Source organism: Sceloporus undulatus, chromosome 5 (assembly GCF_019175285.1).
Source record: "Sceloporus undulatus isolate JIND9_A2432 ecotype Alabama chromosome 5, SceUnd_v1.1, whole genome shotgun sequence".
In the NCBI taxonomy this organism is placed as follows: Eukaryota; Metazoa; Chordata; class Lepidosauria; order Squamata; family Phrynosomatidae; genus Sceloporus; species Sceloporus undulatus.
The window spans coordinates 56,456,270-56,561,363 of NC_056526.1; the positions used below are offsets into that span (position 1 = coordinate 56,456,270).

At 40.1% G+C, this 105,094-nt stretch overlaps 1 protein-coding gene across 2 annotated transcripts; it reads left to right on the top strand.

Annotated features, from left to right (window-relative positions):
- The first annotated feature begins 2,197 nt into the window (after window positions 1-2,197).
- PTPRB (protein tyrosine phosphatase receptor type B) lies at window positions 2,198-76,195 on the top strand. Of its 2 annotated transcripts, none has more exons than XM_042467576.1 (32): window positions 2,198-2,689; window positions 5,473-5,749; window positions 11,062-11,334; window positions 13,040-13,297; window positions 15,949-16,212; window positions 18,092-18,361; window positions 22,086-22,346; window positions 26,096-26,362; window positions 27,872-28,135; window positions 29,303-29,566; window positions 31,612-31,875; window positions 32,161-32,424; window positions 35,535-35,804; window positions 37,880-38,143; window positions 39,985-40,248; window positions 41,607-41,879; window positions 42,786-43,064; window positions 44,968-45,117; window positions 47,169-47,412; window positions 49,502-49,608; window positions 54,790-54,889; window positions 55,353-55,436; window positions 55,532-55,549; window positions 55,660-55,741; window positions 56,940-57,030; window positions 59,366-59,442; window positions 61,127-61,261; window positions 66,257-66,379; window positions 66,994-67,157; window positions 68,413-68,548; window positions 73,051-73,171; window positions 75,868-76,195. In XM_042467576.1, exons 1-32 carry the CDS (start codon window positions 2,624-2,626, stop codon window positions 75,888-75,890), a joined length of 5,997 nt encoding a protein of 1,998 aa, XP_042323510.1. In that variant the 5' UTR covers window positions 2,198-2,623; the 3' UTR covers window positions 75,891-76,195. The 2 variants fall into 2 exon arrangements, with proteins under 2 accessions (XP_042323510.1, XP_042323512.1); XM_042467578.1 differs by lacking the exon at window positions 2,198-2,689 and adding an exon at window positions 3,302-3,346.
- The last annotated feature ends 28,899 nt before the right edge of the window (window positions 76,196-105,094 follow it).

Genomic DNA, 105,094 nt, shown 5'->3' on the forward strand with positions numbered 1-105,094 from the left:
GCCCTCTGGGTTCTGTTTTGTGCCCTTGCCATTTAACATCTACATGTTCTTCTGGGAGGAAATTGCTGCAACCTATGAACATCATATGGTCTGCAACCTCCCAGAAGACCTTTTCGGCAACCACTCCCAGATCATGGACTGGCCTACCAGATGAGATCCGTCTCATTACCACCTTAAACAGCTTTTAAAAAGCTGTTAAGATGGATCTCTTCCAGCAGGCCTTCCCTGAATAGATACCCGGGCACAAAAAAAAAGCCTAATTTGTTACCCCTAATTCTGCTGTTGCTATTGCTTATCTGTTTTGTCTATTATTTTAAGTTATGTTTTCAACTGTAAGATGTTTAATTGTATTGGGAGGGATTGTGGGATATGTGAATGTTTGTTTTAATCTTGTAAGCCGGTTGTGTTGTACAGAGGGGTGGGATAAAGATACATTTATTATTATTATTAATATTACATCAAACCACTGGGAAAGGTCAGCCAGAGTTTTGAGGTTCAGTGTCACCAATAAAGTGATGACACCCAACTCAGTCTCTCCATTCCCTCCAATTTCAAGGAAGCTGTTTCATTACTGATCTAATGTATGTTGGCAGTGATGGAGTAGATTAATTTAATATGTTCTCCCTTGAATGGTTCCCTAAAAGTATAAGAACTTCTTTGATTTTAGTTATTTCTATTTCTTAATGGTAATTTCTTTCATGGGCGAGTGGAAATTGTTTCAAAAGTAGATGGCAACGCACGAATAGTGAGAGAAAGGAGACAAAATGCCCATTTTTCATGTTACTGTTACTTCTCCATCTACGCAATTGAAATCTCATTGAACATAAAGTTCTTGGCATGATGCTCTCCATTTTCAGGGTAGAGAGGTTATGTTGGCTGAAAGAGAAAAATAAAGGCTCTTGACTCTGTTGATTACATATTGATTTATTCTTGCTAAGATAGCAAAGAGGAAATTTGCAGTTCCTGTAAGTGACTTTAGGGTTTGTCTAAGGAGAAAATAAGATGATATCTCAGCTCTGGAGGGGCACTTGAGGTCTTGTTTGCTCAGTCCAGAGTTTGGGACAGTTGCTGAAGTTGCTGTTTTGATGTTATCCAGCTTTTCTTCTCTTGCAACCTGAAGCCATGGAAGCAAACCACAGGAACATGTGGGTTCTCTGTTAGCAACCCTGGCCAGATCTCATCTATGGGTGTAGCTAAGAGAAGAGCAAGATGTAGATATTGCTCCCCGAATAAGAATTCTGTCCCTCCTCCCCCCATGAAATTTTCCATCAGTCCCCAAACTTCTACCATTGCAGAGTGAGATGTTGAAAACCATTCACACTTATTGGAGCTCTTATATTTAATGTGTTTGCATGCCCTTAATAACTGTGTCTGTTCCTTTTATTTGGATGGCTAAACGGTATTTCTAAATTGTAGAATTCATAGATATAACTGCTTCAGTCTGGAAAATCAGTGTGCAAAGGGATCTTGCTGCACCTTTTACACTAAATGAAAGGAAGAAGTTGGTAGCATGAGCTTTTGTAGACTTGCTTACCCCCTCAGATGCATGTAAACATGCAGACATGTAAACTTGTAAACATGCATCTGAGGAAGTAGGCTTAACTCTAGGAAAGCTTGTGCTACCTGCTTCTTTCTTTCAGTTAATCTGAAAGGTGCTACAAGATCTCTTTGAACACTGTATGTCTAAATGCTCCTTTTAAGTTCCTCCACTGCTAAAAGTCTGGGGAGTAAAGGAAAATTTCCTGGGGTGTGCATGTCACAAATAGATATTTCTGACATGCACACCCTAGGACATTTAATGAGATTATAAATATATATATGGACCTTGGAGTCCAGCTATTTCCAGAAGGAAAGCCAAGGAATGAATCTGGGAGTCTATCTATCTCTACATAGACTCCCAGATCCATTCCCTGGCTTTCCATATACTGTACATATGAACCTGGGAGTTCAGAAAAGCCTTGGAATAGATAGATAGATAGATAGATAGATAGATAGATAGATAGATAGATAGATAGATAGAAGCCCTGGGTTTTTGGAGGGAAAGTCCTGCAGCCAGAGGCCAAAAGAGTGCCTCAGAAGAGGAGGAGGCAGAGGAGGAGGAGGAGGAGGAGGTGTGCCCAGGAGAGGAGCTGGCAGTGGGAGGAGAAGGAGGCATCTCCTCCTGGCTGAGTTTGTGGTGCCAGGAAAGAGCCCTGGGAAAGGAATCCCAGACAAGGAGGGGAGGAGAGAGGAAGGAAGGAAGGAAGGAAGGGGTGGGCAGCAGGAGGGAGCCCCTTGCCCAGCTGAGTGTGTGAGCCAGGAGCCCCCGAAGAGAAGGCGCGGGAAAGAGGCTGCTGCTGCTGGTGGCTCTGCTCCTGAGGCGCAGGAGGGCGGGCAGGCTGCCGAGGACTAGGGCCGGCTGAGCATGGCTGCGGGGCCAGAGGAGAGGGCAGCCTTCCCCCTGCAGCTGCAGCTGCGCCCAGCCCGGGACAGTGGGGGCCCTCCCACCCGGAGGAAAGTGCGCCCAAGACCAGGAGGGCGAGGGGGCTCTCCTTGAGCGCCGCCGGAGCAGCATCCTTGCCCCTCTCCTCCTCCTCCTCCTGAGGGGCGGGCCAAAGGGGGCTTCCCTGGCAGACCCCAACGGATGGCAAGGCGGCCAGGCGGAGCGGGGCTCTCCTGGTGGCTCCTCCAAGCCCTGGCCCTCCTCCAGGTGGGTCTCTCTCTCGGGCAGCAGGGAGGGAGGGAGGGAGAAGGGGGCAGAGCAGGGCCTGGGCAGGGGGCAAGTTGCAAGGCACCACCAGTCAGCCAGGGCTCTCTTCCTGGCCTCAGGGGCTCTCACCTGCCTCACCTTGGCTCTCAAATGCAGGGGTGCTTCTTGCTTGGATATTCATTGGTGCCACAGACTTTAAACTCCCTCCCCTGTGAGGGAACTCCATTGAACCCAGCCGGGCTAAGAAACATTGGCAGGATGGCACAGGGAAGTCTTCTTGCACCTGCCTTTTTTGCTCTCTCCAAATAATGCAATCAAGACAATGACCGAAAACATACAGACCGTGCTTCTCACAGTTTCCTCGGAGACCATCATCACTCCTGCCACCAACTGTATATATATATATATATACTCACATGTAAGTCTAGGAATTTTAGGCCAAAAAAAGCCCCCAAAACTCTGAGCGGACTTATCCCAGGGTCCAGCACCTGCTCCAAGGATGAGAGATGGCCTTCCAAGGTGAATCTACAGGGAGCAGTTTCTCTTGCAAGATTTAAGATTCCACCTCAACCTTAGGAAGAACCTGCCGACACTAAGAAGTCTCTTCCATGCCAACGTTCTTCAAAGATGCCAGCCATGAAAGACTTTGCCTTCACAGTAAGGAGTTTATCACATGGGGGGAGGGAGGACTGGGATTTTAAACAGCAATTAACCCGAGAAAATCATGCACTTGACATTAAAATACATCTGAAAAACAACCTGCTTTCTTGGTTTTTTCAGACTTTTAAATCTGCACAGGATTTAAGCAATTTCCCTCCATGCGATAAACTCCTAACACAAGAGTCATTATCCTGTGAATAACCAGGGAATAAACAGCAAAAAGTCATTCGCCGGAAAATCCCATGAATGATTTGCCGCTGTTTCTTGACTGGTTATTCACAGGTTAATGGCACTTTAACCACATTTCACCTCAACGTCATGTGAAAACCATTTGCGCAACTGCGTGATAATAATGGGTTATTCATGGAATAATATCACTGAACATAACGTCGTGTGAAAACCAATAGCGCAATTGCGGGATTATCACGGGTTAATCCCCGTTTATACTTCCAATTGTCCCCATGTGATAAACTAAGTTGTTTGATCATGGAAGACGCTGCCTTGGAGTGTGGTGGACTGCATTCTAGTCTAGTTCTTAACAGAGTCTAGTTTCCTGACAGTGTTGCTGCTCTCAGCTTTCCAAGTACACTTTCAAACCCCCTCCCATCAAACAATGGGCCTCAGTTTGATTTCATATCTGGGATGCATGCTTAATTCAGTGTCTAATGTTTTTTCTTGAAGAAGAAACGGTCTCTTCATTTTGATTAAGAGATTCCACCTCAACATTAAGAAGAACTTCCTGACAGTAGGAGCTGTTCGACAGTGAAACACACTCCCCCAGACAGTGATAGAGTCTCCTTCTTTGGAGTTCTTTAAACAGAGGTTGGATGGGCATCTGTCGAGGGTGCTTTGATTGTGAGTTCCTGCATGGCAGGGGTTGGACTGGATGACCCTTGGGGGTCTCTTCCGGCTCTATGATTCTGTGATCCATTCAAGCAATATAACTTCATGCACATTAATTAATTGCTGTCTTCTGCCCTTCATCCACCCCACCCCCGCCATCTGTTCAAGGATGTTGTTGTTGTTTTGTGTGCCTTTAAGTCATTTTGGTGGGACCCTAAGGCAAACCTATCATGGGGTTTTCCTGGAAAGAATTGTTCAGAGGAGGTTTGCCATTGCTTTCCCCTGAAGCTGAGAGTGTGTGACTTCATCAAGGCCACCCAGTGGGTTTTATGGCCGAGCTGAAAATCGAACCCTGATCTCCAGAGTCATTGTCCAAGGTTCAAACTACTACACCACACTGGCTCCCCTATTCAAGGATACAAAAATATTAAAATTATGGCTTTTATCGCCCCATAACCACTATCATTGTTTGTTATTGTTCTTTACCTTCAAGTCATTTCCAAGTTATGACTACCCTAAGACTTTTGACAACCCATGGAGTTTTCTTGGCAAGTTTCTTCATAGGGCAGTGATGGTGAACCTTTTACAGGCCAAGTGCCCAAACTGCAACCCAGACCCCACTTATTTATTGCAAAGTGCCACATCCCTCTGGCTTTCTAGTAAGAAACTCTGGCAAACTCTGTGCTAGGGCGACAGCATGTGTGCCCACAGAGAGGGCTCTGAGTGCCACCTCTGGCACGCGTGCCATAGGTTCGCCATCACTGTCATAGGGGCTTTGCCATTGCCATCCTCTGTGTGACTTGCTCAAGGTCATCCAGCAGGTTGACATGGCAGAACCAGAATTCAAACCCTGGTTTCCAAATTCCTAATCCAACACCCAAACCACTACACCATGCTGACTCTCACTGTATACTTAGGAGTAAAGTGGGATCTATTCTGTGGTTATGACTGTATCTACAAATGTACCAATTTAATTAATGCAAAACACAATACAAGCATGTTTTAGTAGGCAGGTACAGGGTATATGTTTTAATATAACATTAGCCATAAGGTGGGGATTTCCATCAGACTTCAGGGAACCACTGTATATCACTGTGTTTTAAAATCAAAGTTCAAGGATTGAAAATATAGTAGGATGTGGTCTTAAGTGAGTGGAGAAGAATGAAATCTTCAAACTTCTGCAACCTGGCGAACCTGGCAGGGGGTTGGACTGGATGGCCCTTGCGGTCTCTTCCAACTCTGATTCTATGATTCATGTGCTGTTTCTGGTCCTTCCTTAGAGTGGTCTAGCAGCTCCTGTGAAATGCACCATCAACCAGACAGAGTGGAAAGTCTCCAGCCAATCTGTCTATCTCAGGTGGAACAGTCTTGGAAGTCCCTGTAACTTCAGTGTAACCTGCAGCTCCCAAAATGCTTTATACAGGATTTGCCAGCCGGTCCAGAGCACCAACGGTTCCTATGAGTGTGACTACAATGGATTGGAAGCAGGGACTTTGTATCACCTCAGGATTGTCTCTCTATCGGATGGAGAAACCAGCAACATCACCTTGCAAACAGGTACAGCTGACAAGTACAGGTGTGAAGACCATCTAGATGCAAGTTTAGGTATAGAGGAAGGACCTGCTAGCATATTGTTCATGTGATGCACATCCTGAATTTGTGGTTATGCAAAATTAAAAGAAATTCAGATTGAAAAGGTCTGGCAATAGTTATTTTAAACATGGCATATTTCATATATGTTGGTCAGAGAGAGCAAAATTCAGCCCTTGCTGTTAATATTGACTCATAAGAGGAGTCTCCCTATGCATAGTATTTTTGTTATTTTTGTTGTGTGCCTTAAATTGTTTCTGACTTATGGTGACCCTAAGGCAGTGGTTCCCAACCTTCCTAATGCCACGACCCTTTAATACAGTTCCTCATGTTGTGGTGACCCCCAACCATAAAATTATTTTCATTGCTACATGCAAATATATGTTTTCCAATGGTCTTAGGCGACCCCTGTGAAAGGGTCATTCGACCCTGTCATTGGGTTTTCTTGGCAAGATGTATTGTCTTTGCCTTCCTCTGAGGCTGAGAGTCCATGACTTGCCCAAGATTACACAAATCTAATCTGCCCTGCAGAATTAATGTAGGTTGACTCTGTCATGGTTCAAAAAGGGTGACCAGATGGCCTCCTTTTCCAGGACATATCCTACATTTCAACCTTCTGGTTCAGGAGGAATTCCAAAGTGTCCTCCATTTTGAGCATGATTAACAATCATAAGTTTATATTTCTCTTAGTGCTTTTAGCTTTTATTTTGTGATAGCCTTCTTGAATGTCATACATTTACAGTGCCTTGTCCTCCTTTGCGGTTATGGCATCTGGTCACCCAGAGTTCAGTGCTACAGAATTCCGGGATTTGTAGTTTTGTGAGATATTTAGCCTTCTGTGTGAGAGAGCTCTGGAGCCACAACAAACTACAGACCTCAGAAATCCATAGTAGTTAAAGCAGTGTCAAACTGCATTATTTCTGCAGTGCAGATTATACCCCAGTGGGTTTCCATGAATGAGTGGGGATTTGAACCCAAGTCTCCAGAGTTGTAGTCCAACACTCAAACCACTACACTGTGATGGCTCTCTTTAACAAGGCGATCTAGTAATCTAGTTCCCATTAAAGTATGTGGTTTGCAATTGCCAAAAAAATTGAAATGCAAATTTAAATATTATTGTTTTGTAAAAAGCTCAGATATTAAGTTGCTAATTTCTTTAGTTTTATTGGGTTTTTAAAAAAAGAAGCCAAAACTCACTATAGATCCTTTGTTACATGACCCTAAGTCTTACTCTCATCTTACCCACAGGTCAAAATCAAAATCCATAACTTTCGCCCCAAAACCTACCCTCGACTTATACATGATATCAACCAATGGCCAAGTATATGTGGTATTTAATGTATAAGGAGTGATGATTATTATAATGTTTCAAGGAAACAAATTTGGTCCCTTATTTATATATGTAAATAACCTGTAATTGCCTTTTAAAATTAATCTGCTATACTGCGTTATAAAAGGACATACATTTTTGTAGGACATACATAGTGTAATAATTATAGTTTGTATCTGAAATGAATTAAAGTTTAATACTCCATGGTAAGCCTTCTGAACTAATGTGTCACAAGAGATTTTCATATTTGTATATAAATTAAATTCAAAACAAAAGCATTATAAATAAAATTTTATACTTCCAAGCAAAACCACCATTACACTGATTGTAATAGGGACAAATTGTTTAAAACAAAGATTTAAAATTGCAAATTCTTGTTGTTTTGATTTACAACATTTTGTTATATTTAAAGTATTGATTAATAATACACAGTGACCTAAATTCAAACCCTGGTCTAAACTATAATAAACCTATTGCATCAATATGATTTACATAAATGTTAACTTACTATTTGGTAATTGATTCAATAGGTCTATTCTACTTGGGAGCAAGAATTGGATTTAGGCTAGCATTTTTTCTGCAACAAAGGAATTTTATTTCAGGGGTAGACATGCTAACCATGTAGCAAAATTAAACAAAATCCATCATCCACAAAAGAGTGATACCTTTATTGGCTGCCCAAAATGCACAAAATACATCGTGCAAGTTTTCAATTGGCTTCTTCAACAGGCAAAAGATGTTTAAAATCATACAGGAGAAGAAAAATGATGGTGCTAGACTCATAGGCCTAAATAGGCTTGGAGGGATCCCAGTCTCAATGGAATGCTGTATCAATGAAAATATTTTGAATTTCATTGATATGTGTCATTTGCAACATAATTTCATAGTTCTTGGAAACCATGCCATACAGTTAGGCAATTTAGTTAAGGCAGCCATATACACTGATGCTCCTGTTATTATCTGCTGGAAATAAAGAAGTAAAACTTGAAATGTTGATAAATTTTAATGTTTTCTATGTTTCATGCACTTTGAGAATTCTATATGAAAATCCAAAACTGTTATGTATGCATTCCAATTATTTGAGTCATTAGCAATTTAACTAAAAGAATTTACTAATGTGTTGAAATATAAATACATCTTCTAACATAATATGCTCTTTAATAGGGCATTTCTCCAGCCTGTTCCATGCAAATGTGTTGGACTACAGCATCATCCCTAAATGGATGTGCTTTTGAAGATGATGTTGGCATCCAACGCATTTGAAGGAAACCAGGTTGTTTCTAAATCTACAAGAGGCATGCCCCTTTTTAGCCAATAAATCTTTTCCCCTTATCAACAGATATAGAACAAGATGCAGTTAATGCTTCATACCAGTGGTTCTTATCCCTTTATGGGTCATGGATCCATCTGAGAATCTAGTGAAACCTATGGATCCTCTTCCCAGAAAAAAAAATGACTTGAAATACAATTTTCAAAGGAATGGAAAGCAATTGAAGGGTGAAGTCATGTTTTTCATCTGGTTCAGGGATCACTTGCGCACACTCACACACACACACACAGAGAGAGAGAATTCAAAGACACTTGAGCCTACTTCCTCTTATGCATGTTTGGACACAGAGAGAAAGAGCTTGATTTCTCTTGCCTGATAGTAAATATACATATATTTACTATATATATGTAACAAATTGTACAATAATGACATTTTAGCTTGGCTTTTTAAGGAAGTGAATCAAACATTCAGCAATATTCTATGAAATTATTGTTTATACTCTTATTCATGATAGGAATGCTGTGTAGCAAAAAGAAATGTTCAATCCTGTACACCAGCACTACTCAAATTGGCACTACATGGACCATTGCTAGTCCACAAGCCATCAGCTGCTGACCTCTAGAGAGTTTCTAGCTAATTGACACAAATATGATACAAATCCCTGGTACTTTGGAGAGGGGTGGCAGTTTACCATGTCATATAGTTTATGAAGCTCTGCATCACATGGGCCTCTTACAGACTGCCAAAATAAAGCTGCTTCGGGTCTCTTTGGAGGTATGGTATTTAAATGATGCATGCATCCTAAGAATCCGGAAGCTGCAACAAAAGCTGCACTCCAGTGCTTAGGAATGGAGTGTGGCTTTGGTGCGACCTCCGGACTCTTAGGACCCATGCATCATTTAAGTAGCATACCTCCAAAGAGACCCGAAGCAGCTTTATTTTGGCAGTCTGTAACAGGCCATGGTTTCCTGAGAATGAAGCTTCAGTTTCATATGCTGTCTTGGAAGTAAACCTGAACACAGAGAATAGGATTTACTTCTGACTAAATATGTATAGTAGTATATTCTTTGGCCCACCGAATTAAGTGGAGCATCCTCTGAGTTAATGTGTATAAAACTGTAAAGTAAAACTTTGTGTAGCTAGCCATAGAAGTGCATCTGACTATAAAGAGACAAACTAATAGATACTCCAACCCTAATAAAAGCAGTAGGTTTTGGCAACAGCCAATTAATTCTTTGGAAAACTAACAATGAAAGAATAACTCTTTCTACAGAATCTACTTTAAATACACTGCCAGGAAGCAGCATAGAAATTAAACAATAACTGATTATGAAATTACCTTTTTTATTTGAAATATTTGTAGAAGGTACACATTTTTTTACCATTTCATAAAAACTGGCTGCTTGTTTAAGCATGATGTTTTGCATCCAGTGTATATGATAAAAGTACTTATAAAAATATCTGCATAGAAATACTGTATTTTTATGATATGTCAGTAATTGGACAGTCGCCAGTCAAGAACTTTGTAACAATGTAAATGGTTTTTTAAGTGTTTGTTTCCAGCCTGGGCTTTTCAGGCCAGGCACTTCCCAAGCTCATTGTTCCTTTGTTCTAACGGATGTACAGAGGACTGGGTGTTTTGTATTCTGGGCTAGATAGATTAGATAAAATCTGAATTTCTGAACTTCACCTTCTAGGCACGCAACCTTTTAAATTGCTTTAGGAGCAGTGCCTCCCTCTCCAGTCCTTTCTTCATTTATTTTAGGACTGTGTGGCCCCCAGACGTTGTTGGACTTTAACTCCCATCAGGTCTAGTGAGCATAGCCAGTGGTGGAAGCTTACAGTCCAATAACATCTAAAGAGAGGTCTCCATCCTTGGTTCATGTATTTATTTTAGGGAGTGATCCAGATAATCATAATCAGAAGACAGTTACATGTGCCAAAAAATAGAGAGAGGTCATTTTGTTCTGCTGTGGCTGCTAGCTTCAATTTCAGTGGCATAGTTCAGTGGCATTTTGACAGAACTTTAAAAGAAGCATGCAAGGTGCTGAATTGTATCCTCCAAATTGGTCCTTTAAACTTCAGACAAAAAGCTGGAATGGATTCATCACTCCTCTGGCGACCCATCATCCCACCAGTTTCTGTTCCTTCTGACAAAATGAGTACAAAAGGAGGGATGTGTTCTCAATTGGATGCATCTAAACTGTAGAAATAATGCAGTTTGATAACACTTTAAGTGATATAGTTCCACCCTATGGAATTCTGGGATTTGTAGTTTTACAAGGTCTTTAGGTTTCTCTGCCAAAAAGTGCTGGTGCCTCACAAAACAACAAATCCCAGGGTTCTGTAGGATTTAAAGTGGTGTCAAACTGCATTATTCCTACAGTGTCTTTATACCCTGACTTACAGCCATATCCAAAGGCTGTATCTCTATCTACACTTCAGGGCAGATAAGAAAGTGTTTAAAACATATCAAATTCTCTTTTGATTGTAATTGAGCTCACATCTGCTCTTTGCATCATATGTGGTTGACATCACTTCATCTTCCCAGTGGCTGCCATTGAGAAGGCTTAAGGTCTTTGTTGTTATTATTTAGAAGAAGAGAAAAGATTGTCAACTGATGTGAATGATGACTTCTTCCATTTTTCTCCCTCCCCCACAAACTTATTTGGAACACAGAACCCTTGCCACCTACAAGATTTGAAATTAGGAAAGAAAAGATTACATCCACAACCTTGCAGGTCTGGTGGAGCCCATCCTTAGGGAAAGTGGACCGATATGAGCTTCAGCTGCTTGATAAAGTCAAAACAGAAGAGATCCATGTTCCTGGAACCAGTTCAAGAAATGAACAGATATTTGCTAATCTCACCCCTGGCACCAAATATACTATTTCAATCAAGGCAGTTGCTGGAAATAAAAAGAGCCCTGCAGTTAATATCAGTGGTTCTACTGGTAAGTTTTCTTGGTTTAACTAATCCTACAAATGATAATATTTCACTTGTGTTCATAATTCTCCATTAAAAAAAAAAGAAAAGGAATGATAAAACTAGAATTGTCTTATCATAGAAGCAATGTCCTGGGGTCCATAACTCTAAAAGCAGCCATCCCAGATTTTGCGTAAGAGTTAGTATTATAAGAGGGTTTCTTGTACTATTTATAGCAAACTTTTACACTATGAAATATGTAAAAGCCTAGATCACTGTGTGTTGAAAAGAGTGTTTTGTGGAAAGAATAAGGAATCCACTACATAGGGCTTTTTCAGTGGTCAATTTCAGGCTCTGGAACTCAGCTGAGAGAATCTAGGCTGGCTACCTCTTCGTTGTCCTTTCAATGTCTTTCTGTTCAGGCAAGCCTTTGACAACTGACCTCACTTGCTGCAAAAAGGGATTTTAACTGGATGGGCACTGTGTTTTTCTTGTGTCTTTCAATTTCTTGTGTCTTCAAATTGTGTTGCGATTTTTAAAACCTCTTATTCATTTCTTTACTGTTTCATGTATACTGTTTTGTTGTAAGTCTTTGGTCCCATTTGTGGGAGAAAAGTAGGATGAAAATAGAAAACAGAAACAATACGAAAATAGGGAAAGAAAATAGAAAAATAGGGGGGGAGGGGGAATTAAAAGTTAGAGGAAACTTGCTGTTTGGTCTTGGGACATTATACCCCTGCATCCCCTTTGTGCTGCAGTCCTGCAAACCAAAATAAAATGGCAACATACTGATTTTGGAGCAGTCACAATGCACTTCTTCCATTAGCATGACCAGAGATGCTGGCCCCATCATGCTCTCTTCCCATCCTCTTCCTTAACCCTGCCTTCCCTCCCCATGCCTTTCCCAGAATGCCTTTTGGGGGGAGGGGTTCAACTATTTTCATGCAATTACTAAACTCTGCAGCCCTGATATATGCTTTTTTAAATGATTTTTTTAAAAAAAATCCTATGCTTTAGAGCTCTGAAATTGCATGAAAAGCAGGGGAAACATTTTTTAAAAAGTAATGGAGAGGAGGGGAGAGTGACACCACATGATTGACAATTGCACAAATGGCTTTTTGCATCCAGGGCATTGCACAACTGGCAGATCATTCACAGGTTTCTCCTGCAGCTATAGGAGGAGTGTGGTATCATGCAGTCAGCATCGCTGATGCCACTTCCTTCCTGTGGGAATCATGGTTGAAAAGCTGCATTTGATAACCTTGATCATAAAAATGCCTGAATATATTAGGGGCAAATGCAGTTATAAACCAAAATGAAAGCAGCCTGAATTGATCCTGCCAGATTGACCAGAATGGTCTGGACAGTATCCTGATGTGGTTTTAATTTCCCAAGTATAAAAATCCATGGAAGGTCGTTGAAGTTCTCTAATGGAGGCAGGGAGATGGCCAGGAAGGATGCTGAGAACCAACCACACATTGTGTGTCATCTGATTGGATTAGAAATAGGGTTGTAGTGTTTGTAGAAACTGGTACACTAGCATTTTTTTCTTGATATTAGAGCTTAATCTACAGTAATTCTTATTTCTGTTTTAAAAATAGGTACGCATATTGAGTGAAACTGAATATATATAAGCAAAAATCATTTTACTCAATCATGAGTGAAGAGGTTGTGAGAATTTTTATATACAGTGCTCATATATAAGCCTTTCTCTCCCCTTTTTCTTTTAACAGTGCCTTCTCCGGTGGAGAATATTGAGGTCCTAGCCAAGATGGAATCAATCCATGTTTCTTGGTCACCTGGTGCTGGGAATGTGGATCAATACAAGCTAGTTCTACTGAATAAAGATGTTTCAGTGCAGGAAACAGATCTAGCAAAACACTATTTATCGTACAGTTTTTCAGGACTAACACCGGGTTGTCTCTATAATCTCACTATCATTGCCAAGGCTGAAGGACTGGAAAACTACAATTTTAAAGTAATTAGGACTGGTAAGATTTTACTGATCTTTCCTTGAGTAAGAAAAATTGTAAGAAGAGGGGAAAGTCCTGTGGCATTTTAAAGATTTTTTAATAGGATTGTTTTTCATGGACTACATCTGATTTCTAAACATGCACAAAAGATTATCCAGAATTTTAGGTAAAGAATTGTACGCCTAAATACCCTAAAGGCACCAGATCCTATCTGGATTTGGAAGGAAAGCATGGTCATCCCTGATTAGTACTGTACTTGGATGGGAGATCGCCAATGAACACCAGGTGCTGTATGCTATATTTCAGAGGAAGGAATTAGCAAAACCACCTCTTGATTATTCTTTGCCTAAGAAAACTTTATGAAATTCATGGGGTTGCCATAAGTTGATAAGTGACTTGAAGACACGTACACAATTGTGGACATGGAGATCAGAAGGAAATTAAACACCAGCCTCACTGTTCATACTGGACACTCTCAAAACTATTGCTGATAACACAAAGTTCATGATGGTACTGAGCAGTTAAATTGCCTTATCTAGTAATGTTATGATCAGCAGTTTTGTGAATGTCCCTACTGTGAGAGGAAAAATGGAAGCTTCACCTTCTGTTTTAGATTAACCACATCATCATATGGCATCCAAAATTTAAACCATAGGCCCGTTCTGCACAGGCGTAAAGTACGTCCCCAGGACATACAAAATGACGGCACCCATTCTACACGGGCGCCACCATTTTCATGTTGTGGATGCCTAGCGTATGCACGGCGCTAATGATGCCACAAGTGCACCATTGGCACCTTGCAGCATCATTAGCATACCGCAAGAAGAAGCACCATTTTGGGGCTTCTTTTTTGTGGCGCGAGGAGCTGCGCGGTTTGGCCACTGGGGCTCCTCGGCGCCGCAAATGACGGCGCCGGCAGACCACCTGAAACAGGCTGCCTGTAATGCACCATAGTTACTTTGTACTGGTAATCAATTAGAAAAGGCTTAATTCTGATTTTACATGCACATTTACATAAAAGGTAAAGGTAAAGTTTTCCCCTTTGACAAGGTTGTCAAAATGTATAGGGGTGATGCTCATCTTTGTTACTAAGCCAATGTGCCAGTGTTGTCAAAGACTACTCTGTGGGTCATGTGCCTGCATGACTGAGCAGAATGCTGTTACCTTCCCACCAAAGTGGTACCTATTTCTCTACTTGCACTTTTTACATGCTTTCAAACTGCTAGGTTGGCAGAAGCTGGGACTAGTGATGAGAGCTCACTCCATCATGGGGCACTTGGGCCTTGAAGTGCTGACCTGCAAATCTTGCAATCGCCAGAGTCAGCATCTTAACCTCGGAGCCACCAAATCCCACACATGTATATAAATTAGAATTAATTTCCACAAAAGCATAAATCGTGTTGAATGCCAGTGGAGCAAGAAGAGCTGTTGTTATAGTAGTAGGAGTGGGAAAAATATTCAAAAATACTTTTAAAATGGTCAAAACCCAGGGTTTTGGAAAACCCTGATGAGGTAAGTCATGGACTGATGTGAATCTTCTCAGTTCAGGACTTACTGTGCACAAAATTTACACATGTTATTTTTTGTACGGAAAACAACATTTCCTGCAGGAAACAGCATTTTATGCATGGAAAATAGTATTATTCTACAGAAATATTATTTTCTCTGCAAACCCCCCCCCACATTTGTTTTTTGGGGGTTTTGTGTGTTTGTTTTGCATAGCATAAGTCTCCAATTGTAGCATTTTCAGCAGAGAAGATTTCTATGCAAAAATACTGCTTTTAGTGCAAAAATACTAGACAAGAACTTTGCACAGAATAGTTCCTAAATTCTGAATAGTCTGTGCAGTTTTCAAATACAATTTCTAACATTAGTCACTGATCCCTTCATGAATGAAATGAATGTATAATTACATCCTGACATAGCAATATAAGATTACTACTCCGTGCTGTTATAAACAAGATTTTCTTGCCTCATGATAGTGATTTCACTAGGGAGGTTAACACTGCCCAGTCTACATTATTATTCTTTTTCCATGGCTGTTTGCTATGTAGCATCCAACATTTTGGCTTCAGTGTCAGTTTTCCAACTTCTATTCTTCCTCAAGTGATTCCAGCCAATCAGAGAACATGCGGTAGATGTAGTGATGCCATAGTATTATTTGGCCATCAGATTTAACTATTTACTCATGTCACTAAAGGGAAATTAAACCCATATAGAGTTAAGGCAGTGCTACAGGTCAAATGAGCAAGCCAGTCACATGAACTAGCCAGTCAGAGATTGTGAAATGAAGAATTTCTTCAGTTTTAGAATCATCATCATCATCATCCCACTTTCCCCCAAAAGTTAGGATTCAAAGGGCTCACAATTTAAAAGAACAGTACAATTAAATACATTAAAAAAGGGACCATTAAAACAGAATAAAACTATTACAATATTAAAAGACATCACACATTAAAAGAAGAAATGCAAATAAATTGGTTGCAGAGTGGTTTCTGTCAGTGCTAAAAAGTGGGAACACTTTCAAATGTCTTTGTATTTGTCCCTACATTTATTACTGTTGCATGTGCTGATAACAAAAAAAAATGGTTCTGGTTTTAAAAATATTAAATATAGTTCTGTGGTATAACTATTCAGCAGAGATGTTTCTCACTTTCTCTTTTCAATAGCCCCAGCCAAAGTCTTAGATTTGAGGATAGCTAATGATGGCAGCTTGGATACATTGAAAGTATTATGGAAGAGACCTCTGGGTAATCTTGACTTCTACAATGTCACCTTGTTTCATCTTGGATCCATTAAAGGAAAGAAAACTTTACAGCCACAAGTCACAGAGACATATTTTGACAAGCTCATTTCAGGATGCCTTTATCAAGTTGATGTCAGCACAGTCAGTGGTAATTTGTTAACTGAAGTGACAGCATATGGAAGGACAGGTATGTGTTTAGCTTTTATAGGCACTCTGATCAGAACCACTTTGACCTTTTGTGTCATTTGCTTTCTAATCATAAAATACTATGGTTAGGTTCCATATTTGGTCATACAGTATCTAGTATGATCAATGATACTGATGGAATATCCCTTATCCAAAATACTTGGGACCAGATTTTGGATTTTTGGCATTTTTGGAATGCCTGTATTTGCATATACAGTCAGCCCTCAGTATCCACGGGATCCATTCTGGACCCCCTCCTCGCAGATACCAATATCCGTGGATGCTCAAGTCCCATTGTCCCTAATGGCAGCATAGCCATGTTCTGCCATTAGTGACAAATGCACTGAAGTCCTCTCTTCTCACACCCTCCCCCCAAGGCTTCTGCCCCAGGCTTGGCTTTGCGGGTGGTTTGGAGGTGGAGACTGGAGCCCCATCAGCTGGAGGGAGCTGGCACTGGGGCTGACTCATGGGTCTCAGAGCCTGAAGGTTCTTCCTGGATGTGGGCCGGGGAGGGCTCCAAAATGCAAGCCCCAGCCCTGGCTCTGACTCCCTCTGACTGAGGGGGCTCCAGCCTCCAGCTTCAAGCCACCCCCAAAGCCAAGCCTGGGGAAGAAGTCTCAGAGAGGGAAAGAGGAAGGAAGAAAAAGGGAAGGAGGGTAGACTTCAGTCCAGTTGTCCCTAATGGTGGCGCAGCTGCACACACACACCTCCACTGGGGATAACACAGGCTTGCTGTCTGCGGATTCGCAGATGGCAAGTCCACAGATACTGAGGTCCCACTGTATGTACATAAAGAGATGTCTTGGAGATGGAACCCATGTTGAGACAAACAAACAAAAATCAGTTATGTTTTATATACACTTTATACACATAGCCTGAAAATAATTTTATACATTTTAAACAATTTTCTATGTGAAATAAGATTTGTGTACACTGAAGCATCAGAAAGCAAAGCTGTGATTATCTCAGCCACCCATGAAAATTTTTGATTTTTGTAGTATTTTGGATTTCTTGATAAGGGATATTCAACCTGTATCAGCAGCTCTACTGAATATAGGTCCAAGGTTATGAGAAAAGACATGCAGTAGTCTTTGCTAACTGCCATACAGATTGTGATATTATATCAGCAAATGCATGGTGCTGACCTCTTATTTGCTATGTAATGTGGAATGTGGGGTTGGAACACTGACAGGAAAGGATTGTTCATGGATGGAGTGCTAAGAACTTCTACAATCTTGATTGCAAATGTCCCTTCCTACAGTCACTCTTTCCCTAGTCATGTTCACTTGTAATTTTAATTCCAGTGAGAGAAAAATACAGTGAGCCTGTGCCATACGTGGACTCGTTATAGGTGGCTTTCAGCTTATGCAGAAGCCGTTGGGAGAATGGGGCATGCACCCATGGTGTACATGCATGGCCATGCGGCATGAACAAGCCTCATTATATGTAATGGGGCTTGAGCATACGTGTTTTTTGCCTTACGCTGGGGAGGGGGGGCTGGAATGGATCCCCCACATAAGGCAAGGGCAGACCGTAATTAAAAATTCATAAGGAACATGATGAGTAGAGGAAATGTCAAGTAGTCTTGCCTACCTGCTATCTCCCCCAGGAAGTATCCCCCAACATTTACATTGGTGGAAAAAACAAGATTTAATATCACCACACTGGTCCCTCCTCATGCATATAAATCTTTTTGATTTTATGCACATCTGTGATGAGAACAAAAATGTGAAAATTGCTGAACTGATAATTATTGAAAAGGTTATGTGCTCATTGACCTTTCAGTTTACAAACCAATTGTTTCTTTCCATAGTTTTTGTTTTGTTTTGTTTTAAGGAGTATTTCATTTGACCATAATTTGTTGCAATTCTCTGTTTCAGTTCCCCAGAAAGTTTCAGAGTTGAAAGTGGACAGCATGGGAGGGATGAAATCTCTGAAAGTAAGCTGGCTGCCCCCTGCTGGAGACTGGGATAAGTACTATATTGTGCTGCTGGACCGCTCTGTAGTGCTGCTGAATACTACAGTGCAGAAAGATAAAAGGGAATACATTATCAAGGATCTAGGACTGATTCCAGGAAGACAATATGAGGTTGATGTTACTGTAGAAAGCGGTGGGTTGCAGAACACAGCACGCAGCAAAGGTAGAACAGGTAAGCAAACTTTTTTTATTATTCCAAGACCACAGGAAACTTGGAAAACATACAAAGAGAATGTGGCAGACCTTACCAGATGCTTATGTGTGAGTTAAAACATTCCTAACTGTGGCTCTGTTCATATGCACATGATCAATAAGAATTTGATTTATTTACAGAGATCAGTCAGGAGTAGGAAGTTGCATTCTTTACTGTTTGTAGGGTTCTTATTAAATTAAAACTGTGTCTTTAAACATGAAGGAGGAATTACTTAGATCTTGTCAGATAATTTGTTTATCAAGCTCAGTATTGCTTACTCAGATTGACAGCAGCTGTTCAGCATCTTAGCTGTCAACTTCTTTTAACTGAATACACCTGGTATTGAACCTAGAACCTTTTGCATGCATTGTACTGTACATGCTCTACCACAGAACAATGACCTCTACGAATCTGTGTTTACTCCAGTATTTGACACATTTAATTCATAGTGGCCACAATCCCATTGAGGGTTTCAACTGGCATAAATGCCATTATGCTATCAGTTGTATTTGCTTGGAGTAGTGCAAGGGTAGTATCCTATTCAGAGATTTCCAAGACCAAACATTTTTATGAACCTGAACTCCCCCCTCCCCAATAAAAATAAGTTAATTGACTTTGAAGGCAAAAAACCGGTTCAAACCCAACACAAAATGGAAGAGTTTTGCTCCTATTACCCCCAACACCCCCATGATATAGTTTTTTGTGGGTTTTTCGGGCTATATGCCCATGTTCTGCTGGGGAAACCCCTGAGGTGTTCATTTGCATTTTGCTGGGTCTTCATTTTGGTGAAAGCCACCCAGGATCAGGGTTTTTTTCCACAAAAATCTATGGATGTTGGCCATGAAAACCTTTGGCTTCACACCCCCATGATAGTTTAAAAACCAATCACTCCCTAAAACAATGGGGGAGGGGGAATCAGCCAGAACCAAAAGTGGTATCATGTCACTTCCAGTTATATTGGGCATGTCAGTGAAAAATGTCCCATGCTGCTTCTACATTTATTCTCCCCTGCTATAAATGGTTTGGGGATTTTTTTTTCTCTCAGGGCAGAATTTTTTTTAAAATCATACATCATATGAACAGGAAAATAAAACAACAAGCCCTTCTGCCTTGGTGGGTATGAGCCAGCAGGGCTTTGAATGAGCTGGAAATCCTGCAATTTCATTCCATGTTGCTTTGGTTTGCCTTATGAGTCTTGGTCCACCACTGTCCCAATCACACACCTTGAAGCAGAACTCTGTTCCATTGGAGATCAAATTGTCCCATGTCTCTTATGATATAACTGAACTTTAAAAAAGTGAATATTTTGACACAGTGGACCATATCATAAATACCTACCATCTATTCATATTTTTTAAACACAAGAACTAGACATAAATAGTTTTTTGTGGGTTTTTTGGATTATATGGCCATGTTCTACAGGGGCTTATTCTGAAGATGCCGGCCACAGATACTGGCGGAGAGTCAGGAATAAACTCTTCTAAAGCATAGCCACATAGCCCAAAAACCCTACAAAAAAACTATGGATGCCGGCCATGAAAGCCTTTTGAACTAGAAATAAACTTTTTAAAAATAGTGAACTGAAAACTAATTTCTTCACTTTTGACAAGAGACTGTGAACTGTATAGAATAACCCTGGAGGTCAGCTATATATGGTCCATAAATGGAAGTCCCCCACTCCTGCAATAAGCTATTGCAGTTATTAGCAAGCTGAGTATTTCAGATTTACAAAACAAAAAAGGAAGGGAGTATCCTGAAAAACAATAGACTGAAGGGTGTATAAGAAGATCAGGGTGGGAAACCCTGTGTTATCTTACACCTCGTGTTGGTTATTTTTCCTGCTACACCCTCCCTTTGAATCTTCAGACACTATACACACTTTGACTCTTTGACATTATGTTTCTCATAACACAGAACGTCAGGTTGCAGCAGTTACAGAAATGTACTATTCATAGCAATTATGTGACCTACTAAATAGCTGCCAGGTCAGAATACTTTTCCTGTTTAGAGGCAATATTTACACTGTATTTTGTCTGTTTTATCTTTGCCACCTGAGAGAGGAATAAAATGTTTAGGCTATGAGATTAGATATTTGAGTTTCATGTCTCCTTTGAAAAACTATTCTCTGTCATTTTGAGAATATGTCTCTAAATTATTCGTTGTGCAAAATCCTTAATCTCAGACTATGTTCTGTGGAAACTCATAAATGTTCTATGTGGGGTGTGTGTGTGTGTATGTCTGTAAACATGTATATATATATATATATATATATATAGAGAGAGAGAGAGAGAGAGAGTGTGTATAGCATAGCCATACTGTCCAGCTATACTAAATAAATATGTTTCCCATTAGGATTATAATGAGTGCTTGTTTGTGATGTTTATAGATATGTAACAGATGCTGCTAGAAATATCAGTGCCTAAGAATATTAATCCTTGGGCACCTGTGTGTTCACAGATCCCTTTTTAGAGATATATAGTTCCTCAACAGATGAGATTTTTAAATGGATAAATTTCTGAATTACTATATTTAAGATTGCAGTGTCCTCTATGCATTAACTATGGAGAAGCTTACTAGAACGATGGACAAATAAAGATTTTTATGAAAGTGTAATATCTTACTTGCCATTTATTGGAATATACTGCAATGTAGTGTGATGAATCTATGATGTCTTACATGCAATGTAATATAATCTAATCAAAATAATGTGCCCATATGTTAACAAGTCTATGTTTCTGCCTAAGAGGAGTTTATATATTTGTATATTTATGACTGCATATAAAAATAGCCTATAAGATTAACAGAGAGCCTGTTAATTCTTCCATATAAATTCCCTGAGATTCCAGTACTTTAAGAGTGCATAAGTGGTGTTTTGATGTAAACTGTCGGTCTGAATTTTACTACCATCACAAATTGGGCACCCAGGCAGCCAGAAGGTGATAAAGGGACCTCAGACATAAACAGATTAGCTAACAAGTGGCAAAGGACACTCAATCCCTCAGGCTACAGAGATGGGGTGGGGAATCACAACTGGTTCAAAAACTTTATTGAACTTGCTATTTCAAGGGAACTGTTAAGCACAGTGAGCTTTATGCATATACTAATGTGCCATATGGATTAAGTCCATCCATGCAACATTCCTTCAACCTTTTTGCCAAATATTTTTAGTGGTGATTTGCTCTGGCATGCATGGACAGTTGTACCTGCATCCCATGGCAAGTATGTATATATAAAGCAGTAGATGGCCCACATACAGCAACAGGATCAGATTTGGTGCATATGATGGCATTATTACAGACAACAGTCCTGAGAACCTGCAGAAAAAACACAGCAAGTGAATAGAATGTATATAGTAGTATGAGTGGGTTGTTTCTACACACCGGGTGCCAGGCAACTAGCATCATTTGAACAATTATCTGTTTAATCCATTATATCTGTCCTCCAGTGTAATAAATTATGTTAATGTAAGAAATAATAAATCTTAACTCCTGTTATTCAGATCATTGTTTACAAACTGTTACAGCCATCAACATTAGAATGACAGCTTAAGTGTATGCTGAAATTAATATTTCATCAGATGCAGCCCTCCAACTTGACAGAGGAGCCTTACCAGGGGTTTTTTATTGCAAAATAGCCTTTTGATGTAGCTCCTCATAAAATTTTTATAATGTTGAGGTGCTTTTCCTACTTCTCTTTTGTACAGCCCCACAGCCTGTTCTTCAACTCCGTATAAAGCATGCTAATGAATCTTCTCTCACTATCATGTGGGTGACCCCTCTGACTGAGTGGGATGGTTATGTGGTTTCACTGGGAGACAGAGCACTTAGAATCATAAACAAGGCTCTTGCCAAAGAAGCTAAAGAATTCACATACACTGACCTCTTGCCTGGACGGAAGTATACAGCTACTGTCACCACCATAAGTGGGGATTTGACCAACTGGACTTCAGTTGTGGGACGCACAGGTACTTTACTACTGGTATATTATAAATCTCCACTTTTTTCAACTAGCAACAGCTAATGTGTTGTTTTACTGGAATTGACCACAGTTTTTGTACTTGCTCAGAACTGAAGAGTTCAAAAAGAATCATGCTTGATCAGACTAGGGGCCTGCCTACACCAGTATTTTGTTCCCACATTTGCAAAACAGAAGCTTTCAAGCAATAGCCCCTTAAGCCTGTTTCCGCATCTACTGCCATACCACAATTAATACCGCCATCATAACCAATAGTCACAGATAACATTATCCCCTGTGATCTTGTCCAAGCCCCTTTTAAAGTCATCCAAGTTGGTGGCCATCACTACATATTGGTGTTGTTGTGTGCCTTCAGCTCATTTCCAACATATAACAACCCTATGATTTTCTTCACACATTTCTTCAGAGGGGGTTTGCCATCACCATCCTCTGAGGCTGAGAGAGCGTGACTTGCCCAGGGTCACCCAGTGGGTTTACATGGCCAAGCCAAGGCTCCAGAGTCCTAATGCTCAAACCACTATGCCACACTGACTACTCCACTACATATTGAAATAGCTAATTCCACACTTTAGCTATGCATATTGTGAAGAAGTACTTCCTTTTATCTCCACATTCTCGCTTGGGCTCCAGTCAAGGAACAAAGTGGCATGTAAATGAACAAAACAGATTTCTTCTTAATCTCCACCATTTAGCTTGAGTATTATACTGTGATCCCTGAATCATAGAATCATAGAATCATAGAGTTGGAAGAGACCACTAGGGCCATCCAGTCCAACCCCCTGCCATGCAGGAAATCCAAATCAAAGCATCCCTGACAGATGGCCATCCAGCCTCTGTTTAAAGACCTCCAAGGAAGGAGACTCTATCACCCTCCGAGGGAGTGCATTCCATTGTCGAACAGCCCTTACTGTCAGGAAGTTCCTCCTAATGTTGAGGTGGAATCTCTTTTCCTGCAGCTTGCATCCATTGTTCCGGGTCCTGTTCTCTGGAGCAGCAGAAAACAAGCTTGCTCCCTCTTCAATATGACATCCCTTCAAATATTTAAACAGGGCGATCATATCACCTCTTAACCTTCTTTTCTCCAGGCTAAACATCCCCAGCTCCCTAAGTCGTTCCTCATAGGGCATGGTTTCCAGACCCTTCACCATTTTTGTCGCCCTCCTTTGGACACGCTCCAGTTTCTCAATGTCCTTTCTGAATTGTGGCGCCCAGAACTGGACACAATATTCTAGGTGGGGCCTGACCAAAGCAGAATACAGTGGCACTATTACTTCTCTTGATCTAGACACTATACTTCTATTGATGCAGCCTAAAATAGCATTGGCCTTTTTAGCTGCCGCATCACACTGTTCACTCATGTTCAACTTGTGGTCTACTTGGACTCCTAGATCCCTTTCACACGTAGTTTCATTCAGCCAGGTGTCACCCATCCTATATCTGTGCATTTTATTTTTCCGCCCTAAGTGCAATACCTTACATTTCTCCGTGTTGAATTTCATTTTGTTAGCTTTGGCCCAGCTTTCTAGTCTATTCAGGTCATTTTGAATATTGATCCTGTCCTCTGGGGTATTAGCTATTCCCCCTAATTTGGTGTCATCTGCAAATTTGATAAGTATGCTCCCAATTCTGTCATCCAGGTCATTGATAAAGATGTTGAATAGCACTGGGCCCAGGACGGAGCCCTGTGGGACCCCACTGGTCACTTCTCTCCAGGATGAAAAGGAGCCATTGTTGAGCACCCTTTGGGTTTGGCCGGTCAACCAATTACAGATCCATGTAACAGTTCCTTTGTCTAGCCCACATTTTACCAGCTTGTTTGCAATTATGTCATGGGAAACCTTGTCAAAGGCCTTAGGACCGAATATCTGCTGTTTCACTTCTCCCTATCTGAAAAAAATATGTTTTCTCTAGGCATTTTTAGGTCCTCCAGCACAATTCTGTGGTGAGCTTCTGGAGGATATTGACTATAGAGTCATGCTGGAGAACCTAGAAATGCCTAGGAAGATGTTCTCTCTAAAAATCTCTAAGTCCTCCAGTGTGACTCTGTGGTCAACGTCTGCCATAAACCACTAGAAGTCACTAATACTTCACTATTGTCTGTGGTTTCACATTGCCACCGCAAGTCTGGAAGAATATTCCCCATGGATACCGAAGTCATACCGTGTATGTAACAGAGATGAAGGTCTCGCTGCCCACTTCCCTTACATCATGCATATTTCTATATCGTATATCAATGTCACATATATTTTTATCTAAGTTAAAAAGCCAGTAATATTGTAACATTTTCTCACAAAGGAGTTGCTCTTCCTCCCCCCATCATTTTGGTTGTAATTTTCTAACTCTTCAGTAATTCTTATTGAGGTGTGCCAACCAAAATTGTGTAAATTATTCTAAAAGTTGTTACACAATATATTTATATAAAGATATCATGATGTTAGCAGTTTTGTTTTTAATTCCTTTCCTCCAACACAGATAGTTGAAGGAAAAAAACACTTTGTTGTTTCACAGTAACTGCCATCACACACTGGATCAATGTTTTCATCAAGATATACAACACATCCCCCAGATCCCTTTCTTGATCAGTCAGAGAAGCTCAGACTTGGTCATGGAATATATATGAAGTTTGCTCGAATGTGCATGATTATACACTTGATTAAATTGAGCTGGGTTTGCAATTTTAATGATCATTTTACCAGTTTGGAAACATTCTTTTGGAGTTCCTTCCTATTTCTTCTAATTTTAACCAGCATAAATAAATTGGTATTGTCAACAATCCTGGCTACATCATTGCTAACCTGTAACTCCAGATTTTACTGCTTACATTCTATTTTTGACAAACCTGACCTTTTATTACTCTCTACTTCCTGGTATCTACTATGTGTTTCCTGTTCTTTAGCCAGTTGCCTATTCATAGGAGAACACCCACCCACCCACCCCCACCCTGCCCATCTTATCCCATAACTGATAAGTTTGCTCAGGAATTTCTTGTGAGGAAAGACTCACCAAAAGCTTTTGAAAGTGCAAGTAAACAGTTTCTGCAGGATTGCTCCATCCACATCCTTATTGAAAATTATTGCAGACTGCCTCTCAAAATTTTAATATCAGTCGTTATTTTAATCAAGTTGCAAATGTTGTATCAGTAATCTGTGGGGAGGGGGGCATAATGAAAACAGCATCAAAAAGTACATGTGGCAATTCTAAAAATAATGAAATTCTCCAAATTACTGGAATGCAAATAGAGCAGAAAACTATAGGCAAATTTTACATGGGACATCTACTTTTTATAGACTTAAATGGGTATGATTCGTTCAGTCTCAAATATACTCAGTTTTCCAGTAGTAAGATGGTTTACTTTGAATTCTAAGAGCCATAGCTTTACTAAAGCAACTTGTGGATCATGTCAATAAACATGTATTTGTCTAGTTTTGTACAATCTTTCTTTCTTCAAGAAACTCTCTTGAGCTTCTCTTTGCAACAGCTAGTTTCCTTTCAGATATGAAGCAAAGCTGGCCCAAGACATTCTGGAGCAGCAAATGGTGCTGTCCACTATTTGCCCTCCACCATTTGGCCATCCCTGGCAGGAAGTTAATAATTTTGTCATATGAGTAACTGTTTTCAGCCCTCTGATACTGATGGTAGTAGTTGTTTTAGATCTTTGGTAGCAATTTCTAACTCTCATGAATTTAATTGTTGTAGCTGTATCTGCTCATTAACTATAATGCTGATCTTGAATTGCAGTTCCAGCTCAGGTAACAAGCTTGAGTGTGACAAACCAAGAAACAACGAACAGCCTATTCACCAACTGGACCAGAGCACATGGAAATGTAGATTCTTACCAAGTGTTACTCATTCATGAAAATGTTGTCATAAAGAATGAGACTGTTTCCAGTGACACCAATGAATACTACTTCTATTCCCTAAAACCTGGAGGACTCTATTCAGTGGTTGTCACCACTATTAGTGGAGGGATATCTTCCAGACAAGCAATCGCTGAAGGAAGAACAGGTATTCATTAAGTTGATATCCCATCTGTTTCCTACAGAGGGAACTTGTGGCAGCTAACAAAAAAGCAAAACAAAAAACACTTCCAACCTCTCACTGATACAACCATCTGAAAAATCTATGTTAAAAACAACAGTAACAAGTCATAGAAACAACTGTAAGAGCTTTTGGGCGGGAGGAGTAGAATTAAATTTTTAATCAAATGTCTATTAAAGATGTTCACTTATTGCACAAAACAGTCCAAATGTTCATTTACTGCCCAAAAGAGTGCAAACTAATCTCTGCTGACAAACATACCACAAGGTGGTTGCATCCATAAAGAAGGCTGTCATAGAGGTAGGACACTGGAATGAGAAGAGATTCTCTTCCTCCTGCCATGCTCACATAGGCTAAATGTTATGGCAATGGCCACACTGTAAACATCAGTGGATTCCCATCCAAAGTGCCATAAGGAACATTACTGCCTGGTCTTTATTTGTTCAAATTATCATTAACAATTTTATTTTTTGTTATTTTTAAAAAATACCAATTCAGGTGATTTTTAAGTAATGGTTAATATTTCATGATATTTTATTACTTTCAAGAATGGCCATTTTAATCATTTAAAATAGTAAATATATTAAATATACACTATAACTAACTCTAAATATTAAATATTTGTAAATATTAAACTGAAGTCTACGAAAGCTCAGACTGCCAATTTCTTTCTTTCAGTTAGTCTCAAAGATGCTACAAGAGCTCTCTACATACTATTAACCTACTAGTAACTAAGCACCTTGTTGATTTGATTTTACTGATGCTTAATATATTACTTTCGTAAGTTTTCTCAGTATTTTGACATTACAGATCATTGTTTTTTAATGATTCCATAAACACATTAGAGTTAATGCTAATATTTCCATTGTTTTTAAATACGTTGAGGATTTGTCACAGTATATGGCGTGCGCATATATATATATTACAGTACTCAGTTCTTGAGCAGGAGTGGTAAGGTTAACTGCAATAACTGCAAAACTATGGATAAACTTTATTTTGTCTGAGAGGAAATAATAATTCTTTCCACTAGAGGGCAAGAAGCTCTCAGTATTTATACACAGTTCTCAGAATTCATCTACTGTGATGATGTATGTACCAGTTTTTAATGCAACAGAATTTTGTGAAGGTAGTGAGTCACCTGCTGTTACCAGATAGTTGCTTCATTTATTTCATTGCTGAGCTTCTTGTAGGGAAGCAAGCAGCTTCCAGTTTGTGGATCAGATCCTTGGAATTGTGTTATATTATATTGTATGACAAGAACAAGCTCCATATATGATTCTCCCCCTAACTGTAATTTGCTGATTCGGTGATTTGCTCTTACATTAATAACATGAGTGCAAACTAAATTTTTGTCCACCAGCCACCTATAGGAAATATTTTCACATTTTTGACCTCTTATGACAGCCCATGGTAAGTATGCACCTTATAAAAGGAATTTCTGTATTAAGCACATATTTTTATGGCTTTGTTCCACAGTCCCTTCCAGTGTACGTGGAGTAACAGTGAACAACTTGGGGAGAAGTGATTATCTCAGTGTTTCCTGGCTGCCAGCTGTCGGAGATGTAGATAGCTATGTCGTAACACTCGCTCATGAAGGACAGATGGTTCATACTCTCACCATTGCAAAATCTGCCAGTGAATGTTCCTTCAACACTCTCATTCCTGGCCGACTCTATGATGTGACAGTAACCACAAAGAGTGGAAAGTATGAAAACCAATCTTTCAGTCAAGAAAGAACAGGTAAAAGGGAGGACCACAAAATGTATTCATTCAATGAATGATATACCTATTGTTTCACCATCAGTGTCAGGATTGTAAACAGCAGGACTAGTCCTGTCCTTAGGTGACGCCAGACAGCCACCTGAGGCTGCTGGTATTGATGATGTGAAAAAGTGGCAAAATGTTGATTATTTAATATATCTACCACTGAGGGGAGACACCTGTTAGACTTTGTGTTTCCGATCCCAAAAGTAACTTGCATGACTCAAGTTATATGCACCTTTATTAGAGTTATTTAGAGGGGGTGGGGTAGAATTTGCTGCTTTTCCTCAAGCAGAAAAATTCCATGGAGTGCCCTGGTACAATGGGTTTTACAGTTCTTATATCATTCTTTCTTTCTGCCATTGTATCATACGGGTCATTCACATCTCCTTGATATAGATAGAAGTCCTGAGATTGAGTAAGTCTATAACAGAGATGATATAGCTGCACTCTGAACAATTCAAAATGTATTTGGATGGGTCTGAAGACACTTGTTGATCCACATTCTGGCCTGTCAAGCCTTAGTCCAAAACATTTTTCCATCTAAGATTAAGGACCAAATAGTGCTCCTTTCCTTAAATCAAGGAGCCAACTGAGTTATTTGGCAATTAGATAGTATTGCTTTCCATGAAAGAAATGGCCATGAAAACACAAGAAACAACAATTCACATACTTAACCTTTCCCTGCCCTTTGGGGACATCTAAAATCTGCTGCCTGAGGCAGCTGCCTCACTAACTAACGGTAGGGTAGTCCTGGGCCCATATTGTCAGATTTAACAAGGCACAACTGCTGCTGGATCAGAGAAACTTCTTTCTAAAGCTGCATCCACATTGCAGAAATAATCCAGTTTGAGCCCACTTTAACTGCCATGACTCCATACTATTGAATTCGGGGAATTGTAGTTTGTTGAGGCACCAGATCTCTGCTGCTACAAACTACAGTTCCCATAATTCCATAGTATGGAGCCATGGCCATTAAAGTAGGGTCAAAGCAGATTATTTATGCAGTTTGGATGCAACCTAGGTTTTACTTATCCCCCCCCCCTCCCAGAAACCTCAATTTCTCTGTCAAATTAGTCTCTGCTTGTATTATACTTTTATTATTTCTGAAATCAGGACACACTGAAGTATGTTCTATCTTTTCAGTGCCTTCAAATGTCCAGGGACTCACAGTGAGCAATTCTGCAAGAAGTGACTATTTAAAGGTGTCCTGGCTACATGCCACAGGAGACTATGATAATTATGAAGTGATCATCAAGCACAACAGTGACTTCATCCAAACAAAACATGTCTCCAAGGATGAAAATGAATGTGTTTTCACTAACCTGGTTCCAGGGAGACTTTATAGTGTCACTGTTAGCACAAGGAGTGGAAAATATGAAACTAGTGAAAGGGCCAATGGAAGAACAGGTAAGTAATCAAGCTGAATTTTTTTTAAAAAAAAATTGTTTTAAAAACTTTAATGCAGGACTTTAAAAAAATCTGGACATAATGTGTAGGCACATGTAATCAGTGGGGCTTACATAATGCTATAGTGCAGTGATGGTGAACCTTTTAGAGGCCGAGTGCCCAAACCCCAACCCAAAACCCACTTGTTTATTGCAAAGTGCCATGTCCCTCTGGCTTTCCAGTGGCAAACTCTGGCAAATGCTGTGCTGGGGCGATGGCACATGTGCCCAAACAGAGAGCTTTGAGTGCCACCTCTGGCACGCGTGCTATAGGTTCGCCATCACTGCTATAGTGCTATAGAATTCTGGGATTTGTAGTTTTGTGAGATATTTAGCCTTTTCTGTGAGAGACCTCTGGTGCCACAACAAACTACAAATCCCAAGATTCCATCGCATTGAGTCATGATAGTTAAAGTGATGTCAAAATACTTTATTTCTGCAGTGCAGATGCAGGTTAGATCTGTAGCCCGTAATGTCTTAAGACTGAATAAATAACCCTCTAAATGAAAGCCTGTTTTCTGTTTAATAAAAAGCTGTGTAGAAAATGTCATCAGTCATCACACAGCACAATACAGTCCCCCTCCTTTTTTGCAGTGGATCCATTCTGGACCCTCTCATGAAAATCGGGTTTCGCATATCTTCAAGCTACATTGGCTTGAACATAGGCGTGTGGGGGTGCACTCCATTCATTCTCTCTCCATTCATCTCTTGCGCATAAGCTGCAACCTCACTGTGCAATTAATCCAGTTGGATACCACTTTAACTGCCATGGCTCAGTGCTATGGAATTCTGGGAATTGTGGTTTGTTGTGGCACCAGAGCTTTCTGACGAGAAATGGCTCACAAAACTACATTTCCAAGAATTCCATACCATTGAGCTATGGCAATAAGAGTGGTGCCAAACAATTATTTCAACAGTATGGATACACTGTGGGAACGAAATTGAATTTCTCTGTCCTCAGTGCAATCGGAGCCAATTCCCCAACTGCACAACTTTAATGCTTGAGGGAAAAGCTTCTCCCAGGCATGTTAGGGTGGAACTGGGAGAAATTTGGCTACAGTTATACTGGGTAGGGAAAAGATTTTGCTCCTTTTTCCCTTCATACTTCACTTTCAATTTGGTAAGGATGGGGAAATATATCAGCTTTGTTTTTCCCCCACATTTAAATTTGTTAAACCTGAAATTCTTTACATTTATTATATAAAACAAATTGTAATGTGGGTACATTTTTTTAAAAAAAGGATCAGAATACTAATCCTCCCCTATGTGCACCAACCAAAGTCAATAGTTTTTAATTGTACTGTTTTTAATGCTCTGAAACCGCTCTGAGTCCCAATTCTGGGAAAAGAGCGGGATGCAAATAAATATAATAAATAAATGAATAAATAGGTATAGCTATTCCTGCCAAGCACAGAATCTCTGTGTACCTGCAATAAAGATGAGGGGCCTTTCGAGAAAAATAAGTGGCAGCCCTGATTTAGCAGTATCACGTTTAAATAGAAGAGGGATTCAAACCTGGACTATTAAGAGTTAAAGAATCAAAACTCTTAGTTTGGATAGATAGCTTTTCAATTTTGGTTTCTGTTATCATAGCAGATGTTAGTAAATTAGCAGATGTTGGTTAATTTTTTTATCAAAAACAAACTTAAATTAAATTCTTACACATCCCTACAATTAGGTAAGGGAAAAATAATACAAATGTATGAATCAAAAGAACATCTTAACTAACTCAAATCCAACTGATTACTAAGAGTGTGCTCTATGTATGACTAAATCAGGATCAATCTCATAGTTCACATATTACTATTATTGTGTGTTATTAGTATCTTTGTGTATTATGTGTTATTATATATTGCCATGATGATCACAATCTACTGTCAGATTGTGGTGAGAGCACTGGAGAAGTATAAAATATATTCATAAACATTTTTGCAGCAAGCTGAGTTTGTAAAATTTCAATATTGTTAACTATTGTGATCTTTCACTGTTCTGTCCTTTATTCCTCAGTACCAGAGTCTGTAAAGCAATTGACTCTAAGTGGTAAAAGTACTGAAGAGCTGTATATTACTTGGTCCAAAGCTGATGGAGATGTTGATCAGTATGAAATCCAGCTTCTCTTCAATGACATGAAGGTTTTTCCACCCAATCATCTTGAAAACACTGTTGAAAATTTTAGGTTCACATCTCTCACCCCAGGACGCCTTTACAAAATTCTTGTTGTGACAATAAGTGGGAAAACACAACGTGCTACTTTTATAGAAGGACTGACAGGTTAGTAAAAATGTATATAAATCAAACAGTTGGGCTTGCCTGAATTGGTAGATAAATTACGAACACACAGTGTTATTTTTCATGGGTTTCAGAGAATACAGTATAGTTCAACAAAAAGGTCTAATTAAATAATGTGGATTATGTTTCTAGCCCTCGGCAGACTTTGGGAAATTATCTTGTAGTCAAGTAATTTCTAGCTTTTATTATTTTGTTTGCAATAGCTTTAAAAAGAACATATTCGTTAATTTTCTTGGCCATTCTTGTTTGGCATTTTTCCTTCTTTAGTTCCAAGTGCTGTTAAAAACATTCATATTTCACCAAACGGAATGACCAATAGTTTGAAAGTTAATTGGACCCCTGGAGGAGGAGATGTTGATTCATATACTGTCACAATATTACATCAGAACCATCCGCTTGATACCCAGACAGTTTCCAAACATGTTTATGAGCACACCTTTAACAAACTGGAAGCAGGGGAGCAATACAAAGTTCTTGTGCAGACAAACAGTGGCACCTTGCACAACAACTCAACAGCTGTTGGACGAACAAGTAAGTTTCATCCTGGAACAAAGGGAAACAGTAGTTAAGAAATCCATCACAGTCATCTCTTAATGGAGCATTTAGGAATGGAGGAGATTAGCTGTATTGTAATTTCTTAGCATCATAGGCAGCATTATCATTTATTTCTGTAAGTTCATGATCTCAAAACAGTAATTGATGACATTTCTTTGGTGTGATTTAGAGTCAGTGCAATGGTTAGAGTTTTCCTGGAGAGACAAAAATTGGTTTGTTTTCTAAAAAAAATAGTCTCTCAGCTTTTACTGTTAGTAATCCTAACTTTGGGTAGCACAGCTGGATGTGCCAGTTTCATTGCCCCTTGAAAACAATGCTTCTTATAAAAAAAAAAACAGGTCAGAAAGCTCCTTAATAATTTACCTCTGTCCTCAAATAAATTTAACCAGGAAAAAATACTTGTCATTCTATTTCACCTACTAAGCAAGGTACCTATCCCTTTATATAGCAAAGTAGTGTCTGCTGGCCCAGCCCCATTTAGCAGGCAGCAGCTGCTATGAGCAGCTAATCTGCTCTCCTGTCAATCTGGAAGCAGCTGATTTAAGTGATTGCCCCTTCCCACCAGCAGTCTCTGATGAAACAGAATCCTTGCTGTAATTCCCCCTCACACTAGAGATTATTCATGGGAGTGAGCTCGGAAGATCCATCAGTTGCTTCCTGATCAACTGAGGAATAGGTCATTGTTAGTAGCAGCTGCCCAATAAGTAGGGATTGGGAAACTTTTACCAACCTTATGCCTTCCCTATGTTAGTCAATATGTAGGAATCATGAATATAATCTAGTTACACATGCATAAATCTATATTATTTCATAACTGTGATAGTGAATTCTAGCCACTGACTTTTAAGTATCGGTAGACGGTATCAGCCAACAACAACAGAGGTGCTCCTGGTCAGTCAGAAGGCACATCAGGGAATAGGAATCCAGCCTGTGTTAGATGAGATCACACTCCCCATGAAGGTTCGCAGTTTGAGGGTACTACTGGACTCATCTTTGCACCTGGAGGCCCAGGTCTCTGCAGTGACCAGGAGTGCTTTTGCATATTTAAAACTTGTGCACCAACTGCGCCCGTTCCTTGAGATGCCAGATCTGGCCTCAGTGGTATATGCCTTGGTTACATCCCATTTGGACAATTGTAACATGCTCTATTTGGGGCTGCCTCTGAAGAATGTTTGGAAATTTCAGCTGGTCCAAAGAGCTGCGTACCACACTCCTGTTGAAACAGCTCTACTGTCTGCCAATTTGTTTCTGGGCACAAATCAAAGTGCTGGTGATGACCTATAAAGCCCTATATGGCTCAGGTCCAGGCTGTCTGCATATACGAGCCAGCCCGACAGATCCTTAGGAGAGGCCCTTCTCTCCATTCCACCACCATCATCATGAGCACAGTTGGTGGGGACATGAGTGAAGGCCTTTTCAATGGCTGCCCCTAGACTTTGGAACTCCCTGCCCAGGGATATCAGAATGACCCCTTCCTTGATGGCTTTATACCAACAAATAAAGACAGGCTTTGAAAACAGAAAGCTTTTAAAGAATGGCCTGGGTTGCTATATTTTTTAATGTTTTTTAAACATTTTTATCTTCTTAAAGTATTGGATATTTTAATATGTAATTTGTTTTAATTATTGTAGTAATTTAATTCTATTTTAATGTACTATTTTTGTATGTTTTTAATTGTATTTTTTTAATGTTATAAGCCGCCCTGAGTCCCAGTCTTGGGAGAAGGGTGGGATAAAAATAAATATAACAACAAGAAGACATAGTTGAGAGAACTGATCTAAAGTAGAAAGGATAATGGTAATTTGTGTGAACTCTGTAATCAGTCATAGAACAAATTAATTCTGAGTTGTGATTAAAGCCTTTAATGAACAATTAAAATTTCACCAGAAGTAATGTGTAATTGTTACAAGTTTTTCTTTAAAAGCAGCTGGATTTTAAGTTTCATAGCAATTAAACCAATTTCAGGAAGCCACAGGGATTTTAAGTAAAGAAATTCTGGTATATGCACCAACAAATAAGGAAGCACTGGGCACCAGTCAGAGAAAAACTGACTGATAATTTGAGTTGGAGAAAAGAGCACTTTGGAGAATTGGGACTACATTCCTAATGCGACCAAGCACTATAATCTGGACAGATTTGTGTTCTGAACCAGATGAAGATGAACCTCAATGGCATTACTTTCTCAGACAATGAGATAATATGTTCAGAAATAATGTTTACCCACAGTTTTTTATGTTTTTTTTGGGCTATGTAGCCATGTTCTGGAAGAGTTTATTCCTGACGTTTCACCAGCATCTGTGGCTGGCATCTTTAGAGAGACATCAGGAATAAACTCTTCCCAGAATACAGTCACATAGCCTGAAAAACTCACCAAAAAACTATGGATATCTGTTGTGAATGCATTTGACTTCACAATGTTTCCCAAACTAAAAGAGAAAAGAGATCTCCACTGAGGTTTTTCAGAATGTAAACCTATTTATACTGAATTACTTAAATACAATTAGTACACTCAAACCTTTAGTAGCTTGGTAGTCCTGATATTCATTAGATACTGGAAAAATATTTATTTACAAAACTGTTTCTCCATTAAATCTGCCCAGTTCAGGCTTAGCAGATGTTGTTGGGTTTCAACTATGGATATCATTCTTGACTAATTTTCTTCTCAAAGGAAGCAATGAATAATTGTAGCAATTTTCTTTCCACTTCATAAAAATCTTCAAAAACTACAGGTTTTTTGAAGCCTACTTGCAATTCAGGATGAATTCTGTGCAAAAATTGCTTTTGGTTGTTTTGAAACGAAAACAGCACTTTCTGGTAATTGCATTTTCTGTACAGAAAATAATAATAATAACACAGGAAAAAAGAAGGCAGGATGACTCCTTTTCAATACTCCCATGAAAGAGGGATGTGGAGATGACAAAAGCTGAATTGGACCAGCAGTCCAATTGACTGAATTTGATATAAGATAGATTTGTTATTTCTGTGCAAATGTGCCTCTGTGCACATGCTCATAACAAATTATCAGTTCTCAGGATGCTTAAAGAAATACCAAAAAAGAGCCTCTCTTTTTAAATTATTATTCACAGTTCCTGCCCCTGTTCAGGGACTGCATGTAGACCATGCATACAGCAGCCATTCATTGATTGTAACCTGGCAAAGTGCTGCTGGTGTGGCTGAGCGGTATGACATCCTACTCCGGACTGAACAAGGCAACCTTCTGAGCAACAGATCAGAGCCAGCTACTGCTAAACAGCACAAGTTTGAAGATTTAACACCAGGCAAGAAATATAAAGTACAAATGTTGACAGTCAGCGGTGGACTCCTCAGCAGCCAAATAGAAACTGAAGGTCGAACAGGTAAAACTAGCAATTTTATTAGGAGATGGCAAACAGCTGTGGCAGTAAATAAGAATATACCAGAACACTTAGGGGCAAAGCAGACCACCCTAAAGGGATGGTGTGATGCATCCCCTGAAAAAGCCAGGTGGGCACTGCAGCAACTGCACACCGCAGCCCCACTCTGGCTTTTTTCCAGCACAAAAAGAAGAGGCAAAATGCCTCTCCTTTTTGTGCTGGAAAAAAGATGGCTTTGCTGCCACCGCTACCACCACAACTTTGTAGCATTCCTGCGACATGTGGCATATAAACACCACATCATCAGAGCACCACAAAGTTGCCCGCCATGATCCCAGCTTGGGGGTGGTGTCAGAGTGTACTGCATCTAAATATCGCGCTCAAACACCACCCCTAAGCCAGCGTATTGTGCCAGTCTGCTTCAGCCCATACTCAGTTTTTGCCCTTTTAGAAAGTTTGTCATAAATAGTTTTTTGTGGATTTTTCAGGCTATGTGGCCATATTCTAAAAGAGTTTATTCCTTACAATTTGCCAGCATCTGTGGCTGGTATTTTCTCTGACGATGCCAGCCACAGATGCTGGCGAAATGTAAGGAATAAACTCTTCTAGAACCTGGCCACATAGCCCGAAAAACCCACAAAAAACTATGGATGCTGGCCATGAAAGCCTTCGATTTCACATTGTGTCATATTTACATTTTGTTTTTATTAAAGAATATTATTTTTAGCTAATATTCCAGCTAAGGCAGTGTAATATATTGAAAATACATTAATGTATCAGCCACTATCTCTAAAACATTCTTTATATGAGCCTGTGTTAAGCTTGGAAGCCTGGACTAAAATACTGCAGATATTTGCAAAACATATCCTAAATCAGTAGAAATGTTCAAGTGTAATTAATTCAGAATTTGCTTGAAAGGAAGATGGAGGCAAGTGATTGTGAGAATACTCCATATTAATTCATCTGGTATCTGTGCTATTACCGCAGATGATGCTTTAATCAGTATTTGTTTTTCCTACTACATATGCAACAATTATATAAAAGCCACATTGACTAGAATGTATGCTCATCTTTTAAAAAAAAGGTTCCGACACTAACAAGTACATTAATATGGCACAATGAAAGAAAATGAAAGTTCAGCTGGATAGTAATGCCTTTTTGCATCACATCAAAGTTCTTCATTTCTCTTCCTGTGGGAGATGGCCGTAAAAGTGAATCTTTTGTCAAATGGATTTTTCCAGCTAGAAGAACATAGTCACTTTTATGACTGTCTCTGAGGGAAGAGAACTGAAGAACAACAAGGTCACGTGGTAAGACTCGCAGAAAAGCACTACTGTTCAGCTGAACTTCTACTTTCTTTCCTCCTGTGATAAGCAACTTAGTGTTTATATACAAACATTTCTGAAATAGCATTGCATGAGCAAATATGTGTTGAAATTAGGGAAGAAAAACAGTTTGAAAAAACACACAATTCCTCTGTAAATGTGGAGGCAAAGAGCATTTTGAGAGTCACAGTGGCATAGTGGTTTGAGTGTTGGACTATGACTGGAGACCAGGGTCTGAATCCCTGCTCAGACATAAAAACCACTGGGTGAAATTGGGCAAGACACACTTTCCTAGCCTCAGATGTAGGCAGTGGCAAACCTCCTCTGAATAAATCTTGCCAAGAAACCCCATGATAGGTTTGCCTTAGGGTTGGCATAAGCCAGAAATGACTTAAAGGTACACAGCAGCAGCAACAACAGGCTCTTTTAGTGTTTCTAAACCACTTTGATTTTGTTTTAAAGGAAGACAAGGAAATAATTAAAAAAATTAAAATCCATTCAGATTTCCAGGAATATCCTTCATAGTATAGAGTAACCAATGAGTCTTCATGTTTAATGACAGCAAAATCTGAGTGAGACCATTGTGATGATTATTTCATTTTAACCAGTATAAAAGGAAAGAGTTTGGACATCTAGCCTATAAAAGCATACTTCCTAAACAAGTTCAAAGTACAATTTTGTTCCCATGTCTTACTTCTTTCCAGCAGCTTGCTTTACTTATTACAAAGGATGCAATCACTTCTCTGATTTCAGTTCCAGCAGCTGTCACAAATCTGAAGGTCACAGAAAGAACCACTGGACGCCTGTCATTTAGCTGGACTGCTTCTCAGGGAGAGCTGGACAAGTATGATATCTTTCTGTATAATCCAGACAGCTCTCTTCAGGACCGAATTTCAGGGGACCATAATCTGCAGCAGTATTCTTTCCAGAATTTGGTGCAAGGCAGGTTATACAAAATGGTGATTGTTACACAGAGTGGCAAGCTTACTAATGAATCATCTATCTTTGGGAGAACAGGTAAGAGTATCTAATGGCCTAATCCATCAGCAATGTGATGTGCTTTTAAAAAAAATCAGTGAGCTACTTTAATTGTTGTCGGCTATTACTCATAGAGTTGCTAGTAAATTGCTACTCAGACTGGTTTTCCCTGACTGGACTGAGAGTTTTTAGATACTCACATATAGCCTGTAACTTTATTCAGCCACAAAACCCTATGGGACAACAACAAGCCCTTTCTACCCCTACACTTTAACACTCTCCATTCCCGCTGGGATGAAGAGTTTGAAGGTTAAATTAATAAGAGTTAGCTGTTCTATATAAACCAGAAACTATAGTAACTCTTAAATATGGTTAATTCAATTTAGCCAGCATCATAGCCATAGTTTAAGGTTAATCAGAGTTTTCTGCATCACACATCAAGCCATGGTTAGTAAAAAGTCAAAGTGAATGCTTCTGAACTCTTTGTTATGACCATGACAGAGAAAAGGGGATAAGGGAAAATTTGTCAGACTGGATGAAGTCTAGGCTTGTTCTTGTCTTGCTAAGCCATAGTTTAATGTAATTTCTAAAAGTAGCCAGTCATGACGAAATCTTAATTCAAGACAACAAACCAAAGATCAAAATTCCTGATGATAACCCTCCAACTGCCTTTATAAGAACTATGTAAATTCAAGAGGTGCATGTGTTTGACATACAGGTATTGAATCAAATTTTGTTGTTGTTAGCTGTTCTCAAGTCAGCCCTGACCCATGGCGACCGTGGGGATGAAACATCTCCAAGAACCCCTATCCTGTACTGCTCTGCTTAGGTCTTTAGATTTAAGCCTGTGACTTCTCAGATTGAGTGCAGCCATTTGATGTGTGGTCTTCCTCTCTTTCTACTGTCTTCTACCTTTCCTGGTAGAAGTCTACTTCTGTGAGTCATGCCTTCTCATGATGTGGACAAAGTACAACAGCCTCAGTTTGATCATCTTAGCTTCCAGGGAGAGTTTAGGCTTGATCTGATCCAGGACCCATTTGTTTTTCTTTTTGGCTGTCCATGGTATCCTCAGCACTATTTTCGAGCACCGCATCTCAAATGAATTGATATTCTTCTTATCTGTTTTATTCACTTTCCATCTCTGATCTGCCCTGGTGGTGTAGTAATTAAATGCCTGTACTGCAGCCAATCACTCGCAAGGTTGTGAGTTCAATACCAGCCAGAGGCTCAGGCTTGAGTCAGGCTTGCATCCTTCCAAATTTGTTAAAATGAGTACCCAGCTTGTTGGGGACAATTAGCTTACACATTGTAAACTGCTTAGGGAATGCTTAAGTGCACTGATAAACGGTATAGAAATCTACTTGTTACTTGCTCTTACATCCAAACATTTTAATGGAGAATACAATAGCTTGGATTATTCTAACTTTAGTGCTCAGTTGTTTATCTTTATTGTTTAAGATCTTGTCTAATTCCTTCATTACTGCCCTTCCCATTTCTAGTCTTCTTATTTCTTGACTACAATCTCCTTTCTGATCAATCTGATGCAAAATTTAGCATGCTGAAAAGTCTAGCTTTAATGGACTAACTTTTTTAGTTCTTATGGCTCTTTGGGGAGGTTGAAAAATTATGGACATTCCATGTGCAATCAGCAAAGCTAAGTGGAAGAGCAGTTTGCAAATATATACTGCAGTGCACTGTATATATGCTGTATACATGTATGCTACAATGCAAATATGGCCCTTGGTCTCTCTTCCATGGTTACTATTAGCTGGCTATTTCCTCCAATGGGATTTTAATGGCAGAAGTACTACACAAAATAGATAAATCTAAATAGCCATCTTTTAGGCAATCTTGGTAATTTTCTATTGTGTCTTTTTTAGTTCCAGCTCCAATTAGCAATCTCAAAGCTTTCAACAAAAACATGACAGAGAGTCTGTGGTTCACCTGGACTCCAGCCTTAGGAGATGTTGATTATTATGAACTGAATCTTTATCATCCAAATGGTACTCAGAAGGAAGTACAGCATGGACAGCATTTGACAGAATGGCATTTCAAAGCTTTAGTCCCTGGCAGAAAATATGTTCTTGTTGTGATAACCTATAGTGGTGGCCTGAACAATACAGCAAAAACTGAAGGGAGAACAGGTAAAGAACCCTATTTTCTAGATCAGTGGTTTCTACACTTTGGTCCTCCAGATGTTTTGGATTTCAGCTCCCAGAATTCCTGACTGCTGGCCAAGATGGCTAGGGCTTCTGGGATGGAGTCCAAAACACCAGGAAGACCAAAATTTTGGAATTGCTTGTCTATGTTCTTCTTTGTATATATTATAACTATCTTCATGTACTGATTGCTTCTATTTTATGCTGTGATTATGATTTTATAATGTCCGGTTTAAAACATAATTCTAACCATGATTACTCAAAGTGAAGTCCTATGGTGCTAAATTAAGTATTCTCCCAACTGAATGCATATAGGATTATAGCACTGATTATGATGGCATTGGTAATGATGGTGATATTGTTGTTATTGTTAGTAATTTCATTTATATCCCACCATTCCCCCAAAACTGAGATGGAAGTCAGCTTACAAAATTTAAAACAAGTACAGATAAAAACACATGCAAAAAAGTAAAAACATACAAAAAGGTGATAAAATACAATTAAATTATCCATAGAATTAAAACCATATAAGTTTGAAATATTTTTGATAATTTTAACCACAAAAAAAAAGTTGACTCTCCCTTATCTGGAATCCAGAATTGAAATTATTACCAAACCCCAAGATGTCCACATGATTAGCTGAGTTAGTGACTCCTTTGCTTTCTTCTGTGCACACAAACTTTGTTTCATGCACAAAATTATTAGAAATAATGCGTATAAAATTACTTTCAAGCTATATGTACAATGTTTATACTAATCTAAAATGAATTTCTTGTTTAAACCTGAGTCCCGTCTCTAAGATATCTCATTATATATCTTGTATATTTCTATGCAAATATTCCAAAATCTGAAAAACTCTGAAATCCAAAAAACTTCTGGTCCCAGGCATTTTGGAGAAGTGAGACTCAACCAGTAAGAAATTTCAGTCTCATTAGTTTTTACTCCATTCTGTTTCCTTGCACTCCTCTGAAGAAATAGGAAGACTGCTAAAGATGATGCAACTAAGGCAAGCCACAAAATCCAGCTACTGTATTTTAATGCAATATTTGCTTTTGTTTGATACATATTGGCAGAGATAGCAGGCAACACAGAGAAAATGCAGCCCTCTTTTTTGCTACATGCCCCATTAGTTGGAAAACCATGATGTTTGGGGTGGGCTCCAGTGAGTCTGCTAACAGTAGATTATTTTTTAAATGTGACTGAAGTCTCCAGTCAGAGGATAGATTAGAGAAAGACATGAGACCTGAGCAAAATAAAATTCTCTTATTAGGCTTCCTTCATACAGAGTTATTGTCTTAAATGTGTTCACATGTGGTGTGCTTCTTTATTTCCCTTCTCTCCAGTGCCAGTCCCACCAAATACTGTTTCATTTGCTGATGTCACAAACACATCGTTATCCATCACATGGTTGGGCCCTCCTGACTGGACAGATTATGATGACTTTGAACTTCAATGGACCCCACGAGATACCCTCACTGTCTTCAATCCTTACAGTAGTAGCAAATCAAAAGGACGTATTGTCTATGGCCTCCATCCAGGGAGATTATATCACTTCAGTATAACAAGTGTCAGTGGCATAATTCACAGCAAATCACTTACTGGATCTGTGAGGACAAGTAAGACCACATAAAATCTGAAGGCATCCAAACCAGGGTTATTGCTGTAAAAAATGATAAATATATTAGTCTACTGCATTTGATCTAAAGCTTTGTTTATGTCTTTGCTTAAGGAATTTACATTTTTGTAGTGCCTTCATTTCAAGAAGAGCAGAGAACATTCTTTAATCATTAGTATAATCACCTGATCTTTTCATTTATTTATGCATTTATCCTATTGTCATCAGGGCTGCAGCAGATAAGACATATGCACACTTACCTGGAAGCTTACTTCTGAGTAAGAATGCATAAAATTGTGCTGCAAGGTTAACTAACCTTTCTTTAATCATGTGATAATACTATTTATTACATTTATATTCCACCATTTTTCCCATGGAATTCAAGGCAACACAGGTGGTGTTTCCAAAGTATCTCTCATCCAGGCATTGAGAAGATCCATGACTGCTTAGCTTCAGCAAGTTTGCTGCATCTAACAACCACATCTGCCCTAACTTCATAAGGTGATTGTGAGGATATAATGGAATAGGTCCATGTATCCCCTTGAAGGATGTGATCCAAATATTGCAAATGAGAGAACTGTGTAGCCTCAAGCAATTTCCTATCTATTAGCCTCATCATTCTTTAAATTAATAACCTACTTTTCTTAAAGGACTGTTTGGAAAGTGATTAAAACAAAAAATTGTGCCGCATTTTGTAAAAAGTGCAGATAATGGACCTGCAAAATAATAGATTGAATTAAAAGAAACTTAAATGATACTATAAAAAAATCAGTGTTAATACATTGCTATATCACATTGTAATTTTCTTCTTAATTTAATTTTGTTTTTAACACTGACAGTCATTGTTGTGCTATATAAAGTAAATAGAAAATGTATAATGTAAATCCTTTATTCTTTTTCTCTAAAGGACCAGACAAGATACAAAGTTTGCACTGCCGCCCCCAAAATTCTACTGCCATTGCATGCTCCTGGATCCCTCCTGACTCTGACTTTGACAGATATAGCATTGAGTGCAAGAAAATGGACACAGAGGAGATTGAGTTCTCCAAAATAATAGAGAAAGAGAGGTCTGTGTTTACCATCATGACACTAGTGCCCCACACAAGATACCTGGTGTCCATCAAAGTCCAGTCAGCTGACATGACCAGTGATGTGGTAAAAGATAACACCATCACTATGATAGATCGTAAGTCTATTTTCTATGTACAGATACCTCACAATGGAGAACAAAATGTGGACAGGATGGGTGCAGGAAAACCTCCAGTGCATGCTGATGGGAAATGAATATCTGCTTTGCTGCACTGGGTGCTTGTTTTAATCTTTCATGCCAGATCCTGAAGTGCCAAGTGCATTTTTAATTACTAAGCTGCTTGTTTGACTCAACTGATAATCAAAGGCAGGTTTTACATCCTCACATATACCAACTAAACTTAGCCACCTGTTTGTCAAGCTGGTTTCTATTACTTTTAAAGCCATTGAAGTTGGCAATCTGTAATGAACAGGCTGATGGGCTTTAGAGTACTTGTTAGCATCAGAGCCATGCAACCTTCTAGTAGCATGCAAATATTTAATTTGTATTTAGCAGATTTTGCTAGATGATTTCACTGGACCTTCAAAGTTCCAGGCTGAGAATAGACTGAAGGCTGAAAATATACCAGGGAAGTAGACTTGCTTTTAGTAACCTAAGCTCTATACAGATCAGCCTGAAAGGCTGGCCTGTGGGTGGAGTCAGGGTGCAGCTTCCTGATGATGCACGCCCTGACTCCGTCCCTAGGGTGCCATGATGACGCTCCTCCAACGCAGCGTCCAGATGCCGCAGCACCAAAGAGGTGCCATAGAGTCGCACCCTAATCTGGCCAGGAAAGGGGCGGCATCCCAGCAAAAGTCTGTATAGCCTAGTCATGCAGTTCCCATAGCTATTGGAATGGGGCATTGCCAGCACATTTGATTGCCTTTGTTTGCTTCTTCACTCTATAAACCATGGGAATACATCTTCCCGGGGCTTACCTAAGGGGACACCTAATTAGCCATGGGAAACTGCAGTGTCAACCATTGTTGATTAAGTGCCAAGTTCTACCACTTCTTGTGAGGAGATGCTGGATCTAAAAAAAAAAAAGAATGCTCCCCTGCTACAGATCATCTGCTGCATCATTTTCCAAAACTTCATATAACATTAGTATATATCATTTTTTTGTACCAAACAAAGCCCAGAGAAGGCCTAAAATTTCAACGGGTTCCAGCTCAAAATACAGCCATCAAGTGTTAGGAGACTCTTTATTTCTACCATATTGATCTCTAATATGGAATGCACCTTTTTCAGTGTTATCCTTCACTGGATCAACATTTTCTTCAAGCTGTCCACCACAATTCCAAGATCTTTTCCTGTCACTGACAGCTCAAACTATCAATAAGATCTAAAACTATGTATTTTGTTGTAAAGATAAACATAGGTAGGCACCATCTTTGTGCATTCCACTCTTCCTTCCTTCCTCACATACACCCCCCCCACCCCCCATTTTTATCCTAACAACAACCTGGTGATATAGGTTAGTCTGAGAAAGTATTATTAGTTTGCTTGAATGTTATGGGGAAGGTGGAATTTGACCTGATAAATTTGGCAGAGGGAATGGTATGAACACTGAGGTCTGTATCTGAAAGACATCTGTAATTCTAAGCAGTGTTTGACAAGATTACAACAATGTATTATATGATATTATGTTTGCGTTAATTATGCTGCATACACACACAAACAATGTGCTTACAGTTGTAAATCACTTAGACACTGCTTAGGTGGTATGAAGCGGTATATAAATGAAGCTTATTTGTTTGTTTTCTTTTATTCAGGACTTCTCAAACCCAGTACATAAATTCTAAACTGTCTTTACTTAAAACAGTAATTTTGTGTTTTCACACACATTAATAATGTTTGCCTCTTGCTGCCAGACACATTCTTTTGACCCCACTCTGATGTTGCTCAGCCACCTGTGTCACTGCTTTCATCTGTAAAATGTTGAAGGATATAGAATAAGTATATGGAATTAAGATTTCTATTATGTTTTGACAAAATATATTTAATGGCTTTTGTTTAGGCCCACCACCACCGCCTGCGTACATTCGAGTGAACAGAAAGGATGTTGTCATCAGCAAATCTTCCATCCACTTCACTTTCAATTGCAGCTGGTTTAGTGACACAAATGGAGCTGTGAAATACTTTACTGTGGTTGTGAGAGAAGCTGATGGTATGTTTTTATGGCTATACAAAATAGCTTGCATTAACTTTTCCCACTTTTCTCCTAAACAATTTGCACTTTAAAATTCCATTCCGTTAAATGGAATGTAAGATCATCTTTAATAATATATATGAATTCCAACATCAATCATTCAGGAGTCAGTCTTGATCTGGAATCTAGTCTTATTACAGACAACAAATTACTTATGATTATGTTCTTTGTCTAGGGTTGCCATACATCCGGACCTCCAAACCGGGAAAAATGTAAGACAAAATTTTCAAATGTAGGACACATTTTTTGTGTGTCCTACATTAGAATAGGGGAGGCTTTCCCTCGCCGCCTGGGCCCCGGGCCTCACCGCGATCACGGCAGGGAGCGGAGCCCAAGCGGCAAGGGAATCCTCCTCTGAGGGAGGCTTTCCCTCGCCGCCTGGGCCCTGGGCCTCAAGGAGACCGAGAAGGAGGGCGCGGGGCCGCAGGCGATCGCCAGGGCCTGCTCTCCTTCTCAGCCTCCGAGGAGGCCGGGAAAGAGGGCGCGGGGCCGCAAGGAGGCGGGGAGGGTGGTGCGGCCGCGCGCAGGAGGCGCCGCCTCCCCCTTCGCCTCCTCTGCCCAAGGCCTCGCTGTCCTCCTCTTCCTCCAAGCGGCCATGCAAGGTGGAAGAGGAGGAGGGCAGCGAGGCCCCACGGGTTGCAGCGCAACCCGGCTGCAACAGGGCTTTTCCCGGTTTTTGGCGGCAACCGTGACATGAGCGGGCAGGTGCCGCCAAAAGCAGGAAAAGCCCGGTTGCAGCCGGGTTATGGCAACCCTATCTATGTCCAGTAATATAACATTATAACATTATGATGCACAGGATTGTAATATAATAAGGAATGGCTTAACTACTTTTGCAGTATAACTGTAAACTTTTTCTTACTTTTAACAAGTAACCCTGATGACTTTAGCAGCACTAACATCCAGGTAAGTCTTTATAGAAATGAGTAGTACTTGGGTAGGAGAAGAGAATGTTCTGTTCTCTTTTGTTGTTGATTTTATTTTAAAGATGGCCAAAACTAACTATCACAAAATAAACCACATTTTAAAAACCCTTATGACTCTTCTTTTAAAAGAATGCTTGCTCTGAGTAGCTGTTTCTTCTGAGGTGAAACAAAACTGTTTTAATAAAAGCATGTTATATGTAATTTTTCAATCTTTTTTCATCTATGTTTTGGTCATAGGCATTTATGGAAAGTCCTTGGGGTCTGGTCATACTTATATGCCATTTTCTTCTATTTAATTTAAATTCTATCCTGCATGAGGACTTATTTCTATTGTTGTTTTAGGCTATTTAAATGTTTCAACACTCTGTATCACAGACCAGTCTTTTGCACCATTTAGATATTTTTAAGAAGTAGCTGAAAGTAGCTATTTATTTAGTTATGAGAAATGGAAAGTTGAAATACTTGGAGGAAAATTACTATAATGATAACTAACTTGTTTTAGTCATTAGAACTAGAATTGGAACTTTTTACATTTTAAAAGTAGGGTCCTGTGTGCACTGGCCAGTGGCATCCCAGAATATCCTGGCCCTAGATCTGCCCCCACCTCCTCCTGTTGCCTCAGGCCCTCTGTTTTGACACCAGTTAGCTATTCACACATTCGTCTTGTCTGGTGCATCTGCCACCACTGCTTTACTCTGTGGCTTCATGTGGCTGTTCGGGCCTCAGAGAGAGAGCAACCTGCAATAGCAGATATATCAGATAGCACAGTAGGATGCACATGCAAACAGATGCCTGCCGTTGGAAAAAGGGTATTTTTTCACCCCATATTAAGATGGGTCTACCCCAGGTTTGGCACTAAACAGCCTGGATATCATCCGGTCTGTTTATGCCAGACACTGGGATTCAGCCCTGTGTGATCCACTCCCTGTCAAGCAGACAGCAGGAAGCCAGGGTTTTTTTGTTTATGTTTTTTGGCACATGCAGACAGGGCCCACATTTCCCAAGTCTGCTTATTCCCATAATAGAGTATTTAACCTTTGCTTTTTTGAAGGAAAAAACCCTTTTCTAATCACTTCTTTCTAGGTAGTGAAGGACTGAAGCCAGAACAACATCACCCTTTACCTTCTTACTTGGAATACAAACACAACCACTCCATTCATATCTATCAAACAGATTATTTTGCAAGTAAATGCACTGAAAACCCTGATAGCATTTCAAAGAGCTTTGATATTAAGCTTGGAACAGAGATGGAAAATCTGGGAGGAAAGTGCACTTCAAAGTTGCAGAAATATTGTGATGGACCACTAAAACCCAGGACTGATTATAGGTGAGATTTATTGCAGTAATCATATTACACAAAATGTGGTGTGTTATTTGGAACTATGCTTTCTAAAAGCACTTGAACTACAGCCTGTTACACAGTGCTATCTGTATTTTACCATGCCATGTATAATAGCTTTTCCATACTCTTCCTCATAGATAGTGTCAAGAACAATCCCTTCACCTATGTCTATGAATGTTGCAATTCATAATATACAGAACTCTTACCAGCAAGAAGGTCTCTATCACTATCATATTGAAAAGTGAATTTGCTAATCCCTGAGTGGAAAATATTTGATTCACAATCCTTGTCTGCAGTACAAGAGGATCTGGTCAATTAAATACCAACATATTTACAATAAATACATCTGATATTAGGGACAAAATATACTAAACTAGGAGCAGGTAGAATCTGCTGGTAGATGATTTCCAATACATTGCCCAAAGTTTTTGATTCTCAGTTGTCTATCAATTCCAACAACAATAATATCTTACCATTACCCACAAAATTAGGTTGCTAAAAGAAGGAAAGCATAGGGAGCCCTGGTGGTGCAGTGGTTAAATGCCTGTACTGCAGCCATTCACTCGAAACCACAAGGTTGCGAGTTCAAGACCAGCAAAAGGGCCCAAGCTTGACTCAGGCTTGCATCCTTCCAAGGTCGCTAAAATGAGTACCCAGACTGTTGGGGGCAAATTAGCTTACTTGCTAATTAGCTTAATTGCTGTTCACTGCTATGATCTTTGGAATTGCGGTATATAAATAAAACAAATTATTATTATTATAGCATGAACCAGAATATATTTGGTGTGAAAAGAATGAGGGGCCATTGAGACTACGTTATAAACCGGTTTGCAAACCAATTTAAAAGGAGATCATTTCCCAATCCAAATTCCAGGCGGGCTGGCACAAATCCCCCTTAATCCTTTTCTTTTGGAACTGAGGATTTCACTGTGTCTTTTTAAAAGAGCTCGTCTTTTTTTACCAGCCACTATGAGAAACTCCTGTTGATTAAATTCGGAGCACAGGAAGGGAGGGGTTAATGTTCAGGAGGCAGATCATGCTCACCCCTTTCCTCTCTTACTGCCAGACAAAGTCAAAGCCAGGGAGGGGGTTCTCCTGGAAACATCATTAGATGGTGTTCTTCTTTTTTAAAAAATTGATATCTTATGCACATCTTTGCTATTGCATGGCCACAGTAGACAACACCTTTAAATATTCACATCACTGGTATGACAAAGATGTGCATGATTTGCTTGACTTTTTTAAAAAAAACTTATCAATGGGGCTGGGGGTTAGGGGTCGTTTTTTCCTCTTTCCCAAAAAATAAAACCACAACAGACTCTGTTCTCAAGTTGGTGCAAACTAAAGCTCTTGCACACATATATTGCATTTATACCCCACATTTAAACCTACAGGGGTTTCTTGGCTGAGAGAATGTGACTCCCCCCCAAAGCTAACCTATCCCAGGATTTCTTGCTAAGGGTTGTTCTGTGGGGCTTGCCATTGCCATCCTCTGAGGATGACTGGGGGAAATTCACTTATCCTCACACCGGAGCTAATTATTTAATTAATGAGAGCCTTTGTGGCTAAACAGCGAAATATAAATGCTCTAAATAAATAAAATAAATTAATAAAATTAAAGCTTGGTGGCAGGGTCATTTAAAGTGGGGAAATTACATGGAGGGGGATTAAAAAGTCTTCTCCCAGTGCCATGTCTTGAATCCAGTTTGAATGTCATATAGCTGCTTTTGGGCAAAGGAAAAAGACATGGGAATATCCATTCATTGATCTTCTACATCACATAAAGCTTGGCCCAAAGCAAAACCTTAAGTATTTAGAAAGCACCTTGGCTTTTTCATCACTCTAACTCTTAAAGTGGAAGATAGAAATTACAGTATTAAGTAATTCAAAGAACAGAGTAGTGACAAGTCAGAAGCCTGAATTTACATACGTACATACTTCATTATACTTTGCAGCCTTTTGTACTCCACAAAGCAGTTGTTTCCAAAATAACACTGGCACCATTTAAAGCTATTATGATAAATTATGACTCACTGGGCGATCTAACATAAAACCTTTACTTTTTTTACCCCAGGATCAGCATCCGGGCTTTCACGCAACTCTTCAGAGAAGACCTGAAGGAACTCCCTGAGCCCTTATTCTCTGATACCTATTTTTCCTTGCCAATCACTACAGAGTCAGGTTAGTTGCCCCTTATAATTATAAGACATATGGGGTTGTCTTAAACATGAGCTTTGGCTGGAGACAAAATGGTGCAAAAGAGGGTTTTGTAGGGCAGCTGTAGTAGCTTGGCCAGAGGTCGGCATACTTTTCACCAAGTTCATATGGTGAAATTTGCCAGATCAGCAAAAACTTTTTCTCTGAGATTTCAGAGCCATAAAACCAAGATGGCCCTTTGGTATGTCACACAGATAAAGCAAGCAAGGATTATAGGGGAGGTTGGAACCTATGAGCTAGTAGATTACAGAAATAGGTACACGGAGAAGCTGGATACATGGGCCTAGAATTTGATAAAATCCAAACTAAGTAATATAATAACCAAAAGCTGGCAGGGGGTAGGACACATCTCTTGATATCTGGATAGATGGCAAAATGTATACAGTGTGTGTAGTGGTTGCTGCCTAGAGGGCTCACATTCTATTCAAATTTACTAATAGCACAAATATGTGTGGGAATTTTTTCAAGCCCCTGCACACCTAATGGAGCTTTTGGAAAGTTTAGGTTAGCTCATAGAGAATATTTTCCAGGGCATGTGCTGTTGCTTTCAGGTCTTGTGGAACAAGACAGCTTACAACTATTGAGGCTGGCCCTTACTCTAAATGGCATGACACACGCAGTCTCTGGCTCTCTCCAGACTTCTCCCCTCTCACTACCAATTCTTTGGTTCATCATTGTGCCCGAGTGCAACGCACAAACACACTTCGTACTGAGCCAGTGAGCCTACCAGCCATGGAAATAAGTACCGTTTAATATTGTATATTAAAATCCTCCTCCAGCACCTGATACCCAGAGGAACACAGCAATTCTCTGAATCTCCAGCAGGCACCCTGAGACCTGGGAACACTAACTGAGGGAGAATCCTACATCCCTCTTTATTTATTGAGAACAACAACAACAAACAGTTCAAATGTTTCTCATTTGGAGCCTGGAAGCTAGAAATGTTAAGAGAGAAAGTGTCAAGGGAGGTTGTGGACTCACATATTCCAAAGGCTTTTCATTCCCTTGTATAGATCCCCTGCCATCCTACCAGAAATGGTTCTGTCATTAAACCAGCCCTGAAGCTGGCATAGTAAATTCCATCCAGTTGGAAAGCTTAAAGGGCAATGGGGGAGGGGGGGGATAAAGTTGCACCCACATACACCTACCTCCTTACTGCAGTGAATGAACAGAGCTTTGAAATCCATTGGACTTCTGAAATCTGTTGCTGCCGCTGCTGCTGCTACTACTGCTAATAATAATAATAATAATAATAATAATTGATGACTTCTTACCTGCATTTCTCCATGGATTGAGATGGAGAACAGCAACAATGAACAGATAAACACCATCAGTTAAAATACACATCAATTTAAAATGGCAGAGAGCATATACACATATTGAAAAGATACACATTTAAAATTCATCACTTAAAAATTACAAATGAAAAATCAACTGGATAAGCCTGTGGGAAGAGGCAGGTCGTCAGTTTTGAAACATATTCAGCTGTCGAATCTCTTCCGATTTTGGTTTAAAACCAGTTGCTAGTCCCAACTAAAGTGGAACCATTGAATCAATACCTGAGTAGTAAATTAGTATGTTTGTATATCCATTGATTTCAGTAAGCCTACTCTAACTGGAACTGACAGCTTGATGTAGGCCTTTGTGATTGGGGTTCTGTTCATACACACAGCCATTTTGGAGACAAGTCTTACATAAAATCCAAAAATTGTGGGATATTGTATTTCTTCAGATTCAGAAATCTTTCTCTTGGGGTATATAAAAGGACTGATGGAACCGTTGGACCTGGAACTGTTATTTAATCTACTTGCAAGAATCTGCCTCCCTGGCAGCCTATTACAATTACATCACAATTTTTAACATTTTAGAACATTTTAATGGGCATTGCTTTGTAAATTAAATTATTTTTAGAAGCAATTCTAAGAATCTAAAATACATAATAATAATAATAATTTTTATTTATATATATCCCGCCTCTCCCTACAGATCGAGGCAGGAGAACAACACAGATATAAAATTACAAATAGTTAAAATACATTATCATTGTACAAAGAAAAACTTAAAAATACATCAAACCTGTACATGTGCAATATCAATGTCTGATTCCTCATCGTAGTTCCGAGTAGAGTATTGTCTTAAGCTGTTATAGCAGGTCTGGGGGATGGGCTCACCGAAAGAGATCCGTCTTAATTGTCTTTTTAAAGGCATCTAAGGTGGTAATAAGACGGATCTCCTCCGGCAAGCCATTCCACAATTTAGGAGCCATCACCGTGAATGCCCTATGGGAAGTAGATCTTAATCTGGTCTTAGAACAATCCAATAGATTCTTCCCAGGTGTTCTGAGAGTGCGGTGCAAATTGTGTAGGGAGAGGCGTTCCTTCAAGTAACTCAGTCCCAAGCCATGTAGGGCTTTAAAGGTAATAACCAACACTTTGTACTGCGCCCGGAAACTAATCAGCAGCCAGTGAAGAGATCTTAAGACAGGTGTTATATGGTCGGTCCTAGGTGTACCGGTGACCAATCTGGCTGCAGCATTTTATACCAGCTGAAGTTTCCGAACTTGATACAAAGGTAGCCCCATGTAGAGCGCATTACAGAAATCTAAGCGAGAGATTAACAGTGCAAGTACCACTGCTTCAAGGTCCTTTCAGTCCAGGTAGGGACACAGTTGGCGTATCAACCGAAGTTGTTACCAGGCACTTCTGGTCATCGCATCTACTTGAGATGATAATTGTAGTGATGGATCCAGAAGAACCCCCAAACTGTGCACTTTGTCCTTTAGGGGAAGTGTGACCCCGTCCAGGAGTGGTTGACAAATCTCCATTCCTGGACTTGGGGAACCTATTGCGAATACCTCCGTTTTCTCTGGATTCAACTTGAGTTTGTTTTCCCTCATCCAGCCCATTACTGACTGAAGGCAGGTGTCCAGAGGAGAGATGCCATCCTTAGTCACTGCAGCAGTCGGAGACATAGAGAAATAAATTTGGGTGTCATCAGGGTACTGATAACACCGCGCCCGTGTCTCCGGATGATCTCTCACAGCGGTTTCATGTAAATGTTAAACAGCATGGGGGACAGAATGACGCCCTGGGGGATGCCAGATGTCAACTCTCTTTTCGAAAAGCATGAGTCCCCCAGCATCACCATCTGGAATCTACCCAAGAGGTAGGAATGGATCCACTGGAGCGCAGTGCCTCCAATTCCTAACTCTCTCAGGCATTCCAGAAGGATACCATGGTCTATGGTATCGAAAGCCGCTGAGATGTCCAAGAGCATCAACAAGGTCACACTTCCCCTGTCGATACCCAGACAGATATCATTGACTAAGGCAACCATGGCTGTCTCAACACCGTATCCTGCCCTGAAGCCTGAAATGGGTCAATTTAATCAGTTTCATCCAAAACAGCTTGGAGTTGGAGGGTGACTGCCCTCTCGATAACCTAAGTTTTAAAATAATACGTAAGTTTTAAAACAACAGTTTTGTAGATGAAGTGTGCCATGAGGGTCTTCCTTTGTTTTCAGTGTCTTATTTATTTACTCTTTTTCAGAATAATTTATAATCAGTAATCTTTTTTGACTGCATACTCTTAATTTCTTCATAGAAGTATTTCATAGTTTTATTTTTTGTTAACATTAATCTATTGCCTAGGCTCCATTTATCTTTTGTTCAGTTAATTTATTGTATAGATTTTGTATAATACATTTATACACCTAATAAAAATATATTTAAAACTCTATAAAATATACAAAACAGTTTAAGTTTCAATGCACATTTCAAATTAATCAGATTAATTCCACACATTAAATCAAAAAGCAGAAAAACATGCAGAAAAGCAACTTTAACTCAGGATAAATATTCAGTGAAATCCTTAATAGCTCTCCTGAAATTTAAAAGAGAGAGGCTTTATGGAAGACAGAAATGAACCCCCAGGAACCTGAAAGATCAGTGGCCTTGTCATCATACAAGAGTCCTCCAGTAATATCCTTTACCCTAAACCAGTCAGACAACATAAAAGCCACTACAAAGCAATATTCCCAACATGTATGTTGACAACCCTTTCTCTAGTACTATGACTGATGGTGTCAAAAGCTGCAGTGAAGTCCAGCCAACCAACAGTGTGAAATAATGTTGTGTGAGAGTTCCTCTGAACATGTGCAGTGCTTGCTTAAAAACCATAGCTTTCAACACAAAGGGCTATGGATCAAATAAATTGGGCCCTGTGTTTGTTTAGTAGCAAATGCAAGTTCACTAGGGAATGTGCATAAATGGTATTAATTTTACCTATTTATATTAAGACATAAGCATGTACTGTACATAAATGAGAAATGTTCACATTATCCAGTTAACGTGCATAGGCCTAAATCTAATAGTTAGTTATAAATAGTAGACCCATTGAATGAATGGAATTTATGCAGAGGTTGACTTACTATTCAGCAGTAAATCTACTTTTTTGGGAATAGAATTTGGAATTAAGTCATAATCCCCAACCACTGGGTGACCTTGGGCAAGTCACATGCTCTCAGCCTCAGGGGAAGGCAAACCTCCTCTAAACAATTCTTGCCAAGAAAACCCCATGATAGATTCACCTTAAAGTCACCATAAGTCAGAAACGCACACAACAACAACAACCCAAACTTATGTAGTTTAAGCAGTGGACTAAAATTCTGAATCTCCACTTGGCCATGGAAACCCATTGGGTGACCCTAGGGAAGACATACTCTCTCCGCCTCAGAGGAAGGCAAGGGCAAACCCTATCTGAACAAATTCTGCCAAGAAAACCATGTGATAGTAGCCTTAGAGTGACCATTCATCAGAAATGAAGGTACACAACAGCAACAACAACAACGATAGTGCAGCATGTAGAGAAGTGAATAATAAGAGTTGGAGAGTGTGTACATTGGTGAGTCAACCAGAAATTGATGTGGAGGCTATGCAATTTAAGAGGCTAATGTGGAAAACATCTCTGATCAGATCAAAGATTCTGCTGTGAATATGTGGTCACACAGATGTATGTTCATGCCTGTTAGACCTTTGCTATTAATTACATCGAGGAACATCAGGGAGTAGGAGTAGTGAATCGTATTCCTTTTTTTCTAGCCATGAAAGTAGATCATTTATCTGATCTTGCTGTATATTTATTTCAGAACCCTCATTTGGAGTTATAGAAGGAGTGAGTGCTAGTTTATTTCTGATAATTATGTTGGTGGCCGTCACTGCATTTCTTGTCTGCAGACAAAAAGTAAAGTGAGTAAAAATTCTCATTTGTCTCTTTTCAGCCAACGGGTAGATGGGCATACATGTAAATTAGATGTCAATTCCTGTTTATAGCAGAGACATGCTCTAAATGTGAAATCTGTTTTTAAGGCTGCACTTTCTGAAAGGGTGGCACAATAAATTCTAAGCTACATATGTATTTCAATGTTGAATAATGGGTGGGTTTGTATTAATATATGTGTGGTCATGTAAATACAGGAAGGATTGCAGGCTAAATGACATTACTTCTTTAAAGCTGAGGTGCTTCATGCACGAAGCAAAAATGTACTGCGTCAAAATAAAAACTGTTTTGTTGCAGCATTGTAGAATTGTTTTTGCAATAAGCATGATGTATTTTTCATGATAGATAGGTGTTCTGCTCCTGGTGAGCAAAAACAAAATGTCCATTTACTAATGCACTAGATATAATGCTCCTTAACTTCTTGTATTGCAGTAGTGGTCCTGAAAGACCAACAGCAAGAGTGAGCATTCGCAGAGACAGGCCGCTGTCTGTTCACTTGAACATGGGACAAAAAGGGTAAGGTCAAAATGTTTCCCAGGTGTCAGAGGACATTGTTTTCAGCTTAATCACCAACTGACCCACTTTTTTCTTTTCTCTCCAACAACTTAAAGGAGCCGGAAAACCTCCAGGTAAGCAAGCAGAAGCTAAGTCATTGCAGACAACATATTTTCTGCTGACTTCTTGTTTCTTGCTGTATTAACAGATGGTATGTGATTTCCTCCCTCTTTGAATGTTTTAGCCCAATAAAAGTAAATCAGTTTGAAATGCACTTCACCAAACTTCAGGCAGACTCCAACTACCTCCTATCCAAGGAATATGAGGTAAGCACAAAGAGAATGAAAAGCATTCTCTCACCCCTCTGAATGAACTGGTTGATGCCTTTTGGCTATTGTCCTCAATACAGTTACTCAAGACCAGTCCAATTAAATGTTGCTGGATCAGTGGTGGTTAGTTGGCACAGGGAGATGAGGTTGTATTGTTACAGAGCTAAGATGGAGAACAGATCTTCAAGTGCCAAAAACAGAGAGACATGGGGCAGGATTAGCCTAGCAAGTGCAAATGCTTTTGTAATATCCCAGCATAATAGCTTTCAGCAACCAGGACAAACTAATGATAGGCTCATCCAGACTGACAATTTATGCCAGTTTATCCCATACTGTTTTGTGTGTCTGCTTGTCAGTCTCCTGCCACTTTTTGCCACATCCTCATACAAATACTCTTTAAAAGGGTGGCAGTGGAGGGCGATGGAGGGCTGACTGGAAAAGAAAAGAAACTTTGTTGACAGCAATAGTATTCTTTTTCTCCCGCCATCCTGTTTCAGTGCCCCTTGCTGCAGTTTGGGGGAGAGGGTAAACCTAGAGCTATAGCCTAAAGTAGTAAGCTCCAATAATGTCACTGATATGCCCAGGAAGGGTCATCATAAGTCAGAAATGACTTGAAGGCAGACAACAACATCAACAATAACAACAGCAATCACAATCCATCTGCTAGTCTTAAATGGAACAGAGTCATTTAATCAACAGGGCCTTAGTAAATCAGCACATACAGTATGTAAATCCCATTGATTCAGTGGGTCTACTGTAGCTGGAATTATCAATTGAATTTAGCCTCATAGATGCCAAATCCATGGTTTGTTCTGCTGTTCCTAGTTGCAACAGGAGCAGTCAAAATGCATAGAACATTGGACTTCCTTATCTCAACAAAGAATTCTAAAGAATGTATGGTTAGTCTACAAAACCTTTATTATCCACATATATTGAAACAAGTACCCATGTGTCTAAGCAACAGTTTCATTTGGCACTGCTCTTTTATATTTCAGCTTAGCACTAGAAGTTGCCTTGGAAGAAGTAGGGGTGAAAGTCTGAATCCCTTAGGACTCAGCACAATCCAGAACTGCTCAGTTTCAGTCACATCAATTCCCATTCCTTAGTTTTGGGTAGCTTATACATTATAAAGACCATATAATAATATCATTTAACTCTTTTCTCCCCCTCTTCTCATTCTCTTGGTCTTTCACAGGATCTGAAAGATGTGGGTCGAAACCAGTCTTGTGACATTGCCCTTCTTCCAGAGAACCGAGGGAAAAATCGATACAATAATATATTGCCCTGTAAGTAGTAATGTTGGGCTAGACGCTTATCTCCTCCTCCCCATTTATATTTTCTTAGTGAAAAAAAAAGGGAACGGGAGAAGTGTATTCTTCATTCCAATACTTCATCAGGACAGCAAAAAACCACTCCAATCAAAAGGTCTTATTTTTAATAATCACAATATGGAAATAAGAGAACTTACTCACTTCATTCCACATACCAGAAGTACAGGGACTGATAGTGTTCATCCTGGTTATGAAAGGCTTCAGCTGTTAAAGCAATTTTGCTGAACTGTCACTATTGATGGTAGGCAGATGTAACAATAAATATCATCCTTTACGTGCATGGTTGATTTTTATGTGATCAGTTCTAAAAGATGAACAGCAGAATTCCTTACTTAGTAGTTGCTAAAGAAATAATAAAACTCAGCTGATTCTAATATGTTCATAAATCATTTGGCCAACATTACTGATTTGGAAGGCAGTAGATTCTTCATCTGTCAAAATAAATTTAAAATCTATTACAAAACTAACTCTTTAATCACAGAACAAGTGAAACGTGGTTTTATTTTCAAAGAATGTATGAAATTTTCATCTGCAGACTCAAAATTCTATTCTAATGTGTGTAGGGAAAAGAACAGCCAGAGGCAAGGGAATTATATTAGCTACTATATTTCACCCATAGATAGGTGCTGTCAAGATGAAGAAAGTCCCATGTGGCAGAGGTGGACAGTATGGGATATCAAACAACACAGAGAGAGAGAAATTACCTTGCTGATCAAAGTTGGGAAAATTTTGGGCATCCGGATGATTTGGGAATCATTCTTATCAGCCCCACCTAGCATAGTCAATGGTCTCAAAACATCCAGGAAGAATCTACTAGATTATTCAAAGGTCAAGCTAACAACAACTTCCCACAGAGCGTACACAGCCATAGCCTCCAAGTTATGGAACAACTTGCTGGAAGAGATCCATCTTATTACCACCTTAAATGTCTTTAAGAAGGCACTTAAGAAATATATATATATATATATATATATATATATATATATATATATATATATATATAAAAATTTCAGCAAGCAGATATGCATGGCCTTTGCTGGAATACTAAAGGCTAAAATGTATTTGGCCAGATTTATACATTATCTGGTGGGCCTACCCACCCGACCTCTCATAAAAAAACTTAAGGAAAAATCCCATTTCTGGCCGTAATTGTGTGTTTTGAATTGTATTTTTAGCTGATTTATTGTTTTATTGTATATAATTTAGATGTTATTGTTGTTTTATGGTTCTTTTATGGTTGTAATCCCACCTCGATCCATTGGGAGAGGCGAGAAAATATTATTATTATTATTATTATTATTATTATTATTATTATTATAGAGTATTTATGTATTTAGAGCATTTAAACCACACCCATTACCCCCCAAAAAAAAAAACCTCCCAGAGTGGCTTACAAATTGTTAATTTAATAGTTCTCTGCCCTCAGGTTTATAATTTAAAAAGTAAGAAAACAAAAAGAAAAGAGACTAGCAAATCCACCAGATGATAGTTCCTCTTCTCTCCTTCAGAGGCCACTGCAGTGGCAGTGGAATGGAGGGAGGACACCTAACAAACTTCTAGAAACAAAGCTTGGAAGTTGGGCCTGTGTCCCATTGCTGTCGTGGTTGGCCATTATGGGAACACAATGGATATTGGCCTTTGGTCTGATCTAGCATGAGACATCTGTGTTTTTAGCTTGCTCCCAGCTTCATTCAGGGATCGGATAATGGAGCAAACCTTGTGCAACTTTCAAGCAAAAGGCTTTTCCAACATCACTGTATTATACTGAGTTGTGCTTTCATTATTTGTGAGAACTTCAGCAAGCAGTAGGAAACATGAGTAGAAAGTTAGTATTTGCTAATTATATTTTTGTTTTTAAAACAATCTTATATATGTTTCTCAATATTTGGAGTTGTCCGTGTAATTTTAGCATATCTGCACAAAAAGCAATGTATAAATATAAGCCGTTTATTATACATATCATAAAACAAAATATGCCTATTCATAAGGACCTAAATTCCCTAAAGCACCAGACCCTATCTAATCTATTGATGGAAGCTGACCAATGAATGCCAGTTGCTGTAAGCTATATTTCAGAGGAATGAACTGGCAAAACCATCTCTGATGAGTCATTGCCTAAGAAAACTCTATGAAATTCATGGGGCTGCCAAAAGCCGAAAGGCACATTCATACACATGCCTATCCATACATAGACCAAAGATGCAATAGATTTCCATTTCCAAGCATGCATAAAAGAAACTAAAAATTGGGATTGACTGGTAATATTTTTCTAATAAATCTCTGCCCTTAGATGACACAACGCGTGTAAAACTTTCAAATGTTGATGATGACCCATGTTCTGACTATATCAATGCAAGCTACATCCCGGTAAGTGATTTTATTTTTCATTTTTATGACCCTTTTTAAAAAAAGAGCATTTCATAGTAATGAAAAAGCACTTTCTTACATCTCTGTCCCACCATTTTCACATCAACCTGCTTCTGACTGGTTTGAATGGGATTCAGATTCCATTACCATTTAAGCCCACTTACTAGGCGCACTTTAGTTTTAAACAAGCAGCATTATATTATTCAAGGTCAAGTTTCCAAGCATCACTGTCTTTGTAGAACCTGCACCAATATTTACTACAATTGGCACTCAATGTCTGAAAACATATTTCAGCCTGAAAGCATGAAAGTACGTTGCACCAAAGCAAAACTGGCAAAGACTCCAATGTGCCATTTTCCATAAATAAATGGCACAATGAGAACTGTTCCACATCTATACATCACCATAATAAATGTCATCCAGAAAGTACTCCCTAACTGCCCCCACAGCTCATCTGGCATCTTAAGATCTGCATCAGAGTTGTTCTCACCAACATTACTTCTGCATAAGCTGGACTGCCCTAAATATTCAATTTTGAGAGGTTCATACTGTTTGTGACCATTTCAGGTGCATTTCTTAATCTTTGTTGCCACTACATTACAGATTAGGATATACTGTATTATAGTATTCATTCTAATCTTCCTACATAATTATCCTAATGATATTTATGGTGCTATAAATGTTCTCCTCCATTCTGCTCTCACAATCCTGTTCTGTAGGAGAGTGATGTGGCCCAGTGTCATCCAGTGAGTGTCGTGACTTAAGGAGAATTTGAACCTATTAACTAGATAACTTCACCATTTGCTCCAGTCCATTTGGATGCTCAGCTTATGCTATGAACGTTCTGTCCTTCCCCGAGTCCCACAATCCTCTCTTAGTGGTGGTACTGTGCTCTGGACTTAGCAGAAAGACTTTTCAGACCTCTTTGCCTCATCTCTTCCCTCAGCATCATGCACACAAGTGTTCATCAGTTATTTACCATCTCACCAAGCAGGCATATTCCAACAGGCTTGCCTAATCCTTAGTTTTGAATGAACTGAGTGACTTCTTACCTCCCAAAGTTCCAACAAGGCAAAGCTTTTGAGTCCCTCTTAAGAGGTACTGCAGAAAAAAAAAGAACTGAACAAATGTGAGAGAAAGAAGCACCTGGGGTGCTTGGAAGCTACCAGCAGCCATTTTTTACTCATGATCTGGCACATAGATTTCTTTATTTTTTTAAATCCCACAATCCTGAGTCATTTATTCTTCAGGTCACATTTTAAGACTGCCCTACTCCCTTTCTTTGCATCGTTCTTTGGGTTTTGAGAGTTGAACTCAAAGAGCAAAGGATTGACTGATAAAAAGGTGACACTGCTTTGTGGCAAGTGATAGGAGCAAATCGGCTTTCCCTTCCTTCCTTCCTTCCTTCCTTCCTTCCTTCCTTCCTTCTTCCTTCCTTCCTTCCTTCCTTCCTTTTCTCTTTTTTTTTCTTTTTTATTTATTTTATTTATTTATTTTTGCTTTCTTTCCAGCTCTGTAAAGGACTTCTCTGTAGGACACAGTCTCTTCTCTTCTCCAGGCACCATTCTGCTCCTAATCATTACAGCAGTCTTTGGCATTGTACTTCGTTAAAGAGGTGCCTAGGAAAAATGTCTCTGGTTACTATGGCACTATCTAAACTAATCATAGCCTGCTGGATTTGCAGGGCAATAATTTTCGTAGGGAATATATCGCAACTCAAGGACCTCTGCCTGGCACAAAGGATGATTTCTGGAAAATGGCATGGGAACAGAATGTTCACAACGTTGTCATGGTAACCCAGTGTGTTGAAAAAGGCCGGGTGAGTAAATAGTTTTTTCTGTTAGTTAATTACTTATTAAAAAATTATGGACCTTATCACATGGGGAAAATTGAGAAAAATCAAGGGTTTAAACATCAATTATCCCAGGCAAAATGCAAATTCGCAATTAAGATTTTCAAGATGTTGCTCTTAAAGAGGTAATAAAGAGGCAATAAAGGGACAATAAACAGCAACAAATCATTCACGGGGAAATCCCAAAAGTGATTTTTGCTGTTTATTGTCTCTTTGTCTCTTTAAGAGCAATGTGTGTGAAAATATTAATTGCAAATTCATGTTTTGCCTGGGATAATCACTGTTTAAATCTCTGATTCCCTCTCAATTTTCCCCATGTGATAAAGTCCTATGTCACACTTGCACTAAGACAATGCAACCACAGTCAAGATCTGTTGCATTACACAATGCAGGCAGAACATTGTATTATATACCAAATAGGATCTGCAGGTGAAATCCTACTAGCTTTCTGTGGTAGTCCTCCTGTGAAAAATCCAACATATGCTAATTGAGCTAATCATGTTCTGGAAGAAGGGAAGGGGTGACATAGTCCTCATTGGTCCCTTTCTCTTTGCACAATGGTTTCACTTCAGCTGCCTCAGCTGCATCCTGTGGGGTCTTGGGCTTTGCAATTTGGGAGGCATCAGAGCTCTCTGGCAGAAAATCTTAAATCCTTGTCTCTAAACTACAAATCCCAGGATTCCCTAGGATGAAACCATAGCAATTAAAGTATAATCATAGCATTATAATTATGTAGTGTGACAGGGCCCTAATTTTCAGTTCCAGTACTCAATGACATCCTGTATTCAAAAGCTAATGGGACATTATTTTCAAGTCCTGCATTCTTACAATAAGTGTACTTGGACTGAGTCTAAAGATTGCATGTATGGAGTTTTATAAACAGAAACTTTCATTTGTTGAAAAAGCTCTTATTTACATTTAGTCCTTCAATTCCTTGCATTTCCTAAAAATCTGCAGTTCTGAGTTGGAAAACCTTCCACCATGGGAAGCTGCTATGGAAAGATGGTGTCAGTGAATATTACTTCCTCCTCCTCCCCTTCTTCTCTAGACAGCAGCTTCTGCTGAATCATCAGCTTTTTCCCCTTTCAAATATGAAAAGTTCCTCTTGATTCAAGCCATTATATTTTTCAGAGTTGTGGCTTTCTGGCTAATTTGGCACAAATGACTACATTTTGATGAAGTTTTATTTATTTGTTGTAATGTTTTTAAACCACCCTTTATCCTTGCAGATATTAGGGTGGTATATAAAAACAGGATAATTTTTTTCTCATATAAATATGGTAAAAGGGAAAAAAACACTTTGTTATAATTTAACCAAAAAGGGCAGCCAATATAGTAAACAAACATATCAATTATTCAACCAATTAAAATGCCTGGGTAAACAAACAAGTTTCAAAGTAGTGCCAAAAAGACTGCAGTGTCAACATCATCTAGACATCCTTGGGAAGGTCACTGAATAATGGGGCATCACAATAGACAGAATTCTTGAAGAAAAGCCTCCAGATATAAGGAGAGAACCTTCCATATAATTATTTTCCTAGTTGTTTAAATACACCAGATCTCCAAATTGAGCTTGGCAACGAATAGGCAGCCAGTGCAACTCCTTCAAAAGTGATGCTTATGATTTTGCCTGTCTGTCTAAAGTCCAAAACACACTGAAGAAATAATCCAGTTCAAGACCACTTTAAATGCCCTGGCTCAATGCTAAGGAATCATGGTAATTGTAGTTTATTGTGGCACCAGAACTCTCTGAGAGAGAAGGATAAATGTCTCACAAAACTACAGTTCTCAGAATTCCCTAGCATTGAGCCAGGGCAGTTAAAATGGTCTCTAACTGGATTATTTTTCCAGTGTGTTTTGAACCTAAATTACAGATCTGATAATCACATTCTGTTCTAGCTGAAGTCTCCATGTTATTTTTAAGGGCAGTCTCATAAACAATGTATTACAATTAACTAGTTTGGAAGGTACCATAACCAGACTCTTTCTATCCAGAAGAATCAAGGCTGGTAAACTAGCCACAGCTGGTAAAGGCTACCAAGCCACCATGTGGTCTGAAAAATGATAAAGCTGGTCAAGGAGTACCTCTGCACTATATACAACCTGCACTTGTGTTATCAAGGGGAATGTGACCCTATCTGGAACAAGTGACACACTTAATGTACTCATTATAAATACTGGATTAATACTGGACACTAAAAAAAAATGACCATGGAAGATATATAAGAATTCATCCTAAAACAATGAGAAAATTGAAATAGTGAAGGAGCTCCCATGCCTTGGTTCAAAAATTGATCAGAATGGAGACCGCAGTGAAGAAATCAGAAAGAAGACTAGGCTTGGGAAGGGCAGCTGTGAAAGAAATGGACAAGATTCTAAAATGTAGTGATATACCTCTGAACACTAAAGTGAGGATTGCCCCAAGCCATTGTATTTGTCATCACTATGTATGGATGTGAGAGCTGGACAGTTAAGAAAGTGGATAGGAAGAAAATCAACTCATTTGAGATGTGGCACTGGAGAAATGTACTGAGAATATCATGAATGGTCAAGAAGAAAGGCAAATGGGTTATAGACACTGAATACAGACACTGATTCAGCACCCATAGCAACTCTCCTGATTCAGATGATAAGAAGAAACAGAGCTCATGAACAGAGCCTTAACAAGTTTGTTTTTGTACTAGAGCTCTGAGACTCCCTAGTTATTATAGCCACTAGTCTTCTGGGGAGGGCAAGATTCTACCCTGTCCTCCCCACCCTACTGAGCTGAATGTAAGTTACTTTTGCACTTTGAGCTCACTTTGCATAAAGTGAAGTAAGATGAAAGTGGCAGGAGGAAAGAGAAAATGGAACGTGGGATGATGACAGGGAATTAATGTGGACTGTCCCTGCCAAATAGGGACAGCTAAAGAGTATGCAGTTTTAAGCCCAGGACAGGCTTTAAAAAACCCCAGAAAGTAAATTGAAAGCTGATTTCTGATTTACTTCTTGAATTGAAAAAAAAAATGGCTCCTGGGCCAAAAACAGTCTCCCACCCCTCTCAGAAAATGACAAAGGTGCTTCAAAATTAGGAGGAGAGACATTTTGATCAAAAGAGAATATCAAATGTCAGGGGATTATACTGTGGGGTCTCAAAGGTCTCCTAAGGGGAAATGAACTTTTCCCACCCTGATGTAGACATCTAAGAGCAGCACCTGGCACCAGAATCCCTTCTATCCACAACTGTTGGAGAAATGGTGTCCTCTCTCTCCTTATTCATTCTTATTGCCCAGCCCTATAATAACGGTCAAAACATCAAGCAGCAATTCAATAAACATAAAGAGTGTAATTACTGAAATACAAGAAAATTGTTCTAGAAGAATGAATAAAGTTGATATATTGCAAGAAAAAGACCAAATTCATCCCAACTTCTTCTGATCTCCTTCCCTGCAGCCCCCTCTCATTAAGGCTAGGGAAACTGGTAAAGTCAACAGCCTAAACAAGGTACCTGTTAACAATACTCCCCTTTCACTATATCCTTTGACAAGCCAGTCCCACCCTTGAATTGAGGGAAATAGCTTCCCAGGAACATTTCCACTTCACCAGAGGGCTGGGTGCCCTTGCAGCATCACAGAGAGGAATGCCACCCCACAGCACTTTGGTGTTTACCAATATTGTAGCTCAGCTTTAGCAAAATGCTTCTATACCTGGAAGTGGCTATAAGCAGCCTTGTGATAGTCAATCCTGCAATGGCCAGAGTTTCATTTACCTGCAAATTTCCTGCCATTGTTTATTGGAATTTCCTGTTATTTGATGCCAGTACTTTCCTAGGCAGGTAAATAGCAAGGTGAGAGACAGTGGTTATCACTCAACCCATTAACAGGCTGACATGTTAATGGCAGAAACAATCTATACAAAGTTCAGGTAATGGTTGTGGTATTGCAAAAGGTGCACAGGTCTGCTTACTTTTACCATAGTATGGGGCTCTACAGACTGCCCTAAGGGGCAGTGGGAGGCTGACCCTTTCCTGGCTGGATCAGGGCCACGGCAACTTCATGCTGTGGCCCCGATCCAGCCTTTGGAAGGTGCAAAAAGGAGCTACAAAAAGCAGTTCCTTTTTGTACCCTCCAACAGATGCCATAACTGCAGTGGTGCAGCCTTATGGCACCCCTTCGGTGATGTGTCATATGTATGCAGCGCAGGGGTGCACCATGATGCCGTGCACCATCTGGAGTGGCACATGGCATCATGGCACCCTGGGGGCAGAGTCAGGGCATACACCGTCAGGATGCTGTGTCCTGACTCTGCCCAGAGGCTGGCCTTTCGGGTCGGTCTGTATAGGGCCTATGTTCCTTCTCACAGGTTTGTAGGGGCATGGCAGTTGTAGGTAAAGAAGAATACAAAGTTGCAGTTCCTCTGTATGTAGAATGCTCAATCCATTTTCTCACTGCACTAGTTTGATCATTGCACAATTTTAATTTGCATTTTGATACTGCATTATACTTCTACAAGAGAAAACATCATCATAAATTTGACTATTCAAGTATGGAATTATACAGAATGTGCTGAGCTCTATATTAGCCTTGCAAAGTTATGTACACTGGTCCCCCGGGTTACGAAATACCCAGGTTACGAAATGTTCGGGATACGAATAAATCCCATAGGGATTTATTGTTTCGGCTTACGAAGGTTTTTTCGGGTTACGAAAAAACCTCTGCGCTGTTTCAAATGGAGCCGCGGCGCAGCCGCGGCTTTTTCCCCATTAGCGCCTATGGGCTATTTGGCTTACGAAGTATCCCGGGTTACGAAAGCGGCGGCGGAACGAATTAATTTCGTAACCCGGGGTACCAGTGTATAAAGAATTTGTAATGATTGTTTATGTCTTGTTAATATTATTTTTGCTTACTGGCGATCAGAAACAATATACGTACAAAATCAAAGGTTTTGTTATAATAAGCAGTTTCTTTTTGCCCCCACCCCCAGGTAAAATGTGACCATTACTGGCCCTTTGACCAGGATTCCTTATATTATGGAGATTTAATAGTCCAGATGCTTTCTGAGTCAGTGCTGCCTGAATGGACAATACGAGAGTTTAAGGTTTGCAGTGTGAGTAGATATAACTATTTTAGCAAGCTTTTTGTATTATAAAGTCACAGTGGTAGAGTTTGGTTGTTAAGTGTTGATTGGTTTCATGTGGTAGAAGGAGGCTGTGATCCTACACTTAGGATCCTACATTGAACACTCTGGAATTTACTCATGAGCAGACAAAGCTAGATTTGCTCTGCAAAAACTGTTTTTCACATACTGTTCAATTACACGAAATGATGTTTATGATAATGAAAAGGCACGCAAATATCATGCTTGAAATGACAGTGTGGAAGCAATTGATTTCCCAGTAGATCTCTGAACTTCCAGATCCAATGAATGGTTATACCATACAGCCAGGTGCTACTGTGCCAAAAAATGTAGATTTGACAAAAGTTCCTTTTTTGGACTAAACCTCATAAAATCCTCTAGTGTGTAACTTTTTTATACTCTGCATAAACTATAATATAACTGACCACTACCTACCAGATCCTTCTCAGCATTTTTGTTTGTCCATAATAACAACAACAAAGACAAAGCAGTCATGATGTGATGAGAAGCTACATTTCAATACTCTTGGAGGAAAGTGTTGCATGATGGCTAATTTCTCCTTCTCCTATCCATTGATCTTATAGGAAGAACAACTTGATTCCTCTAGACTTATTCGACAGTTCCACTATACTGTGTGGCCAGACCATGGTGTACCAGAAACCACCCAGTCCCTCATTCAGTTTGTGAGAACCGTACGAGATTATATTAACAGAACACCTCATGCAGGACCAACCATAGTACACTGCAGGTAGGAGGAGAACAGCCATCTGTGGCAGAATGAGGAGAACTTCAAATGTACAGTGGGACCTCAGTATCTATGGATTCAAGCATCTGCGGATGACACGCCTGTGTTGTTCCCAATGATGGCATGTGCATGTGGCCGTGCCCCAATTAGGAATACCTTCCGTTGTCCTTCACCACCATTCGGGACAATGAAGGCTTACCTGAGTCCCATTGTCCCTAACAGCCGTGCAGTTGTGTGCATGTGCTGCCATTGGAGACAACAGGGGCTATTCCTAAGGGCGGTGTGGCCACATGTATGTGCCACATTGGGGACAACAAGACTTGAGCATCCGCAGATTTTGGTATCTGCAGGGGAGTCTGGAATAGATTCCCCCATAGATACTGAGATCCTACTGTATTAGTTTTATACTTTGTTTTCTTGCATCATTCAGCAAATGTGACTTCTGATGATCAATAAAAAGCTTAGGGCCTGATACAGACGGGCTTTACGTGACGTCCTCATCATGTGCTAGGGTTGCTCGGAGCACTCTGTCCACATGTGGGCTAACCCTAGCACATGACGGGGGTGTAATCATGGCGGCCTCCCATCCACATGGGGGCCGCCATGATTACGTCACACATGCACCGTGTCCAAACAGTGCAGCGCATATGTGATTTTGTTGCACCGTTCCCGGCCGCTTATGGTGGTCTGGGCACAGCACACGAAGGAACTTTGAAAGGGAGCTCCTTCTGAGGGCGCACCTTGTTCCCGCAGCCACCAAACAGCTGCGGGAATGACACCAGGGAGAAAGGGGCCATGTGGTCCCATTCTCCCCTGGCTGCAGCTCCCAGGGTGTCCTGGGGCATGAAGCCCCAAGGACACCCCTTTTTGGGACCAGGGAGAAGCAGCATTTTGCTGCTTCTCCCTGGTCCCAAAAAGCGCCAGATCGGGGCCTCTGGGCTGCCGGTGTGGCTGCCATGGCCCCAATCCATGGAGTAAAGGGTTGCATACAGGCCACCCCAAAGGGGCGGACCATACCCTGCCTAAGTTTTCTTTGTAACAGAAAATAGAGATCAGTTCTTCCAGTAATGATCAATGGAGGGGGTTAAGAGGTTTCCTTGCTCCTCTCTCAGTTAAAAAAAGAAGAACTTGAAAAGTATGAATTTCTTTAGAGAAATGAAATGAAAGACAAGAATGAATACAAAACACATCTTAACTTGCTTGTAACAACAGCAAGAAAAAGATAATCAGGTAAGACAGTTTCTGTTTCCTTTTTCAGTGCTGGAGTTGGTAGAACAGGAACGTTCATTGCACTGGATCGAATTCTTCAGCAATTGGAGTTGAAAGATTCTGTGGATATTTATGGGGCAGTGCATGATCTGAGGCTTCACAGGGTTCACATGGTTCAGACAGAGGTAAGCTGTGGATACAGGGTATATTTACTATATCAGAATTAATTGCCTCTAACTAAAAATTAAATTGCTTTATTTAACTCAAAATATAACTTTATTCGGTTTAGTTCTACTGCTCCTTTGGTTCCTGAAGCATAACCTCACAGGCTCTAAAAATCCATTCTCTCTCCAGTCTTTTCCTGACAAGCAATAGCAGACAGGTTTACCTGTCTCATAGGTTTGTACAAGGGCCTCCTCTAATCCCAGTTTCCCTCTGATCTTTCATTTTGCCGTTTTCATAGGTTCGCTGCTTATCAGACACCTTGCCTCTTGCTCCAGTCATTCTTCCCATCAGCAATCTTGCGTCCCAGCCTTTTTTCCCATTCAGGCTCCCACCTCCGCCACCAGTCCATGGAGGGAATTGTTGTCCCTTGATTTAAGGCAAAACACCACTCATGAAGGCTTACCAGAGTGAATTGTCTTATCTTTTTTGGCTGGAGGCATCTGTAGGGATCAGGAGGCCATTTACAAGGCCCACAAATTTCATAATTCAAAGACCTGCTCTAAACCCCATGTAGGGTTTTCCAGTTTTTCATATTCTTCAAACCATTCTTTGTTTAGTCCATACTGGACCAGCAGACCAAAGTACACAATATCTCATTAATACACAGAGAGAGAGAGAGAGAGAGAGAGAGTGTGTGTGTGTGTGTGTGTGTTTGGCCTGAAATATTTAATTCTTCTAATTTCTTTATCTGCCATTGAGATCCCTGGTCAGAATTAGATTTTCTTCTTAGGCAGCCAAGCACTGAGTAAAGAAGAAACATCAAACATATAAAGCTACATGTCACTTTTACTGTAGCATGTAGTTTGCCTCAAGGAATACCCTCCTTCCCTAAAGAAAAATATATTGTACATTCATTAGTAAGTCCAGAATTTCCATTTCTCTCAGCTTACTTCACTTCAGGCTCCTGGCCTCTGGACTCCCTGCCTCACAGCTTCTGCCTCCTCCACTCAATTTCTCAGTCTTAAACACATTCCTCTTTGTCTTCATGCACCTCATGCATCACCTCCTAAAAGTGCTGAGCCATCGTATAACATTTGTGAATTTCCAGTCTGCCTGGTCTTGACAAAGGATTTCTTGGGCATTACTGGCATTGCCTATAAAACTTTTTATTTCCCATAAAATTAGAATCACTTCTTATGTCCCATGCATCTCACAATGTGCTGTGCATTGTAATCTGTAATAACACATACTATGATAAACCTATTAGTCTTAAAGATACCCCAAACCTCTTTTTTGCTCTGCTGCAAAACAGCCTAGTTTGAAAATCACTTAGACTTGAGGATTATTCCCTTGCCTTTTCATAGTTCTTGTTCATTGTATACCTTCAGTATTGCAGTATTTTGAACTTTTCAAAATGAGAAGAATGTTAGGTAACTATTAGATAGTTTCTGAAATGCAGTTTTTCAAACAATTGGAGAGACTTGAGCAATTTTCACCAGCTCTGGCAAAATGCCTGTTTCACTAACCATTTATATAGACAGTAATTTACAGGCACTCTGGAAATACTTGAGACAAATAACTGGGGATTTTCCTTCCATGAGTGAAATGGGGTTGATGTTTCAGAGCATTAGGCTTAGTGGGGTAGACAATGGTTCCAAAGACGAGACAGACTGAGAAGCATTCTGGGTAGGACTGCTTTAAAAACCATCAGATAAGCAGACAGAGATAAAGAAGAATGTAGAGCTGAGGATGTAGACATTTATCTGGGAGCTTATTGCTTAGAAGCTGCAAGGTCAGAGGAATGCCATTTTAGTGTGTGCTGTTTACTTTTCAAACAGATATACTATAATTCATTAATGTTAGCATTTGAGAAAGGAGATTAATCTTTTACTGACCTGTTGTGCAAGCATGAGCAGCAAAACATGATGGACATATTTTTATGTTTTTATTTAAAATCATAAACTCTCAGAGAAGAGTTTGCTGGGAAAGCCCCTGACTCTATTCTTCAGGACTGGCAGCCAAATTTTGTTCTTCTAGAACATGGCCACATAGCCCAAAAAAACCACAAAAAAACTATGGATGCCAACCATGAAAGCCTTTGACTTCACATTCTATCATGTTTCATTTATTATTTTGCCATTGTAACTGCGATAGTCACATTGTTAATTGTTTTTGGTGGCATCATTATTATTCACTTTATTTGAAGTTTTATTAACACTGAGACTCTGATGTTGCTTGGACATATGTATCTTGGTTTTCATCTGTGAAATGTTAGAGGATATGATATCTTCCAGTAAAGATATCTCAGTATAGAATTGCCAGAAGAGAGAAAGAGCAAAACAAATTACAAACCTTTATTTCATGAGTGCAGAATTTCTTGTAGCCTGAGGCCCAAATTCAATTTAAAAGAAGTTATGGAGGCTGCATTCCATCAGTGAGAAGTGAGCATCCCAAATGCCAAAGGGTGGGATGAAAAATACTACCATATTTAACTTGAAGTTCCTATTGCAAGGAAATAAAATTGAGGAAAGGCATTTCAACCTTTCAGAATGGGAAAAATACAGAAACAATGGTGCTATAGGGAAGGTGATGTGGTCATAACAGAAGCCATAGACGAGTCTGCAAAACTTGAGCAGGACTGCTAAGTGCTGCAAAGCCATAGAAAGCAGCAGAGGCAGCCTGTTGGGGAGAAAGGGGGTAGGCAATGGTGGGGGCAATAGCAACAGTGTAGGAAGGCAACAAGAGGTTATTATGGCTGATTCGTCGCAAGGGGAGCAGATTTCCTATGAACGCAAAGTTTGCGTTCTTAGGAAATCTGTTCCCCAGGAACGATTCAGGGACACTAAGGAGGGAGTGACGCTTCGCTGACAATTAAGGAGGCGCGCCTGGCGTTCAAACACTGGCACCTCCTCCACATTAGAGCAGCATTTGAGTGACATTTCAGGGATGTTTTCCTAGCGATTCAGCCTGGTATGAAAATTTTCAAAGAGCTGTGCATAGTCTTAATGCCTGAACTGAGACTGGTGACTCATTCCTGTCATAGAAATTCAAGTGACTTTTCAGATTTACTATGGATAGCCATGGGCTCAGTTGTGCTCTACAGTTATGTTAACACAATTTAGTTAAACCAATCCATGGGGCAGTTAGGGCCCTCCTACATCTGCAAGAGGCCAGGTTTTCATAACAAGATGGAGGCCTGCAAAAGATTGTAGATTGGGTTAAACAGCAGAGGAAAAAGTTACTGGCCAAAATGGCTACATGTTGTTTTTACCATCAAAAGCAATATGCTGTTGCATAATAAGCACTGGGGACTTTAGAATAGAAATTACATATATTCTATTATAGAATGGAAACTAGGTTGGGTTACAGACCGCCGAAAAGCGGCGGCCTGTACCCGCCCTTTCCCCGGTGTATTGGGGCCTCAGTGGTTAGAACGGCAGCCGCTGAGGCCCCGATCCACTGCTTTCCAGGCCACGGGGAAGCAGCAAAAGGCCGCTTCCCCGCAGCCTCGAAAGGGATGTCCTTGGGGCTTCAAGCCCCAAGGACACCCCGCGGCAGCGGGGAGGAGGAGAAAGGGGCTGCTTGGCCCCTTTCTCCTGTGCGTCGCTGGCGCAGCCATCTGAAGGCTGCGCCCAGCGACACAAACCAGGAAGGAGCTCCGAAACGGAGCTCCTTCCTGCTCCACGCAAAGGGCGCATTAAGTGCCCTCATGCGGAGCAATGGCGTCACGTCTGTGCCACCTCGTTTGGAGGCCATCATGGCGGAGGCCGTGTGGAACGGCTGCCACCATTTTGTGCGTGCGAAGTGCGGACTAGGGTTAGGGGGGTGCGGAAGCACCGCCTCTTCCTAACCCTAGTACGCGCTCGTCGCATACTAATATGGTGGTGTGTAACCCGCCTAAGGGCTGGAACAGCCATCATGAACAATGAGAAGAGGTGAAGAAGGCAGAGATTAACCTCTCATTCCCATGCCACCTTGAATAGGCCTGATCTAGTCTGAATTTGGAAGCTAAGCAGGACTGGGCCCGATTAATATTAGAATGGAAACCCACCAAGAAATACCAGGGATCTTCTTCAGGGTGGGCTGGGAAAGAATCCTGCCCCAAACCCCGGAGAACTACTTCCAGTCAAAGCTGACAATACTGAGCTGGATCTACATGAACTAATGGTCCAACTCTTTATAAGGAATTTCCTTTGTTCCCATGTTTAGAGGAGAATTTGGTGAGACTTCTTGATTTTCCTCCTTGGTTTTAACTTAGTGCTCCTACTACAAGTAACTCAACTGTAAGAGAGGCATTTTAACCTTCAATAATGGGAAAATATTGGAGAAACAGCAGTGTCATGAGGAAGGTGATGTCATCTGGGAAATTATTTCACTGATTCCCAGCAAATTGTTTAAACTCTGAAGAAGCAGACCACAAATGATTTTTGTGGGTGCCAAGGAGACTATATCTGATGAAAACCATGTTCGCTCATTATAATAACTCTCCCTTATTTTGACAATTGCTCTTCCTTCTTTCTAGTGCCAATATGTATATTTACATCAATGTGTGAGAGATGTCTTAAGAGCAAGAAAGCTACGCAGTGAACAGGAAAACCCATTGTTTCCAATATATGAAAATGTGAATCCAGAATATCACAGAGGTAAGAGTGAATTCAGTTAGCATTAAGAAATGCTCCATCAACAATGGCCACATCCTCTATGGCTCAGTCATAAGTGGGTGACTTCACCATGTCATGACTTCACCATGTATTCATTATTTTTTAGAAACAATTTCCCTAGGTTTTTTTTTTATTCTCAACAAACCAGTGGTGTAACTCCCAATGATGCTTTGCTTTGGATAGTAATCCCCCACCTTTTCATATCTCTCTGTTCTTGAACCTTCCTGTCTTTTTCTCTGTGCACAGTGCCATTCTATTTATTTTCCTCCACATGTTCATTCAGGTCCATAGATCAACATAATAACTGCTGATTATAGCCACCTTGTTGTTTTAGTTGTGTGCCTTCAAATCACCTCTGACTTTTGGTGACCCTAATGTGAAACTAACACAGGGTTTGCTAGGACTGAGAGTATGCAACTCAACCAAGGTCATGGCTTTTCATAGACAAGTGGATAATCAAGCCCTGATTTCCAGAGAGGTAGCCACTTCCCTCATCTTATTTTTTAAGCCTGTAGGAGCTTCCAATTTCTGTCTAAACAGTCATCTGATTTCTTCAATTACAGTTGAAGAAATTGCAGTTTTTCATGGAGGGGCTCCTGCTGGGCTTGTTGGCAGTGGAGTGGAGGGAGAGCCACCTTGCCAGGTTCTGGGAGCTGCCAAGGTCTGACAGACAAAGAAAGGAGATTGTGTCCATTGGCCTTCAGTGTCTGTCTTCACACATTGCAATCTCTTTGAACCTGTTTCTAACAATTAGCACTCATGTCCATGCTTGATGTATTTATTATTTATATTTCTATATATTAAGGCATTTATATCCCACCCTGTATCTGAAAATCTCAGGGTGACTTACATTCAAAACAGTTTGAAACAATAAGTACTAACAGTCATTTAAAGTATTTAAACAATATCAAATAGATTATAAGTTTAAAAAGCAGACAATTTAAAACCTGTTAAGACAGTTTTAAATAATGAAACCATGAAGGGCAAATAAAACAAGGAAAGGGTAATCAGTGTGGTAAACTTGGCACTGTTATAATGCCCAGCCCTCCATTGTAATCCCACTGAAATAGGTGAGAATTTAAGTTCCAGTATTTTGAATAAGCTCCCATGCTTAAGGGTTCATTACTCTCCTCCAGCTTGAAGGAACTCTTTGTCATTTGCAAAAAAACAAACAAACATCCAAACATAAAGGGCATCCTAACCATCATTCAGTTCTTCCTAGAGTATTGTGTGTTTCACTTGAGCTCAATTACAGCCTTCTTGTTTTCCCCTTTCTTATGCAATAACCTCCCACGCTTTGCTGTTTTCTGAGGTTGTAAGCTTTCTGGAGGAGGGAGAATATATTGTGCTAATAAAATACTGGGCATATTTACTATACCCAGTCAATGATTCTGGTAGGACTTGCCTTTCCATCTTTCTTTTTTGGACATCTTGCTCTTAGACAAAGTGAGAGGCTTTTCAAAACTTTCAGTGGATAGGCTTACCCTCTACAGGGTTTTCACAGATGAAAACAGGATACATATAGTGGAGCAACATCAGAGTGTGGTCAAAAGGTGTGGCCAGGCAACAAGAAGGCAACAATTATTAATGAGGAAGAACATACAAAATTGCTATTTATATACTAAGTTTAGAAAAGCCTGAAAAAGAAAAAACAAATAAATAAATATAGTACTCTGAATATGTGCCTGCATGTGCACATGAGTAACAATAAATACAATATTATATAATACTTTATTTTAAAATCAGTATGCCTTAATTAGACCTGTTCAAAATGTATTTATTTATTTGGGGGATTAATATCCCACCTTTCTCCCAAAATGGGATTCAAGGCAGTTTACACTAATGTAAAAAGATTACAACAGTTAAAATTATTAAATATTACTAATATTAAAATGTTAAAATAGCATAGTTAAAACCAATAAAACCATTAAAACATTAAAAATTAAAAATTTTGTATTGTGTTAATGAGCTTTCGCACCTGATTCAGTTGTGGGAAAGCAGTGGAATTGGGAGCTATTCAAGGGTTTTGCCCATGAATGGAAAGGTGTGGCAGAGTAACAGGTTGCAAACAGACAAGCTACAGATATGGCACATTGTGTGTGATAATGTTCAGCCATAGATGGAACAATCATGGTAAAGTCCCTCTATTTTACCCTCTTGCGATAATCTCCTAGGGTATGAATCCATAACTGCAACACAGAAAGCCAGCCAGCATTCCTATACATACTTGCATGGCACTAAATTCAGTGGTTCTTACTTCTCAATACACATGCTTAGGATAGGACAATCGATAAACATACATAACTCTGAATATGTCCACCATTAATGTGGTTACCCTTTTTTCTTGCAGAACTGCTGTGCCTTAGCTACTATGTGATCAGCAGAAAAACAGCATGTAGCTCTTTTCCTCTTCACAGTATCTGTATACTAGAAGAAGATTCCTTTGCTGAATTTTCTGCTCTTCATGTAGTTATTAAAGACACTGCCTTCTTGTCAGGAAAAAAGATGAATATTCTTTTCTGTCATTCCAAGATACAGTTGCCTCTTTTGTGTGCATACCAATCCTGTCTATATCGTTATTGCACATTTGTAATAATATATTCACTGTCTGGCATTGGAAAGATAAAAATAAACCACTCTCTGTGTGTTTTCTAACTGCAGTTTCCTTTTTATTCCAGATGCTGTTTATTCAAGGCACTAAATCACTACTGGATTCCTGCTTTGTGCAGTCATATCAATCTAGCTATTGTTTAGCTACTTTTTAAAACTATTTTATGCACTACAAAAGTGACAGACATGTTTGAAGCTGTGTATAATTTATTGGTCTGGTGACACTTTAAAGTATATAATTTAAATATAACAGATATTGTTGTATATAAATGTATTTTGATATTATGTAAATATGTATTTTATCTATAATGTTTATAATTAAGCGTCAGATAATACTATTTTTCCATGCTAAAGTTATTTTAATGAATTGCTCTCTATAAACTATTTTATGCTGGAGAAGTAATAAGGGGTCTTTTTTATAAAAAAAATCTGTTCTCCAAACTCCTTTAATCCAAGGTATGGATTCTGATCTGGCCATACCTTCTATGTGTAGGGGATATTTGACTTAAACATATCAAATCTGATGTTTCCATGCACATGTGAAAACTGTTCTGGACATGATTTTTAAACAAACAAAAAACAGAACATGGAAAAGTCCATTTTTAACCCACCCACCCCAAACCCACCAGCTAGTACAGTTAACGGCTGTGTAGCTGGTGGATTTTAGTAGTTGTGTGCTAAAAATGTCCAAGCTTTTTTTAAAAAATAATCTCATTCCTAGCCCTCATTGTTGAAAAAATACAATTCTAATGTATTTGTAAAGTCTAAAAACTAAGCATGGCAAATTCTAACCAAATCTGCATGGTAAGCAGTTGGACTAACTGGCCTTTGTTGTACCTTCCAGCTTTAAGATCCTATGATTTTATCATTCTAAACATGGTGCAAGCAGGCTTCATGTAAGATGCATCTGGCAACTTTATCCCTGTCCCATAGAAGATCAAAACTGTGAGTGGTGGCTGTTGCTGCTGCTGAACTGCAAGCTTAAAGCAGTGCTGGAAAACTGTAGTCCCAACATTTTTTCATCCACCCCAATCCCTCATTATGCCCCCATATATATATATATGCAAAATCATAACATTTTCAAACAGACGTTTATCACACAGGCTCCTGGAACAGGGCTTGTGCATTACAAAGGGGGCTGGGCTGGGGCTGGAACGAGTGGGGGACGCATTTTACCGCACACAGGAAGTTCCGTTCCCTTCCGTTCCATCCCCCATCCATCCTACAAGAGGCGATTTCTGAGAACTATTCAGCAAGCGTTCTCAAAAATTGCCTCCTGTGGGACGGATGGGGGACGGAATGGAACGGAACGAAACGGAATGGGGACTTTTGTGTGCAGTAAAATACTTCCCCCACTTGTTCTGCACTCGTTCCCGGCCCATTTCATTCCGTCCCCAATCCGTCACAGTGCGATAAACTCTATAATGTCTAATCTTAGACAGAAAATAGTATTTGTGGCTGAAATGTTACTTCTCAGGAGCCTGTGCCCATCTTTCTGCACAAAATTAATTTCTAAGGTGATACTGTGTGATGGGCAAAGTGGTTCAGTTTTAAGGCTAAGCATATGTTTTAATGAGGCATTTTTATGAAGACGCTGCAGTGTTAGGTCAAGAAGAACTGACATGGCACATTAGAGAGTTCTGTTAAGTGAAAGATATTGCTTAAAGCAATATCATATTGAGGCTGAGCTGTATCTAAAGGTGACACTAATCTCACCTTGTGACTATAAAATGCACAGCTAACCTCATTTAAAAGAGCAGGCAGTGAATAAGCAATGGCTGTAAGCATAGATGTAAAGCCTAGAATATCAGTACAGCATATTTAAAAGATGTTGAAAACAGACCAAAAATTTGATGACACATCATCTCATTAAAAGGCCCAGGAGGTCCATAACCCAGTAAGTGCATAGTGGTGGTTGTGTAGCCTATCTAAAGTAGGGGGAAGGGTCTCTTTAAGTAAAGAGGGCAGATCGTAGCCATATTTTCATGGTTAATGACTTCCTAAAATATTTTCAGCATTGCTTTTCATTGCAGATTGTTTTCTTTCCAAAAGATGGGAATGGTAATGTAGAGAGGGTGTATGAAGGAAGTTTATTAACATTTTCTGCACTGTAATGATGTTTCCAGACACTGTTTGTTGACTTTAACCCTACAACTAAGAGCCCTCCCAAACACTTTGTTATTGACAGCCTTGTAAGATCTTGCAAACTCAAGTCTGGGGTTTCCTTAATTGAATCCACTCAGATAGTGCAATCTCCCTCTTTTTGTACTGCCTTCCACCTGGGCTTCCTATATTTTGTTTGTTGTTGCTACTGTTGTGTGCCTTCAAGTCATTTCCAACCTATAGCGACAGAAAGGTGAACCTATCACACAGTTGTCTGGGACTAAGAGTGTGTGACTTTGCCAGTTACCCAGTAGGTTCCCATGGTTTAGCAGGGAATCAAACCCTGATATCCAATGTCCAAGTTGTAGTCCAGTGGTCAAACCACTACACCACACCAGCTCTCTTTATTTATTTGCCATTTATTTATTTAATTATCATTTATCTTTACTTAATATTTAATGCTTGCTCTACCATTTTAACTTGATTATATTTCACCCCACTAATAGATCTCAGCCAGAATTCAATAGGGCATGTATAAATGTGTAACAGAGCGTGACAAGTTCACAATTCACAGTCCATACATACTCACTGCTTTAGAGAATACATAGGGACCATAAAAGTTCCCCAGTCCCCAATATCCAGGCAGTAGCCATTGCAATCAAAGAGCCATTGCAATCCCCTGTCAATCAAGAAGCAATAATTGACATTCCTAAACCTCACCCTTGTACAAACAATCTCAACAACAATCAGCCTTTTGATGGACTGTAAAAATGAAAGTAATCCAAACATAATTATGCCATTGCTAAATTCTTTCTATATGTGCCAAACCTATGTCAGTTCAAACCTGACTTCATGGTGAAATGGTGATCAGAATGATTTAGCAGTAACATCTCTTTTCAGTATGTGATGAGAAGAATCTTTTTTTTTTCACACTCTTCTAATCATACATGAAAAATGTGATCAGGAATATGGTAAGGATCAATGAGACCCAAGGTCATGTTGCATATGTTTTAGATCTTCAAACAGCAACGTAGTTTGCTGGTATCCTATCTGGAATTGAACAACAGATTGGTATTATGTTTCCCATATCACTAGCCTCAAATGAATTTCCCAGACCTTGGGATTGCTGAATCCCAAGCACAGCATGTCCCTTTCAGAGCCCCTGTATTCTGTATGTCTATTGTTGTATTTGAAGGCTTGACATAAAACTTTTCAGATACTTAAAACATGCACTATGTATTGTTTTGTAGTTGCATCCTTTCTCAAAACTGTTCTAGCCTTCCCAGACACACTATAGAAAACCAGGTTTAGAGTGTCCATACTTGATGGATCAAGGAATGGATCTGCTGGAAACACTGTCCATTGCCTCTGTGGTCACAGGAAGATTCTGGGACATCAATGAGCTTCTACCATGCCAGCTGTTGACTCAACGTTAGCAAAGCAGCTACCTGCTGTATCCATTTAAAATGGTTAGAAACAGGCTTCATGAGTAGAAAATGAAGCTTTATATTTAGATGAAGCTTTATATTTAGAAATATTTCTCGATCCTTGGAGAAAGAAACTGGGAACCAGTATAACCCTCTTGTCTCCAAGGAGACAGATGGAGCAGATGCTGCTTCTTTTTTAGTGCTTGGTGGACCAGTTGTTTTGTTACAACAGAGTATTTACCAGTGAATAGCTGAGGAGAAAACACCCACAATGCTCTTATAAAATTTAACTCAGCTTCATGGATTTTTCTCCACAGGAACCTCAGATCATGTGTATTTCCTATACATGTATTTCATAATCTCATATAGATCCATTGATGTGCTAATGTTCTTGCTCAGTTGCCTCTGTCTCGTAAATATGGTTTTGATTTCTAGCTGCTTGACTTTTTTCTCCCTATCTGCTAGCAACGACATTTTAGCCCCACAGCTGTGGCTGTACTCTGAGTTTCTCCATGTATATACATATTCTAATTTGAATGCTGGACCATATAATATTCTCTGTGTCAAGCATATGGGACCTGTTGTCAATTACTAAGGTCCTTACCACACCATTCCATAAGTCAGTGGTTTGATTCTACTTTTGTCTCAGCTTTATAACATGATGTCATAGTTTGCCCGGTGCTATTGTACTGCAAATATTGGGAACGTGCTTTTTTGACCTGCTGAAAACAATCCATTAATGACCCCCTTCTACACTATGATTCAGTAGCCAGTTCGAGTGCGGATTCTACTTCATTTTGCGAACGATCAGTTAGTGGGTGTGGTGTTGGTGTGGTTTGGTTGTCCCTCCCCGGGGATTCCCAAGGAAATCTTCACCGGGGAAACCTCAGATTAATTCCGGTGTTTGGGCAGGGAAGAGAAAACCTCCAAAAAGAATCACTGGGCCCATTCCCACTACCTAAAGCCTCGAATCCAAAATCAAGTTAATAGACTCTAGTTCCCACTGAAATCTGATCGATTCCAGTGGGGGGAAAACGGGTTAAACGCAAAAAAGCCGGGACATTTTGATAACAGTTATTTTGCACTCCTTTTGGTAAGAATCAATTCCAACCCGCGTCCAACATGTGGGAATGTCAGATAGAAATCAATTCTTCTCCTTTTCCCAGCTCCCTTTCTTTCTATCACCGACGCTTTCTCTCTTCTTTCCCTCCCCTCCCCTCCTCTCCTCTCCTCTTGTCTCCCCTCCCTCCCTCCCTTCCTCCCTCCCTCCCTTCATTTCTTTCCCATCCTTCCCTCCTCCTCCTTCTTCTCCCATCCTACCATCTTCTTCTTCCTACTTCCTCTGCCAGGCACCCGCCGCTTCCTCGGGGCTGGCGAGGCTGCCGATGCTGCTGCACTGCCGCCGCTTGCCCCGTGCTGGCCTGTGTGACAGAAACCCCTGGGGAAGTGGCGGGTGCCCGGCGGAGGAAATAGGAAGAAGAAGAAGGTAGGATGGGAGAAGAAGAAGGAGCAGGGAAGGAAGGAAGGAAGAAAGGAAGGAAGGAAGGAAGGAAGGAAGGAAGGAAGGAAGGAAGGAAGGGGAGACGAGAGGAGAGGAGAGGAGAAGAGGGAGGGAAAGAAGAGAGAAAGGGAGAGAAAGGGTCCGGTGCAGGGCTGCTTGTCTTCCCCAGCTCCAACGGGAACGACAAGTGCTTCCCCAGCTCCAATGGGAACGACAAAAATCGATTCCAAAGAGGCCCCATTTTCATTGTGGGAACGCGGGGCCTTTTGGAATCGATTAAAAGAGCAGGGCAGACCCGAGTTAGGACATGGGTTATTCCTTCGTTGGGAATGGGCCCACTGTGTTTTCTGTTATCTATGCTCTTGAAACCCTTTTCAGATTTTTCTGGCCCGTTGCAAACAGGCATAAAAGTACAGACTGGGTCCGTACTAGGGTTAGGAAGGGGCGTCCGTACAAAATGCAAAGCGGCCCCTTTCTCCTCCTCCCCACCACCATCAGGTGTCCTCGGGGCTTGAAGCCCTGAGGATACCCCTTTCCAGGCCGCGGGGAAGCGGCCTTTTGCAGCTTCCCCGCGGCCTGGAAAGCGGCGGATCGGAGCCTTGGACGCTGCCGTTGTGGCAGCTGAGGCCCCGATCCGGTGGGGAAAGGGCCGGTTACAGGCCGCCGTCTGTAACGCACCTGTGTTTTGTTTGGGGTTGTTTGTACAAATCATTTGCCTTTATAATGCAGTAATGCTGCAATACCAGCCTGTTAACTATTGAAAGTCGCTACTCAAATGCCTTTACTGCATGGGCTGTTTTCTGAAGATTTCTCCACTGCTTTCCTGTGGTACCACACAGTACAGTGTTCCCACCACAGCATCACTTCTTTAAAAAATTAAGGTGTTGTTGTTGTTATGCTCCTCATAAGGCAGGGCTTCTGGACTTTTCACCATTTTGGTTGACCTCTTCTGGACATATTCCAGCTTGTCAATATCCTTCTTGAATTGTGGTATCCAGAATTGGGCACAGTATTCCGGGTTAGGTCTGACCAAAGCAGAATAGAGTGGCACTATTACTTTCCTTGATCTAGACACTATACTCCTCACTTTGGAAGAAAGGTGGCATATAAATGAAGTAAATAAATGAATAAATGCAGCCTACAATCACATTCGTTTTTTTGACTCATGTTCAGGTTGTGGGCCACTAAGACTCCTAGAACTCTTTCACATATATTGTTGTCAACACAGGTGTCACCCATCCTATATCTGTGTATTTATTTATTTTTCCACCAAAGTGTAGTACCTTACATTTCTTCCCACTGAAATTCACTGTGTTAGTTGTGGCACAGCTCTCCAATCTATTACAGTTATTTTGAATTCTGATCCCATCCTCTGGGATATTAGCTACACCTCCCAATTTGGTGTCATTTGCAAATTTGATGAGCATACTATCTATTCCATCAACCAAGTCATTGATAAAGGTGTTGAATAGCACTGGGCCCAGGACAGAACCCTGTGGCACTCTACTGGTCACCCGCTTCCAGGCTGAACAGCAGTCATTGGTGAGCATCTTTGGGTTTAGTTGGTCAACCAGTTAAAAATCCACCTGAAAGTTGCATTGTCATAGCTAAGTCTTAAATTGCAGGATCTCAGCCTTTCATGTTTACCTAGCAAAACATGAGGAGAAAGATAATTTTAATAAAGAAAACCTTGAGTCTTTTCTTGAGGGCTATGAATTTGATGTTCATCAACAATCCTGTTTTCTTGGCATCATAGCAAATGATATTCATTACCAATAATACAATTACAATGTGGTGAGCAACTCTGAAGAAATATCAAGTGCACTCTATAAATTATCCTCGATATCTATTATAGTGTCATCTTTCTGCTGAGGAAATGAATCCTGTTCAGTAATATATGATGTGAGAGCGAGCATTCTGGGCTGTACGTCTTATCAATAAGATACTTCATCATGTCCCAAACAATACAGATGACTCATACTAATGCTTTCTTTTCTTTTTAATTTTTTTTATCCTTTGTATGCATTATGTGTACAAATAGGACTGCATTGTTCTGTGGTTGCCAACAGTTATTTTAACCATTTCAGTATGACACATTCAAAATTAGTTCACAAATACCATCTTTTCTATTGTAATCATACAAAAAACAAGCCTCTGCATAACATAGGGATATTGAATATCTGGATTGCTAATGCATAGACCCTTGTTTCTGCTGAGCAGATGTGTGAATTCATAGAGTACAGATGAGAAAATGTAAAGACAGATTGCATTGGAAATGGTTTGTCACAGAGCAGATAGCATTATTGTTAGGTATATAATGTTCAGCAGCATGCTTGCAGGAATAATTGATACAGTTAAAAGGGGAGAAAGAAGTGATGGGGGGAATACATCACAATCCAGCAGCTTTTTTGTGTCACAAATGAGCTCCAATGTATGTTCATGAAGGAAAACAATGGCATCACCTCCCCAGCACTAAGAAAGGTTCCATTATTGTTCCAGTAGAGTATTTCTTTAAACAGTAAAGGACAGATTCAAACATGCACATGTGCTGAGTTTTTCAGTGCAAAGCAGAACATGAGATCATGTAACCAGACTTTTAATCATATTATCATAGAGTTGCTAGAAACCACAAGGCCATCCAGTCCAACCCCCTGCCATGCAGGAATATACAATCAAAGCACTTCCAACAGATGGCCATCCAGCCTCTATTTAAAACACCACCAAACTCCAAGGCAGTGTATTCCACTGTCAAATAGCTCTTAGGTGAAATCTCTTACTCAGAATGCACTTAATCAAAGTGCAGAAACAGTTTCTACTTAAGAGAAAACATTAGACACTGAACTAAGCATACATCCCAGAAATGAAATCAATTTGAGCCCCCTTGTTTGGTGAGAGGGGGTTTAAAAGTGCCTGGAGAACTGAGAGCAACACCATCAGGAAACTAGACTCTATTAAGAATTCAACTCTTCATAGGATCACCTAAGGATATAAATATCCACCCCGCACATGTCCAGTTTGTGATTATGGTGAGCAAGCACCAGAGCTCTGTTCAGCTGTCCAGAGCCTTCTGTTCTTATATCACCCTCAGATTATGTCTGAGTCACACCACACTTTCCATGGATTCCTTTACAGAATTGGTAAATATCACCCTCTCTACAACCCTAAGCTTCTGTTATCCAATTTCCATGCCTCCATTTTGGTTAGTCATGTATGGTGTCTCAGATTGAATTGTTACTGAGTATTTGTGTGCACTCTTGCATATTTTTAAATCAAACCCTCCCCTCCCTCTTTCCAACACTCATCTTCTGGCCTTAGAGGGAGTGAAAGGACAGGCCCAAAGCCATCGGGCCTGAAGAGGAAGAGCCCTCCCCTCCTGCCTTACAACTGTCATCTTCTGGCCTGGGAGGGAGTGAAAAGACGGGCCCAATGCCATCGAGCCTGGCCTCGATTAAGAAAAAGAGCCCTCCCTCCAGTCCATCTGCCTTGGTCCAGGCCTCAGAGGGAGAGAAGAATGCTGGACCTGATCCCCTCCCCACCACCATTCCCTTCTCCTTTTGTATCATATCTTTTTAGATTGTAACCCTGAGGGCAGGGAACCCTCTATTATCCCCTCTGTTGTAAGCTGCCCGGATTCCCAGTGATTGGGCGGCATATAAATAAATCCTATTATTATTATTCATTCATTCATTCATTCATTCACCACATGTGGAACTATTTAAAAGAGTATTTCACTCCAAAGCAATCCCATTAAGATCAGTGGGGGCTATTAGGTGTCACCTCACCTTCAATAGATTTGCAAGAACTTTATGGCTTCCTCATGCAGAGTACACCAACAAAGAGAATGAATGAATGACTTTTAAAGCCTTGGGATAACATCACACTGTAATGAACCTATTACACTGAATTGATTTTTTAAAAAAACAAGGGAAACCAATTACTGTATATGTAACAGCAATTTAAAAAATTCTGGTGTTTCTTAAGAGCAAAAAAATAAAATAAAATGGATATGATAAAAACAAGTAGACAAATGTCTCATATGTAATGCTAGAAAATGATTTTAAAACATCCAGAAATGAGTATGAAGAATACCTACCATGAATCATAGAATCATAGAATCATAGAGTTGGAAGAGACCACTAGGGCCATCCAGTCCAACCCCCTGCCATGCAGGAAATCCAAATCAAAGCATCCCTGACAGATGGCCATCCAGCCTCTGTTTAAAGACCTCCAAGGAAGGAGACTCTATCACCCTCCGAGGGAGTGCATTCCATTGTCGAACAGCCCTTACTGTCAGGAAGTTCCTCCTAATGTTCAGGTGGAATCTCTTTTCCTGCAGCTTGCATCCATTGTTCCGGGTCCTGTTCTCTGGAGCAGCAGAAAACAAGCTTGCTCCCTCTTCAAAATGACATCCCTTCAAATATTTAAACAGGGCGATCATATCACCTCTTAACCTTCTTTTCTCCAGGCTAAACATCCCCAGCTCCCTAAGTCGTTCCTCATAGGACATGGTTTCCAGACTCTTCACCATTTTTGTTGCCCTCCTTTGGACACGCTCCAGTTTCTCAATGTCCTTTCTGAATTGTGGTGCCCAGAACTGGACACAATATTCTAGGTGGGGCCTGACCAAAGCAGAATACAGTGGCACTATTACTTCTCTTGATCTAGACACTATACTTCTATTGATGCAGCCTAAAATAGCATTGGCCTTTTTAGCTGACTTCTCTGTGTTGTAGACTTAAGTATCTGAGGAATATCTTTTATTGTTATATTGTTATATATCACATCATTATTTCTATGCTCCTAAGAATCATTTAGCACCAGGAATGCAGATATTATTTAACATATCATTACTATTCTACACTGGTTACTTAGTTATGTATGGGTAACTAAGTAATGTCTCCTGTTCCACGTCTTAGCCAACTTTAACAACCAGCAGCTGCATCAGGTGAAGGAGGTCTATTTAGTGACTGAATGGGGAGTGACTGCTTAGTGACCGAATCCCCTCCCAACGGCATGTTAAAACACTTCTGATGTTGTGCAATGCATGAGGCAACACGTTAACGTTTGGCACCAGATTTTCCACCTTCGGGACTGTAATCAGCAGCTTGTGAGCTGGAGAAACACCTCTCCCTTTCTGAATGAGCAAAGAGACACTTTAAACTTCTTTCAGATGAGGCTTTTATTCTTAGAAGAAGTTCCACTGTGTACAACAATATATACATTGGCACCATCCACCATCCACACTAATAACAACCCACTCTGAGGTAAAATACCTGTCACTACTCTAGCAAAGGCTCCGTGAGGCTGTCACAAAGAATCCAGCCACCCTCCTGAGTGGCTTTTCAGACTGGCAGCATTCTTCAGCACTTTACAGCACTTGTTGACTATCTTTTTGATGTCACTTCCTGTTTAAATGCCTAATCATTATGGCTCACAGTAACCCTTTTATGCCTGGTTACTATTAAAACCCACATTGTACATTTTCCTTGTGACTCTATATCCCAACTCGGCAAGACAGGTTGCAATAAGGATTTGTGATAGGGGTTGTGAATCTGATTGTCACAGCCTCACTTGCTGGTAGTAGAGGGCTGGAAATGCCATCATCCGTGTGCTTTAAACACCAGCTGAACAGACCTCCTTTTCCCGATGTGGCTGCTAGCTGTAAAGTTGAGCTTGGGTGGGCACTTACATATAGTAATACTGAATATGGAGCAGTTACAGATCCATAACAGCAACCCAAAATGCCAGACTGTGTCTTTAGCTATATTTTTACATTGACAACAGCTATAGTAATCCAATATATCTGAATATGTGCCACATGTTGTTATGAATAACTCATGAATAAAATGATCACTTATTTAAAACAGGCTTCTGCATTCAGAGTACTTCTGTATGGATTTTGTTGTCAAGCTCTTCAGACAAAAGGTCATCAGGAAGTTTGATTGGAGAGACACTCATTTTGAGAGTATTTGGAATAAATCAAATGCCCTTACATTACCTCTTCTTCAACTCTCTTAGTCACCAATAAGTACGTGCAACAACCATGTTACAACTCATTAGCTTTTACTTTTTAAGCAGGTTTGTATTTTTTTTAAAAGCAGGTGAAACAAAGCAAAGTTGTACCATCATCCTAAGCATGTTTAGCTTGGGAGAAAATGTCACTTATTTTAATGAGCATGACTCACACATTAGACACTGTTTCTTCAGGATTTCAGCGTCATGGAGGCATGTTTACTCAAATGTAAGCCTAGCTGACTTCAAAGCTTCTTTCCAGGAAAGTGCTCATAGGGTTGTATTCTTATATTCAAGCCTTATGAAGATTGGCTTCAGATGAAATGCCTTTAAACACAACAGTAGCTGATGGATCCTATGTCAGTGGTGCAGTGAATCCAATATGGGTTCGAATTTGAACTTTAAATGAGCTATCCATGGTGCTGAACTCTAATCCCAAAATAGGTTTGATGCCTTGGATAGTTCCTAGATTTGGATTGAAACATGGAGTCAGTTCACCATCCCATTAACATGGAAGCAACCAGCAACTACCACAGTTTAATAGCCCTTCCCAGTCTGCATACCTAGGCTATTGCTGTTAATGCAAAAAGTTGTTGTGAGTTTTTTGTGAGTTTTTTGGGCTGTGTGGCCATATTCTAGAAGAGTTTATTCCTGAGATTTTGCCAGCATTGTTTTGTTGTTGAACGGCAAAGCCTCAGGGTGGGAGAATATGCAATACATAGATTAACATGGAAATCCCTCCTTCCTACCCAGGGTCACAAAGTATATATATACCCTACTCTCTTCCATGCCAGCCAGACACAGATGCTGGCAAAACTTCCGAAATAAACTCTTCTAGAATATGGCCACACAGTCCAAAAAAACCACCAAAAATGGATGCCAGCCATGAAAACCTTAATCTTCACATTATTATTATTATTATTATTATTATTATTATTATTATTATTATTATTGCATTCAAGGCATTTCCACCTTATGGCAACCCTAGAGTGAACCTAACATGGCTAACATGGGGTTTTGGGGGGCTGAGCGGGTGTGACTTCAATGACCTGTTCACCCAGTGGGTTTCCATGGCCAAGAAGGGATTCAAATCCTGATTTCCCAAGTCTTAGGAGATTATTGCATGCAAAAATAAAGCGATTTACCCTGCCGGGATACAGTCGCTTACAGGATGCAATCAGAAATTATCACACAAAAAATGCCATCGATGTCACCAGGTGACTGCATCACAGCTGCATCCAGGCTCCCAGCCACACACAGCCGGCTGATTTGCAAACACATGTTGACCTTGAGCAAGTCATATTCTCCCAGCCTCAGGGGAAGGCAATGGCAAACCCCCTCTGAACAAATCCTGACAAGAAAACTGTGTGATAGTTCTGCCTTATGGTCGCCCTGTGTTGGAAACATCTTGAAGGCACACAACAAGTACTAAAACACACCACTAGATAAAAAATAAAATAAAATGCAATTTAGAAAGATTAAAACACTTAAAAACAGGACAATGAAAACATTACAGCATCCTTCAACCCATTCAAATAACATTGCTCAGACTTTATTCTGGCCTGAAACTTTGCTTTAAAAAAGTATGCCATAGTTTGTCCTCCCATCTAGAGCGCCACCTGTGCCCTGAGTAGAGGGCCACCTGTATGCCACCTGTGCCCTGAGTCTCTTCAGTTCATTAATGAAGGCCTCCTTGTCCTTTTGCAAATGTCAGTAGAGTTCTAGGCTTCTCAAAGCATTGACTTCCTGTGATGGTGAAGCTGTACAGAATTGATATTCAGAGGAATCCTGCTTTCTTCCATTGCCTTTTCCTTAATTCTAATGCAAGAATTATAAGGTTCAGGACCAAACCTTACACAGAAAATTGATGAAGGAAAGCTGTGGATAGGGTTGGTCATTTTGTTCTTGCTGCTGTGGCTTTGTCAAAATACTCTCATCAAAGAGATGCAATCTGGTTGGAGAAGGAGGGAGAATTATACACACAGAGAGAAACATACATATAACACAAACAATGTCTTCCCTAGGAAATCACACACATTCATACCCAGTTTATGTTAATGACATTTTTTCCCTCACAGGCCAAGTAGCATGGGGGTAGTGGCAATTTAAACTGAGAAAACAGTGCCAGTTTCCCTAGTCCTGCTTCCCTGACTTTAACCCACTTTCCCGTAACTGCTTTTGTGTATTTTTTTTTTAAAGCAAGGAGTTCATGGGTATCCTTTATCAGCTGTAGTTCTGATCAGTATCACCTGGAAATGGCAATAATATCCTCTTGATAATGTAAGATCTGGTAATACCATTTTGATCAAACAGAAGCAGGCAAAGGTACAGTGATCTGGACTACGGCTGCCAACATTGTTCATCATAGGCTATACTAACTAGGGCTCATGGGAGTTGCAGTCCAACAGCAGCTTGACCAGTGCACTTTACCCACCGCTGTTATAAACAAACCTCTATGGATATATATTTTGTTTGCTTGTTTTTCTTACTTCTGCAGTTGTACCCCTAGGTTTGGTTGTGTGAATGGGCCTCAGGATAAGAGGACAGATATGCATCCAATAGACATCAACAGTTATGAGAAGAGTCATGCTGAATAAGACTAAAATCTACTTCAATATTCTGTTGTCACAGTGGCCAACCAGTTGTCCATAGGAAGTCCACAAGCAGAACACAAGTGTAATGGCCTCATGCTACCCAGCAACAAATACAAGACACACACACCCTCTTCTGTCATTGCAGATGGCATATAGCTATCCTGACTACTAGTCATAGATGGCCCCATCCTCTATTAATTAATCCTGTCACTTTTTCAGGGCATCCTAGTGGGCAGCCATAACAACCTCATGTGACAATGAATTTCACTGTGGTGTGCAGCAGCACTCTCTTCTGCATCAGCTGTGCACAGATAATCATTCCCATTTGCAACACCAGTCATTTTGCTCCAAAACATCACAACATAGGCTGCATCTGCACTGTAGAACTAATGCAGCTTGATAATGATTTAACTGTGGCTCAAAACTGAGGAATTCTGGGATTTGTAGTTTTGTAACTTATTTAGCCTTCGCTGTCAGAGAGCTCTGGTGCCACAACATACTACAAAACTTAGGATTCCATAGGGTGGAGCCATAACCGTTAAAGCAGTGTCAAACTGCATTAATTTTGCAGTGTGACAGTAGCCAAAGATATGGATATGAATTCAGATGAACCTCTACATTTCAGCACGGGGAGATGAATGCTTACATGAGCAGCTCCATAGCATTTATAGAGAGTTCCATATTGCCCCTTGTTTGCCTTGGGAACAGAAATTTCAAGCATCCATTCCCTTTTGTTGGTGAATTTATACACGAGATTACTTTGGAGATTAAAAGCAAACAGAAGTAACTGATGAAGTTCTTCCAACTATTGAACAATTCAAATCACGAAGTATAACTTGTTTTAATAATCATCCATCACCAGCACAAAATAGGGGACTGGCAAATTAATTCTATCCATGAACAACACACTCTGTTTTCTGGATGGGTGGGGGTGTAAACTTCAAACTACTGGAGTCACTGTTGGAAAGCATCATTTGAAATGCTGTCCCCTCTTATGCAGAAGGTCAAGCCACAATAATTGCCTCCATCTGGCCTTTAAAATATATGTGCTCAGCAATCACAGCAATAACAACCATGCCAATATCTTTTAAAAAAAATAATAGTAATAAAAGATGGACATGGAAATTCTGCAATGTTTCCAACTGTGGTGCATTAATGGCAAAGCTTTGCAGAAATAGATTTTATTTTGGAAATGGCTTTTCCAATTTCAGCTTATTAACTTGATTCTCTAAAATGCCTTGCCAAATTGATTTTACAAAGGCATGGGGGAAATGCCGAGGTAAATGTGAATCATGTGTCTCCTTTTAATTGAAATTTTAAAATGACTGAAAATGAATTGGAAATTAGGAATGGGGAACATATAGTTTTTTTCAACCAAGTCAATTGTTTAATTTGAAGCCATTTCTCAGCAGGCCCTTACTACTAGGGCAGCCATGCATTCTGCTTTACAGAGAACAGGCCACTAAATTGAAAGGTTGACCTATTCTTTGGCAGCTGATGGCTCTCATTTTAGTGGGGTTCTGTAATTCACTCCACCTTTTAACTTAAACTTTAAAAAGGCTGTCAAGACTGATGAACCCTGTCCACAATTTGATTCAGCATCTTAGATAGCTCCTTTAAAGTTCAGACTACAACCCAGAGCAGGTTCATCATCCCACTGACAGAGAGGTCACTAGCCATCACTGGTCCACTGACATAGGAAAGGTCTTGTATTCTGTTTTTGTGTTATGTTCACTGTGGTTTGCTTTTGACAAGTTTGACCTAGGGGAGACCCAGTAGGAGTGAAGGGTGGGAAAAGGGGGAAAGTAGATAAAAATAATGAAAGAAGGAGGCTGTGAATGTGGTAGGAGGTTCTTGATAAGATATACTTTGTGAAATACCAGATTTCTTACTCATGGAGGTAAGAAAAGACATGAAATAAGGATCACCATTTCAGTTGCCCCTTAGCAGTTATCATTTGGAGAGACAAAGCAGGCACAAGGGTTAGCTGGTCACAGTCACTCACTGATACATTATGGCCAAGATCCTGCACTGTCAGACATAGGTATGTATTACACAGGAGGCAAGAGCCATTAAAATGTGATTAAAATGTGGTAATAGCATGATTGGGGAAAAGAAAAGATTATCACACCCCAGTGTGCTTCTCCCATTCCTGTCCCATGCATAAGCTTCAATGGATGTGTTGTTTGGTAATAAAGGAAACTACCATTACAGTTTATGCATGGGACATGAATGGGGGAAGCATGCGGGGCGGGGGTGATAACCTTCCCCCAATTGCACTATTACCACTTTTTAATCACATTTTAATTTTGCTTGCCTCCTCTGTGTGATAGCATCCATAGCTTCAACTACTGAGCTCCATCATCATAGCTTCATCTGAATCTTAGAGGTCAGGTAGTTGTGCCAACCAAAAAGGTTCTGAGGAGTGGAAACCACTTGACCATATAAGGAGTTAATATATGCTCAGCATAGGAACACTTAGCTCAAAGCCCAGAGGAATCTGCCAACAATCGAAATCTGTTTAAGCCCTTCAATTGCCTATGGAATCCTCTGGATGACTTTAAGCCTTCTTTGGGGCTTAAGTATCTTTAGGATTTTAGTATCTTTCCACCTAACTTGCCTTACAGGGTGGCTGTGAGCTTAACAACAAGAATGAGTACTATGTATGTCATCTTGAGGTCCCTGGGGAAATGAAGGGATATAAGCAAGTAATAATAATAATGCCAGTAAAATTACCTTGCTTTCATAAGTAAATCACTAAGTAAATAAAGCATAATAATAATAATAACTTCTCATGGCTACATTCTGGAAAAGAAGGAAACCATCAGTTTCACCTGATTTTTCTGCAAAAATACTTGACTCATACCCTTCATCATTTCACAGAAGAAAACTGAGGCACATGTGGCTTAGCAATGTCAGAGTATGGTCAAGATTGCAAAGTTTATTAATGAGGAATCTATGAGATGCTGCAGATGTTTGCTTTTGCCTTAGCCTAAATGGAAAGACAAAATTCCACCCTACCTCTTCTCCCCAACTCTCTTCTCAGTTTTCAGAAATTCAAATAAGGCAAGGATGAGAAGAGGGCATAGGGGTGCATGGAGAGAGAAACCTGGCCATTTAAGAAGCAGTTGAAAAAGTGGTACAACAGAGGATTAATCGGAACTCTCCCTGCCAAATCAGGATGAATAAAGGATATGCTTTAGCCTGGAGAAGAGAAGGTTAAGAGGTGATATGATAGCACTCTTTAAATATTTGTCATATAGATGAGGGAGCAAGCTTGTTTTCTGTTGCTCCAAGAGAACAGGACCTGGAGCAATGGATGCAAGCTACCGGAAAAGAGATTTCACCACGACATTGGGAGGAACTTCCTGACAGTGAGGGCTGTTCAGCGGTGGAACACACTTCCTCGGAGAATGGTGGAGTCTCCCTCCTTGGAGGTCTTTAGGCAGGGGCTGGATGGCCATCTGTCAAGTATGCTTTGATTGAGAGTTCCTACATAGCAGGGGGTTGGACTGGATGGCCCTTGTGGTCTCTTCCAAATCTATGATTCTATGATTCTAATTATGGAAACAATGGTGTGTGCAATATTTGTCTTTGCAAATAAAACAGAAGTTCAAGAGTATCTCCCTCCATGAGGGATATATCTTTCGACATCTGCATGGATGACTGGCATTTCTTAACCTCTGTTCATTTTCTCACCTAGAAAATCCATTCAAGTCCCAAAATTGCCCCGGGATAGATTTTGCCCTATATATGTGCCCACTTGGGCAATCTCAATTCAGTTCTGGTTGAGGTCAGATAGACACTCTGTCAGTATCTCCCTTGAGTCCTCAGTATTTCTGGATCCAAAGGCACCTGCTCAGCCACTTCGCAGAATCCCCAACTGGTACCTTCACTTTGTAATCCTGAAAAGCACTATCTGCTAACACCTTTTATACTGTTAGCTGTTGTGCATGTGTGAAAGCTCATTTTCCCCTTTTGCTCTTCTAAATAAAACTACATTTGGAATGTGGATTCTGGAAGTTTTCAGAATTGTTATTCACAGCTCTTACCCCAGCTTTAGTTACCCGAAACCCTCTCCTTGCCATCATTTAAGCTAATTAGATTCCCCTTTGTATATTGATTGTAGGTGCCCTCTTGAGACCCTTGCATTTTAAGCTAAGATGCTTACCCTTTTCAGACAATGCTCATGCATTCTTTTTGCGTGTCTTCTTACAGATATTTGTTTAAATGCTGTCAAGTTGTAGGACAAAAGAAATGGAATTTGCCCAAACCTCCTCTTCTTATGAATCACTGCACTTCCCAGAAGAGTTGCCCAGGAAAAAGACTGTTGAAAGTCTGCATTAAGAAACCTTACTTGGAGGATGCTCAGGGAAACTCAGTGGAAAACATTTCTTTTCCATTTTGATAAGTTGTCCTCATCTAGCTCTGAGCCTATTAAGGAAAGTGCCTGGGTCGTAGCTTTGACATGCACAACATGTATTTTTGGGCATTCACTCTAAGCAGACATCCACAATTTCCCTTATATACATCTCATTCTTAATTTATTTCCCCTATTCCTTATCTCAGTAATTAAATTATGCAATTCACTCAAGTGTCTCAGAAAGCAGATGGTGGGGAAGATGGCATCCACAATGAGGAAATATTGTACAACTATTGCAGGTTTAGTTTTTTTGTGGATTTTTCAGGCTATGTGGCCATGTTTTAAAAGAGTTTATTCCTGATGTTTTGCCAGCATCTGTGGCTGGCATCTTCAGAGAATGCATTCTCTGAAGATGACAGCCACATATGCAGGTGAAGCTTCAGGAATAAACTCTTCTAGAACATGGCCACATAGCCCCAAAAACCCACAAAAAACTATGGATGCTGGCCATGAAAGCCTTTGACTTCATATTACAAGTATGCCTTCACAGAGTAAACTGCTCATTCAAAATGTGATGTGTGGTACTTAATATCAAGCCCAACAAAGCTTTATAGATTGATCCTAGAACTTCCAGTTTCTTCTTTCTGTGTAAGCTGGAGATAAAAATGGGAAATTTTGCAGTAGAAGAAACCTTCTATGGATTATTTCATTCCTGAACTGAGACCATTTAATTTTATTTGGGACTACAGTATTTTATGGGTTTTTCAGGTTATATGGCCATGTTCTGGAAGAGTTTATTCCTGATGTTTCACCAGCAACTGTGGCTGGCATCTTCAGAGAAATTATTTGGGACTATTTCAATAGTTAATATACAGTAGTTGGTCAATTTGCTACCAGTTCTGCAACATTCTTCTGTCTTTGCTTATGGATAGTCTACATGAAATCTTAAATGATGTGGATGCATTGGTATTCTGAGAATTTTCTTAATTGACACAAGCTATTTAATCTGATTTAAAAATGCAATAGGCTCCATTAATGCTCAGTTTACCTCTTTCATATTCCTCCTCGATGTCACTTTTCAGTGATATGTGTGTTCCCACTTTCCAGTGTTGTTGTAGTTTGCTAGGCTTGAGACTGACACAGTCAATCAAGTGGCCAATCACAGAAGTACTGGCTGTCTCAAGACTAGTTGGGAGGGTGAGGAGCCCTGGTGGCGCAGTGGTTAAATGCCTGTACTGCAGCCACTCACTCAAAACCACAAGGTTGTGAGTTCAAGACCAGAAAAAGGGCTCAAGCTTGACTCAGGCTTGCATCCTTCCGAGGTCGCTAACATGAGTACCCAGATTATTGGGGCCAAATTAGCTTACAGTTGTAAACCACTTAGACACTGCTTAGGCAGTATGAAAGCAGTAAATAAATGAAGCTTTGATGCTTAGATGGGACATATTCAGGCAATTTTCTTTAAATAGCTGGTGTCTTTCTTCTTTTTTTATCCCAGCATGATGAAATTGTATTAGGGATGGAGGAACAGCTCCCTTGCCAGTGTGAGTTCAGGGGAATAAGGACATTTTCCTTCACACTTTAGAAGGTCTTTCTCCAACCCAGCATCCTCCATATGTACTGAAGTACAATTCACATTATCATCAGCCAGCACAAGCTGTGGTGGAGCTAACCAGAGAGGAGGGATGTAGTCAGAAGGCTGTAATTATCTCTGCCATTAGTATTGTTTAATTTATTTACCTTTTTATGATCTTTCCACCAAAGTTTCCAGGGCTCTGTGAAACAAATAAAAACTGCATGAAACATAAATTCAGTAATTAGCCTATTTTAAAGTATTAAAAGCACTTAAAGCAGCTTGGGGAAAAGGCTGTGTTGGAGAACTTATCAAACACATGATGACAAGACTTCACATTACTTGAAGAATCGGTTTGGGCTAGTTTGCTTGAACTTTCTTCAATTTCTGCTGAAACAAATCTAACTTTGACTAAAATTGAATCTGACACTCCGTTCCAATGTCTCTGACAACATCAGCCAACTGAAAGTAGAATAAGTACATTGGTTAACACTAGGAAAAAAATCTTACGAATCCATGAACACCTAACGGACAATTACCAATAAGCAAGTTAGAAGTCATGTAAGCATCACAGCCTCAGTAAGAAAAGGTTAAACATCTTTGGATCTTACTGACATTGATGTGACAGATGCATAGCTGAGTATGAGTCCCACTGATCTTGTGGTTTGTTTAAAAAAAAAAATCAGGACTACTCAGGAATCTAGTAGTTGGTTTCATGTCGGACAGTAATAATTTCAAAAATAATTACTACACTTTATTTTTGGTTTATATAGTCAGTTGGCTCACACTACCAATCCACATTTAGCCTTGTTACAAGCACCCAGTAGCCTGAATCTTGTTAGTGAAAGGGATTTTCTGTCCCCTGTAACTAGGAAAAATTAGAAAACTGGGCCTAGTGAATCAAACATACAACTTCATTTGTGGAAAGAAATGTGTTTCTGTGTCCCATCCCAACAAACCATAATCTGAATCTTGTCGACAGTCCCAACTAGAGCAGACCCACTGTATCAATGGCATTCACATAAGTGAGATAACTCTGCTTGGGAACACCAATACTGCGTAATTTAGGCCAATGTTCCCCCCCCCCCAGAACATTGCCTGTTTACTTATAGTTTCCCTGTATGGGGGATATGATGCAGGAGCATTCTACAGCCAGGCCTTGGCATCCATGGATTCTTTGAATCACCCATTAAAATATTTTTAAAAATATAAATTCCAAAAAGCAAACCTTGATTTTTCCATTTTATATAAAGAACACTATTTTACTATGACATTGCATTTAAGGGAACTTGAGTATCCACTGATTTTGGTATCCACATGAGGTCCTGGAACCAAACCCAGCAGATGCCAAAGGTCCACTGTGTACTATTGTACAATTCTATATATTTTCCCAGACATTTCATAAAAAAACAACACACAGTTTGCTGGACATTCAAAGATCTCAACAAGAATGCATGAAGAGGAGCAAAATTTACTCCCCCCTGAAATCTTCATCTGTTCTGCCTTGCAATTAAAACTATCCACATTTGTTCCAGTTGTCCCTGTACCTGCTTACTCTGTCCGATTAAAATCCTTTGAGAAACAATTTAAAAGTACAAAGGCTGTGTTTTTTTGCAAATCTACAAGACCTAAGCAAAGCAGTGGAGGCTTGGGAATGTCTTATACACAGGTTTGGCATGAGTCTAGTTCGACTCAAGAGCAGCTAAAAACAACAACACCCATCAAAAATATGCATCCATGTTTCTGTATTGTCAAATAATGTCCTGTTTTCATTAATGGCTCTTTAATTGTCTCGTCTCCTAATGTTTATATTCATTTTCTTTTTAATTAACTCTACAAAAGTACTTTATAATACAGTGCTTCACCTGCGCTCTATTCCTTAGACTTAAGATATCCATTTATCCAAGACACATTTTCATAATATTCTTCATAAATGCATTCATTTTACACTCATGGGACATATTATTGATGTGCAAATATCTGCACTTCAGGTTCAGATCCCTCAATAAAACATAACTTTATTTTCTGCTTCCCTGTTAATTGGTTTAGCTGTGTTGACACTATTAACTTTGATGGAGAACAGAAAATCTATTTTATTCTTGGTTTCTTAAAACATTAACTTCTTAAAACCACATTTGCTCATATTGTCTGAGCATCGTACCCAGTGCTGTTTTATCATTACCAGTTTTATGTTATGACTGTGTGAGATGGGTGGTGGTGGTGATGCCTGATTATATTTTCATAGTTTGCTGGATTCTGGTGGGAAAAGAAATCGCATCAATACAAACTTGATATGCCCACTACTGGACACCATCCACTATTGTTGTGTGCCTTAAAGTTGTTTATGACCTATGGTCACCCAAAAGTGAGCCTATCAGGGTGTTTTCTTGGCAAGCTTTGTTCGTGGGGGGGGGGGGGTTGCCTTTGCCTTCTTCTGAGGCTGAGAGAGTATGACTTGGCCAAGGTCATCCAGTGAATTTCCATGGCCAAGCAGGGATTCAAACTCTGGTCTCTAGAATCATAGACCAGTGCTCATACTACTACACCAGACTGTTTTTTTCCATCATCCATAGCTATGGAAAAGATGTTAGGAAAAAAGCAAGAGAATGGAGAGTCCTATCATTACGTATCTCCCATGCTTACCTTTCCCTAGTAATCACATTATTATCATGTGTATCCTCTTGTCATAAGAACATTAAAAGAGCCATGCTAAATCAATTCAAAGTCCTAGCAGTCTGTTCCCACAGTAGCCAGTCAGTTGCCCAGAAGAAGCCCACCAGCAGGATAAGAATGCAACAGGTCTTTCCACCCCTGCTTCCAAACAAGAAAGGGCATTACTGAAGGAGAAAGATATCCATTTTAACTAGTAACCACTGATAGCCCCATCCTTTGTGGATCTGTCCAAAGTCTTATACAAAATGTCCCAGCTGGCAAGTGATCACTTCTTCCTTCACTAGCAAGTTCATTACAGTTCTAGTGATTCAGTATGTACTGTGTGAACTATGTGCTGTCTGTTTGGTAATGCATTTTCTCTTTTTTGACAATATTAAGCACCCATCCTTGCTTATAGACAGGAGCATTCAAAGACTTCTTTGACATCAGGCCTTTTTGTGGGATGAAATCCTTCTTATGCAGACACACTGCTTGAATTACTCAGGTGTGAGGGAGCTCATCTTCAGAAAATCTGTCTGAATGCGTTTGATTTTTCTATGACAGATGGAAGAAGAGGCTTTCAAGGGGGGGGGCACATGGGCTTCTCACTAGCAGCTCCCAAGCCTATATTTCTAAAGCACTTTACTGAAGAAGTGTTGCTTTTTCCAGGTACCAGGTTGTCCTTTTCCTCACCATAGATAACCATCTTGGAAGTGCAGAACAAAAAGATATTGCTGTCACAAATGCAGCCCAAATGCTGTCTCCTTCCTGGGTACCTCATACTACTACCTGAAGCAGATCCTGTCATCATACCAGGACATACATAGTCCTAAGTAATATACTGTGAAATCCAGTAACAAAACTTTTAATACATCCACCAAGCTTGGCACTGAGGCTCTACATGGAATAAAAATGTAACTTCATTTTTAAGACAACTATACTGGTCCAAGAAGCTGCAGATAAAATACAAAGAGTGGTCCATAACACTGTTATCAGGTACTAGTCCTAGATCTCTCAGAAGCACTCAGGTTATGTCTACATGGGCCATTTACACCAATTTCCCCCTAACCTCATGTCATCCTGTCCACACAAAGTAAGGCCAAAGCCCAATTCGAGTGTGGACAGTTTTCATGTGGGAAGGCCAGTTCTTCACTGAACCCAGGCCATCCCTTAAATCAAATTTCAAAACCTTATCTTTTGCTCTAGATTTTAGAGGAAAAACCAGAGCACTCCCATGGTGCAAGTTGCTCCCTCTGAAGTCACAACAAGGCATCCAACCATGTGATGAATGCTGGGTGCTCATTTTTGACCTCAGAGCAAGTGGCTCATGCCTAGAGTTGCCATAAGTTAGGACCTCCAAACTGGGACAAATGTAGGACAAATGTAGGACAAAATTTTCAAATGTAGGAGGAGGCGCCAAGGCAGGGGAAAGGGGCCTCGCTGAGGCGAGGCCCTTTGGCCCTGCCTGGGCGCCTCCGTCGCTGGCGGAGGAGGCCAAGCAGGGAACGGGCCTCGCTGAGGCGAGGCTCCTTTCCCTGCCTGGCGTCCGTCGCCGGGGGGGGGATCCCAGGGGCAGGGGCAAACCGGGGTGGGATTGTGTGGACCCGCCCCAAACTGGGAAAGTCCCGCCCCCAGGCGGGATATGGCAACCCTACTCATGCCAGTGGTAGCACCACCAGGCAGCACATTGGGACTCTTGTCTAGACAGCCACCCAACATCACTGTTATGTGTGGCAGTAATATAAGGATTTGAGGCAGTTTTGGGACTAGAATATTGTGCGAGCAGCCCAAAATATTCTGGCCAGTGTAGACCTGCACTTGACCTGAACTTCTGTGGTATTAGAAGGCCATATAATGCTTTGGGCTTGGGAGTCTATTGGCATGATGATCTGGAAGTCTCTTCCTGAAGCTCTTTTGACTGGCTCACCTTATTCTCTTGTCTGTTGCTTCTCAGAAAGTGGAATGAGATGATAAAGTCTTCCCCACAATCTAGTTGTCTTTATGTGAAGTCTCCCACTACCTCACCAGCTGCCATAGCATTAGGTAACTGCAAAACCTTTTCCCCCTCTCATCCTCATTATGCCAGGAATTAAAATAATGCATGGCAGCTTCTAATGCAGAAGATACCATGGGTTTCTGCTTTTATAATAATGATGTATTTCATCCTAACCCCATGCCTTCTACTATTTCTTCAGTCTTGAATGCTTCAGCTTTCAAAATTTACCTATTAAGTTTTGTGATACTGTATTTGGAAGAATAATATATCCCTTGCTGAGACAGATGTACTTCTCAATGCTTATTGAATCCCTATAAATATAACTCAAGGGGGTATTTCAACAACCACCCAACTGTTTTCTCTTTCTTCTTGGAAGTTGCCATTATAACAGCATGGCTATTATGTTTTGGTATTATGCTATCTAGTCTATAGAAGAAGAAGGCAGCATAGTTCTTTTGTTCTTATCCCCCCACATATATTTTTTTAAATCTTTGATATTGGGTTTGGGTTTAAATATGCAGTCCTGGGAAGATGACTAGACTGAAGACAAACATATACAATAGAATAAAAGACATGTGAAGATGGGGTAAAAAAATTCATAATTCTCTATAGAAAGCGAAACAAAGGGTTCCACTTAGCTTCAGGCTACCATTCCAGATGCACAGTACATTCAGAAGGACATGGGCGAATTCTTGTTCTTATACTGTAAAATGTATTTCCCCCTTATTTTCCAAGATTCAGATTGTTATGCTGTATTACAATACCTCCTTGGGTTTGAGTGTTTGTAGACCAGGGGCCCTTTCATTCTGCACAATTATAGGTGTATACCTCCACTTCAGCTGGCATGGCAACATCCTATAGAATTCTAGGATTTTCAGTTTAGCGAGGGATATCTGGAATTCCCAGCCAAAATGTTTTAGTGTTTCACCATACTACAAACCCAAAAATGTCATAGAATGTTACCATGACATTTGGTGGAATCAAAGTGCTATAATTGTGTAGGGTCAAAAAATCCCAGAAGTTTGTGTTCCTTATCTAACAAATGCTAAATTAAAAAGCACTTTCTAAAATGATGCTAAGTACACCTGTAGTAGTGCTTTCACTACTTTAAATATAAGTGATTGTTTGTTGTGTGTCTTCAAGTCATTTCCAACTTATGGCGACCCTAAGACAAACCTATCATTGGGGTTTTCTTGGCAAGTTTCTTCAGAACCTTCTTCCCCCACAAGCAAGAGCTATCACTTCTTTAACCAGCTTCAAAACGGAGTTGAAAACCATCCTGTTCACAGAAGCCTTCCCAGGCATTGCATAATTGTTGCTTACTATCTGATGTTCTTTTGTTGCCTGTTTATCGATCCATTTCCTGTATTGCTATGTATTGTATATGTATTATCCTACTTGAGAGTATGTATTTTCCCTGGAAAATGAATAACCTTCCATTTTGAAGCCAAGCCCTCCCTCCAGTCCATCTGCCTTGGTCCAGGCCTCAGAGGTAGAGAGGAACTGCTGGACCTCTTACCCTTTCCCGCCACCACTCCCTTCTCCTTCTGTGTCATGTCTTTTTAGATTGTAAGCCCGAGGGCAGGGAACCGTCTAACTAAAAAGATTGCATGTACAGCGCTGTGTAAATTTACAGCGCTTCATAAATAAAGGTTAATAATAATAATAATAATAATAATAATAATAATAATAGGGGCTTTGCCATTGTCATCCTCTGAGGCTGAGAGAGTGTGACGTGCCCAAGGTCACCCAGTGGGTTTTATGACTGAGCTGTGATTCAAACCCTGGTGTTAGTTCAGTATGAAGCAGCATATAAATGAAGCTATTTTTGTTTGTTTGTTCAGGATCATAGTCCAGCTCTCAAACCACTACACATACTAGCCACTTGATCACATGGAGGCTTACCATCAGAAAAACGTTCCTGAAGCATTCCTGGAGCGTGAAGATGTGATAGCCAGTCACACTTCTAAATTGTCATTGAGGCATCCCACTTCTCTCCCATCCTCCAAGCGTTTGCGGAGCAGTCATTTCTTCTATAACAGGAACTTCCGTTATTGAAGAAATGGCGACAGAAGGGCGACAGGCTATCACACCTTCACGCTTCAGGAATGCTTCGGGAACATTTTACCAACATTTTAGTGACGGTAAACACCTCCATGTGATATTGTACATTCTTTTTCATAAGCAAAATCAGATGATGTCTTTCTCAATATGGTGTCCCCCAAGCATGTTGAACCACAAATACATCTGTTTTTGAGATATGATACAATTACAATTTGAATTAACATCTTGGCTTGTTCTCCTTTATAGCTGAAACCTAGGATGTACACAACAGAGCATTAAGAAAGGTGTACTTGCAATACTGAAGTCATTTTGTATGTCAAACTTACTGCATTAAGCACAATAAAAAGTAAACAGGGTTTAGATATCTTAATAAAGAAAAATCTAATTGCAACACATGAAAGAGAATTCATATCCTTTAATAAAAGCTGAGCACTGGAGAGTTTGCTGAAGCAGAATTCTTCAAAGTAATGGCAATATAAATATTAAATTAAATGGGGGGGGGGGTAAGAGAGTTGGCTGTGCCTGGAATAAGGTGCACTCACAACAAGACGCATTTGAAATTCACACAACAAAAAGAACCCTTCAAGATATCCTCAAGTAAATAAATGAGGCCACCGTACAGATGGGAAACCCAAAGATGTGGCTTTGAAAGTAAATGTTTCAATGATCAAATCACTGAGGTGAAATAATGGATTCACTGGGCAAAGGATGAATCACCAACAGCATCACTGTTTAGGCACAGTGTGATATTTCTCACAGGCCAAAGCAAACTTTGCAAACTCTCTTCAAAGCTCCAGAACACACTGCAGAAATAATCCAGTTTGAGATGCCATGGCTCAGTGCTAGGGAACCCTGGGAACTATAGTTCATTGTGGCATCAGAGCTCTCTGACAGAGAAGGATGCATGTCTCACAAAATTACAGTTCTTAGAATTCCCAAGCACTGAGCCAGGGCAGTTAAAGCGCTTACCAACTGAATTATTTCTGCAGTGTGTTTTGGACCAAAGTGTTCCAAAACATAGCATCAATAACAAACCAAAAATGATCAGAGTGGATGTGCGGGCGATCTGGCTGCAACATCTGTCACCCCATTGATCGCCAGGGTTGATTCGGCTGATCTGGCTGGCTAGGCAGGTGTCCCCTTCCTCCCTCACCGCTCCATGTGCGTCCCTCCCAAAGCTCGGTGGAAGAGGAGTGTACCGTTCTTCGGTCAAGGTATACGATAGCTGCGCTCCCCTGCTAGAACCTCCAAGTAAGCTCAAAAATGATCAGAGTCCTTTGTTTCACTTCATCCCACTTTTGAGACATATATAATGATAGGAGTCTTAGGAAAAAGCAGAAAATAGCTTATAAAGATTAAGATACCAATTAAAGGACATATGGGCAAAAATATACAAAAAGTTGTTGTTCAAATATAATTAAACTGGCTCGAGAATTAAAACTAATTTAAAACATTAAAAGGGCAAGAAATAAAAATAGTACAGCACACTCTTTAAAAGGTAGTTCCCAAAACAGTCTCTATAAACAGTTGGTTCCCAAAAGTCTGTTGGAATAAAAGTCTTCTCCTCCCAGTGAAAGGCCAACAACGGTGAAGCCAACCCAGCCTCTCTAGGAATGGAGCTCCAGAGCCTCAGATTAACTACTGAGAAGGGACAGCTTTCTTCCATGTTCCCCTCAGATGTGCTTGTGAAGGTGGCAGAACCAAGAAAAGGGCCTCCCACAAAGATCTCAAAGCCCTGTCAGGTTTTTAGGGGAGGGTACAGTCTTTAGATGTTTCTTCCAATTCTGCATAAATCTGTAATCTGAAAGAAAATATTCCTTATAAATTTTAATACGTATGTACACAGGTATTTTCTCACAAATAGAAGGCATTTAAATCATGCCATGCTGGTTAGGAAATTCTAGAAGTTGAAATCTTAAAAAGTAATTTTTTTTCCAGGCTGCTTGGAAGGCATATTCTGACATGATAAAAATACTGCAAGATGTCTCACAGCATTCAGAAAACTGCAGCGTCTGGTGGACAGATCACTTCACAATTGAACATTAGTCCAAAAAGTACTGATCAGACCATTTTGTACAAGAATTCAGAAAGGCCAAATGCCTTAAAGGATGCCTCGTCCCAAGCATTCACACAGCATATTATAATCAACCAGTTTTCTCACTAAGTGCCTGGAAAATAGTCACTATTTCCTCCTCCAGTTCTGCAAGTCTGAGGAGGAAAGAACCTCTTAGCAATTCACATTCACCAATACACTTCTGCGAAATCTGGAACTGACCCAACAATTTTGATGACTGACTCAAAAATCAGCATTGTCCTAAGGTGATAAAAATAGAATACATCCAATAGCTGGTACCTTGCTGTACTTTAAATGATATCCCATACCTGTTACCTGAAGGACCACTTCACTTTACCTAGCATGTACACACACAGAGAGAAAGACAGAGACAGGGGAATGAGAGAGAGACTACAACTGCATCTACACTGCAGAACTGATGCAGTTTCACACCACTTATCTGCCATTTCTCAATACTATGGAATTCTGAGATTTGTAGTTTTATGAAATATTTACCCTTCTCTATGAGAGAGCTCTAGTGCCACAAGAAAACTATAAATCTCAGGATTCCATAGAATGGAGCCATAACAGTTAAAGTCACAACAAACTGTACTAATTCTGTGGTGTGGCAGCTGCCAGAGACACACACAGTGCCAGGCAATGTTTTGAAGAAGGTTTGCAGTGCAGTGTGACAAATTTTTATTGACACTGCAGTGTTATAAGAAAGGCTTAGGCCAGGAATGGAGAACATTACTTTGGGTCAATCCAGCACCCTAGTTGGCTAATGGCCCCCTTCCCTAGCACACAAAATTTGGTCATTCACATATTTTTTTTCCAGTTCTGAAAAGTTGAAATGCATCTCCTAAGGCAGGGGTAGGCAACCTGCGGCCCGTGGGCCGGATGCGGCCCGGCGAGGCCTTGGGACCGGCCCCAGCCCAGTCCTGCCGCCGATTGCCG

Excerpts from the sequence above, each read along its gene's own strand:
- PTPRB (XM_042467576.1), top strand. The coding sequence starts at position 2,624 with ATGGCAAGGCGGCCAGGCGGAGCGGGGCTCTCCTGGTGGCTCCTCCAA. Across the intron at positions 29,567-31,611 it reads AAGGGCCAATGGAAGAACAG|TACCAGAGTCTGTAAAGCAA; the intron begins GTAAGTAATCAA and ends TTTATTCCTCAG. Across the intron at positions 43,065-44,967 it reads CACCATCACTATGATAGATC|GCCCACCACCACCGCCTGCG; the intron begins GTAAGTCTATTT and ends GCTTTTGTTTAG.